Source organism: Neoarius graeffei, chromosome 19 (assembly GCF_027579695.1).
Source record: "Neoarius graeffei isolate fNeoGra1 chromosome 19, fNeoGra1.pri, whole genome shotgun sequence".
Lineage (NCBI taxonomy): Eukaryota > Metazoa > Chordata > Actinopteri > Siluriformes > Ariidae > Neoarius > Neoarius graeffei.
The window spans coordinates 41,778,907-41,923,085 of NC_083587.1; the positions used below are offsets into that span (position 1 = coordinate 41,778,907).

Consider the following 144,179-nt stretch of genomic DNA (forward strand, 5'->3'; position numbering starts at 1 on the left):
TATTAATGTTTAGACTGACATTCAGTCTACCACAGTGTGGTAATATGGCGGCCAGATGGCTTCACTCTTCTGTACAGCACGGATTGGAAAATGAGCTATTCAGATCAGCGGTGGCTACACAAAAGTTTTGGAGAGCAGGTGAGCTGAAGCTGGGTTTTAATTGACGGATTCAAAATTTGGCCTGGAGCGCAGCAAAGCATGCCCCGGACACGCCTTCTATTATTAGCAGCCAATTGGATTTTTCTTTTTTCTTCACGTGATTGGACAGTTTTCTACGGACCTTTGCGGCTGTTACTCACTGCTGCTTGTTCGACCAGAGCTTTGACAAGGTGGGAAGTTCAGGTGGACCCACGGAGAAACAAAATTCTGTTATTTCTTCACAAAAACACCCTTCTGTGATTAGGGGATGAGTTTACACTCGAGGCTTCTCCCGCTCTTGTTATGACAAATGGAGCTGGCGAGCTGGATGGATACCGGTAATAATGATGAAGAATGTGATCATGTAGATTTTGTAGATCATATTTAATGGCATGCATTCTTTCATCCTACTTTTTTGGCATCTTTAAATAAAGGCTTTCCTTATAATGTGAATATCTCTTAAAACAAACTAAATAAAAAAGCCAACTAAAACTAGCTCTTTATTCTTCAAAAATAAAAACCAAACTAAAACTGCGTATGCACGCATTAAACTGAACTGAAAAACCAAATTGAAAGATTTAATAATAAAAACTAATGAAAATTTCAAAACTAAAATAACTCTGCTTCCAATACTGCCCCCCCAAGCACCAGCCGCCACTGAGTTTAATTATGAAGATGAATAGGCCTCACCCAATTCACTGATGCAAAATATATATTATCAATATGCTACTGAAGGAGTAAAAACCTAAAAACCCAGTGTTTATTTTATGAATTAAATATAGACCTATTTACAGTTCTGTCTACTGATACACGTTTTTAGTTGTTACGTCACTAAATTTTGATTAGGCTAGAAAGAAAAAAAGCACAACATTATTCATCACACACTTGTGAAATTCCTCTCTGCACTGCACACACATGCGAGCAATGAGCACACACACATACCCAGAGCAGTGGGCAGCCATGCTAACAGTGCCCAGAGAGCAGTTGGGAGTTGGGTGTCTCGCTCAAGGGCACCTCAGCCCACGGCCGCCCCATGTCAACCTAGCCTGGGCCCGCCCATCCTAAGCTTGACGCAACACGAGGGCCTGTTCCGAGCTTAGTCTGGCCAGGCAGACTATCTACAGCATTTCCAAGCTCCCGAAAAATCGGGAACCAATCAACTTTGAGCATCTCCAACGGCCCTGGGTAGAGGCGTGTTCAAGGCAGTGACGTAGTAGAACTGCGACCGGAGGGGGCGTCGTGGCTCAGGTGGTTAGGGCGCCGTGCCGTGAATGCGGGCGACCCGGGTTCGGTTCCGGCCCGGGGTCATTTCCCGATCCCTTCCCGTCTCTCTCTCCCGCTCGTTTCCTGTCTCTGCACTGTCCTGTCCAATGGGGGTGCAAAAAAAAAAAAAGCCCCAAAAAAATCTTTAAAAAAAAAAAAGAACTGCGACCGGAAGCCACAGATTGTTTACAGAATCTATTCCGGAAGCGCTTCATTCACATCACGAACATGGAGCAGCGGCAAGCCTTTAACACAGCGGTAGATGCTGTATTGAAAGCATTCAACGGGAAGTTCTCATTGAAAACGGAGCAAAGAGCAGCCCTGGAGGTATTTATTGAAAGGAAGGACGTTTTCGCCTTGCTTCCGACCGGCTTCGGTAAGAGTTTAATCTACCAGTTAGCCCCGTCACGTCGCATACGTCAGAGGAAAGAGTGATGTGATTGGTTTAAGCTTCATCACAGCCTTTTCTGGCTTCGACCAGTAGCAAACTGAGGCATTTCAGGGAGGCGGGTCAACCACGGGCTCTGGGAAACGGTTTGGCTTAATAGCTTGGCCAGACCAATCGCTCGTAGAGCTTTGAAGTCGCGTTAGCCAGGCTAATGTCAACCTGACTGCATGTCTTTGGACTGTGGGGGAAACCGGAGCACCTAGAGGAAACCCATGCAGACACAGGGAGAACATGCAAACTCCACACAGAAAGGCCCTCGCCGGCCACTGGGCTCGAACCCAGAACCTTCTTGCTGTGAGGCGACTGTGCTAACCACTTACACGACCGTGCCGCCCAATTCACTGATGCAAAATATATATTATCAATATGCTATTGATGGAGTAAAAACCTAAAAACACAGTGTTTATTAATTAAATATAGGCCTATTTACAGTTCTGTCTCCTGATACACATTTTTAGTTGTTACTTCACTAAATTTTGATTAGGCTATAACTAGTAGACTAAGACGATTTATTTGTATGCATAGGCTAAAGCATGCACTTACCTATGTGAACTGTTGATGATTTGTGTTAACTGAAGATAAAAATATCCTCCCTGCTGCAGCTGGTCAATGAATAGTAGCCCCAGTATCACAGGAATAGCGCCGGCCTGCGGCCATTAGGCTCAGACACGAAGGAAAGGTTTGCTAGGTTGTGTGCAGCAGTGGCTCCATCTGCCGGTGAGTATGAGATATATTTTTTAACATGGTCACAAATCCTGAGCACTGAACTGTTTTAAACAGACAAGGTGACATATGGGATCTCTGAGCTAGATTCTTGCATTGGCTCATATAATTTTAAAAATAAGTTCAAAAATCCAGAATAAAGTTAGGTTTAAAAAACAAGTGAAGCAACATTTCATGGCTGTTAGCACTGAAACCTTATGATATATTGTATTATTAAATTTTACTTTTATTTACTCAGTTATACTTTTTTTTCTTTTTTGTAATTCTATTTGTTTGGTGTTGATGTCTGTTTTGGGTGCTGATGTGTTGTTTTTTTTTTTTAAATCTGTTGTTTTGTAGGTTGATTTCTTGTGTGTTATATGTTGTATGTGGACCCCAGATGTCTTTGGCATCAGCTAATGGGGATCCAAATAAAACAAAACAAATTTGTAATCGGGTTAATCCGACGGCAACCTTTAACATTTTTTAAACTACATCCACAAATCTCCAAAATCGCCTTGCCACTGGTAAACAAGATATCCCACAACCCCTGCCTGTCCACGTGACGCAGGGTGTTCATCACGCTTGAGTCCTCGTTGCTATGACGACTATAGTACACGCCTTATCTGGAGAGACCGGACACACAACTTCATTATCTTCTGTCCCAGACAACGGAAAAGGGTGGTGAGTTTAAAAAAAAAAAAAAAAAAAGGAACGGCTGTAGATTAGTTAAACCATACGTTAATTAAAAACACGGAATTAGTGAGTTAGCTGTTACAGCGATGTCTTTCTAGCTGCCTCAAACAAGCCTAATGTAATTATCCAGTTATGGTTGGTTTAGTGATCAAACAACGAAAAAATAAAAAATAAACAACGAACGCTGCCCTGTAAATAATGGTGTACTTGATGGTGGTTCAGATAACCCGTATGCCAATGCACTTTATTTTTCATAAATAGCCAGGTTTTATGTATGGCATGGATTGGTGGCTTAACTTCTGTGTAATCTCGCTCTGCATCATGTAATCACGCTTAAGCCAGTATCTCACTGGGCTGCGACAGCCTGCGACTAGTTGGAGACACAACAATTTCGATAAAATATGCGAATTAGCGACAATTTTCACTTGGAATCACACTGAATTGATACTTACGACACATTTGCGTACGTTGCACGAGTGTTGCACGAATGTTACAAGAACTCACGGCGAACTTTGGTCAAAAATTCGCCAGAAGTTTGTATACCTGTAGCACGAATGTCGTGCGACAATCGCGAAACACAATTGCGATTTTTTTTCAAATTTGTGAGTGTTGTGCGACACTCGCATAACAGTCGTGCGACAGTCGAACAAATGTCGTGCAATAGTTGTGCGACAGCTATGCGTGATGTTTGAGAAATTTGAACCATAAAGACATTTAATCTATTTATACATATAGTCATGTTGCCATACATGTCAACCACGGGCGATTGCTCTAAGACAACGAGGGAGGCTCAGCCTCCTCTAAAAATGACGAACATCGTGTAGGATGAATTGCGCTAGGCTTATGTTATAGCCGACCTTATAACATTGCTATTTCAGATCCAGAATCATAGAAATATATGTGCTCAACCCAACTACAGTGCGAAATCATTCCGTTATAACTTTCCCCAGTTCGCCTAATGTGTGCGTGAGTTTTTCCCCCTCGTGACAACGCGATGCAGCCCAGCCTCAGTGGACTTCAATGGCATTTGGGAGCTATGCGCTTTTCAATATCAAAATGCAAGATGGTTATTGGACAAATACTGCAAAAATGCCCGCCCCACGGACTCCCAGCCTCACAGTGGGAGGGACATGGCAAAGCTTTTCGCGAGGAGACTGGTGATTGGTGAAAGCGGCCGGATATTTTCTTTGATTGACAGCTCGTTTCAAATATAGACAGGCAGCGGTGAATCTCAGTTCAGTCCCATGCGGATTCGCAAGTGCTGTGGTGTATTGTAAGAGATCAGCTTACATTTCGATTTCATTCATTACATACGGTTTCTACCAGCTTTTTTTAGTTTGTATATATTTTCATTGTAAATAAAGTGTAAATATAGTGTTGTCAAGTTTGCTATCTTAGTTCCAGAAATTTCATTTATTTGAGTGACTGAACTTGAACTTGAGGGGGCTAGTCAGCTAGCAAGAAAGCTGCGCACGGATGCCAAGCATTGCTGATTTAATTTTGGCGAAGCCATTTGCCAGTCTTCCTTTCGAGGAAAAAATTAAAATTAAAGAGCAGGGTGGAGTTTGCATGTTCTCCCCGTGTCTGCGTGGGTTTCCTCCGGGTGCTCCGGTTTCCCCCACAGTCCAAAGACATGCAGGTTAGGTTAACTGGTGACTCTAAATTGACCGTAGGTGTGAATGTGAGTGTGAATGGTTGTCAGTGTCTATGTGTCAGCCCTGTGATGACCTGGCGACTTGTCCAGGGTGTACCCCGCCTTTCGCCCGTAGTCAGCTGGGATAGGCTCCAGCTTGCCTGCGACCCTGTAGAAGGATAAAGCGGCTAGAGATAATGAGATGAGATGAGATGAGAAAGAGCAGGGTAGACCAACGCCTCAAATTGACTTGGTGAAAAAGGTAGGGAATAATACTCGTTCCTTTCAGCTCTCCTGGTATGAGAAAGTGAATTGGCTAACAGCAAGTGACCCACATCAACAACAGTAAATAGGCTACTTTAGTAATATGTCATGGATGGACCAAAAATATAGAATCTATTTAAAATGTTTATGCTGAGTATATTTTATTGGAATATACATTTTTCTGGATATGAATTAAACACAGCTACAATTTGGAAAACATTTTTAAACAAAAACACAGCCGAGAACATTTCACACTACAGACCTGGATTAAAAGTGAAGGGTTATCAAAATTGTCAATAAAACATTTCTCAGTCAAAATAAGTAAAATATAGGGAAAGTGTCATTGAATGAAATGTGTGGCACCCAGCTCTATGTTTGGCTCCCCAAGGTCAGTGCTTGTGCCTATTCCAGAACACTCTGCTGTTACTGCTGAGGTTCCTGACAAAGAGCTGCTTTCAATAATGATCAATTTTTAAACAACATGCCACAATTTTAAAATATAAAATGTTAAAATATACCCCCCCAACACCACCATCATGTATATTGGACAGTAGGCTAATGGGCCAAAAGAACCTGTTATTTCACAGTTTGTGACCCTGCCAACAATCAGCCAGATCAGAGGCAAGAGTATGGGCAAAATTTGTTTTTTTTTTCTTTTTTCTTTTAAAATCTGGAAATATCGTAACCGACCAGCCTCCCCTGTTTGAAAGACTACCAGCCGCCACTGATGTCAACCTATACGGAATGTCTGTATTTTATACGGATTTGATTCAATAAACGTAGTATACGGGCGTACAAATAGTTATATGGATTCTTTAAAAAAACTTCAATATTTATTTAAAGCTATAATCAATTCCCACGATGATAAAAGAGCGCATAACATTTACAAACGTACTGTACACCACAGAAAGTACAAACAGCCAGTAAAGAGTCTTATGAAATCGCGCGTTATCTTGTGGTAGTGAGACTTCATTCCACTTCTGATCATGCGCACACTGCATTGCGAGAATCCCGCCAACTGGGAAGTAGCATTTTGTTTGAAAAGCGTATTTCCACCTGAGCGACTTTCACTAGCAACTGAAAAGATTCTGAATGGGCACTCCGGCAAGATCAACACAGACACTTGCTGTGACATGCAGCCTAGTGAGGTATTGGTGCGGAGTGCTAAAAAAAGCTGTCATGGAGTACAATTCAGACCATTAGAGTGACACTTTGTGTTTTTGTCAAACATTGGAGCTTTGTATTCATTCTGAAGGTTTATTGTTATTAATATTGAATAAAAAGTAACTGGGATATATCATTATTAATTATCATTCAAATTTTCGGTAAATTATTTTAATTTGCATCTTGTAAGGATTTTATAAGGGAAATACGGATTTTGGAGGCTGGTTATACAGGTTTGATTGACCAAAGGTTGACATGTATGTGTTGCACATTTTAAAGGTGTTGTTTCCGTAATAAAGTATTTAATTTTTTTCACGGTCCAAATCCTGCACTCTGATTGGCTGGCGAGCGGGTCCGTATCCTATGATACGGACCCCAGTTACGGACCCCGGTTACGGACCTCTGGCGACTCGCTCGTTCACAACAACAAACAACATAGTAGCAATTTTTGTCAACATTTATCTTTTTTATAAGATTTATTTATAAGATTTTATCAAAAATCTTATAAATTTTTGCCAGCATTTCTCAGCATAATAACATTAATTTTACATCATGGATAGCGATAACGACAGTCTTCACAACGAAAGCGAGTTTTACTACCCTGAGGAAGAAGAAATAAAATAAAACATTTCAGGAGAAAGCTAAAAACCTGTAACTGTTGCTAATGCCGAGCAAAAACATGGCTGAATCCTGAATGACTCAATTTTGTATAAATAGGGGACTACATAGGCGGCAAAATGTAGTTTTTTTTTCCTGCCATGGAAATGCACTTGGATACCGAGGAGGAAGCAATTTGCATTACAGCCGTGAATGAGGATTCAAAATAGCATTAATTTTACAGCATGGATAGCAATAACGACAGTCTTCACAGCGAAAGCGAGTTTTACTACCCTGAGGAAGACAAAATAAAAGAAAACATTTCAGGAGAAAGCTAAAAACCTGTAACTTGCTAACACCGAGCAAAAACATGTCTGAATCCTGAATGACTCAATTTTGTATAAATAGGGGACTACATAAGCGGCAAAATGTAGTTTTTTTCCTGCCATGGAAGTGCACTTAAGGTCAGTCTGTATGGTGAAATACCGTGACCTTGGCCTTGAATACTTTCAAGACCTCGGTCATGGTATTTCACGATATGGACCTCCCAGCTGGTAAATAACATATATGTACTGTGTATGAATAGTCACAAACATCACAATAAATGGAGTCACTTATTTGAAAAGTTTGTATTGTGCTTGCACTTCACATACGAATGGCGTCTGTTCTGTCCAACTAAAATTCTATTACAAATATACAATTTATACTCACCTGTTGGCAGGGGTGTGTAAATCTTTCTCCAGTCCTTGTCGTTGTTCTGGATAAGATCATTTATTAACTGATTTTTCATCTCCCTGTTTTTATAATTTTGTTTGGATTTATCATAAAAAATAGGATGATTGAGCCAAAATTCGGCAAGCGTATCCTGGTGTTCATCCTTCCAGGGGTACTGCCGTTTTGCACCACTTGCTGCCTTCATTCTTTTACCTTCCTCGGCAGGCAGGGAAGTAGAGGAAGCCTCAGAGTCCTCCCCATCGGAACCAGGCCCTGGGACTTTCTCAACTTCTATAGGAGCCTGTTGGGCAGGGCCAGTAGTCCCCCTTCCCCTGGACTTGCCTTTCTTGGGTGGCATGGCAAAGTTGTCTCTCAGTTCTCGCACTTCCTGTCTCACAGAAACTGACTTGAGAAGGGTTTGTGACGGCTTTGCGACACCAGCGACGCATTTGCGGCTATTTCGAGAGAAATTTTGTCGCACTAATTTTTTGAACATGTTCAAAATTTCAGCGATGAAGGAGCGACATTTTGCGACTCATGCAAGGAAATTGAGAAGCCCCGCGAATGTTTCAAGACACTTTTGAAACTCTCTCGCGAATGACGTTCGCAATTTGTCGCAAGCTGTCGCAGCCCAGTGAGATATTGGCTTTAAATGATGGAGTGACGTGGTTATGGTAGAAAACTCAGCAAGCGTCTCAAGTAAACTGATTTTCTCACAGCACGTTGGTTACCTATTTTCATGCCGACACTTTAGAGAATGTGGTACATCATTCATCTACTTTGAGAACACTGCTGATGTCATTTATTCTCTTATACTTGTCTAATTCCTCCTAAACCCTTTTCGAGCTGATTATTTGGCCAGCTGTCAGTAGAGTGTATGTAGCAAAGCACTACAGATGGGTTAAGGCTGCCTTAAATCCTCTAGCTTTTAAAATGGATATGTTTGTTATTTTAGGAAAATGCATTTGCATTGCTTAGGATGAGAGTATTGGTTACACCGTGCTTTCTCACTTTGTGCTTAGATGTGTTTTAGTATCAAGGTTTGCAATTATTATTATTATTATTATTATTATTAATAATTTTTTTTACACAAATACAGTTGTAGAGGTATCACGCAGTTTAATTAGCTTAACACTTTTATAATACATAAAGATAATTCTGATTATTTTTACTGACCATGCATTGGTAAATGTTATTGAGAATACAAAGGTCTAGGATGGTCTTTTTCTAATCCTGTTAAATAGCTAATGATTTGAGTCACATGTATAATGTAAAATAGTCAGTACAGCAGATAGAGGATTTGAAAATGGCTTCAAATCTGGTTTAAAATCCAATTAGCATGCTGGCTGATCAGGAACTGACAGCACTATGCTGATCCAAGATCTTATTTCCAGTCTCTATCTGTGCTAATTCACCTACCAAAATAATTTCCCCCTCAGGACATCATTCTGTGCCTGGTAAATCAAAACACAGACCAGGTTGATGATGTCAAGCAGAAAACAATGTGTTGAATAAAAGCTTTGTTTCCTAGTTTTGTGTTGACTTCATTCTGTCTATTTTGCAAGCATGCCTGGAAGTCACTGCACAGGAGAGACAAATTCCTGCCACATTTGTAATATTTTTAGACTGGCTTTCTTGGTTCTTTCCACTGCTGATGGTGGCTCTTAAAATAATATAAAGGGAAAAAATCCCTCCTGTTTATATTAGTTAGATGTCATTTTGATTCAGAGTAGAGCCCAGTTAAACAAGATACAGTGTAGTGAGTTTGGACATCCACAGGACAAATTAAGACAAAGAAATGCATTTTATAACCAGGTATTGTGTTAGGTTTCATAGATTGTACTTTATCACCAGTGACAAAACTGGTCATATATATGGAGGATATTGCACGGTGGCATGAAGATATAAAGTTCATCTTCTCATGTTGAAAAAAAAAATCACATTTTTCAGACAAAGTACATCATGGATCTGAGTGCGATAGTTTCAGATGTTTCACTCCGATTATGTCACTCCCAATGTTTTCCTGCTGACTTGATGCGTGTTGTCAAAATGGCGAACCGGTTTAGATTTAAAATTCTTTTGATGAATCTGGATGCATATATACACAGACACACATAGTGCCTTGCAAAAGTATTCATCCCCCTTAGTGTTTGTCCTGTTTTGTCACATTACAAGCTGGTATTAAAATGGATTTTTGGGGGGTGAGCACCATTTGATTTAGACAACATGCCTACCACTTTAAAGGTGCACATTGTTTTTTTTATTGTGATGCAAACAATAATTTAGATGAAAAAACAGAAATCTGGAGTGTGCATACAGTGGTGCTTGAAAGTTTGTGAACCCTTTAGAATTTTCTATATTTCTGCATAAATATGACCTAAAACAACATCAGATTTTCACAGAAGTCCTAAAAGTAGATAAAGAGAACCCAGTTAAACAAATGAGACAAAAATATTATACTTGGTCATTTACTTATTGAGGAAAATGATCCAATATTACATATCTGTGAGTGGCAAAAGTATGTGAACCTTTGCATTCAGTATCTGGTGTGACCCCCTTGTGCTGCAATAACTGCAATGAAACGTTTCCGGTAACTTGATCAGTCCTGCACACCGGCTTGGAGGAATTTTAGCCCATTCCTCTGTACAGAACAGCTTCAACTCTGGAATGTTGGTGGGTTTCCTCACATGAACTGCTCACTTCAGGTCCTTCCACAACATTTCCATTGGATTAAGGTCAGGACTTTGACTTGGCCATTCCAAAACATTAACTTTATTCTTCTTGAACCATTCTTTGATAGAATGATTTGTGTGCTTAGGGTCGTTGTCTTGCTGCATGACCCACCATCTCTTGAGATTCAGTTCATGGACAGATGTCCTGACATTTTCCTTTAGAATTCGCTGGTATAATTCAGAATTCATTGTTCCATCAATGATGGCAAGCCGTCCTGGCCCGGATGCAGCAAAACAGGCCCAAACCATGATACTACCACCACCATGTTTCACAGATGAGATAAGGTTCTTATGCTGGAATGCAGTGTTTTCCTTTCTCCAAACATAACGCTTCTCATTTAAACCAAAAGGTTCTATTTGGTCTCATCCGTCCACAAAACATTTTTCCAATAGCCTTCTTGCTTGTCCACGTGATCTTTAGCAAACTGCAGATGAGTAGCAGTGTTCTTTTTGGAGAGCAGTGGCTTTCTCCTGGCAACCCTGCCATGCACACCATTGTTGTTCAGTGTTCTCCTGATGGTGGACTCATGAACATTAACAATAGCCAATGTGAAAGAGGCCTTCAGTTGGTTAGAAGTTACCCTGGGGCCCTTTGTGACCTCACTGACTATTATACGCCTTGCTCTTGGAGTGATCTTTGTTGGTCGACCACTCCTGGGGAGGGTAACAATGGTCTTGAATTTCCTCCATTTGTTCACAATCTGTCTGATTGTGGATTGGTGGAGTCCAAACTCTTTAGAGATGGTTTTGTAACCTTTTCCAGCCTGATAAGCATCAGCAACGCTTTTTCTGAGGTCCTCAGAAATCTCCTTTGTTCGTGCCATGATACACTTCCACAAGCATGTGTTGTGAAGATCAGACTTTGATAGATCCCTGTTCTTTAAATAAAATGGTGCCCACTCACACCTGATTGTCATCCCATTGATTGAAAACACCTGACTTTAATTTCACCTTCAAATTAACTGCTAATCCTAGAGGTTCACATATTTTGATACTCACAGATATGTAATATTGGATCATTTTCCTCAATAAATAAATGACCAAGTATAATATTTTTTGTCTCATTTGTTTAACTGGGTTCTCTTTATCTACTTTTAGGACTTGTGTGAAAATCTGATGTTGTTTTAGATCATATTTATGCAGAAATATAGAAAATTCTAAAGGGTTCACAAACTTTCAAGCACCGCTGTAGGTATTCACCCCCCTCAAAGTCAATACTTTGTAGAACCACCTTTTGCTGCAGTTACAGCTGCAAGTCCCTTAGGCTATGTCTCTATAAGCTTAGGACATCTAGCCACTGGGATTTTTGCCCATTCCTCAAGGCAGAACTGCTCCAACTCCTTCAAGTTAGATGGGTTGCACTGGCGTACAGCGATCTTCAAGTTATGCCACAGATTCTCAATTGGATTGAGGTCTGGGCTTTGACTAGGTCATTTCAAGACATTTAAATGTTTCTCCTTAAACCACTCCAGTGGTAGACCTTCATCCCAGTCTGAAACCTCTGGTTGACTCAAACAGGTTTTCCTCCAGAATTGCTCTGTATTTAGTGCCATCCATCTTTCCTTCAGTCCTGACCAGCTTTCCTGTCCCTGCAGATGAAAAAACATCCCCACAGCATGACGCTACCACCACCATGCTTCATTGTCGGGATGGTGTTCTCAGGGTGTTGGGTTTGTACCACACATGGCATTTCCCATGATGGCCTCATTTGACCAGAGAATCATCTTCCATGTGTTTGGGGAGTCTGCCACATGCTGCTGTGCAAACTCCAAAGGTGTTTTCTTCAGCAATGGCTTTTTTTCTGGCCACTCTTCCATAAAGCCCTGCTCTGTGGGGTGTACAGCTTAAAGTGGCCCTATGGACAGATACTCCAATCTCCGCTGTGGATCTGTGCAGCTCCTTCAGTGTTATCTTTGGTGTCTTTATTGCATCTCTGATTAATGCTCTCCTTGCCTGGTCTGTGAGTTTTGGTGGGCGGCCTTCTCTTGTTAGGTTTGTAGTGGTGCCATGTTCTTTCCATTTTGCTCTAATGGATTTAATGGTGCGCCCTGGGATATTCAAAGTTTGGGATTTTTTTTTATAATAACACAACCGGGGCGGCACGGTGGTGTAGTTAGCGCTGTCGCCTCACAGCAAGAAGGTCTGGGTTCGAGCCCCGTGGCCGGCGAGGGCCTTTCTGTGCAGAGTTTGCATGTTCTCCCCATGTCCGCGTGGGTTTCCTCCGGGTGCTCCGGTTTCCCCCACAGTCCAAAGACATGCAGGTTAGGTTAACTGGTGACGCTAAATTGACCGTAGGTGTGAATGTGAGTGTGGTGCCCTGTGTCTGGTCGGAGTTTTATCACACCACTCCTGTGAAGGACGGCCCCATGAGGACAGTTGAGGGTTATACCTGGAGGATGCTCTGGACTCTTACAGTAATGCTTTTATGGCTGAGGACTACAGTTGTCTTGCTAACTTTAGGACTGCAGTTATCATGAACAGTTTTGCACTCAATTTTCCATCAATGAAGAGTTATAACATCAACGAAACTGTCCTCATGTTAAAACTGTTAATATTATAGTCAGGCTGTCTGTTGTTACCCAAATGAGGATGGGTTCCCTTTTGAGTCTGGTTCCTCTCGAGGTTTCTTCCTCATGTCGTCTGAGGGAGTTTTTCCTTGCCACCGTCGCCACAGGCTTGCTCATTGGGGATAGATTAGGGATAAAATTAGCTCATGTTTTAAGTCGTTCAAATTCTATAAAGCTGCTTTGCGACAATGTTTATTGTTAAAAGCGCTATGCAAATAAACTTGACTTGAATGGTTGTCTGTGTCTATGTGTCAGCCCTGTGATGACCTGGCGACTTGTCCAGGGTGTACCCTGCCTTTCGCCCGTAGTCAGCTGGGATAGGCTCCAGCTTGCCTGTGACCCTGTAGAACAGGATAAAGCGGCTAGAGATAATGAGATGAGATGAATAACACAACCCTGATCTATACTTCTCCACAATTTTGTCTCTGGCCTGTTTGGAGTGCTCCTTGGTTCTCATGTTGCTTGCTTAGTAGCGTTGCAGAGTAAGGGTCCTTCCAGAACAGGTTGATTTATACAGACATCATGTGACAGATCATGTGACACTTTGATTGCACAAAGGTGGATCTTAATCAACTAATTATGTGACTTATGAAGTGAATTGGTAGGACGACCTCTTATTTAGGGGTTTCATACGAAAGGGGGTGAATACCTATGTACACTCCAGATATTTTTTTTTTCATCTTAATTATTGTTTGTGTCACAATAAAATAACAATGTGCACCTTTAAAAGTGGTAAGCATGTTGTGGAAATGAAATGGTTCTAACCCCCCAAAAATCTATTTTAATTCCAGCTTGTAATGCAACAAAACAGGACGAACACCAAGGGGGATGTATACTTTTGCAAGGCACTGTAAATAAAATACTTTTTTCCTTTTTTGTGGATGTGTCCATATAATATAAAGAACATTACATGGTGGTGCAAAGATATTAAATTTATCTTCTCATGTTGAAAATATTTTCACTTGTTCATTTCACTCATTCATGAATATATTCTCCACTCGAAGATAAATGTCATATCTTTGGCCAACCATGTAATGTTTTTTATCTATCTATCTATCTATCTATCTATCTATCTATCTATCTATCTATCTATCTATCTATCTATCTATCTATCTATCTATCTATCTATCTATCTATCTATCTATCTATCTACAACCCCGATTCCAAAAAAGTTGGGACAAAGTACAAATTGTAAATATAAATGGAATGCAATAATTTACAAATCTCAAAAACTGATATTGTATTCACAATAGAACATAGACAACATATCAAATGTCGAAAGTGAGACATTTTGAATTTTCATGCCAAATATTGGCTCAGGGCGGCACGGTGGTGTAGTGGTTAGCACTGTCGCCTCACAGCAAGAAGGTCCTGGGTTCGAGCCCCGGGGCCGGCAATGGCCTTTCTGTGTGGAGTTTGCATGTTCTCCCCGTGTCCGCGTGGGTTTCCTCCGGGTGCTCCGGTTTCCCCCACAGTCCAAAGACATGCAGGTTAGGTTAACTGGTGACTCTAAATTGACCGTAGGTATAAATGTGAGTGTGAATGGTTGTCTGTGTCTATGTGTCAGCCCTGTGATGACCTGGCGACTTGTCCAGGGTGTGCCCCGCCTTTCGCCCGTGGTCAGCTGGGATGGGCTCCGGCTTGCCTGCAACCCTGTAGAAGGATAGAGCGGCTAGAGATAATGAGATGAGATGAGATGAGAATATTGGCTCATTTGAAATTTCATGACAGCAACACATCTCAAAAAAGTTGGGACGGGGCAATAAGAGGCTGGAAAAGTTAAAGGTACAAAAAAGGAACAGCTGGAGGAACAAATTGCAACTCATTAGGTCAATTGGCAATAGGTCATTAACATGACTGGGTATAAAAAGAGCATCTTGGAGTGGCAGCGGCTCTCAGAAGTAAAGATGGGAAGAGGATCACCAATCCCCCTAATTCTGCGCCGACAAATAATGAAGCAATATCAGAAAGGAGTTCGACAGTGTAAAATTGCAAAGAGTTTGAACATATCATCATCTACAGTGCATAATATCATCAAAAGATTCAGAGAATCTGGAAGAATCTCTGTGCGTAAGGGTCAAGGCCGGAAAACCATAGTGGGTGGCCATGATCTTCGGACCCTTAGACGGCACTGCATCACATACAGGCATGCTTCTGTATTGGAAATCACAAAATGGGCTCAGGAATATTTCCAGAGAACATTATCTGTGAACACAATTCACCGTGCCATCCGCCGTTGCCAGCTAAAACTATAGTTCAAAGAAGAAGCCAGATCTAAACATGATCCAGAAGCGCAGACGTCTTCTCTGGGCCAAGGCTCATTTAAAATGGACTGTGGCAAAGTGGAAAACTGTTCTGTGGTCAGACAAATCAAAATTTGAAGTTCTTTATGGAAATCAGGGACGCCGTGTCATTCGGACTAAAGAGGAGAAGGATGCCCCAAGTTGTTATCAGCGCTCAGTTCAGAAGCCTGCATCTCTGATGGTATGGGGTTGCATTAGTGCATGTGGCATGGGCAGCTTACACATCTGGAAAGACACCATCAATGCTGAAAGGTATATCCAGGTTCTAGAGCAACATATGCTCCCATCCAGACGACGTCTCTTTCAGGGAAGACCTTGCATTTTCCAACATGACAATGCCAAACCACATACTGCATCAATTACAGCATCATGGCTGCGTAGAAGAAGGGTCCGGGTACTGAACTGGCCAGCTTGCAGTCCAGATCTTTCACCCATAGAAAACATCATCAAATGGAAGATACGACAAAAAAGACCTAAGACAGTTGAGCAACTAGAATCCTCCATTAGACAAGAATGGGTTAACGTTCCTATCGCTAAACTTGAGCAACTTGTCTCCTCAGTCCCCAGACGTTTACAGACTGTTATAAAGAGAAAAGGGGATGTCTCACAGTGGTGAACATGGCCTTGTCCCAACTTTTTTGAGATGTGTTGTCTCATCTCATCTCATTATCTCTAGTCGCTTTATCCTTCTACAGGGTCGCAGGCAAGCTGGTGCCTATCCCAGCTGACTACGGACGAAAGGCTGGGTACACCCTGGACAAGTCACCAGGTCATCACAGGGCTGACACTTAGACTCAGACAACCATTCACACCTACGGTCAATTTAGAGTCACCAGTTAACCTAACCTGCATGTCTTTGGACTGTGGGGGAAACCGGAGCACCCGGAGGAAACCCACGCGGACACGGGGAGAACATGCAAACTCCGCACAGAAAGGCCCTCGCCGGCCACAGGGCTCGAACCCGGACCTTCTTGCTGTGAGGCGACAGCGCTAACCACTACACCACCGTGCCGCCCGAGATGTGTTGTTGTCATGAAATTTAAAATCACCTAATTTTTCTCTTTAAATGATACATTTTCTCAGTTTAAACATTTGATTTGTCACCTATGTTCTATTCTGAATAAAATATGGAATTTTGAAACTTCCACATCATTGCATTCCGTTTTTATTTACAATTTGTACCTTGTCCCAACATTTTTGGAATCGGGGTTGTATATTACATATTACTTAAACACGTGTTTTACTGGGAAATACGCCACTTGTGTTTTTCGTACAAAATATATTGCAGATCTGAGTGACATATTTAAATAATATTGGCTGGCGTTGAGTGGTATATCAGATATATTCCACTCAGCTAGCATGATATTGAACAATTAGAAGACGAGTTCAATATCATGCTAGCTGAATGGAATATATCTGATATACCATGAAAAAAGCTGTTATTATTTTTATTATTAGTATTATTATACACATTCCTTTTGGGTGTTCAATGCTTCTTTCTCGTTCAAAATTCTCTCAAAGTATTCTGTATTTAACAACATAAACTTGGCGGCCATGTTTGTTTACAAATTGTCACAACTTGTCTCTGATGTGTTTCCAGTTTTTCAATGTCCGTTGGTATGGTTTTTTTCTTGTAAATATGCGTGAAGAAAATCTAATGAAATTTTGGTAGCCTTTCAGGTGTTCAACACGTCTTTCTCTTTCCTGATGAACAAAGAAATGCTTCTGTGCATGCACAGCAGAAAACTTTGTCACTGGATATTCACATCAGCTCTGACATGTGATGTCATGTTGTCTTGACAACCATGCAATATCGTAAACCATATTCAACACTCTTTCGAGTGATGTAATACATGTAGGATAAGTGATAGGCTAACAATATTGCATGTGATCAAACCAAATGAATGAAACCTGCGAGAAGGGAATAGAATACCTGTTTTTATTCCATCAATAAAGTGTCCTGTATGTATAATAATTTCTGATATTTCACTCTGATGATGTCACTCCAAGTGTTTTCCCACTGATTTGATACGCATTGTCAAAATGGCGAACAGGTTCAAAATTAAAATTCTTTGGATTAACTTGTGTGGATGTTTTTTTTTTTTGTGGATGAGTCTATATAATATAAAGAACATTGCACAGTGGTGCAATCTAACTAAAAAAACCTATCTTCTCATGTTGAAAATATTTTTGACTTGTTCGCGTTGCTCACTCGTGAATATATTTACCACTTGAAGATAAACTTCATGTCTTCGCACAACTGTGTAATATCTTATGTGTATGTGTTTTTATATTACACACACAATACTGTGCAAAAGTCTTAGGCACATGTAAGGAAATGCTGTAGACCAAAAATGGCTTAAATTACCGTATATAAAATCAAATCATATAATTTGTTTTTGTTTCATTTCGATTTTTCATCAATGTCTTCTTTTTGTCTGTTGCCTATAGAACTGTCATAAGAGATGGCCTGAAAAACACAGTTTGTGGAATTGTGTATGTGTGAGCTGAAAACTCCTCCATCTGTATCCTTTTCTGGGAGAGGGAGGGAGCTGCATGAACAAGGATGAACCGATATACCACTCTGAAGCAGCTGGGGGACGGCACCTATGGCAGTGTGCTTATGGGTAGAAGCACTCAGTCTGGGGAGCTGGTGGCCATCAAGAGGTACAAAGAAAGTTTAAAGTCTGTGGTTTACAATCCCTGCTGCAGGTTTTTTTTTTTTAATTAACTAATTAATTTTGTGCGCGGGGCAGCACGGTGGTGTAGTGGTTAGCGCTGTCGCCTCACAGCAAGAAGGTCCAGGTTCGAGCCCTGTGGCCAGCGAGGGCCTTTCTGTGCGGAGTTTGCATGTTCTCCCTGTGTCCACGTGGGTTTCCTCCGGGTGCTCCAGTTTCGCCCACAGTCCAAAGACATGCAGGTTAGGTTAACTGGTGACTCTAAATTGACCGCAGGTGCGAATGTGAGTGTAAATGGTTGTCTGTGTCTATGTGTCAGCCCTGTGATGACCTGGCGACTTGTCCAGGGTGTACTCCGCCTTTCGTCCGTAGTCAGCTGGGATAGGCTCCAGCTTGCCTGCGACCCTGTAGAACAGGATAAAGCGGCTAGAGATATTGAGATGAGATGAGATGAAAGTATGTTTCTTTACACACTCATCCAGAAGGGTAATTTTGCACAAGGCCATCTGTCTACAGCAGAAAAAAATAAAATAACAAAACGCGTCTGGAAAAATCCCAAGGGAGTCTGGAGCCAGAATCGCGACGTTATCTGTGGAAGCGCGAGCAGGGTGCACGAGCTTTGCACGGTTTAAGTGCACAGCCTGTGTAGACCAAGCGCTCCCATTTCTCTCTCATTGTCTGGTCTTTTGGGAAACAGTGAGTACTAATCCCATCAAGATTGGTGTTGCTACACTCTCCTACGATTCATCTGTTAGCCATTTTAATAATTACGCGATAACGTTGAAGAAATTTGCAGAAAACCACCAGGTTGTTTTCCCATAAACAAACCAGCGCTGACGTAGGATTCAGAGGGAGGCGTCCTGCAGATGACATCACAAAAATCAATGTTTCCTGGGAAATCCAAATGCCAAGTTTTTTCAGAGGCGGACGAATTCGCCTCAAATGGCTTGATTTCAACTGAATTTTTCTGGTATTGCGCAAGGTAAAAAAATTACACAAAATGCAAAATGTGACAGATATTTGACCAAAGTTTAATATAAAATAGGAGAATTACATTGATCTTGCTCCTGAATTTACCCATGATATGCCCTTTAATGATGTGAGACACTGATGTCAGTGAAGAGGCCTAGCACACAGTCAGCATTCCTGTTCATCCCAAAAGTGTTCAGTGGTGTTGAATTCAGGAGTCTGTGCAGGCCACTTGAGTTCTTGTACACCAACCTTGGCAAACTTGTCTTCATGGAGCATGCTTTGTAGACAGGGCCATTGTCATGCTGGAACAGGTTTGAGCCCCTTAGTTCCAGTGTAGGGAAATCTTCAAGTCATAGCATACAAAGATCTAGACAATTGTGTGCTTCCAACTGTCCACATACATTTGGCCATATAGTGTATATGAATGAGAAGATAACAAGCATTGAAATAAACATACAAAAAAAGAGTCTAGTATACTAGCAATATATTGCTGCATGAGTAGCTCTAATTATCAGATTCATCTGCAATTTTTAATTTAACAATATTGCTTCTACCCTCATTATTTTACAGCTTGTACAAAAGCGCTTTATCCACACATCCTACTGTTTTTGGATTTTTTTTAAATTAATTGTGTACTGGCAATTACTCTTGTGCCTAATGAAACCTCTGTGAAGGTGGCACCCCATATGATGGGAATGTGAGTAAAAGCATTACGATTTATTTGTGCAATAGAAAAATTTGTGCTCAGACAATTTTAGAGAAATTAATGCTTAAATGTTTTAATGATGTGACATCACCCAGTACCCCATTAACACCTAAATGACTCCCAAAGTGTCTGATTCATTTGTCCATTGTTTGTCCATCATTTGTGCGCACAAAACAAACATATGTTTATCCTTAACCCTAGCCCTCTCATTTAATTTCTCCAACATGATTTGAGCACAAATTTTATGTTACGTGCCAAAATGATGCACAAACAAATGAGATTACTTTGGACTCCTTTGGACGTTATTGGAGTGCTGAGTGATGTCACCTATTAAGTAAATGTTTAATAACGTCAGCATATGCACTTCGTTAGTTATTTTGCATACACAAATGTGCACAAGCAATGCACAAATGAATCAGACATGTTTGGAGCCATTTGGGTGTTGATGGGGTGCTGGGTGACATCACATCATTAAAACATTTAACGGTTAATTTCTCGAAAACTTTTTGAGCACAAATTTTTGTTTTGCATTGCCAAATGTGCACAAACAATGCACAAAAAAAATCTAAATAATTTTATTCACATTCTCATCATATGTGGTACCAACTTCATGCACCTCTTAAGCGAAGGCACAAGGTACTCCATCAAAGTCAAGTAATGTGTGGTATGAAAAAAAGATGTGTTATTTGGTGCACCCATTACATTTTTAGTAATTTGTAAACTCCACTGTAGTGGTGAGCGCGGTTATGATAAAACTTGAGTTTGACAATCTGGCTACTGAAATGCAAGTACAACAGGGAGACATTCATCACTGGAGTGACCTGTGTAGATTAATCACTTGAGAAAACTTGAGGATATGAACCAGGTGGTAGCAGCATTCTGAATACTATGTAGAGAAGATATGGAAATTATTAAAATTTAAATAAGAATTTGAGAAGGTTTTGTCATCAGGAAAGATCATATTCGTATGCTATGAAGAAATGGTCTGCAATAACTGGTGGTTGATGTGATGTGATCAGCAAAACCTGTCATGTGTTAAGTGACAGATGACTTGTGAAGGTGTTGATGGTGATAGAATGTGGTTTAATATACTCTGTATACTTTTATTCTGCCATTGATTAAGCTCAATATAGTCCTTTGCAAAGTTCCTGGGAAGCATGTCAAGTTCATAGTGCTAGGGAATCTCCACTTTGGTTGTGTTGTACACAAGTAAACCACACACACACACACACACACACACACGCGCAAATAAGTGCATCATCAAGAGTAGTGACACACCATAAACTGAGCTTCAATATAATCCCCTGTAAATCTCATAATTTTACTAAACGCAGTAAACCGTGAGTTGATCAGAGCACAGACTAGGCCACACCATCTTATAAGTCTCTTCTTTCAACAGAGGAAAGTAAGCTGAATTATAAATGGCCCTTTGAGACACTGTAGATGTCTAGAACAAACAGTTACCATGCAAAATGATACTCCAGTGACGGTGAAAAAAGGAGTGAAAGTACACAGGGCTATGTTGCCTTGGTGCAACATCAACAACTGAGCAATATCACTACAACATACTTTGGATTACATAATTCTTATTGCACATGCAGGCAGGTATACATCCTTGCCTGGATTAACTTTCAGACACCAAATGTTGCACTGGATCTGTATTGTACATAGTAACATTGGCTCAAACATTTTTATAAAGGAGCCTGGTAATTTTGTAAGTTCTCCTTAGTAAAACTTGTAGTTTAGACAATAAACAATGTTTATTGTTCTGTCACTGGTACAGTGGTGCTTGAAAGTTTGTGAACCCTTTAGAATTTTCTATATTTCTGCATAAATATGACCTAAAACATCATCAGATTTTCACACAAGTCCTAAAAGTAGATAAAGAGAACCCAGTTAAACAAATGAGACAAAAAATTATACTTGGTCATTTATTTATTGAGGAAAATGATCCAATATTACATATCTGTGAGTGGCAAAAGTATGTGAACCTTTGCTTTCAGTATCTGGTGTGACCCCCTTGTGCAGCAATAACTGCAACTAAACGTTTCCGGTAACTGTTGATCAGTCCTGCACACCGGCTTGGAGGAATTTGAGCCCGTTCCTCCGTACAGAACAGCTTCAACTCTGGGATGTTGGTGGGTTTCCTCACATGAACTGCTCGCTTCAGGTCCTTCCACAACATTTCCATTGGATTAAGGTCAGGACTTTGACTTAGCCATTCCAAAACATTCACTTTATTCTTCTTTAACCATTCTTTGGTAGAACGACTTGTGTGCTTAGGGTCGTTGTCTTGCTGCATGACCCACCTTCTCTTGAGATTCAGTTCATGGACAAATGTTCTGACATTTTCCTTTAGAATTCGCTGGTATAATTCAGAATTCATTGTTCCATCAATGATGGCAAGCCGTCCTGGCCCAGATGCAGCAAAACAGGCCCAAACCATGATACTACCACCACCACCATGTTTCACAGATGGGATAAGGTTCTTATGCTGGAATGCAGTGTTTTCCTTTCTCCAAACATAACGCTTCTCATTTAAACCAAAAAGTTCTATTTTGGTCTCATTTGTGCACAAAACATTTTTCCAATAGCCTTCTGGCTTGTCCACGTGATCTTTAGCAAACTGCAGATGAGCAGCAATGTTCTTATTGGAGAGCAGTGGCTTTCTCCTTGCAACCCTGCCATGCACACCATTGTTGTTCAGTGTTCTCTTGATGGTGAGCTCATGAACATTAACATTAGTCAATGTGAGAGAGGCCTTCAGTTGCTTAGAAGTTACCCTGGGGTCCTTTGTGACCTTGCCGACTGTTACACACCTTGCTCTTGGAGTGATCTTTGTTGGTCGACCACTCCTGGGGAGGGTAACAATGGTCGTGAATTTCCTCCATTTGTACACAATCTGTCTGACTGTGGATTGGTGGAGTCCAAACTCTTTAGAGATGGTTTTGTAACCTTTTCCAGCCTGATGAGCATCAACAACGCTTTTTCTGAGGTCCTCAGAAATCTCCTTTGTTCGTGCCATGATACACTTCCACAAATGTGTGTTGTGAAGCTCAGACTTTGATAGATCCCTGTTCTTTAAATAAAACAGGGTGCCCACTCACACCTGATTGTCATCCCATTGATTGAAAATACCTGACTCTAATTTCACCTTCAAATTAACTGCTAATCCTAGAGGTTCACATACTTTTGCCACTCACAGATATGTAATATTGGATCATTTTCCTCAATAAATAAATGACCAAGTATAATATTTTTGTCTCATTTGTTTAACTGGGTTCTCTTTATCTGCTTTTAGGACTTGTGTGAAAATCTGATGATGTTTTAGGTCATATTTATACAGAAATATAGAAAATTCTAAAGGGTTCACAAACTTTCCAGCACCACTGTAGCTAAAATGGTATTTTTTCACTCAGTAACTTAAGTACAATATTTTGTATTGTATGTATGCAAGAGTTAATTCTGGTCCACTAATTTGATTGGATAAGTGGTGTTCCAAGGGTGATATGTACAACTCTAATTCCAAAAAAGTTGGGATGCTTTATAAAACATAAATAAAAACAGAATGCAGTGATTTGCAAATCATGGAAACCCTATACAGGTAGTCGTTGACTTACGACTGTGTTTGGTTACGACTGACCAGTCGTAAACCGATCTGGTCGTAAGTCGGCCTATGTTAAATGAATGTAAGTATATTGTGATGTGTAATGATATTGTAATCATCTTAAAGTCTTATTTTATCAACATTTTCTTATTTCATTACCTTGGCTCATTATTTGGTTTAAGTCAAACACTGCATACTACACTGCATAGAGTACAATTCGTTTAATATGTGCAAAACAAAAAATATGAAATACAGGTGTGAAAAATAGAAAATATTTTAGTTTGAAACATACCAAAATACAAATGTAAAACATAGCAAAATACAAAACTTAGTGACCACTGGCATCAGTGGTGCTTGGCTGTGGGTCGTCTACGTCATCATCAGCTGTTGCAGCGCTCGGGCTGGCAGGAGGATTTGCTCGTTTCATAAACCAGGAGGGGCGGCACGGTGGTGTAGTGGTTAGCGCTGTCGCCTCACAGCAAGAAGGTCCGGGTTCGAGCCCTGTGGCTGGCGAGGGCCTTTCTGTGCGGAGTTTGCATGTTCTCCCCATGTCCGCGTGGGTTTCCTTCGGGTGCTCCGGTTTCCCCCACAGTCCAAAGACATGCAGGTTAGGTTAACTGGTGACTCTAAATTGACCGTAGGTGTGAATGTGAGTGTGAATGGTTGTCTGTGTCTATATGTCAGCCCTGTGATGACCTGGTGACTTGTCCAGGGTGTACCCCGCCTTTCGCCCGTAGTCAGCTGGGATAGGCTCCAGCTTGCCTGCGACCCTGTAGAACAGGATAAAGCGGCTAGAGATAATGAGATGAGATAAACCAGGAGCTGGGGCGGAAACTGTATGATGGAGCGCAAGAGAGACTGCGCATGTGCCTGGAGCTGGGGCGGAAACTGTAGTATGCGGCGAGAGGCTGCCGGGAGCTGGGGCGGAAACTGTCGTACGCGGCGAGAGGTGCTGCCGGGAGCTGGGGCGGAAACTGTCATACATGGCGAGAGGCGCTGCCGGGAGCTGGGGCGGAAACTGTTGTACGTGGCGAGAGGCGCTGCCGGGAGCTGGGGTGGAAACTGTTGTATGCGGCGAGAGGCTGCTGGGAGCTGGGGCTGAAACTGTCATACGCTCAGCTAGCTCAGCTGGGAAACACTTGCCAGTCATAACCAGACGGTCGTAAAGTCAATCGGTCGTAAGTCGCATAGGTCGTAAGTCGACGACTACCTGTATTTCATTGAAAATAGGACAAAAACAACATATCAGTTGTCGAAACTGAGGAATTGTGTTTGTTTGTTTGTTTGTTTGTTTGTTTGTTTGTAAAAGTATGTGCTCATTTTGAATTTGTTGCCAGCAACATTGTCGTATGTCCCTGGGTGGGTGGAATATTGAAGTGTGGACAGGCAGAGAATGATGTCAAACACAGACTTTATTTTCTCTATTTCAGCGTCATTGACTTAAGCTCGTTAGCGCTCGCTCTCTGGCCCAATCCCAATTCTAATTTCTACCCCTACCCCTCCCCCTTCCCCTCCCCCTTCCCCTTGGCCCTTCCCCTTGAAACTGAGCTACAAGGGATAGGGCTTGAAATTCAACCCCTACGTATTGGGATAGCCCTTCAACGATCGCATACGTCATCGCGTACCTCCGTCAGCGTTTACATTAGCAAAACGCGACCAAATGCGTCATTGGCTGCGACCAGCCGCTACAGTCAGAGCCAGAGGCAGAACCAGAAATCTCTGCTGGCAGGGTGTGATTTGTTAACTAACACCACTGAATGGGATATCTTTGGCGCTTCGTGCACCACATCTGACAGAATGAGGTGTCAGAACACTCATGTAAACAATAAAAGCGAGAATAACAGAACAAAACGTACGCAGTCAAGCAACCGAAAACAATACTCACTCCCAAAGCTTTTTAGCAGCAGCTTGGATTTCAGAAATCGCTGCTCATTCTCAGCTCGAAAGCGAATCAAGCGGCGTGTTTCCTCTGGATAACAACTTAAAACACGTAAATAATGGAGAAAATACATTTATGACAATCTTTCGCCGCGGGAACCGCCATCTTTCTGAAATCCGCATGGCATTGTGGGAAATCACTCAAACCCCTTCATTCGGAGTCAGCTCCAGGAAAATCTCCGTTTGGAGGGGTACAGAAGCCCTACCCCTTCCCCTACCCCTCCGCGTTAACTGGGATTGGGATACCCCTACCCCTTCACGTGAACACGCAAAATGGAGGGGAAGGGCCAAGGGGTAGGTCCAAGGGGTGAAATGGGATTCGGCCTCTCACTCTCACACACACACACACACACACACACACACACACACACACACACACACACACACGTGCTCTGGCCAGGAGAAACCTCGCCTCTTCGCTGTCCCTTCCTTTTCTCTGATCCGTCATCACTGAAACAGACACGTGCGCGTGCACACAACATTAATTGACAACAGGTGTGATCATTTTGCCACTCACCTTCCCTGGCCCTGTCCTCGATTCACAAACTGATGCTTGACCATGCCCCCGCTGCCACATACCCTCACCGCCTGACTCAGGTCGGGGAGCTGGCCAGCCGGCAACAGACCTCCCCCCAAAAAATGTGACAGGAAGTCCGCCACCACCATCTGCTACCCCGGCCTATGGACCACCTCGAATTTGAAAGCTTGGAGGGCTAGATATCAACGGGTGATCTGTGCATTGGCATCTTTCCTGCGGTGGAGCCACTGGAGCTGACCCCTTTCACCCTGAGCAGAGGGTGAAAGGGCGTCTCAGCAGGTAGTATCGTAGGGTGAGGACCAGAGGTGGAAAAACTGGATTGACAAAGTAAAAGTCCTGCTTAGGTTTTCCTTCTGCCCATGCTCTCAACACAGGTGATTTCACCAATTAGCTCATCAACCTGGCTTAGGGGATGTGGTAATTAGGATCAGCTGGTTCATTGAATTGGCTGGAGCAAAAATGTGGCAGGGTTTTTACTTTCTGCACCCAGGTTTTTCCACCTCTGGTGAGGACTGCCCACTTGATGGCCAGGCAATCTTCTGAATTAAGTTTTTATGTGTTTGGTTGAATCCTTCTACCAAGCCATCTGTTTGTGGGTGATATAGGCTGGTGTGTATGGTTTTAATCTCCAATAAGTCATAAAGCTCGTGAAATGTGCGTGACATGAATGACCTTGGTCAGTCAGGATTTCCTTGGGAATCCCAACTCGGGAGATAATTTTAAACAGTGCCTCTGCCACACTGGATGTGGAAATGCTACGCAGCAGGACTGCTTCCAGATATCGCATTGCATAGTCCACTAGGACTAAAATAAAGCAATATCCTTGTGCTGACTGATCTAATGGCCTGACGAGATCCATGCCAATTCTTTCGAAGGGGGTCTCGATTAGAGTGAGAGAGTGCAAGGGTGCTTTTGGAGTGGCCGCTGGATTCACCAGCTGGCATTTACTGCAAGCTGCACACCACCGACAGACATCCCTGCGAATCTCTGGCCAATAGAAGCAGGCTGTTATTCGGGCTAGTGTCTTATCCTGACCTAAGTGTCTGGCCATAGGGTTAAAGTGAGCTGCATGGAATATGAGTTCCCTATGGCTCTTTAGGATTAACAGTTGAGCTATTTGTTCATGTGTTTGAGTGTCCTGCGTCACTTGGTATAAACTATCTTTAATAATTGCAAAGTGTGGAAAGGGGTGTGTTGTATTTGGCTGGAGAGTTTGACTATCAGTTACTCTCACTTGGTCAAAGGCATGACACAGGGTCTCGTCTTGTATTTGTTTTAATGGGAAATCCTCGAGGGAATCCCCGAGAGACAAAGGAGGGGGGCTGCTCCCTGCAGCTCATATCGCTCTGATGTGGTGCTGACATGGACGGCTCTAAGACGGCTTCCCCAGTTGATGCCACACCGGAATCTTCCCATAACATGTAACCACAGGACCCGCCCACTACTAAACACTCCATTAAACCTTTAAACCCTGGCCAGTCTGTTCCCAGAATTAGTGAATGAGGCACGGGCTAACTGTCGCCTCTACACTGTGCTTTTTGCCACAAAATAGAATGTGGATGGACACTAGTGGATATTCTTGAACATCCCCATGTACACACACAACTTTCACCACTTGTGCTCTCCCCAATGCCTCACCTTGAACCAGGCTTTGGTAGGTTGAGGTCTGATTACAGCTGGAATCCACCAACGCGTGATGTATCCCCTCAGATACTCACAGGTATACAATATGCTCTGGCCAGATTGATGGCGGTCTCTGGTATGTTGGGGATTCGGACCATGGCTCCCACCTCCATCACGGAGCACTGGCCCTAGAGATGCCTGGGTTCCCTGCAGTGCCAGCATACCAGCCCGGGCTTTATGCACCAGCGATTTCGGGATCACTCACCTGAGGGGGAGAAGATGCAGGGCACAGCGAGTCAGCTGTGGGAGGGCCAGCCCCCGTTTCCATGGTGGGGGAATGGGGTGAGGATGGGAAGAGGAGGAGGGGGGAGGGAGAAGAAGGGAGAGACAGAGAGAAAAGGCAGGATGTCTGCCTGCTGCTGGAACCGCCACCAAATGGTCCTCTGCTAGCACAATCGCTCGATCCAGTGATGCCGGACAGTGGCACTAGACCCACTCTGCTGTCCCGTGGCACTGGACACACTACGCTGTCCCTTCCAGCAGCTACATGATGAACTGCTCCAGCACCACCACATCGATGATCCCCTCGGTGTCGCGGTTTTCCGCTCTCAGCCACCGCTGTTAGGCATCCTGGAACTGTTGGTTGAAAGCAAACAGCCGGCTGACTTCCTCCAGTGTCAGCGTGCAGAAGCACTGATGGTGTTGTTCTGGGGAACAGCCGACATGCTGCAGGATGGCTCGCTTCAAGTCAACGTAATTGGGCTGATTGTCAGCGGGAAACTGATGCGCAGTGAGCTGGGCTTCTCTGGACAGTAGCAGCAGTAGACAAGCTGCACGTTGCTCGACTAGCCACCCCCATGCCTCTGCCGCTTGCTCAAACAGCACGATGAAGGCTTCCGGGTCATCATGCGGCCCCATCTTCGGGAGCATGACGTGGGGTGGGCCCACAATGGTGGCAATTGATGACCCTTCTGATGCAAGCAGGTGCTGTAATGCCTGGTGATCTTCCTGCTGGGCCAGCAGCAGGGCTTCAAAGCGTTGTTCTTGTTCCTTTCAGAGGAAAATCAGCTCTTGGTGCTGACTCTGTTGGGCAGCAGCGAGGACTCCATGGGTGGTTCCCTTCAGTATCCTGGCTTTCAGCACCATTGTAGTACATCCTTGGGTGGGTGGAATACTGGAGCGCAGACAGGCAGAGAATGGTGTCAAACACAGACTTTATTTTCTCTATTTTAGCTTTTCAGCTTCACTGACTTCAGCTCGTTAGCGTGTTCTCTCTCTCTCTCTCTCTCTCTCTCTCTCTCTCTCTCTCACATGCGCACACACACACACACACACACACACCATTTAATTGACAACAGGTGTGATCATTTTGCCACTCACCTAACCTGGCCCCGTCCTTGATTCACAAACCAACGCTTGACCATGCTGCTGCTGCCACAAACATATTTCAAAGAAGTTGGGACAAAGATATGTTTACCACTGTGTTGCATCACCTCTTCTTTTAACAACACACTGTAAATGTTTGGGAACTGAGTAGACCAGGTGCTGTAGTTTCGAAAGTGAAATGTCTCATTCTTGTCTGATCTAGGATTTCAGCTGCTCAACAGTTCAGAGTCTCCTTTGTCATGTTTTTCGTTTCATAATGCGCCAAATGCTTTCAAAAGGATACAGGTCTGGACTGCAGGCAGGCACCTGGACTCTCTTACTATGGCGCCATGCGGTTGTAGTACATGCAGAATGCGGTTTGGCATTGTCTTGCTGAAATAAACATGGCCTTCTCTGAAAAACAACTGGTGCACTTGACTGTTTGTATCGCTTCTCTTTACTGTGTTTGCTAGGTAAAATTCTAGCAAGAATGTGTTACACTGATATCACTGCTACAGGCTAGGGATGTCCATTTTGGATTTTTTCGTCATCAATAGTCAACACTCCTTAATCAACTATTTCAGTTATTCACTAAAGGTGATGTGAATATTGGTAAATAATAACCAAGATGAAGTTGAGGTTATTATTCACCAATATTCACTGAGTTTGAGGTGGATAATTGTTTTTAACATAAATACACAGGTGATTATTTAAAAAAAAACATTAAAAAATTAATTTATTTCAAACTTCAAAAGCGGCATGTAATAACAGCGCATGCAGACTTGCAGCATGCACGCAGGGTTGTCACTTACGGTATACATGCTGAGTCACATAAAATACTTTGTTTTGAAATGGAGAAAATAAAATACCACCTTACCTTTGAATACTTTTTAACTAAACTTTGTGGCATCTTTAGTACTTTTAGGAACAGCACTTTCATAATTTGTAATTCTTCCTCACTTACAGTGATTAAGTGATTATCTGCCATTTTGCTGAGTTGCTTGAGGTGACTATCGAGAAATAGTCTGAATTTCTCAACCAATCAACACGCGCAATTTCCTATAATTACCTCTGTATTTATACTAATAACCGTTAACCGATAAGAAAATGTAGGCCTATTTCGAATGGATTAGTGACTGTGACACCAATACAAAAAATGCCTTCGAAATTAGAAGTGCTTTTTTTTCAAGTGGAAACAATTCATAACTGATGTAAATAATTAGCAAGATGTTGCCAGACTTTGCAATGAACAAACATTTAATTCTCCAGCGCCAAGTGTGCTTAACCAGCAGGTCTGGCAGCCTACGTCTCCCGTGTAGGAAAATACTGTAAAACTCAGCCCTATTAAAATGAACATCAAGTGGGCACACTTTCCTAATGCATAAGGACAGAGTGCTGTCACGAAAACCAGCTCCGCTATTGGGTGTATATATAATTTAATTTTGGGCGGCACGGTGGTGTAGTGGTTAGCACTGTCGCCTCACAGCAAGAAGGTTCTGGGTTCGAGCCCAGTGGCTGACGGGGGCCTTTCTGTGTGGAGTTTGCATGTTCTCCCTGTGTCTGTATCGGTTTCCTCCGGGTGCTCCGGTTTCCTCCACAGTTCAAAGACATGCGGTTAGGTTAACATGGGGCAGCCTTGGGCTGAAGTGCCCTTGAGCAAGGCACCTAACCCCAAACTGCTCCCCAGGCGCTGTAGTATGGCTGCCCACTGCTTTGGGTGTGTGTGCTGTGTTCACTGCTTCAGATGGGTTAAATGCAGAGGATGAATTTCACTGTATGCTTGAGTGTGCGTGTGACAAATAAAGGCTTCTTCTTCTTCTTCTTCTTCTTCTTCTTCTTCTTCTTCTTCTTCTTCTAATTAATGATGAGCAGCCATCGTTTTAACAAAATGGAAAGTTGTCATTTTTACACCTCAGAAAAAAACCCCAAAACGATAGCCTATTTCAACACAATTTAAAAAAAAAAAGGCAATTTGCACCTTTAAAGTGGTAGGCATGTTGTGTAAATCAAATGGTGCTAACCCCCCCAGCAATCTATTTTAATTCCAGTTTGTAATACTACAAAATAGGACAAACACCAAAGGGGATGAATACTGTTGCAATACACCTGTATTGCAATTAGTAGAGGATGCACTTTAGTGTTAACTTTTGCTGAACCTGGAATGAACATAGAATGTTAATTTTTGCTGAAGATAAAATGACTGTTTTGATCATCTATTATAGCTTAGTCCATACAAATGGTGAAAGAACTGGCACATTTAATTTATGTACTGATATAGGGTGCTTCCATACAGGGAAGTTTAACAATAACATGTGGTCTGTTGTTGCTAATTAAGCCATGGAAATTGAGCTTCTCCATTCTTTCTCTTTCACAGAATGAAGAGAAAGTTCTACTCCTGGGAGGAGTGTATGAACCTGAGAGAAGTGAAGGTGCGAACTGCAACTAGATCATGAAAGTGGACTCTTGAGCTCAATCAATTCACTACCATTATCTACTGAAATAATATTTATTCTGATTCCTATTACTATGATGCCATCGCAATTGCATTCAGTGAAACATTTCAATGAATATTGGTGTGTTTCAGTCACTAAAGAAACTGAATCATGCCAACGTGGTGAAACTAAAGGAAGTAATCAGGGAAAATGACCAATTGTACTTTGTCTTTGAGTACATGAAAGAGAATCTCTACCAGCTGATGAAGGACAGGTATGAAGCAGTTCTGTAGATTTTACAGACTGACCTAAGACTCGTTTGACTCTGCATGGCACATAAGGCAGACATTTTTGTAAAAATTTACAAAAGTAGGTAGTGTTCATAGGGCAATTTGACATAAGACCTTCATGAAAACTGACACAACTACAACATTTATAAAGGCTTATTTATTTAAAAAAAACATCTAAATGACAGCTTACAATCATTGCGTTAAAGGTGCTGACTGCAAAGTTGACTTCTGGGCAAAATGTTTTATGACTATAGCTGTTGGAGTTTCAAGATGTTGCGATTCTGCACATACCATGTACCCTGTGCGTCACTGTTTTGCCGAGATAAAATGTGTCCCAAGTTTTACAGTTCTGAAAATTGCCGAAGCAAGTGAGCAGCAATATCATGTGATCACCATGGGGTGTGTTTGATCTACTTTTAACCAAAACAAGTTGGCGTGGGCAAACATGGTGGACTCCGCTCTTACGCGAGCTAAAAGCCAGCGGAAAAGAAAAGCCTGCCTAGTGAGTACAACTACAAGATAGAGTAAGATTAGATGACATGTCATTTTTCTGGACAGATAACTAAATCATTTTAGCTAATGCTTAGCTATCTTAGCCTTAGAATGCATGAGCTTGATTCCACGATAGTGAATATGGAGTTAAAAGGGCCTTTCACGTGACGTCATTGTAACTGTGGATTTGTTTATCCAGCCAAGCTTTGTGTTTTACAATGACCGTCACAAGTGTACATGAGTGATTGTAAGCCCAATTCGGTACATCTACAGATAAACTTGTAGAAGTTACATCTAAAAGAACAATGCCAGAGAGCTGTAGTGCTTTTGGATGTAATAACAGACGTGGAGATAAGCCTGCTTTAACTTTTCACCGCTACCCGGCAAACCCAGAAAGATGAGAAAAATGGCGAGCTGCAGTTAAATGGGAAGACTGGATGACGGCAAAGCATTCCCATATGTGTGGAGAATATTTTATATCGGGTTAGTATGAAAGCTCTGTGCAACATTAGGGTGTATATCTGGATGTGGACTTTAGAGCGCGATATATTTTATTAGACCTAATGCTTTGCGAGACTAGTAGCATGTTTATGTACTGATAATGTAGAGGAGGCTTTACACTATTACTACGATTACTGATGATTACAATTACAAGTCCATGTTTGAGCTTACCTGTCGTCATATGGTATTTTTCTTTATCTGGAATTTCCCATAACATTCCGCATGCACAAAACCTGCCTTGAAATAGGTAGTACTATAGGTAGGTAGACTGCCTTTAGCATCTCCAGTATATTTAAAAGTCCCAAATACTAAATTGTTCAGGATCCCAAATCCAGTAGCTGTTTTCCCATACACTTTTCAAATGGAATAAATACATTTGTGGGTAACTTAAGATGTAGCATTTATTTTTGTGACATCTACACTCTAGCACAGCAAAATTCTTCCTTTGCATTTAACCCAACCTGAAGCAATGAACATGTGGTGGCGAGCGCACACACACACACACACACACACACACACACACACACACATAGAGAGCACAGTGGGCAGAATAAATAAATACATTTGTGGGGAAATTGTGACGCCTGCATTTTTCAGCTTTTGGATGTAACACGATCTGCTGGTATAATATAAATTTTTAAGCAGCACACTGTTTTCTGTGCATCGCCATCTTGGTGTGACGCAGTTCTATAGTTTTGCTAATTAGTTAAAGCGCCTTGCATTCAAAAAAAAAAAAAAAGCTCCTTGCGTTTGGCTATTTCTGTAGGGCCATACTGTTTACCTCAAGAGGTAGGAAAACAATCCCAAAATGGAGAAAAGTGACCCTAGGCACATTAAAATGATCACATCTCATCCAAATGATATTGTTCTTGCGAGACACAAGAAAATGCCATGCACAATAAAAATTTTTTTTGAAAATTTCAGATGACTTTGCAGTCAGCATCTTTAAAGCTAGACGGCCTTTCAATTTCATAAAATCGGTGAAATTTAGTTCCCTCTGCAATTTGGTCATTTTGATACATGTGTATTTCTATAATATCTGACAAAATATCAGACCATTCTGTGCCTGGAAGTTATTTAATTTGAGGGGATTCCCTAGTAAATAATGTGCATGAAATCGCTCGCTTCACGCAGTCAAGCAGACAGAGGAAGTCTTTGTGCGCATGCGCAGGTTTACCTTTTTGAAATATTTTATTAGACCTTCTTCTTCGTCTTCTTTTGGGTTTTACAGCAGCTGGCATCCACAGTGTTGCATGACTGCCATCTACAGGTTTACCTTGACTGTGCACTGACAGTTACATCATTCCGTCGCTGAATGAACAGCTGATCACACTGGTGTTCGCTGACCACTTATATTTATTAGTTTGGTCCTGTGTTTCCTTTTCTTCTTTTCTCTTCTTCTCACTTTCTGTTACTGTAGTCAGTCTTTACGTTTCATTTGCACACTCACATCCTCTATTTTTCTCTCCTGTTTCAAATTAGTGTCCCACAATGCCTTGCGCGAATGGGGAAAGCCCACTCAGTGACACATGACGTAGTATCTTGAATTGGGTCATGTTGAAGCAGGAAAAAATAGCGGAGAATTTAGGGCCACATAGCCCTAAATTCATTAATTGTTCTATTAGGAAAAACAACCTTATAAAATTGGAAGTCTGCAATTCGAATTCAGTAGCTTTTGGTCCACTTAACAAAAATAATTGGGTGTCATGGAAAATTCTTTTTATGACCTACACTTAAAATCTGAAAGGCCGTCTACCTTTAAGTCTTTCATAAATGTCTGTCTTTTTGGTTTATATCAGTTGTTATGAAAAGCATATGTAGGTATCATGTACACAACCTTTTCACCTTCACATTCCACGAAATTAACAGACAAATCAGTCATAATTTCTGATTTGTTTCTTCATTTTTATATAAAACCATAAACCATTGCTAATTTACTAACCTCATTTTGAGAAAAGTTGGGATATATTCCAAAAATTACTAAAAACAAATATGTGATTTGTTAATTAATGTGAACCTTTATTTAACTGACAAAAGTACAAAGAAAATATTTTCAGTAGTTTTACTGACCAGCTTGGTTGTATTTTGTAAATATAACTGAAGTTAGAATTTGATGTGTGTGGCACACTAAAAAAAAGTTGGGACAAAGGGAAAATAAGCCTGAAAAGTTTCGGGTAATCAAGTAACACCATTTTGGAATATTCCATAATAAGCAGGTTAATTGGTAACTGATGAGGGTATCATGATTGGGTATAAAAGGAGCATGCACCAAAAGCTCAGTCTTTGCAAGTAAGGATGGGTCGGGGCTCACCCCCTTGTGGCAAAATTCATGAGAGAATTGATAGTCAGTTTAAAAAGAACGTTTCTCAATGCAAGAGAATTTAGTTCTTTCAAAACCTACCATACATAATATTGCAAAAAGATTCAGGGAATTCGGAGACACCTCAGTGTATAAATGGCAAGGTTGAATGTGCATGGACCTTCGAGCCCTCAGGCGGCACTGTCTGAGAAACCATCATGCTACTGTGACAAATATAGCCACATGGGCTTGGGAGCACTTCGGAAAACCATTGTCACTTAACACAGTCCGAAGTTGCATCTACAGTGGGGCAAAAAAGTATTTAGTCAGCCACCAATTGTGCAAGTTCTCCCACTTAAAAAGATGAGAGAGGCCTGTAATTTTCATCATAGGTACACTTCAACTATGAGAGACAGAATGGGGGAAAGAATCCAGGAAATCACATAGGATTTTTAATGAATTAATTGGTAAATTCCTCTGTAAAATAAGTATTTGGTCACCTACAAACAAATAAGATTTCTGGCTCTCACAGACCTGTAACAACTTCTTTAAGAGGCTCCTCTGTCCTCCACTCGTTACCTGTATTAATGGCACCTGTTTGAACTCGTTATCAGTATAAAAGACACCTGTCCACAACCTCAAACAGTCACACTCCAAACTCCACTATGGTCAAGACCAAAGAACTGTCAAAGGACACCAGAAACAAAATTGTAGACCTGCACCAGGCTGGGAAGACTGAATCTGCAATAGGTAAGCAGCTTGGTGTGAAGAAATCAACTGTGGGAGCAAGTATTAGAAAATGGAAGACATACAAGACCACTGATAATCTCCCTCGATCTGGGGCTCCACGCAAGATCTCACCCCGTGGGGTCAAAATGATCACAAGAACGGTGAGCAAAAATCCCAGAACCACACAGGGGGACCTAGTGAATGACCTGCAGAGAGCTGGGACCAAAGTAACAAAGGCTACCATCAGTAACACACTACGCCGCCAGAGACTCAAATCCTGCAGTGCCAGACGTGTACTGCTTAAGCCAGTACATGTCCAGGCCCGTCTGAAGTTTGCTAGAGAGCATTTGGATGATCCAGAAGAGGATTGGGAGAATGTCATATGGTCAGATGAAACCAAAATAGAACTTTTTGGTAAAAACTCAACTTGTCGTGTTTGGAGGAGAAAGAATGTTGAGTTGCATCCAAAGAACACCATACCTACTATGAAGCATGGGGGTGGAAACATCATGCTTTGGGGCTGTTTTTCTGCAAAGGGACCAGGACGACTGATCCGTGTAAAGGAAAGAATGAATGGGGCCATGTATCATGAGATTTTGAGTGAAAACCTCCTTCCATCAGCAAGGGCATTGAAGATGAAACGTGGCTGGGTCTTTCAGCATGACAGTGATCCCAAACACACCGCCCGGGCAACGAAAGAGTGGCTTCGTAAGAAGCATTTCAAGGTCCTGGAGTGGCCTAGCCAGTCTCCAGATCTCAACCCCATAGAAAACCTTTGGAGGGAGTTGAAAGTCCGTGTTGCCCAGCAACAGCCCCAAAACATCACTGCTCTAGAGGAGATCTGCATGGAGGAATGGGCCAAAATACCAGCAACAATGTGTGAAAACCTTGTGAAGACTTACAGAAAATGTTTGACCTCTGTCATTGCCAACAAAGGGTATATAACAAAGTATTGAGATGAACTTTTGTTATTGACCAAATACTTATTTTCCACCATAATTTGCAAATAAATTCTTTAAAAATCAGACAATGTGATTTTCTGGATTTTTTTTTCTCATTTTGTCTCTCATAGTTGAGGTATACCTATGATGAAAATTACAGGCCTCTCTCATCTTTTTAAGTGGGAGAACTTGCACAATTGGTGACTGACTAAATACTTTTTTGCCCCACTGTAGAAATGCAACCTGAAACTATATTATGCAATTCATCAATTATATGCAGAAACGCTGCTGATTTCTCTGGGCCAGAACACATCTTAGATGAACCAAAAGACAGTGGAAACGTGTGCTATGGTCAGATGGATCCATGTTTCAGCTTGTTTTCAGGAAAACCAGATGTCAAGTTATCCATGCCAAAGGCAAATATGACCATCCAGTTTATCAGAGAAAGGTGCAAAAGCCAGCATGAGCATAGGGGTGCATCAGTGCCCACAGCATGAGTGAATTGCATGTGTGTGAAGGTATCATTGATACAGACGCATATATATATATATATATATAGGGATTTTTGAGAGACACGTTGCCATCAGAGTGACGTCTCTTCCCAGGAAGTCCATGCTTATTATAGCAGAACAATGCCAGGCCTAATTTTCTATGGGCTACAACAGCATGGCTTCATAGACACAGAGTGCGTATGCTCGACTGGCCTGCTGTCAGTCCAGATCTGTCTCCTATTGAGAATGTATGGCACATCATCATGAAGAGGAGAATCAGACAATGACGACCACAGACTGATGAACAGCTGAAGTCTTACATCATGCAAGAATGACCAAAATTTGAATTGCCAAATTGCAACAATTAGTATCCTCAGTTCCCATACAATTAAAAAGTGTTATTAAAAAGAAAGGTGATGTAACACAATGGAAATAATGCCTCTGTCCCAACTTTTTATGCGTGTGTTGCAGGCATCAAATTCTAACTTAGTTATATTTTCAAAATCCAGTTAATTTGGTCAGTAAAACTATTGAAAATATTTTCTTTGTACTTTTGTCAGTTAAAGATACTGGCTACAAACAGTATGGCCCCACCGAAACAGCCAAATGCAAGGAGCTTGAATTAAATAGCATAATTATGGAACTGGATCACACCAAGATGGCGACACGCGGAAAACATTGTGACTCTGCATCGACTTTGGAGAGTATTAAGTCGCAGGTATGTAATTTGTGGTTGACATTCGTGAATAGTTCCGTGAAACAAAAGACGAATATATCTTTTCTCTGTTACTGCTTTTGTTATTGTTTTTTCTCTGTAAGATCAAAACATGAGGTATATAACTCCATACTCAGACTCACCAATCCAAGGCCAGCACTGCAACTTCATCAGATTTCACACCTGTTTCATCTTTCAGTTGATTCTAGCAGTCGATCTGTCCCTTCACGACAACCTTTTGCTTTCCATCGCTATTCTGGCATGCTTTCTAGCTGATTCGCTTTCATATTTTTCTTTTCTTTTCCAGTGGCTTTTAGCTGGCAGGAGAGCAGAGTCCGCCCTGTTTGCCCATGCCGATTTGTTTTTGTTAAAAGTAGGTCAAACGCACCCCTTGGTGTTCATATGACATTGTTGCTCACTTGCTTAGACAGTCTCCAGAATTGTAAAATGCGGGATGAATTTTATCTCAGTAAAGCATTCACACACAGGATACACAGTATGTGCAGTCGTGCAACTCCTCAGTTTCAACTCAAATCAACTTCAAATCAGCGTGAAGCATCTCGAAACTCCAACAGCAATAGAAATGGAACATTTTTGCCAAGAATTCAATTTTGCAGTCAGAACCTTTTAAGGTTCACGTGAATTAACAAATCACAGAATTTTGTTTCTATTGCATTTTGGAAAATATCCCAACTTTTCTGGAAATGGGGTTTGGAATAGTGATTATTCAACCTTATGAAATTAAATGTTTGACTATATATTTTGATACTCTGTAAACTCAGTGAAGATTTCTCCTAGAATTAATCCTGGAGTCATTTGACATTTTTATGTTAATTTTCTTGTCTCTAGAAACAAGTTGTTCCCTGAGTCAGTCATCAGGAACATAACCTTTCAGATATTGCAGGGGCTATCATTTATTCATAAGCATGGTAGGTTAAAGTCTCAGGACTGTGATATTCATGTTTAATAAAGGAAAACAGCTGTGTGAAAGCTGGGCAGCCATTCATGGGTTTGACAAATACCCATGAATGCTCAGAATTTCTCTTTATCTCTTCAGTGAAAGGATGTGCGAGTGGCTCAGACGTAGCTAAGGCACACATTTAAAACTGAAGCACTGGCATTTAACACCAAAGTGCAAATTCATATGTCTCCCATCTCATCTCATCTCATCTTATTATCTCTAGCCGCTTTATCCTGTTCTACAGGGTCGCAGGCAAGCTGGAGCCTATCCCAGCTGACTATGGGCGAAAGGCAGGGTACACCCTGGACCAAATTGATATGTATGGGGAAAAAAATCAAATTCATTTTAAACACAAAGTCTCGCACAACCTATGGGTGAGATGTTTTTTGGGGTTCTCTTTATTCCTCTATTCTATATATCTTTTTCTCTTTTCTTCTTTCTTATATACATGAAATGCTGTGCCATCAGAGAAAATAAGATGTTCACTGAAAATGAAATAAGGAACATCATGTTTCAAGTGCTCTCTGGTTTGGCATTTGTGCACAAGCATGGTAAGATTGAATTATACTTTGGTTGACTCTTTTTATATATATATATATATATATATATATATATATATATATATATATATATATATACACACACACAGTGGTGCTTGAAAGTTTTTGAACCCTTTAGAATTTTCTATATTTCTACATAAATATGACCTAAAAGATCATCAGATTTTCACACAAGTCCTAAAAGTAGATAAAGAGAACCCAGTTGAACAAATGAGACGAAAATATTATACTTGGTCATTTATTTACTGAGGAAAATGATCCAACATTACATATCTGTGAGTGGCAAAAGTATGTGAACCTTTGCTGTCAGTATCTGGTGTGACCCCCTTGTGCAGCAATAACTGCAACTAAATGTTTCCAGTAACTGTTGATCAGTCCGGCTTGGAGGAATTTTAGCCCATTCCTCCATACAGAACAGCTTCAACTCTGGGATGTTGGTGGGTTTCCTCACATGAACTGCTCACTTCAGGTCCTTCCACAACATTTCGATGGGTTAAGGTCAGGACTTTGACTTGGCCATTCCAAAACATTAACTTTATTCTTCTTTAAGCATTCTTTAGTAGAACGACTTGTGTGCTTAGGGCCGTTGTCTTGCTGCATGACCCACCTTCTCTTGAGATTCAGTTCCTGGACAGAGGTCCTGGCATTTTCTTTTAGAATTCGCTGGTATAATTCAGAATTCATTGTTCCATCAATGATAGCAAGCCGTCCTGGCCCAGATGCAGCAAAACAGGCCCAAACCATGATACTACCACCACCATGTTTCACAGATGGGATGAGGTTCTTTTGCTGGAATGCAGTGTTTTCCTTTCTCCAAACATAACACTTCTCATTTAAACCAAAAAGTTCTATTTTGGTCTCATCCGTCCACAAAACATTTTTCCAATAGCCTTCTGGCTTGTCCACGTGATCTTTAGCAAACTGCAGACGAGCAGTGTTCTTTTAGGAGAGCAGAGGCTTTCTCCTTGCAACCCTGCCATGCACACCATTGTTGTTCAATGTTCTCCTGATGGTGGACTCATGACCATTAACATTAGCCAATGTGAGAGAGGCCTTCAGTTGCTTAGAAGTTACCCTGGGGTCTTTTGTGACCTCACTGACTATTACACGCCTTGCTCTTGGAGTGAGCTTTGTTGGTCAACCACTCCTGGGGAGGGTAACAATGGTCTTGAATTTCCTCCATTTGTACACAATCTGTCTGACTGTGCATTGGTGGAGTCCAAACTCTTTAGAGATGGTTTTGTAACCTTTTCCAGCCTGATGAGCATCAACAACGCTTTTTCTGAGGTCCTCAGAAATCTCCTTTGTTCATGCCATGATACACTTCCACAAACATGTGTTGTGAAGATCAGACTTTGATAGATCCCTGTTCTTTAAATAAAACAGGGTGCCCACTCACACTTGATTGTCATCCCATTGATTGAAAACACCTGACTCTAATTTCGCCTTCAAATTAACTGCTAATCCTAGAGGTTCTCGTACTTTTGCTACTCACAGATATGTAGTATTGGATCATTTTCCTCAATAAATAAATGACCAAGTATAATATTTTTATCTTATTTGTTTAACTGGGTTCTCTTTATCTACTTTTAGGACTTGTGTGAAAATCTTATGATGTTTTAGGTCATATTTATGCAGAAATATAGAAAATTCTAAAGAGTTCAAACTTTCAAGCACCACTGTGTGTGTGTGTGTGTGTGTGTGTATGTATGTGTGTATATATATATATATATATATATATATATATATATATATATATATATATAATATATTTTTTTGTGTGTGTGTGTGTATTTTTTTTTTTACTTTCACAGCTTATCTGGGTGCTACATAGTGCTCCAATTACCATGTCAAATTTTTAAACCTGTCTACTGATTCAAAGCATTTTATATTAATACTATTACATAATACAAATAGCCTTCTATATAAGTCCCAAACAGCAATCGAATAAAATTTGAATCTTAATCATTCTGGAATGGACAGAACAGCCATCCATTGCCTGTACCACTTATCTATTGGAGCCCAGCTGACTTTGGGCGAGAGCCAATGTACACCCTGAACAAGTTGCCAATCTGTCATAGGGCTAACACAGAGGCAAACAACTCACATTCACACCTATGGGTGATTTAGGCTACATCCACACGACAACGGCAACGAGATTTTATTTAAAAAAATATCGCGTCCACATGGGCAACGGATCAGTAAAATATCAGGTACATATGGCAACGCAATGCTTGCTGAAAACGATGCAATACACATGCCACACCTCTACGTGTGCTGTAAGACGGTCCCATCGGAGACACCAGAACAATAGAAGTAGGACGCATGCGCATAAACCCCTTCTTCTACCCAGCGTGAAGCACTGTCAGGAACAAACACACAACAACAAGAAGAAGATGGCTGTGACTACGCGAGGAAATCGTGCCTTCTGTGTGTACAAATTAGTTTTATTAGTGTGCATAGTTTTATATAACTTAATTTTCTTATTGTGTGTGAACATTTTGAAAAGCAGTCTTATCCAATAAAAAAAAGAAATTCAAGAAATGGTTCAGTTACTTGTTTATTTAAAAGAAAAGCTGTATACAAAAGTGAATGCAATGCAGTGGTTCATACCAAACAGCGAGAGTGCTGCTTGTTCTAGTCATGTGGTTGTGACATCATCGTAAACAAATCCGTTCTACTCATCCAGACGACTTCGCAACGGCGCCGTTGCCAGATTTTTCCACTCTGGAACCCGTTCTTGTTTTGGGGCACCCAAAACACCGGTGCCGTGTGGACACCAGGCCGAAACGATAAACAATTTTATCAGATTCACCTGAATCCGTTGCCGTGTGGACAGCCTCTTAGAGTAACCATTTGACCTAATCTGCATGTCTTTTGACTGTGGGAGGAAACTGGAGCATGGACAGAACAGTACAGCTACTATGTATTGAAATTCTATCAATTTTATCAAGTAATTGTACCCTGCCAATAATTCTAAAATGTAATGTCCTTCATAAAATTCTGAAATGCAATTTTCTTATTGGAAATAAAATTTGGAGAGTGTCTTTGAACCATTGGTGGAGCAGGTTTACCTAACAAAAACATGTTTTTTAATGCTTTTATTCACAGTTTTGAGTTCTGCAATGTGGCCTACACTCTAGTGGCTGATTTTTATTCAGTTCATATCTGTTACTTTAGTCAGGTATTTTCGAGATATTGTTTGCCATTAGTGCTTTTATGGAGAAACAGTCCCTGTGTTTGTTCTCTGATGTTCCTGAGTATCATGTGCCAAGTTTCCCTACACTGTATTACTGTGTCTTTGGAATTCTATTTATTGAAATACAACCATACACTACCATGTCATGACTACTGATAATTTTTCTTTGTGAATTGCCTTGCTGATTCAGGATTTTTTCATCGGGATATAAAGCCAGAGAATCTGCTATGTATGGGTCCTGAACTGGTGAAAATAGCAGACTTTGGTTTGGCCAGAGAGATCCGTTCTCGCCCTCCCTATACAGACTATGTGTCCACAAGATGGTGAGAGAGCCTTCACTTTCTTTTCATGGAGACATAAATGTGGCAAATCAGTAATTACACATGAAAAGGTTTATTTACTTGAGGTTAGTGGTTGTAAGTTCACAGCCATCCATTCACCAAGAGTCCAAGCGAGCATAATTGACCTTGCCGTTTGGGTTGCAGTGATGGCTTTCCTCTCTCCCCCCTGTCAACCGGGATGATACTAATGTTCTTGTATAGAGGACGTGCAGTCACGTGACCCGTCCGTGTTTACTCCGCCTACTCCGCCATATTGGACGGCTTCAGGATTGTTTACCTTGCGCGAGTGTAATGGATTCAGGGAGTAATCCCCAAGAAAATTCGGAAAATACCCCATCTAAATCGCGCGATTACTTGTCTAAGTTTGTTCAGCATCTTGAAGGTGACGTGAGGCAGCGTTACGTGGAAAAGTATTCCAGGTTGGGGATTGCAGATCCATACAACTTGCCGCAATCCTTGTTCAGGGAAATTCGGAGCTGTGGTGCCGGCGATTTGCCTGATCTGGCCTACCACGACATTTACAATTTTCTCGTTAATCGTGAATCGTGTTACACTGGCAAAGCCCTCAAAGCTTACAAGAGCCTGGAAGCTTATAAATATTTTGTTGCGGGATGGGTATCCCAACTATACCTCTGGAAGGTCCCGAAGAAGAATGTCTACTTGATAACCTCATGGGTAAGTGGCATTAAGACGTTTATCATAAAGAGACTATGCAGGACGTTTTATCTTAAGAATGTTCAAAATCTAAACTCAGTTCCAGATAATGACAGGGTTGTAAATATGTATGTTTTTGTCTGAAAAACAGTAAATCAGAAAGCTGCGCACGTTTGCGCGGAAGCTGCGCAAATGTGCACAGCTTTCTGATTTACTGTTTTCTTCTCATACTAATACTTCCTATGCTGCTTATTTAGTAATTTTAATACAGAATTTACTCTGATGAAATTATTCAGACACTCCAACGCCCCCCCTAAAAAAAAAATCGGATCTGCGTGATTCAGCCGTGAAAAAGGCGGCATCCGCCGTTTGCATCCCTGTTTAAACTCATAGGTTAACTGACTTTAACCGGCTAATGAGGCTCGGTGGTCGGTCAAGATTTTTTTTAGTTTTCGCCATCCCTACTATGGGGCGGCACGGTGGTGTAGTGGTTAGCGCTGTCGCCTCACAGCAAGAAGGTCCGGGTTCGAGCCCTGTGGCCGGCGAGGGCCTTTCTGTGCGGAGTTTGCATGTTCTCCCTGTGTCCGCGTGGGTTTCCTCCGGGTGCTCCGGTTTCCCCCACAGTCCAAAGACATGCAGGTTAGGTTAACTGGTGACTCTAAATTGACCATAGGTGCGAATGTGAGTGTGAATGGTTGTCTGTGTCTATGTGTCAGCCCTGTGATGACCTGGCGACTTGTCCAGGGTGTACCCTGCCTTTCGCCTGTAGTCAGCTGGGATAGGCTCCAGCTAGTTTCTAAGTATACAGTTATCATTCAATCCAAAAATCAACTTAATAGATGTACTAGGAGTATTGAATTAGAAGATTACACCTACCTGATATGAAGTGTTCACTACAAATTCGGCTGGTAGAACTGGGGTTCCAGTTTGCTCTTCGCACAGCGGACACCCATTTTGCGCGTCTCTCCTCATCTGCGGGGAATCTATAAAATGACAGGCCCTCCTTTTGGCCCTGTCTATTGGTACAATCAAATGCTGAACAAGATATAACCATTCTCGAAAGATCTACTCCCACACACTTGATAATTAGAACGGGTTTGTCTAAGTTCTATGCGTGACCTTGCCATCCAAAATGGGGGATAAACAAATATCACGTGACCTCGTGACGTCACGTGCACGCTCTCTATATGTAGAAGAGGACAGTTAACACATTTCTCAGAGTATGTGCAGCTGCCCTGTGTTGTAGCATGAGCAGCAGGCCATAAAGATGCATACGGTACATATGTCCAGATTTCATAGCTGCAGTACTAAGGCTAAATGAAACAGTCCAAGACTAAACAAAACCGCAACCGCAATCTGGCAGTCTTGTATGTCAGAACTGTTAACATATTAACACCATTGTACTCTAAAGTACTTTTATGTGAGTTACACACATAAATATTTTAATTATTTTTTAATGGATAAAGGGAAGGTAGAACTTGGGACTCTCTTTTTAAGAATACATAAAACATTTATTTCTGCAGTTTAAGCTGGTTAGTGTAAACATGATTTAATAAAAATCAACACAATTTCAGAGATGAAATATTTAATGACTGATGATGTCATAGATGCACAAGACCTAATACAGTTGCAAGTTGGACATTTGTTTTAATTTTAGACATAATAATAGTCTTAAGATTAAAGGAAATCTCCACAGAAAACTACATGGAATATGCTATTTATATTGAAATATTTATGATGTGCTGATTATTTATGATTCATTTGCTAATTTGTTGTTTGATGCTGTATACTCATTATTCCTGTGAGAAATAGTGGTTGTGTGCTGCACTGATGTCATAGAGGTAGTGCTAGTGCAGTTACAATCGTGTTTTATAGGAGAAAATTTTCAACAAATCTCAAACACAGAATAAGGGGCAAGTTCAGCTTTTGCCCAGGTTGTGATGAAAGAAGCTTAAAGCTATACAGCCTTTCCATTTCATGTAATTGGTGAAATTTAGTTCCCTCTGAAATTTGGTCATTGTCATTTATGTTTTTTTCTGGAATATCTCAACACCCCCCCCCCCCCCCCCCCCACACACACACACACACACACACACACAAAAAAAAAAAAACAGGCTATTCTGTGGCTGGGAAGTTATTTAGTTTGAGGAGATTCCCTAGCACGGCACGGTGGTGTAGTGGTTAGCGCTGTCGCCTCACAGCAAGAAGGTCTGGGTTCGAGCCCCGTGGCCGGCGAGGGCCTTTCTGTGCGGAGTTTGCATGTTCTCCCCGTGTCTGCGTGGGTTTCCTCCGGGTGCTCCAGTTTCCCCCACAGTCCAAAGACATGCAGGTTAGGTTAACTGGTGACTCTAAATTGACCGTAGGTGTGAATGTGAGTGTGAATGGTTGTCTGTGTCTATGCGTCAGCCCTGTGATGACCTGGCGACTTGTCCAGGGTGTACCCCGCCTTTCGCCCGTAGTCAGCTGGGATAGGCTCCAGCTTGCCTGCGACCCTGTAGAACAGGATAAAGCGGCTAGAGATAATGAGATGAGATGAGATGAGATGAGATTCCCTAGCACGGCACGGTGGTGTAGTGGTTAGCGCTGTCGCCTCATAGCAAGAAGGTCTGGGTTCGAGCCCCGTGGCCGGCGAGGGCCTTTCTGTGTGGAGTTTGCATGTTCTCTCCGTGTCCGCGTGGGTTTCCTCCGGGTGCTCCGGTTTCCCCCACAGTCCAAAGACATGCAGGTTAGGTTAACTGGTGACTCTAAATTGACCGTAGGTGTGAATGTGAGTGTGAATGGTTGTCTGTGTCTATGTGTCAGCCCTGTGATGACCTGGCGACTTGTCCAGGGTGTACCCCGCCTTTTGCCCATAGTCAGCTGGGATAGGCTCCAGCTTGCCTGCGACCCTGTAGAACAGGATAAAGTGGCTAGAGATAATGAGATGAGATGAGATTCCCTAGCAAATAATATGCATGAAATTGCTCGCTTTGCACAGTCAAGCAGACAGAGGAAGTCCGGTGTGCGCATGTGCTGGTTTACCTGTTTCTTCTTCTTTTCCTTCTTCTTTTGGGTTTTATGGCAGCTGGCGTCCAGTGTTGCATTACTGCCATCTACAGGTTTACCTTGACCATGCACTGACAGTTACATCATTCTGTCGCTAAACAAACAGTTGATCATACCGAGGTGCTCGCTGACCGCTGATACTTATTAGTTTGGTCCTGCGTTTGCTTTCCTTTGCAACATAACATCTTTTCTTCTCACTTTCCATTACTGTAGTCGATCTTCCACGTTTCATTCGCGTCCTCAATTTTCTTCTCCTGTTTCAAATTTGTATCCCACAATGCTTTGCACAAACGGGGAAAGCCCATCACGTGATGCATGAGGTAGTATCTTGAAATGGGTCATGGTGAAGCAAGAAAAAATAGCGGAGAATTTAGGGCCATGTGGCCCTAAATTCATTAATTGTTCTATTTTAAAAAAGCCTAATAAAATTGGAAGTCTGTGATTCGAATTCTATAGCTTTTGGTCCACTAAACAAAAATAACTGGGTGTCAGGGAAAATTATTTGTATGACCTAAACTTGAAAAATCTGAAAGGCAGTCTACCTTTTACATTGAAAAGTCACCTCAGAATTTCATTCTGTGTATTAATTATAAATATCCATAAACAAGTTCTTCAGGTTTGACGTGTCTTGTAAATCTAGCAGAAAAAAATAACTCTCGATTGTATGACATGTTGATGGAAAAATAATGAATTTGTTTAGCCTTTTGTATATGAGTACTAGGCATGTTGACCTCACATCTTGATGTGTGTGTGTGTGTGTGTGTGTATATATGTGTGTGTATATATATATATATATATATATATATATATATATATATAAAATGTGTGTGTGTGTGTGTGTATGTATGTGTGTGTGTGTGCGCACGCGTGTGTGTGTGCATGCAGGTATCGAGCTCCAGAGGTGCTTCTGAGGTCATGTGTGTACAGCTCTCCTATAGACATATGGGCAGTGGGCTGCATTATGGCAGAGCTCTATACCTTACGACCTCTTTTCCCCGGCAACAGTGAGGTCGATGAGATCTTCAAGATGTGCCAAGTTCTTGGCACTGTGAAGAAGGTATGTGAGTCTTTGAACCAAAACCTAATGTGCCAGTAAAGGCGGTGCTTCATTGACTAATTTGTACTGGACATTATCAGCGTCCTTGAGTTTTATGTCAAGGTGAGGTCCTATACCCCTCTCCCAGCATATATTAGAATATGTTGGTCTTTGTAGGTTGGTGCAAAAGTATAGGTACAGAAATTGTAAACAGTACAAAAAAACTTGAAACATGGCTAAATTTGATGGTAAGCTGTTTTTGTTGTGTTGCTTAGTTTCATTTGGCCTCATAGTATGGGCACTTCAGTAATATATCATCAATGCCCCAAAATCGGGTGATGCGTCTTACACATTGAAACTTGCGTGCTGTTCACGCTACGTGGATTTTGACAGGGCCTGCATTTACATTCATGAAAGCTATGCAAATTCATCTGGAGTACACATGACTCAATTTTTCACTCAACCACAGTGTGGGCTGATGTCAGGGTTTTTTTTTTTTTCCCGGAAACGTAGATGGCAGATGACATGAGAGCCTCAAGAGTGGAAAAGGTTTGGAATCATCCCAATTTCTCACTTGCGATTGAGTGCAAGTTTTCAATCTCACGTCAAAGTAATAAAATAATCATTTTTGAATCGAGCGATACCAGTTTGGTCCTTGTATGCCTGTGCGATTTCGAGTAATGCCCTGCGAAAAGAGGTAACGGTGGTACAGTGGATCCAGCAGGTGCACTCCATGCTGCACCCTGTACAGGCATACGAATGGCATCATTGCTATATCAACTCTGTTGATGAGAACATAACAAGGAGCAGCCTCATTGTGGGGATGTGCTTCATGAGGACCTTGTTCCAACATGAAATGCCGATTCACTCCTGTTGCTGTTGCCACCATTGGCTGCCGGGGATACATCTGCTGCCAATTAGGGATGAATCAACATTTGCAATTTGGAACAAGGTCCTTAAAGGTCATCCACAATGAGGCCACAGTCAAGGTCACCCTAGATCACTGTATATAATACTAGTACATGAAGCTTTGTGCTACAGATTTTTTTTTTGAAATGCAACGTGGGAGTTATTCCTAACCATTTCAGAGCTCCTAGTACATTCATCATATGGCTCTATAACATGGGAGGTCATATTGGCCGAGACGAACCATGTTATAGCGCCATGTGATGAATGTACTAGGATTTCTGAAACTGTTCATAATAGCTGCCATGTTGTGTTTAGAAAAAGTTCTATGGTGTAATTCTAAGCATTTTGGTATATAATATTGCCAGGTTTGTTGTGAATTGACTAAATTATCGCCAGATTTTGACCTTCATTATCCACAGTCCAGTACTGTAAGGCCTTCAAGGTCATTTAAAGGTCACCATAGGTCACTGTAGACCCTTGTTCTGTGTAGCTTGTAACTCCTTGCCTGGTATAGAGTGTAAATATCCATGATTTGAATGTTTGTGGCTGAAAATTTTGAGTCCAAGATAGAAAAACTTGTTGCATTGGGCAAAATACATCAGTTTCAAGGTTGCGTCAAGGTCACCAGAGGTAAATGACCTTTGTGATATTCAAATCCCCACTGTTCAATGATTTGAAATATGTATGGTTTGTGGGGTGTAAATCCAATAAATAATGCTACAGATCACATTATATGGTAAAATGATGTGTAATAATTTGCATTTATTTCCATATTTTTGTTTATATGTTATATGATAAAACAGTAGGCCTGGGTGGCTGTACTTGAAAAATTACAATTCAAATATCTCCAGAACTGTTCAACCTTTTTTTCAAAATTCCAAAAGTGTTGAATTTCAAAGTTTCTCCTCTAACTGGTCTCAGAAATTCAGAACAATCAAATGAGTTTGAAATTTTAGCTGAAGTGCCTACATCGTGGTATTATGTTTAACAGAACTTGGAGTTAGTTCATTTTTGGATACCAATTTCCTTTATGGTATAGTTAATTATTCCAGTTTTTCTGTGGATGTTCAGACTGACTGGCTGGAGGGTCATCAGCTGGCTGCGGCAATGAACTTCCGCTTTCCTCAGTGTGTTCCCACGCCCCTAAAAACCCTCATCCCCAATGCCAGCAACGAGGCTCTGACACTAATGAAGAATCTGTTGAATTGGGACCCGAAAAAGAGGCCGACCGCTGTGCAGGTATACAGATGCAAAGTGTTGAATTACTATGGACCAATAGTGTTTATTTCTTGAAGTTTCTTTTTACCTCACAACAGCCACAATTAATTGAAAATGTAATATATATGTGTGTGTATGTATGTGTGTATATATATCATTTGTGTGATTATTACAGAAGTGTATTGCTGCCAGACCAGGGGAAAATCAGCATCACGTAATAATGTGAAAAGTTTATTGTTATAACAATATATTTTTCATGTTATAACGTGATAATTGGGTATCACATTATCTCATCTCATCTCATTATCTCTAGCCGCGCTGGGCTCACGCTAGCCGCTCGCACGTCCGCAAATTGCAAAGTTTTATTCCAATTTGCGAAAAGAAAATCATCTGTATTCGCATTTTATGCGAAAGTCATTTAAAGTTTAAGCAAAATCCATCAAACAATTGCGATTTCTCAAGATAAACAGTACCTTTCAGGGCCTGAATTTGGGCGCAGGATTGCGGGTATTGCGCATATTTTTTTTAATTCCCGCACCTTTAACAATACTAACGCGAGAGATTCCCGCACACATTACTGCATTGCCTGACAACGTCAATCTAATAATGGATCAGTGTGAATGCGCGACTGCCTTCTGTTCTCAAGGTTACTTGAATTGAACCCTCCTTTTACTGACTGACCCCCCTCTCCCCCTGTAGCCTACTCAGAAAAAAAAAAACAGCAGACACAGACAGTTCACACACACACACACACACACACACACACACACACACACACACACACACACACACAGCGCGTGCACTCTTCCTCTCTCGGACTTTAGCTGTAAAACAAACCTGGACCGCTGGCTAAAACGTACAAGTGCAGTGGCAGAAGTTTCCCCTGCTAAGAGGGAAACTCCTGAATCTCATCTCATCTCATTATCTCTAGCCGCTTCATCCCTCTACAGGGTTGCAGGCAAGCTGGAGCCTATCCCAGCTGACTACGGGCGAAAGGCGGGGTACACCCTGGACAAGTCACCAGGTCATCACAGGGCTGACACATAGACACAGACAACCATTCACACTCACATTCACACCTACGGTCAATTTAGAGTCACCAGTTAACCTAACCTGCATGTCTTTGGACTGTGGGGGAAACCGGAGCACCCGGAGGAAACCCACGCGGACACGGGGAGAACATGCATACTCCGCACAGAAAGGCCCTCGCCGGCCACGGGGCTCGAACCCAGACCTTCTTGCTGTGAGGCGACAGCGCTAACCACTACACCACCGTGGCGCCCACTCCTGAATCCGATGGTGGTAATAGCAGTGTGATTGATACCGTTGAGAATGCACAGGACGAGACAGCTAACGTTAACGTCGACGTTGCGAAGGGGATTAGATCAGAGCATGGCTATAAGAAAAAAGTATTTACAAGGAAAAGCAAAGGACATTCATGCTGACAAAAGGGATGACCACTAGGAGAAAGAGTAGGAAAGACTACATATGTACAAGAATCCTGCACTCAGCAAAGATGAATTGTTCAGTGTTGAGAACAATTTGATTTTTTTTTTAAATTAAAGATGGCATATGACACAGGAGACAGGGCTATATGGTATAAGAGAATCCTGAAAAGTCAACAAAGACTGTTGTCATGTTAACGTTCTATATGTGGACTGAAACAAAGTTTGTAAATTCATTCAGTGTTAAGAACAGTTTGATAGTGTTTTCTTATTTTAATTGTAGACATTAAACAGAGGACAGGGATGATCAGATCAAACATGAGAATAGAAAAATGATATAAAAATTGATAAAAAAAGATGATATAAAAATGTTATAAAAGGAAAAAGCAAAGGTGACTGATTAAAGAGATGGTCACTAAAAGAAGAGACAAATTTAAGAGAATCCTGAAAAGTCAGCAGACTGGTTTAAGTTAGATTTTAAGTTAGACTTGTTGTGTCAATAAATTCATTGAGTGCTATTAAGAACAGACTGATTTTTTTTCTTTTTTTTATAATTAAACAAAGCAGTGACACTTAAAGGGCTGATGACACGAACATGACTCTATGCAATTTCTTAAATAAACTATACAACATGGCAAACATGTTAGATTTCTGTTATAATTACGTGAAAAGAAGCTGTTGTTACGCAAATATCCAACTTTTAATTGCACAGCGCAAGAAAACTGGGTCCGTGGCTCGCGGCCATGTTGTGACGTCAGCGGGAGAACACGCTGCAGTTCACTGGCTGTTCTACTCATAGACATGCTATGGTTCTACTCTGGTTCTACTCAATGGAAATGGCGCATGAAAACGCCGGTGAACTCTCTAGTGCTAGCTCTTCCTCTTCTGGGAGTCTAGAATTGTGTTGATCTCTTCCGAATAGAATCTATGATAGCCTACCCTCTTTACCCTTTGCCTCTCGTTGCTAGGCGGCAGTTACATGAAAGCCGCAAGCTTTCACTAGCAAATACATGACTGATATCACGCCGACTTTATGATTACATTTATGATTATCATGTAGAATCTATAGCTCTACGTACCTTTATCTTATGTCGTTTCACAACACATGTTCTGACAGGAGGACTGTCTTTGGATCCGGCATAGCTACTAGTAGACCCCCTCTGGAATACTGGCAGTGTTGCCAGATTGGGATTTTTCCCGCCCAGTTGAGCGGTTTCAAGTGCATTTTGGTGGGTTTTGAACATATTTTGGGCTGGAAAACTTCAGCAGTATCTGTTTCCAGATACTGCTGACGTTTTCCAGCCCAAAATATGTTCAAAACCCACCAAAAGGCACTTGAAACCGCTCAACTGGGCGGGAAAAATCCCAATCTGGCAACACTGTGTAGGCACTGCTGATGGTAGTAACACACGTTTGTGATGAACTGAACACCCAAGAGATTCTTTTAAGCTGGGAAGGGTGTCAAAACAATCCAAATCGAAGTGTTCAGAGCACAGGACGGATGTTGGTGAGGGCTCCCACTTGTCACGAGTGCGCCTGACTTGCTTCACCCACTTCGCATGCAGCTCAGGATCTCTGGGAAACTTGAATAAACTTACCCCATCCTTGTGGGTTTTGGAGCAAAAGCCGGCAATACAACACGAAGGCATAATAACTTATATATATATATATATATATATATATATATATATATATATATATATATATATATATAATGTATAATAATAATACTAATAATGACAAACTGAACACCTGTCGCATCAACAATAAACTGGTAAGTTAGGAGGAAGGTTCTTTCGCTGACGTCATATAGCTCCTCCTCCTCTTTCGTCTCCTGGGTGCTGCAGCCCCGTCAAATTTGCCCATATAGCTGCGTTTTTTATCATAACTTGTAAAATAGGCGCCTTCGTGAATTAATATATGGATCATTGGGAATTACTTTTTATGTTATAAAACATCGCCAAAGATGTCAAAAACGTGTCATCAGCACTTTAAAGAATAGTGCATGAAGATGAGGAAGAAGCAGCTGTGTAAAGCAACACTAAGGAGGTTGTAAAATTAGCTTAACTAAAAGGCACACAACCTTCCAAACTCTTCCTAGAGCCTTACTCGCACTGCTAGAAAAAGGCTATTGGTGTTTGATGGCATAATACAGTCAGTCAGCAATGTCATGCTGTAAAGGATCTCTTTCATTTTGTGGTGGTTTTCTACCCTCCACCCGAAACTGAACAGTCCATATCTTAGACGGCTGGTGGGAATAATACTTGCATTTATCCACCCGGCCTTTGTCTGACAATGCTATCCAAATTTGGAGATATCAAAATGAAGTGTCTACTGAAAAGGATACCTCAAATGGTGACAAAAGGTTACATACTGTAGAGATCTTCAATCTGAGTAGTGGCAGAAGGTAAGACCTAAGCTATTTAAGCCCACAAGTAGCGTTACCCACAAACTGTGTAAATCCCCCCCATTTGAGTCACTGAGGGGGGGAATTCCCCCCCATTCTGAAAAATGAAATTCAGGCCCTGCCTTTCGTGTCCATCTTCGATGTTTTGATTTATAACCAATGCCCCCAAGTTTCGAAGATTCTTATTGGTTGACCGCAAATTACATCTTCCAATAGCATCGGACCTTACATATAAAATGATCAATTTCCGAGTTGTGCTGATAATGTCGGCAATTCTCGCTCATTAGTGAACAAGATTATAGCGAGGTTTGTTTAAAATAAATTATCCGACTTTACGTATGACAAAAACTTATCTAAAAAGTGAGATAACATATTAGAATATTCTGTTAGCTTTCTCAGTTAGGGATAAAAACACGATATAACCATTCTAAAGACGTATTTTCTACATAATATCAACTCTGACAGAACTTTGGAAGAACTCACAGATGAACCAGGATATATCAACCAAGTGTACCTTGTTTTCAGAGCGTTTTGACGCACATGGTTCAAAGTTTTGACTGCAAGTGTTTCGTTTGAGAAATTAATGGTGAATATCATTATATTTGGGTTATGAGATTAATTTATAAGAAACAACCATTGATTTTAACTCCCTGAGCTCCCTTCATCCTACCCATAAAGACACCCCCCTCCCCCTAAACACACACACACACACACACGGATCCCAATTACACACACACACACACACACACACACACACACACACACACACACACACACACACACACACATACCCGCACAGGCCAGTCAGCATACTACAGAGGGTGACTAAGGGCTAAAAGGTGCATAGATAGCAAAGAATGCAAAGCACATCACACCAGATGTTAGATATAATTATAATGAAAAATATGGACTCCGTAAACCAGATTAAGCGGGTTAAATTAAACACACAATTTCATTACATATATACAGTTGATGAAATGATCAAAATAAGAGGATTCAAGAATAAATAAGCATGCTATGAACATAAATCAAGAACATGGAAAGACAAAGTCAGGAAACAAGCTTGCAAACAATACTGAAACACCAACAAACTACAATAATTCATTTTTCAATATTATGTCAGTGCAAGAAACATTTAGAAGTATAACATATCTTGCTAAAAAATTACGTTGCTAAAAAGAAAATTGTTCTTTTAGCATTTCTTGCTAAGCGAAATTGCAAATTGCTAAAGAAAAATGTGAGTCTTTAGCACTTTTCGCTAAAACAATTTGGGTCCTAGAGTGAGCACAGCCACTTTATCCTGTTCTACAGGGTCGCAGGCAAGCTGGAGCCTATCCCAGCTGACTACGGGCGAAAGGCGGGGTACACCCTGGACAAGTCGCCAGGTCATCACAGGGCTGACACATAGACACAGACAACCATTCACACTCACACCTACGGTCAATTTAGAGTCACCAGTTAACCTAACCTGCATGTCTTTGGACTGTGGGGGAAACCGGAGCACCCGGAGGAAACCCACGCGGACACGGGGAGAACATGCAAACTCCACACAGAAAGGCCCTCGCCGGCCCCGGGGCTCAAACCCAGGACCTTCTTGCTGTGAGGCGACAGCGCTAACCACTACACCACCGTGCCGCCCCGGTATCACATTAGAACATGATAATTTGGTTTTATATTATAACATGATAACTTTAAACTAATGCTTGAATCTATGGTTTGAATGAGGTATACGGAGATTAAACTGGGTAATATGGCTCATTTACATTATTTAATCAAGTTCTAGTTCATGCTTGGGTTGAACTGCAGTAAAGTTAGAAATATATTCACATCTTCAAACTTCCTGGATCAATAACTCTTAAGTGAAACGTTGTTAATTAACAATAGATGCATCTTTCCTACATTACTTGAAAGGCTGTTCCATAACTGTGGGGCTTTGTAAGAAAAGGCTCTGCCCCCTGATGTAACCTTCACTATATGAGGACGTTTACTCAGGTAGTGTGGTGCCAGATCATTCAGTGCTTTAAAGGTCAATAGTAGTATTTTATAATCAATGCAAAATTTGATTGGGAGCCAATGCAATGTGGATAAGATAGGGATGATGTGGTCATATCTTCTAGTAAGGACTCTTGCTGCTGCATTTTGAACTAACTGGAGCTTGTTTATGCCCTTATTGGAACATCCAAACAGTAAGGCATTACAATAATCCAACCTAGAGGTAACAAAAGCATGAACTAGTTTTTTTTCTGCATCATGTGGTAACTTTTATATTTCTTATCTGAGCAGTATTTCTGAGATGAAAGAAAGCTATCATTGTAACGTTATCAATATGAATTTCAAATGAAAGACTGGAGTCAATGATCACCCCAAGGTCTTTTACTGCTGCACATGAAGAAACAGAAAGGCCATCCAGTGTTACTGTGTAATCAGAAAACTAATTTCTAGCTGCATATAGTCCTAGTACAAGTACTTCTGTCTTGTCAGAGTTAAATAGAAGGAAGTTCATAAGCATCTAGTGTCTAATGTCCTTTACGCATTTCTCAATTTTATAAAGCTGGTGTCTCTCATCTGACTTTGCAGAAACATACAGCTGTGTGTCATCAGCATAACAGTGGACACTAATACCATGCTTATGAATAATATCACCCAGAGGTAACATATATAGGCAGTGGGCCTAAGACAGAACCTTGTGGAACACCAAACTTTACCTTAGTATGCATAGAAAAATCACCACTTACATCAACAAACTGATAAATCAGTTAAATAAGACCTGAGACATCAGAGGGCCATTTCCTTGACTCCAACAATGTTTTCTTGCCTGTCAAGGAGAATGGTATGATCAATGTGTCAAAGACTGCACTGAGGTAAAGCAATACAAGCAAGGAGACACAGCCCTGATCAGAGGCCAATAGTAGGTTATTTACTACTTTAACCAGTGCTGTCTCTGTGCTATGATGAGGTCTAAATCATGAATGATACATTTCATGGATGTTATTCCTATGTAGACATGAGCATAACTGCTGTGCCATAGCTCTTTCTAGAATTTTGGAGATAAAGGGGAGGTTTGATATTGGCTTATAATTTTGACAGCTGACAGAGGTCAAGGTCAGGTTTTTTAATCAGGGGTTTGATAACTGCTAGTTTAAAGTATTTGAGTACATAGCCAATTCTAAGGGAAGAATTGATTATTTTTAGAAGAGATTGAATTGCTTTTGGTTTGAAGAGTCATGTAGGTAAGGGATCTATTACACAAGTTGAAGATTTTGATGTGGAGATTCATGAAATTAGTTTGATTTCTCTAAGGGGAGTGAAACATTCTAATTACTGATCTGATACAGCTATATTGTTAACTACAGGGTTACTTAAATTGCATGGCCTTAAATTTGTAGTTTGAATTTTTTGTCAGATATTTTCAATTTTGTCACTGAAATAATTCATGGTCATTGCTACTACATATTTCAGGTGTGTATGTGTCTGTGATGGTCTTTTTCCTAGTTAATTTTGCTACAGTATTAAATAAGAATCTAGGATTATTTTTGTAATCATCTATTAGGGTGGAGAGAGAAGTTGACCTAGCAGCATGTAGAGCTTTTCTATACTTCAAGAGGTTCTCCTTCCATGTTAATTAGAATACTACCAATTTTGTTTGATGCCATTTACATTCAAATTTTTTGAGTGGTCTGTTTTAAGGTACATGTGTAATTGTTATACCAGGGTGCTAGTTTTTTCTCTCTGACCATTTTTCTTTTTAGTGGAGCTAGATTATCTAAAGTATAGAGCAGTGGTTCTTAACCTTTTTTGAGTCATGGATCCCTTTAAGAATCTGATGAAAGCTATGGACCCCCGTCCCCAGAAATATTCACATAAACACAATTTTGCATGCAATATGTATAATGTAATTTATTTATTGAGATTTTATTGTCTCATACATATACACAAAGTATTAGTAGTAGTAGTAGTACTACATCTACTCTCTTGTTATCTGCTTTATTTCAATGAGAAGGTTGTTGTTGTTTGCCTTGACTAAGAATATGAAACTGTGGAGTGGTCTTTGACAAGGTGACACGCATGTCATCTTTGATATCCAATCTATTTCAGCTTTTCATTTTGATAGAAACAAGTGCTGAAAACCCTGATTCACAAAGTTATGTGGTAGCAAAGGGAATCAGAGCACTCATAGCTCGCTTTACCAGATGAGGGTAGGCTTGGGTCAATGCACACCAGAATTTTCCAAGACTCCTTTGAGTTTAATTCATTTTGTAACATTTCCTTTGTCCTCAGGTCAATGAGGTCATCTTTGGCAAGGTCTTCGTCACTGATACAGTCTATGTTGGCTAGGAAAGGCTTACGTATCCATGTTTAAACTTTAAGGTTACCCGAGCCAAAGTAACCTTTGAAAGAGTTCTGCAGAGTATCCAAATGTCTGCAGAATTCTGCCTGCAGAGAAGCTGACAGGGCATTGTTGCTTTCACTTCCATCCTGCTGAAGCACTTCTTCTAACATTGGAAAGTTTCCGTAGTTGTCTGCCTCCAACCTCCTCTTCCACAGCGGCAGCTTGGCCAGAAAAGCTTTCATTCTTTCAGCAGCATCCATAATGGTGACTTCATGGCCTTGAATCGAAAGATTTACCTCATTCATTTGGCCAAAGATATCCGCCAAGTAGGCCAAGCCATGAATTAACTCCTCACTGTCAAATTGTTCTGATAGTGGGCTTTCTTTTTTCTCTCAAAAAAAGTGAAACTTCTGCTCTCAGTTCAACCAGTCACTTCAAGATTTGTCCTCTGGAAAGCCAGCGAACCTCTGTGTGGTAGAGAAGAACTTCATATTCTGCTCCCATTTCTTGACAAAACCTCTTAAAAATGCAATGGTTCAAAGCCCTTGCTTTGATGAAATTGATGATTTTCACGCTGGTAGACAAGACTTCCTTCAGAACTGCTGGCAGTGTCTTTGACGCCAATGCATGCCAATGAAGGAAACAATGGGTAACGATGACCTGAGGAGCTTCTTTCTTCACCAAGGCAGCAAAACCAGATGTGTTGCCAAGCATCGCAGGTGCTCCGTATGTGCACAGAGTACCAAGATTTTTCTTCCAATCGAAATTATGACTGGCAAAGAATCTATCCACAATTTTTAAAATGTCGATGGCTTTTGTAGTTTCCAAAAGGGGTTCGCAAAACAGAAATTCTTCTCTGATGGTATCAGCATGCACATAGTGAATGAAAACCAATAGCTGGCTGCACTGAGAGACGTCAGTAGTTTCATCCAGTTGCATGCTGAATGGAAATGGTGTAGCCAGGCCAGCCACACTTGAAAGAAATTGTGGTCAATTAATCCTCACCAGCATATGAGAAGACAATCAAGCCGTGATAAACCGTGGAAAATGAGAATTATCACTTGCTCTTATGGAATGGCACAAGATGGCGGTCCTGCAGAGAATGATGGCACACGTTTAAATGGTAAACATGGGCCCAGCAGCAAGTCAAGAGATGCCTAGCGGTTGGCATTGTAAGTAGTGGCTGGGTGTGTTTTCTTTCAAGCAGTAGCAGGATGTATTTTCTTTTCTTTTTTTCAATGGGAAACCGTTGATGGGGACAAGGGCTGTATAGTGAATATAAATGTTAATTTTTATCTGATCCTCACGGACCCCCTGAAACCCATCCATGGACCCCAGGTTAAGAACCCCTGGTATAGAGGAACGTCAGCTCTAAGCATTCAGTTGCCTGATCAAGTTCTGTGGGGTCTGACGGTGAACCGAAGTTGATAACTCTGAGAGACTAATGTTGACGTGAATGTACATTTGACACAGTAGCATGGCAAGGTGTATGTATTATCGCTCAGGCATATTTTGAATAAGATGAGATCATAATCTGAGGTAGCTTTGGACTGTGAAAGTGTGTGTGTGTGTGTGTGTAATCCGAATGTTAGTATTAGATCAACAGTGTGACCACCATTATGATTAGGTCCTATGATGTTCTGATTAACCCCTACTGAATCTACAATGGACACGAATGCAGTTTTCAGAGGGTCTTCCAAGTTATCGAAGTGAATATTAAAGTCTCCAACTACTAAGACTTTGACTACGTTCAGACTGCACCCTGAAACGACCCATATCCGATTTTTTTGCCCATATGCGACCTGTATCCGATTTGTTATTGACAATCTGAACGACACAGATCCGATTTTTTCACATGCGACCCAGGCCGCTTGGATATGTGGTCCTAAATCCGATGCATATCCGATATTTTCACATGCGACTGCAGTCTGACCGGACAGGTCGCATTCATGCGACCTACACGTCATCAACAAGAGACAAACATCACTATTCTGTGTTGGCTAATCCCGCCTCTTTGGTGGAAAACAACAACATTTGTACAGTTTTCAGAATTTAAATAGACTTTTATAGAATTGATCAAGCTAATGGTGGATTTGGTAGGGACCTGGATGTTTATCTGTTAGCCTGATTAAATAAAACAGTTTCTATAACTGATTTATAACTTAAACCATCCTGTATTACAAGATTATAAGATTGTTCTGGAAATTTCCAGTAATTTGACACCTTCGGTCTCATTAGTCTGCTGTTAATCAGATTATTGTGCGAGTTCCGCTGCCGCCACAAAAACCACATCGCCAGGTCTTGCCTCGTCTCCATAGCAAAACTGCACTGGTGTTTATGCACCTTGAGCCAGCGCTGAGAGAAGTTGCAGAATTCAGCTGGCTATAAACAATCTAAATAAATATTTATAAAAATGTAGAAAAAGTTTATTAATATGACAAAATAAATATGTGCAAATTATTAAGCCTGAATTAAGAGTTTGGTAATACAGCAGCCGTATCCCAAATGACTGCCTACTGAAGCTCGAGTGCACTATATAGAGTTTAAAAATCCATTACTTCCTAGTAACATAGTGCACTTATATAGAAATTAGAGAGACATTTAGGAGTCAACCCTCGTTACCAGGCTACACGTTTTCATTTCAGTTCAGAAACAAAAACACACACGAGACCTCACACTTTAACACTAACCAGATAATTAAACAAACAAAAAAAAGAAATCATGAAACATGAAGAGTGCGCTTTTTTTTTTTTTTTACGTATTACGTAGATGTGCTTATTACGTGTCAATTTGCGCATGCGGGACACTTTTGGGTCGTTTTCCGTTCATATTGGAGATCACATACAAGTCTCATATAATTGGTAATGTGAACGGCCTAACAAAAAAATCGGATTTCACAACAAATCGGATATGGGTCGTTTCAGGTTGCAGTCTGAACGTAGTGTTTGTCTCAGGAAACAACCAGGTCAGAGATGAAGTCTGCAAATTCAGCAAGAATTTCAGAATATGAAATTCTGAAATTTCGTATTCTGAAATTAAATAATAATTTAATTATGTAAATAATAAGTAACAGAATTGACTGGGTAGACTGATTTTTTGTGGCTACATATGTTAGTATAAAGAACTTCAACTGCACTGAATTTATAACCAGGATTTTGTGTCACACCTAGATAATCATTACAAATGACTGTAACACTTCCTTCTCTGCTAGTTAGACGAGGCTGGTGTATATAATTGTATCTAGGAGGACTAGCTTCATTGAATGCTACTTGCTCATTTGGTTTAATCCATGTTTCTGTCAAGCACAGTACATTAAACTCCTGATCAGTAATAAGTTCATTAAGAAATGCTTCTGGATCGTCTTGTGGTACCTTGAGCAGTTGAACATGGGGTTTGGCCGCAGTATCCACAGGAACAGCTACTGGAGTACCCACTGGAGCAGCTAGCTGGACCAGGCTCCAACTCACCTGCTGGTCCTCTGCCTATGCTTGGAGCAGAGCCGGGAAGCACTGTTCCTGCTCTGCAGATGGTGTGGCAAGGGCCTGGACAAGTGTGAGTATTTGAATGACTCTGACAAGGGCCAAACTGTGCTGATTATACAACTTGGCATCTCCAAAATGGCCGTTTTTGTGGGGTGTTCCCTGTATGCAGTAGTTGGTACCTACCAAAAGTGGTTCAAGGAAGGACAACTGGTGAACCAGTGACAGCATCATGGGCACCCAAGACTCACTGATGCACATGGGGAGCAAAGGCTAGCCTTTCTGGTCCAATCCCACAGAAGAGCCACTACAGCACAAATTGGTGAAAAGGTTAATGCTGGCTGTGATAGAAAGTTGTCAGAACACACAGGGGCTGTGTTGCCACAGACTGGTCAGAGTGCCCATATTGACTGCTTTCCACCACCAAAAGCTCCTACAGTGGGCACATCAGCATCAGAACTAGACCTTGGAGCAATAGAAGGCGGCGGCCTGGTCTGATGAATTACATTGTCTTTTACATGATGTGGATAGCTCGGGGGGGGGGGGGTGTTACCTGGGGAAGAGATGGCACCAGGATGCATGATGGAAAGAAGGTAAGTTGGTGGGCCAGTGTGATGCTCTGGGCAATGTTCTGCTGGGAAACTGTGAGTCTTGGCATTCATTTGGATGTTACATTGACATGTACCACCTACCTAAATATTGTTGCAAACCACGTACACCCCTTCACGGCAATGGTATTCTCTAATGGCAATGGCTTCTTTCAGCAGGATAATGCACCCTGCCACACTGCAAAAATTGTTCCAGAATGGTTTGAGCAGCATGACAAAGGGTTCAAGGTGTTGACTTGGCCTCCAAATTCCCCAGATCTCAACTATTAATTGGTGCTTATCTTATTCAGTGACACACTTAGCAAATTTTCTTATTATATGTTATTTTACCATGCCAGGCACTCAGGTACCCCTACTTTCAAGTGGGACAGGCGCTGGAAACACGGCCTCAAACCCCTGAACTTTGTAAGTCGCAGGTGAAAACTGCTCATCTCAACGAGACCAAATCTGAGCTGCAGTCAGCCTCTGAGCCAGCCATGCGGTCTCAGGCCAAGGTCCATGGCAGGAATTCCCATCAGCCCCTGCAGCCGATCTCCCTGCCTCAGGCCCCCATTCAGGTAGACTACCAAGCTGACCCTCTGTCACTCAATATACAAAAGGTAAAAAACAATCTAGAATACCTAGAACTGAAAATAGTTGCTGGTAATGGACTCAGACTTTTTGACTCTAATTTATACAGTATGTGGTATACAGAGTTGTCTTAATAACCTTCCATGTAGCTAGAATAATTACCCACTCCATCACTTATTCCACACTTGTAGATCAGTGAAAAAGAACTACCAGAAGACTAGATATTATTTGGGTGGTGGATATTGTAGTGTATATGATGCTGGTACATACGTTGCTGGGATTTTTAAAACGTCAGTGTAACTGGGTTAAGAAACAGTCCAAAGAAAGATATCCAACCAAGAGCAGTCCTGGGCCAGAGACAGAAAATAATGAACAATTAGAGGATGAAACAATGTATGCACAAATATACATAATGAGGATCAACAAGTTAGTTGTCTAATGAACTTGCCAATAAGTTTACAGAGTATTTAAGAATCCCCTAATAATATGGGAAGTAAGAGTAGGTACAGGTGGTAAAGCTACAACTTATCTAGTGATTTGTAATGACATATATAATTTTAATGGGCTGAGTATGAATACATAAATGGTATAATGTATAGAATATCAAAAAGATCATTTCAAAAGATTCATCTGTGGTCAAGTCATAGCCTCTTGGCAGAGGCAAACAGGGTTTAGGTTGAGGACATTTGACTTTTTGAGTGTACAATAATGGTGTATGATGATTGGGTTTCATTTAGCTGATTTTCATACTGTGTTGTCATGTTGAATTGATGAGTTGTCTGTATATGTACTGTACATATGTTACCTGTCAGCCTGTCACAGAATTTGTGGTTTTATTTCTCAAGAGGCCTGTAGCAAATGAGAACAGCCTGATGGGACTGAAAAGTGGGCGGAGACGCTGGGGACAGACCAAACTCTCTGACAGCTGGGATGAGTCCGATCCTTCAGATACAGCTGCATCCAACTCCAAAAAATTCAGCATGGGAGCAGAAGAGAACAAGCTCATCAGTGAACTCACTTCTGAGTCAGTGAATATTCAGTTGGACTGTACAGTGCTGTGGCGATTTAAGATTGGCAGAGTATTTTATTAAAACAGTTTTGTTCTTCTCAATATTCTTTCTTCTCTTTTTAATGACAAACCTATTTAGGCCAAAAGACCAAAAGCCTATTTACACTTTTAACAACGTTACAAAGCTACCAAGTAGTATCAAATCGAACTCCAGTCTGCAAAGCACCTGCTCAGCTCGACAGCATTACCTGCGGCAATCAAGATACCTGCCTGGTACGTCTGCTACATGGTTGTGTTCAGTTACGAATTAACTTATTTCATTTGTGTGGAAGAAGGATAAGATGAGGCAGCAAGGTGGTGCAGCAGGTAGTGTCATGACATCAAGTCTGGAATTTGATCCTGAAGTCAGGTTTCTCTTCTGTATGTTTTGCATGTTTTCACTTTATCCATTTACATTTTCTAAAAAATGCTGGTGGGTGACACTAATTTGTACAATATGTAATTTTGGGTGAAACTAATTAGTGTGATGTTTATTTGCCCCATGAGAGTGTGTGTGTGCGAGAGAGAGAGAGAGATACTGGTCCATCAGTGTGTCCTGTAAAGGATGTACTCCTGTCTGGATGTACTGGAATATCCAGTGTTCCTGGAATAGACTCAAGATCCACTGCAACCCTGACCAAAATAAAGCAGTTACTGAAAATGAATGATTGAAAGAATGACAGTTCTGAGCCAGAAGAACTAGCTTCAAGAAGTGCAATATCATTTCATCAGCACTGTCTTGTGACACGTTTTGTTAAAATATTTGTTTTTGTCTAATACGTCTCATAATTAAAATATAAAGGAGTATTAAAAAAAGACAAGATTGTGTCATTTCAGTGTGAGGCTAGTAATATAAGTACTACTCTCATACCTTCATTTCAGGTTTGATAAGTAAAAGCTCCCCAACAGCTGTAGAAAAGGAGCCCCAGAGGGACCTGTGGAACAACTGGGTGACACATCCAAAGAAACCACTTGGTCCCATTGGAGGAGCCCCAGTTACCCGAGTCACTCCAGGTAAACTTGTGTGCCAGAAGGGTAGTCTGTTAGTTCTCAGCTGTCTGAACACCAAAACTTTGTAATGCATACATGCATGCACAAATGTGACTGAGTTTCCTGAGTCAAAGCTAATTTATCTCATTTATGCTCACACTGAATACTGTTTAATTACTGCTATTATTCTGTAATGGTGTGTATGGGAATGGGAGCAAAATGGTAAAGTTGAAACGTGAATCTATCCCCTGGCAACCTAGTAGCCTGCGCAACTAAAATCTGTGGCTGAATCTGAAAATTCAGTGTGCACTAATGTCGGTTAAGTACCTACTACCAATCGTTACTGGATGTTCTGGAATGTTTGCGTACTACAGATTTAGTAGATCATCTGGATACAGTTGGACTCTTATTAAATGACTGCTGAGCATTTGGGCACCCTATGGATTATGACAGACTGCTTTTTGCATACTGTATTGTAAGGCAGTATGAATATTCAGATGCAGCCTATGTGTGGGAAACACTGTAAATGAATGATGCAGTGATATAGCAATAGAATTACTTGCACCAACATAAGCTGAATACTCGTACTGCCTCACTGTAAAACGAGCGACTGCAAATTTAAAACAAGGAAAGAAAATATTGCCAGATATGGCTGGAAATAATAAAATAAATCATTATCCATTCTCACGTTTTAAACGTCTCGTGGCGGTTCACACTCCGTAGCATCCTGTTAAATACAGTCAGGTGGGAATACATGAAACCCGTTACTTTACCGTTATGGAAGACTGAGTACAAATAAAAATGTATCTGTCCCATGTTGTTTTTACCTGATACATTAGTGGGTTTTGTATGTGAAAGGAGACTTTATATGACTGAAGCACAGCACACTGTTTTGAACACTTCTAAGTGGTTCGAATATTACAGCAATTGAGCCTTCCATTATTCATGGGCCATCTAATCAACAATTCCACAATGTGAATCCTTTCTTTATTCAGATGATCTGGCCAGTGCTGACCTGGTAGTTCAGTATCAAATGTCCCCCAGACTGCTGTCCAGAGAGGCAACACAGCCTAGACAGCATTTTAATATATTCATACATTCCTTATCCATTAGATTCTAAAAGCTTAAACATTTTCACTTGATTTTGAGTCATGTCTTTATTTCTTTCGTGCATGCATCCCTTGACTCCCTTACGAGCCCCAGAAACAAAGGACAGTAACAATATAGTCCCATGTAAGCATAGAGAAAGGATGCTAGAAAAATTTAACAGCATAAAGGTACACATAATGTTGCTGTTTGTAGTGAAGCCTCTCCACTGGAGATTTCATTGTGGTGCACCAACCATGAATCATGGTATAAATCATAATATAATTATATAAAATTATATAAAAATAAATCATAATAAAGTGTTCTACAATTGGGCAAAAACAGAGTGTACCTTTTGCATCAAATAACTTCTGGCTTTTAAGCTACATCTTACAGAAACCCCTAAAGCACATAAAAATAATGAAAATAAAATATAATAATTTTATAAAAGATAATGGACTGGAGAAGAAACATACAGAAACAAGAAATCACTAATCAAAAATTCACACCATATACTTTTACATACATTTTGTTGTAACAGTATTACTTTGGATTTTAGGAAACTTTATTAGCACTACATACAACCTCTCTGGAGGTTATATTCCATCTTTCCAAAAGAAGGATGTTGGATCAGTTGGCCAGAGGATACAGATTGCACCAAATGGAAACCAGCAAGCATGTATGTACTTCTAACATTTTTTTTTCATCTTTAATCATTTTTTCCCTGATTACTTTCAACAATCTTCTTGGTTATTCACCATACATGCATTCAAATTTGTTTCATGCAAATGCTTTGTTTCATAGCTGAGATTAAATCAGATATTATTCCCTAAAAAGAAACTTACTGGCTGTCCAGCTTTTTCCTGATAGGAAGAACTTGTCAAGACCCAAGATATGGGCTAGTCTTAACTGATGGCTTTTGTGTCTTGAGCACTTAACATACTGTAAGCTGGAGAAGCAATAGCTAAGCAGCATATGCTCTCTTGGTTGCAATATATCTTACTTGATTTAATCAGGTTTTTGTTTTGCTGTTTCTTTTTTTCCCCATTCTCCATCCCTATCCATGGTTTCTTCCTCTTAGTTGTTCTCCCCATCACTGCTGATAATAAAACTGGCAAAACAAAATGTATAAAGCCAAAACCTGCTGCTTCCACTTCATTAAATATGAGTGCTGAAGGTAAAGCTTAAGGTCTTGCTTAGGCAAATTCTGACCAATTATATTCCCTGAGTGAGAATGAGACTATATGCATTCTTTCCGAAAACAAACGTAAGGCCTATGTTCTTACATATGACATTCTTGATCATTGCTCCTCAGATGTTGATGGTTGGAAAAAAAAATCTCAAGTCAAAGGGACAAGCTACTCAGTCCTGAGGAAAAATTCTGGCAGCATCCCCCCTCATGCAGCTCCTGTCCAACCTGTCCATGGTCGAGTGGACTGGGCAGCAAAGTACGGAAGCCGTCGGTAGCACATCTTCAAATCTTTACAGACTCAGCTTGTGCTAATCGTAATGGCTCCATCTTCTCCAGTAGATAAGTTTTTAATGTCTCAAAAGCCACTGTGCAGATAGTTTTGTAGAAAATGTAATTATAATTTTTGTAAAAGATGTGCACCCTAGAACTGAAAATCTTTCTTTTGTTATCTTAATTGACTGGGTGAGAATATCATTTGTATTTTAGAATTGAGCTGTTAATTCTAAACCATATCTTCTCTTTTTAATCACATAAACACACAGAAGTCATGTTTGTGATGCCTTGAAAATTAGGTACATTTGTTATTAATTTTTCAGATCAGTATGGATTTCAGGACATATGATTTCCCTATTTGAAGGGGTAGTCAGTCATTTTTAGGGCCTTCTGCTGGCTGTAATGTACAACTGCATTGAAAAGCCTTCCCATTTTCACAATATTCCAGTTGTTGTTTATCTTTGAACATGATTACTAAAGGCTTTTAAAAATGACACACTACAAACCTCACCTTTAATGCCAGTGAACCAGAACAGATGTACAGACTACCTGTCATTATCCAAATAACAACCTGCTTTTTTCTTCTTTTAAACAATTTGTGACCAACACTATATTTGTATCAGATCAGAATATACTGTAGAAAATCAAAATAACCTGTTTTTAGCTTGAGACCAGCCCTGACAATTTTGTTTTTAAAACATGTTGGATTCTGTGGTTTGAATGAAAATATATACACCGATCAGCCATAACATGACCACTGACAGGTGAGGTGAATAACAATGATTATCTCCCTACAGTGGTACAGTACCTGTCAAGGGGTGGGCTATATTAGGCAGCAAGTAAACAGTCAGTTCTTGAAGTTGATATGTTGGAAGCAGGAAAAATGGGTAAGCGTAAGGATCTGAGCAACTTTGACAAGGGCCAAATTGCAATAGCTAGATGATTGGGTCTGAGCATCTCTAAAATGGCACATCTTGTGGGGTGTTCCTGGTAGGCAATAGTTAGTACCTACCAAAAGTGTTCCAAAGAAGAACAACTGGTGAGTCAGCAGCAGAGTCATGGTTGTTAAAGTCTCATTGATTCGCGTAGGGAACAAAGACTAGCCCACATGGTCCAATCCCACAGAATGGCTACTGTAGTATAAACTACTGAAAAATTTAATGCTGGCTAAAACAGAAAGGTGTCAGCATCAACTTTTTCAATTCGTCACAATGGGTAAATTAATGTGTGTACACCCCCCACCCCCACATTCCAACACAGTTCTAAAACTGCTTTTTACAACATTTTTTTTAAGTACAATTATGACATACATACTGCATAGATATTATTGTAGCTGAACTTGTGCTGGATACAAAAAAAGTAATATGACTGAAAATACTGCTTAGATTTGTTGAAATTGACAACAACATCAGAGCATGCCAAAATCATTAGAGTGCCAGAAAAGACGAAGAAGAAAAGAGAGCAAACGAGTGTCGGTGCGTGTTTTATTTACTCAAGAAGCATGCAAAGATTATGCATTACACCACATGCATATCAAACCGATATGCTCATAAAATATTTGGCTGGATCAAGTCGAAGTTCAAAATGACACCGCTCATCATCAGTGTCGCAGTCCTCAAGATCTGATGAACTGCTGAAATTGTCATCGCTGTCCTGAATCACCCAAAGAGCCCCTTGAGCATCAAATCGGCGTGCCATCTTGTAACAAGTTTTACCTCCAAACAGGTAGCCTAAACTATGGCTGACATATCCTGTTTACAGTGGGCGTTCCCACCACGAAAGAGTAAAGTAAACCAATCGAAACAAAGAGTGAAATTAATTATCATTCCATTACCATGTGAATAGTCTTTTATGAATGTGTAAGTGGGCACTCAGCACGCTGATTCAGGTGTGACTGAGTAAGGTGACAAGTCTTATGCTTCATCTAATTTCATCTAATTTGGCAGTGGATACATAGGAAAGTGTGAAGTATAAAGTTTTTGTCAATATGTTTATCATGCTTGTATGATTAAAAACCCATACGTGACCTACTCATTCTAAACCTGCCAAGCTTCACCGGTGAAGCTCTCGACCCCAGAGGGTTAATGGTAAAACCCAATTCTGTCTTTCCCAGTCTTCTTCTGGAAGTGTTACATTTTTCCTACCCGGCTAAGTCCCAGACGCTTGGTTTGAAGATCTCATAGGAGAATCTCCATTCCATGAGCGGTCAAAATCTAACTGCCATATTACCTCACTATTACCACGAAATTCTTTTTATATCATGAGTATCTCATGATTTATTAAAACATTCATACATGACATTCCACTTTATTATATAATTTTCTGGAATTTCTACAAGCATCGGATCTATACTTATTTACTGTACATTCATCATCTTACAATACTCCACCCATTGTGATCTCTTAAAATATCCCTGATACTCTGGGTAACTAAGATAGGTCAAACAAACAGCTGGACAAAACAGTCCTAAAACACCTAAATGACTATCTCTATTGAATATCGTGCACTCCTTGTAACTATGAGGATTTGGAACCACAGCTACTTTTATCAGAGGTGAAGGAGTTACTATACAGCCAGTCATATTCATATCTTTTATAGCAAATTGGGCCCACCTATACCATTTATTTGATAACGCTTCTACCCATTGAGATGCCTCGATGTCTACATGCTGTCTTTCTGACTTCCTTTTTACCCTTTGCATGCGATTGTCGAAGTCTCTGTTAGTCAGTACGTCAGTCAAAAATGAAGTTGATCGTAGTGGACTCTAGTTCCCTTGGTTCTTCTGTGCATATGTTAACGATGCAAAGTTCACCTTGTACTGTACCCCCATCCCCGCTCATTAACATAAGTAGACATTAAGGCTACGTTTACATTACGTCGAATCAGCGGATCATAGATTAATGTTCTTAAAATGATTTGCGTTTACACTAAAACCGTTAGCCGTGCACACAGCAACGCCAATACGCGGATACGCTCGGCTCCGCAGGCATCCTGCGCTCCAAATCACTCCGCCCTGAACAGCGAGTGCCCTCTGGAGGGTGCGCACTCCGGCCCTGCGCAGCTCACAGAGCGCGCGAGTGAAGTGCACAAGCCATGATTCGGGACTGAGCCGCTGTGTGTGTGATCCCAGCGCATATCACTTACTACTTGCAAGTGGAAGGATGGCAAGCCTAAAGACAATCATGACTACACAATGGGCAGTATTTGCATCAGTATTTGCAGTATTTTCATACTTTTATACTCTTTAATGAAAGGTGATACAAGGCGGAAGGCCGCGCCGTTTTTCAGCAGTCGCGTCACATGACCAACGCCAGCGAATCAGGAAGGTGGATGTCACAGTGACGTTGTCCAATGAGACGCCAGCTAGAGCTCAGCACAGCGTATCCGCGTATTTTGAATGTTTACACAGCACCGGCGCAGACACGATCTGGATTGAATACGTGGACGCTGGCGGATTCCCGTTTCCAGGCGTTTCCAGGCGGTTTAATGTAAACGGACAGTGCATCCGCGAAGAAAACGAGATAGATACGGTCTAGTGTAAACGTAGCCTAAGAGACCCCATTTCAGGAGCCCCTTGAACGTCAGTTGCTTCTTCCTTCTCTCACTATGAACCATCTGCTCCTTGGGTTGATCCATGTCCTTTCTGCGCTTTTCTGAAGATTCTCCTGCAGACACTGCTCCTTCTTACCATAACACATCACACATCACATCACATTATCTCTAGCCGCTTTATCCTTCTACAGGGTCGCAGGCAAGCTGGAGCCTATCCCAGCTGACTACGGGCGAAAGGCGGGGTACACCCTGGACAAGTCGCCAGGTCATCACAGGGCTGACACATAGACACAGACAACCATTCACACTCACATTCACACCTACAGTCAATTTAGAGTCACCAGTTAACCTAACCTGCATGTCTTTGGACTGTGGGGGAAACCGGAGCACCCGGAGGAAACCCACGCGGACACGGGGAGAACATGCAAACTCCGCACAGAAAGGCCCTCGCCGGCCCCGGGGCTCGAACCCAGGACCTTCTTGCTGTGAGGCGACAGCGCTAACCACTACACCACCGTGCCGCCTTACCATAAAACCCTGAGGAGAAAGTCTCCAAACACCCTTGTACAATGATTATAATGATATGTAGTACTATTTTCTACCTGGACAGTGGTAGAAAAAAAGTGGGGCTTAAAAAAAAAAAAAAATTCTTTTTTTAAAGCCCTACTTACAGCTGTTCGAACAATAGGCCTTATAAAGGACTTAAATATGGTATTAGTATAGGTCGATTCATAAATATTTCATGCATTGTTAGATTCATATTTGCTAGTTTGCATGTGATAATGTAGTAGTATGAATAATGGTACAGTACTGATTCAGTTTAACCTTGAGAGTCCCCTTTTTAATATAATCCACAACTAATGATAATAGTCCCCTCATTTCCCTGCTTAATCTCTAATTGTTACAACACTGGTTTGCTGTTTCCTGAATGAAGGTAAATCTACAGTCTGAATTCATTACTAATAGAACACCATACCTTGGAATCACTTCCCTATTTAAACTTCACTACTGTCCTACCCATCTGATGAAATTTTCAATTATTACTGGTAAATACCTATAGCCTCGTACCCTTGATCATGTCCACATAATCTACCACCAGATGTCCAAATGGTTGTCCTGGCACTAGCATATGCTCTAGTGTAATTATAATGTCCTTCCTTACATTATCCCAAACACAAATTTCATCTCTATTTACTGTTTTATCTATCACAATTCAACACTAATCCAAACAAGGAAATTCACGATTTCCCAATTCACAATTTATTTATTGTGCATGGCATTTTTTTCCCAATGTCTCTCAAGAACAATACCATGCGAATGAGATGTGGTGAGAGTCACTTTTCTCCATTTTGGGACTGTTTTCCAAGCTCTTGTGGTAAACAGAATGGTCCTACTGAAATGGCCAAATGCAAGGAGCCTTTTTTTTTTTTTTGGAACACAAGGAGTGTTTACTAATTAGCGTAACTATGGAACTGCATCACACCAAGATGGCAATGCGCAGAAAACATCATGTCGATTAAAAATGTATCAAAAATTTAGATTATACCAGCAGATCGTGTTCCATCCAATAGCTGAAACATGCAGGCATCACAGAGCCATATAACTTGCCCACAAATGTATTTATTTATTCTGCTGTCTCCCTCTGTGTGTGTGTGCGCGCGTGCACGCGCATTCACAGCTTCAGATGGTTTAAATGGAGAGGAGGAATTTTGCTGTGTTTACGTACAAGTGATGACAATAAAGGCTTATGCTTCTTAATTTACCCACAGATGTACTTATTTCCCTTGAAAAATGTACGGCAAACCAGCTACTGGATTTGGGATACTACGACATCCTGAACTACTTAGTATTTGGGACTTCTAAATAAACTGAAGATGCTAAAGGCATATGAAAGTACAGGTGGCTACCAATATTTTGAGGTAGGTATCATGCATGCCAGAATGTTCTGGGAAATTCCTGATTTTAAAAAAAAAAAACATTATGAAAAAGGTAAGCTAAAATGTGGACTTCTAATAATAATAAACAAGCCAGGGTATAGATCCAGCATATTTTATGGTGTTTAACCTCATCTACATTATCAGTACATAACAAACATGCTGCTAGTCTAGCCAAGCATTAGGTCTAATAAAATATATTGCATCCAAAGCCCACATCCAGATATACACCTTAACGTTGCACAGAGCTTTCACACTAACCTGATACTCACTGTACTTGTACTGATATGTCACTGTACAAGTACAGTGAGATGTCATTTGGAACAAGCCAACAGATGCTCAGTTAAATTTACTAAAGTATAAAAGTATTTATAAAAGTATAATGGTACTTCAATAAAAAAGTACACACACAGGTATACTTTGTCTGTACTTTTTTGTGTATACTCCACACACACAGGTATACTTTGTTGGCAGCCACTCTTCCTGTTTAACTGCAGCTCGCCATTTTTCTTGTCCTTCTGGGTTTGCTGGGAAGCGGTGAAAAGTTAAACCAGGCTTATCTCCACGTGTTATTACATCCAAAAACACTACAGCTCTCTGGCATTGTTCTTTTTAGATGTAACGTCTACAAGTTTATCTGTAGATGTACTGAATTGGGCTTACAATCATTCGCGTACACTTGTGCCGGTTGTTGTCAAACACAAAGCATGGCTGGATAAACAAATCTGCAGTTACGATGACCTCATGTCAAAGGCCCCTATAACTCCATACTCGCTACCATGGAGTGGAGTCCATGCATTCTAAGGCTAAGATATCGAAGCACTAGCTAGAATGATTTAGTTATCTATCCAGAAAAATGACGTCATCTAACCTTGCTCTATTTTGCAGTTTCACTCACTAGTCAGGCCTTCCTTTTCCGCTGGCTTTTAGCTTGCAGTAGAGCAGAGTCCACCATGTTTGCCCACGCCATCTTGTTTTGATTAAAAAGTAGGTTGAACACACCCCACGGTGATCACGTGATATTGCTGCTCACTTGCTTCAGCAGTGTTCGTAAGTGTAAAATACGGGACGCGTTTTATCTTGGCAAAACAGTGACACATAAGGCATACGGTGTGTGCAGCATCACAACATCTTGAAACTCCAACATAAAACATTTTGCCCAGAATTCAACTTTGCAGTCAGCACCTTTAAGTAACCGTAATGCAGATTTATGAATACATATAAACAAGATGCTTTTGTCACTGTACAAGTACAGTGAGATGTCATTTGGAACAAGCGAGCAGATGCTCAGTTAAATTTACTAAAGTATAAAAGTATTTATAAAAGTACTTTGATAAAAAAGTAATACAAATACAAATGTACATAGTAAAATTATTGAGGTAGAACAGAATTATTGAGGTAATATGAATAAATGAAGAAGTAAGATTATGTACGTGATAAAGTGCATGAGTATTGCACAGAGGAATATTGTACTAGTATGTTATTGCACTAGTTTTGACATACAGCACAAAATATACAGTAATATAATAATATACATGAATATACAGAACTGGTCACGTGCCATGGGCTGTATTGCACAGTAGTATAGCAGCAGTGAGTGAGTGGAGGTGTGCTGTTCAGACCTGTGGATTAGTTGGGGAGGGCAGTGAGTTCAATAGTGTGATAGCTATGGGGTAAAAACTATTCCTCAGCCTGGTTGTGCGGGTGTACAGAGTTCTGTAGCGCTTACCAGATGGCAGAGGAGTAAAGAGTCCATGTCCAGGATGGGTTGGGTCCTTGATAATGTTTTTGGCTCTGCGGGTGCACCAGGCGTGATGGATTTCTTCCAGTGATGGAAGTGGAGTGCCTATGATCCACTGAGCTTTTTTTATGATGCACTGCAGGGTCTTCTTATCCTCCAAGGTGCAGCCCGAGTACCACACAGTGATGCAGTACATGATCACTGACTCTATGGTGCACCTGTAGAAGTTCATCAGCAGCTGTTGAGGCAGTTGTGCTTTCCTCAAGAAATGGAGCCTCTGAAGGCCTTTTTTAGCCAGTGCCGAAGTGTTTGTGGTCCATGACAGGTCCTGGCTGATGTGTATGCCAAGAAATCAGAAATTTACCCATGCATGCAATCTGTGGTCTGTTGGTAAGAAAGTCCAGAATCCAATTGCATAGGTGTGTGTTCAGTCCAAGGTTATTCAGTTTGATGGCCAGTTTAATGGGGGGGATGCTGTTAAAGGCAGAGCTGTAGTCAATGAACAGCATTCGCACATGATTGTCCTGCCACTCCAGGTGTTGTAGGGCAGTGTGAAGGGCCAGTGAAATGACATCCTCCATTGACCTGTAAGCAAATTGGTGTTGGTCCGGGGTGTGTGTGTATGCATATATAATTATTATTATTATTCATTTATTAATTTTTTTATGTATGCTTGGACCAGCCACTCAAAGCACTTCATGACAATGGGGGGGTCAGGGCCACTGGGTGATAGTTGGTCAGGGTCCTGACCACTGCCTGTTTTGGGACAGGGATAATAGTGGGGGACTTGAGGCAGGTGGGGACCATGGCCTGTTCCAGGGAGATGTTAAACAGGGTGGTGAAGACTGCAGTCAGCTGACTTGTGCAGTGTTTCAGCACCTGTCCTGGTATGCAATCAGGTCCAGCCGCTTTATTAGGGCTGATGTAGCTGAGGGCCTGTCTCACCTCATGTGAGGTAAGCACCAGTGCTTTTGGTGGGGCTTCCTGCAGGGTTAACTTGATGTGGTGGTGGCTGTTGTCCTTGTTGAACCATGCAAAAAAGTGGTTCAGTTCGTCAGGAAGGGATGCATTTCCTCCTCTGGTTGGACAGGTGTTGCTTCTTTTGTAGTCCATGATGGATCTAATGCCCTGCCACATGCGCCGGCAGTCAGAGTTGTGCTCCTCAATTTTGTCTTTGTAGGAGCACTTTGCATCTCTGATACCTCTCTTTAGGTTGAACCTAGCTGTTGAGTAGTCCTCTAACTCACTGGTGCGGAAGGCATTGTCACATATGAGGGGGTATGTAAACAGTGGTGAAAAACACTGCAGTAAATTCCCTTGGTAGATAGAAAGGTCTGCAGTTCAGTGTGATAAATTCCAGGTCTGGTGAGCAGTATTGTTCAGTAGTTACTGTGGAAGTGCACCAGGAGTTATTCACATAAATGCACATGCTGCCACCTTTATCCTTTCCGGATCCAACAGTCCAGTCCGCCCGGTAAACAGTCCGGCCAGGTAACTCAATAGCCAAATCGGGGATGTTAGCATTTAGCCAAGTTTCTATGAAAAGTGAAGTGCAGGTGTTCATCTTTTGTGATGAAATCCTCAGCCTCAGCTCATCTATCTTGTTCACTATGGACTGGGTGTTCGTGATGAACAAGCTAAGTAGAAAAGGTTTATTTGGGGAGTTCTTTAGCCTAACATGAATGCCAGCTGTCTTACTCTGCTTCTGCTTCCTGTTCCATCTCCACCTGTGCCACCTCTTTGTCCAGGTGGTAATCCAGTTAGGCATCGATGTGCTGAGTAGCTCCTTCAGGATGTTAGGAGGTGGCAGTGGAATGAAGCTTTTTAAGCCAATATTCAGAATTTCCTCTGGACTGTAAATTACACGAATCTGCCGTAATGGTAAACAGTGGCTCACTGTAACTAGAAGTAAACTAACAAACACACAAAAAAATTGCCTCTGTGTTCGTGCGTGCCGCCATCTTGAACCAGAACTGAACAGAAACGGAAGCATAATTCAGTTACAGTGTAAGGTAAAAAAAAAAACCCAAAACTTAGGGAGTTGACAGACACAATGAGAGATTTGTGCACTAACCCAAATGTCTAAGGCTACAGATTGTTTCCAATTTTCTTATTACAGTCAGATTATTACAGACTGCATAACAGACTCTATTAATTTTTGTACAGACAATGTACAGGAAGGGACAGAGCAGGCTATACTTCTTGAGGAGGCTGCAGTCCTTTAACATCTGCAGGAAACTCCTGTGGATGTTCTATCAGTCCGTGGTCGCCAGTGTCCTGTTTTACACCGTGGTGTGCTGGGGGGGCAGCACATCCAAGAAGGACACATCCAGGCTGGACAAACTGATCAGGTGGGCCGGCTTTGTGGTCGGCATGAATCTGGACTCTCTGGTGATGGTGGCAGAGAAGAGGACTATGGACAAACTACTGAACATCATGGATGATGCCAGTCACCCTCTGCACACCGTCATCAGCAACCAGAGGAGGCTGTTCAGTGACAGAATGCTCCTTCCCAAGTGCAGGATTAACAGACTTAAAAACTCCTTTGTCCCTCACGCCATCAGACTGTACAACTCCTCTCTGGGGGGGAGGAAGGGTACCAGGAGGACAGAGGACAGGAAGAGTAGCCTAGCCTAGCCTGACAAAAAGCAATACTGGACAATGTGCAATATAATGTGCAATACCTCTCCTGATGGACTTTTTTTTTCTTTTTCTTTCTTCTTTTCCCATAGCTTATTCTTTTTTATATTTGTATATGTAAATCTCATCTCATCATCTCTAGCCGCTTTATCCTGTTCTACAGGGTCGCAGGCAAGCTGGAGCCTATCCCAGCTGACTATGGGCGAAAGGCGGGGTACACCCTGGACAAGTCGCCAGGTCATCACAGGGCTGACACTAATGGGGCTTTTCCACTACCAACGCGGCTGAGTTGGGCTGAGCCGTGCGGTGCTGAATTGGGCTGAGTCGAGCTGAGTGGGGCTGTTGGGGTTGCATTTCGACTACAACTGCACTGAACCATGCTGGCTGGAAGTGGGTGGACACATTGGGTGGAGTTAGCGAAAGTGGGTGGACGTCACGTGATGTCGTTAGGCGGCGCAAACAGTGACATCAGTGACCTTTTAAGCGGTAGTCTCACGACCCGGATAGTAAACAATAAATATGGAGGACATGGAGTCATTAGTGTTGCTGGTCTTGGTGCTGTGGCTTGTTGTCATCGACAACGCCAACAGATACTGGCAAGAGCGTATAGATGAGGCGAGGCGCATAAGGCTTCGTAATTCTTCTTCTTCCGGGTTTACAGTGTTTACAGATCCCAGCGTGCTCGCGGGGTGTGTGTGGGTATGTGAGGACACTCCTCCTCACCAATCAGTGCACAGGGAAGTATCTCCTCACGCCCCTAGCCCCACTCGGCTCGGTTGGGCTCACTTCAGCCCCACTCCAAAACCGTGCGAGTTTTGGTTGCTGAGTAAGGCTGAAGTGAGCTCAGTCATGCTGCTCTGAGGTAGTCGAGACGCGAGCCATGTTGGGCTGAAGTGAGCTGAAAAAGGGTAGTGGAAAAGGCCCAATAGACACAGACAACCATTCACACTCACATTCACACCTACAGTCAATTTAGAGTCACCAGTTAACCTAACCTGCATGTCTTTGGACTGTGGGGGAAACCGGAGCACCCAGAGGAAACCCATGTGAACACGGGGAGAACATGCAAACTCCGCACAGAAAGGCCCTCGCCGGCCACGGGGCTCGAACCCGGACCTTCTTGCTGTGAGGCGACAGTGCTAACCACTACACCACCGTGTAAATACTTAATTTAATTATCTAGACGTTTTCTCTATTTTCTATTTATCTTGTAATGATGCTGCTGGAATTCTAATTTCCCTGACGGAACCCTCCCAAAGGGATCAATAAAGTTCTTTCTTATCTAATCTAATCTAATCTAATCTAATCTAATCTAATCTAATCTAATCTAATCCCACCAAGACGGTACGCTGTTTCTCCAATAATAAACCCTGGGTGACTAAGGACATTAAAGCAATAGTTCGGGATTTTTGACATGAATCTGTATGGCATCCCCGTCAACAGTGTCATGCAAATACACTGACTTACCCCCGACAGCATCCTGTGAGTCCAGTTCTTGTCTAGTTTTGGTCCAGACGAAAGTAGTCCGGCAAGTTTGTTGGGGTCACGAAAGTAAAATGTTTTTCTTCTCAAAACAGTATGTGTTCAAAAGAGTGATATATTTGCATCACAAAACCGTTGCCAAATAAAAAGTCAGACCTCGCAATTATTTGGCGCTATATTTTGTCTCCCTTGGTATCACTGCGCGCTGTCATGTTGACATCTGCGCAGGAATCAACACCTTTCCCATTGTTTGGCAGTGATTAGGAGTTCAGATCAGCGGCGCTAACAAGCTAATTTGAGAGCAAGAACAGCGACAAATTTATCACCTTCTATAACCTATACAATAATATATTTGTGAAAATGGTGCGCACTTGCGACTGTCCAGGCTGTAGCAACAAAGATGTGGCTGAATCTTCGCACACATTTCACCGTTTTCCCATGACGGACGTGTCACTGAGGAAACTTTGGCTTGTTGCTCTGGGCTTCCATGTGGACTCCAAACAGGCAAAGGTAAAAAAGCTTCGTGTTTGCAGTGCGCACTTCATCAACGACGACTATGTTTCTTCATGCCCAGGACTGAGGAAGAAACGGGTTTTGAAGAAAGCTGCTGTCCCTGCACCCCAGGTAAGAACAAAGTTGTACCGCCATGCTTTCAAGCAGACAGGCTTTCAAGAATCAGCTAGAGCTAGCTGCTAGCAACATGTTGAGGCTCAGGTCTTATAAAGCTCTGATACAAATATGAAGTTCTAAGAACAAAAATAACTTGGGAATACACAATAATAACACATGCATCACCATTAAAAATGTTATGTAAAAGATTATCATTATTACTCATATTCCTTCAATGTCTGATGTGTACACCCATTTGTTGTAGTCGTGTATGACCTGGACTATACTAACTAAAGCATACAGTATGCCAGAATAAGTCATTGCTTGATCACGTGTACAGTTTATAAGGTTATAAACATTCAACTAACAAAACACCTGTAGGCTACAACATGTAAAAAAGGAGTCAACACTTACTCTGAAGACAACTGACCATCGGGTCCAGCTGGCCTGGGACGCTTCTTCCAGTTAATTTTAGGAATGTGGAAAAACGTCTGCAAGACACCAACATTCAGGAGTGCAGGGAAGTCAGTGTGGTTTGTGATGCAGACAGCAGCTGGCATGCTGGCCTCCTCGTCAATTGAAAGGTCTTGCATCTGTGGCATGATGAGATCCCATTCGTGGCAGCAGTAGCACTCCACCTCTGTCTGCATTACTTCACATTTGGAACAAGTACACCACCATTTGTCGGTCACCTGGTGTCTCGCGGCTCCAGCTTCACCTTCCACTTCTCTGTCCACCCTTTCTCTCTCTGCCCGTTCTAACTCCATCTGGCGAATTTCTTCATCTGTATATTCGGATTCATAAAGATATCCCTTTGGCTGTGAGATGAAGTCAATGTTTTCAACGTCGCTGTCGTAGTCAGACATGTTGTCGCTAACTTTGCTAGCAGTAAACAATGAATGAAACAGCCGTGGCTGTCACCTGGCGGCAGCGCGCAGTGATGAGAAGGGAGAGAAAATAGTGCCAAGCGATTTCGAGGTCTGACTTTTTATTTGGCAACGGTTTTGTGATGAACTCTTTTGAACACATACTGTTTTGAGATGAAAAACGTTTTACTTTCGTGACCCCAACAAACTTGCCGGACTACTTTCGTCTGGACCAAAACTGGACAAGAACTGGACTCACAGGATGCTGTCAGGGGTAAGTCAGTGTGTTTGCACGACACTATTGATGGGGATGCCATACAGATTCATGTCAAAAATCCCGAACTATCCCTTTAAAGCATCACTGAACAGGAAGAAGGCTGCCTTCAGGAGTGGAGACAAAGAGGAGATGAAGAAGGTGCAAATTGAATTGAGGGAAAAGATCACAGAGCACAAGGAGTGTTACAGGAGGAAGCTGGAGAGCAAACTCCATTAAAACAATATGAAGGAGGTGTGGAGTGGTATGAGAACCTGGTCATGGAAGGAAGACTGACCAGAGGATGGAAGGTGACCTGCATCAGGCTAATGAGTTAAACCTGTTGTTTAACAGTTTTGATGTGACTTCTGCCCACCCCCACCCAGCTCCTCCTGTGACTCACCCCCTCAGACATCCTCACCTCAAATATCTTTGCCTATCCCCCACTCCCTTCTCCTAACATTTCTCACCTCTAGTCCCCCAGCAACCCCACTTTACCACCCCTCCTCAATGACTTTTCTAGCTACTGGCCATTCACTTAAGCCCTCCTTCACCCCTCCTCAATCAGGACTCCAGAACGGCTTTCCAATCAACATCACAGTGGAGGTGGTGAGAAGGCAGTTCAGTTGTCTCCACACAAGCAAGGCTGCAGGCCCTGATGGCCTCAGCCCCAGAGTGCTGAAAGGATGTGCTACTCAGCTGTGTGGGTTTTTTTTCAGCAAATATTCAACTTGAGCCTGAGCAGGATGATCATCCTGGCCCTGTGGAAAACATCATGCCTTGTTCCTGTACCCAAGAAGAAACATCCAAGCACAAACAGTGACTACAGACTGGTGGCTCTGACTTCACATGTCATGAAGTCACTGGAGAGGCTGGTCTTGAAGCACCTCCATTCATTAGTAGAACCATCACTGGACCCCCCCCCCCCCCCGCAGTTCGCCTACCAGCCCCATATTGGAGTGGAAGATGCCATCATCTTTCTGCTCCATGGAGCTTATACTCCTCTTGAGACAGGCAGCATTCTGAGAGTCATATTTTTTTTTACTTTTGCAGTGCTTTTAACACAATAAGACCTGCCCCGCTTGGTGACAAGTTACTGAAGATGCAGGTGGATGCTTCTCTAGTGGCCTGGATCACCAACTACTGTACCTTACAGGAAGGCCACACTATGTGAGGCTGGAAAACAACGTGTCAGACATTATAGTGAGCAGCATGGGGGTACCTCAGAGGATGGTCCTGTCTCCCTTCCTGTTCACACTCTATACTTCTGACTTCAGATACTGCTCACAATCCTGCCACCTGCAAATTTTTAGAAGACTGTCATTGTTCCATAGTTCAGCAGTGATCCAGAAGGTGTCAATGGAGGTAGCTGAAGGGTAGATGAGGTTGGAGAGGCATCGTCCTCGTGGGGGGCCATAATGACGGAAGCGCCTTTTGTGGGTGAGGCCACAAACAGCAATGGTGTCAAGATGCATGATGAGTAGGTTATGGGAGATGTAGAAGAGGGGGAGAGATTTTGGGAAGGAGCGATGCTATGCGTTGCTTGAAACCACACTAAGGTGGTGTTTACATTAGACCGTATCCGTCTCGTTTTCGTCGCGGATGCACTGTCCGTTCACATTAAAACGCCGGGAAGCGACTCCACAGGCGGAACAACTTGAATCCGCCAGGGCCCACGTATTCAACCCAGTTCGTATCTGATCCGGTGCTGTGTAAACATTGAGATACGAGGAAACGCAGTGCTGAGCCCTAGCTGACGTCGTCATTGGACCACGTCACTGTGACATCCACCTTCCTGATTCGCTGGCGTTGTTTATGCCATGTTGGTCATGTGACGCGACTGCTGAAAAACGGCGCAGACTTCACTTCCTGCTATTGTTTCCGCCTTGTATCACCTTTTTGTTTTTCATTAAAGAGTATAAAAGTATGAATATAATGCTTTGCTTTGTCATTCTTAATGTTGTTCATGGTAAGATGCAAATACTGCCCATTGTGTAGTTATGATTGTCTTTAGGCTTGCCATCCTTCCACTTGCAAGTGGTGAGTGACTTGCGCATGCCCGATATGCACTGGGATCACACACACAGCGGCTCAGTCCCGAATCACTGCTCGTGCGCTTCACTCGCGCGCTCTGTGAGCTGCGCAGGGCCAGAGTGCGCACCCTCCAGAGGGCACTCGCTGTTCAGGGCGGAGTGATTTGGAGCGCAGCCGCTGAGGAGGAAGCGCTGAGCCGCACTGACACATTTCAACTTACGTGCCGTCTAATTAGTCATGTGATTAGCGTATCCGTGTATTGGCGTTGCTGTGTGCACGCGAATCGTGTATTGGCATTGCTGTGTGCACGCGAATCGTTTTAAAAACATTAATCTGATGATCCGCTGATACGGTCTAATGTAAACACCACCTAAAAGCCCAGCTAATTAGCAAATGAAAAACAGTCTATTGCTCACACAATCAAAACTGACGGGTTAATCCTGTCTAGTAGCAAAGCAGATGTAAACAGGCGCATGCTACTACTTATCAAGCAGTAGATAAGCAATTTAACAGGTACAAGCAGCAGAAAAACACACAGTATTCCAATCACAAAAAAAAAACAAGTGACAAAACACAGAAAACTTTAGCCTGCTCTAGAAGTTATTCGAACCTCCAGTAGCCAACAACGAATGCACTCAACTGGTACGGTTTGGTTTTTGTTAATGAGTGGTGCTGAAACATATTTTGTTTTTGTGTTTTTATTTATTAATTTTTTAAGTGGATTGTACAGGTTTATGTATATTTATTTTAAAGATGTCAAGCAGCTCAAGAAAAGATTACCCTGAGTTACATTACAGGAACTTATTTGGTAGAACAAAAATTGTGGGTAGAACAAAAATCGTAGGTTGACTTCATCTCTGCCCATGCCTCCCTTCTGTCCCTCCATATCCTTGCACTGACATAGACCTGGATTTCACCTGACACCACCACAACACCTGCAGCCCTCTCCACCTCCTTCTCTCACACCTCTTCTTGCCCATCTTGTCATGGTGGTGGTGGCACTGATTTGTTGATCTCTCAGTCGTCAAAGTTCCCATCTTGTCATGGTGGTGGTGGCACTGATTTGTTGATCTCTTAGTCGTCAAAGTTCCCACCTCTTCTGCTCTCCCACCTCTCCATCTCCTTTGAATTTCATTCCATTTCAGTCTCTTTTCCTGTTAACCTTTTTGTCATTGTTGTTTATCGCACTCCTGGCCCTGTGGGATGTTTCTTTGATGAACTGGACATCCTACTCAGCTCCTTCCCAGAAGATGGCACCCCACTGATCCCATCCTTATCAGCTCTATAGATCTGTGGGACAGCCCTAGACTGGTTCAAGTCCTACCTCTCTGGTCGCTCCTTTCAGGTTACCTGGTCTGGTACTGTATCAGCACCACACCCACTTACCACTGGTGTCCTTCAAGGTTCAGTCCTTGGTCTGCTTCTCTTCTCCTTCTACACCCAGTCTCTTCGCCCAATTATCTCTGCTCATGATCTATCTTACCACTACCATGCTGATGACACCCAACTGTTTCTCTCTCATCTTTCTTCTGAGAGACAGATCTGTGCTCGCATCTCTGCTTGCCTGCGTGACATCCAGAGCTGGATGGACAACCATCACCTGAAGCTCAACCCAGACAAGATAGAGGTAATCTACATTCCTGCTCCATTCTTTCCACCCCTGGACATTGTCATCTCCCTGGGGGACATCTCTAGGTCTCCTTCACCCAGTGCAAAGAACTTAGGGGTCATGCTTAACGAGAAACTCTCCTCCTCAGCGAACATTGCTGCAGTGACCCGGACATGTAGATTCCTCCTCTACAACATTCACAGGATGTGCCCTTTTCTCACCACCTACTCTACTCAGTTTCTGGTCCAAACACTGATCCTCTCCCATTTGGACTACTGCAACTCTTTCCTTGTTGGCCTTCCAGCTTCTGTCATCAGACCCCTGCAGCTTATCCAGAAAGTTACAGCTCGCCTGGTCTATAGAGATGAAAGTGGAGCAAAGAAAAAAATCCTGAACTTTTGAAAGTCAAACTAAGATGGGGGGGTCGGGGGGCAATGTCCCCTGAAAAAATTTTAACATAACACGCAAAACCCTGCATTCTAGTGCATTTTAGTACTTATTTTCACTAAAACAAGTTATAACTTTTAAGCCTTTTTCTTTCATGTACATTAATGATTAACATGTCAAAAATATCAAATTTAATTCCCCTAGTTAATGAGTAATTTTCAGGAGTGCATTTAGAAAACGCGGTGATTTTCCTGGCTACACAGTTAATTACTTTGAAAAATATCAGACAGTTGAAGGTAAACTCAGCAAAATCCCAAAACAGTACTGTTAAAAAGTAAAGGTCTGTTAGAGTTTCTAAAGCTTTCAGGTTTCAATTTTGGGGACATTGAGCCTCATTTATCAATCTTTTAGTAGAGTTGTGCGTTTGCATAAGCTAAAGTGAACTAAAAATCTCCAATTCATATTTATGAGAGTTGAAGCCAATTGTTTACATTAGTTCGTATTGTCTGTAAATTTGAACACACCAATGAATACCAAATTTCTCATGTAAATCAGGGGCGTAGCTCGGATTTTTCAGGGTGTGTGTGTCACACACTGACTGGCAGCCTGAGTACATTATGTAACAAAAAATAAATTACCATTGCTAGTTTTAGATAGCTTAGAAACCGGCTCTTCCATTATTGCTGTTTCTTCCACGTTTTCTTGATGTTGCGTTCTAGAAACGGCACACTAAAACTTAGCTTCAAAGCCACAAAATGCAACTTTGATGGAAAAAATATATAATAAATTGCTTACCTCTCTTCACGTCGAAAGAAGGAAAGTTTTGCTTGTTTTGACATGGCGAATTATTAACACAAGAGGAAATACTTGTAATTCACAACTAAAAAGACTGCAGCTATACTGGCAGCTTGACCATGCTTTCTAGTGCGATTGTGTTGCGCTTGCGCAGAATGGTGTCAATCCTGCGCGCCTTAGCTCGTGCACCTGAAGGCGCGCCTTGGGCGCGCGTGCCTACTGAGCTCCGGCATGCGCGCCGTTAACAAAGAACACCTGTCTTTAATCAATGAACTATGTTTGGGCTATTTAAGGACTGCGCCCATGCAAGGACGATGCAAAGTATTATGCCGCGTCTAGGAACACGAAAAATCCGAAAAATAAATTTCTCCATTCGGAAAACCAGAGATTTTCAAGAGTTTTGTCAAATATCCAGATTTCCGGGTAAATCCGGAAGACTTTCATCTATAGGTCTACAAACCTCCCTTATTCTTCCTATGTCACCCCTCTGCTTGCCGACTTGCACTGACTACCTATCACAGCTCGCATCAAATTTAAGACATTGGTGCTAGCTTACCAGGCTGTCAAGGGGTTAGGGCCAGCATACTTCCAGAGTCTAATCTGCTGCTACTACTGGTCACCTGGTCCCTCCTCCTCTCTGCTCCTGCCCAGCCCACTCAAGACTACTGTCTGTCATGGGTCCCCATTGCTGGAATGACCTTTCCATTGAAGTAAGAACTGCTGACTCCCTGACCACCTTCAAGCGCAGACTGAAGACTCACCTGCACCTCTTCCCTGCCCAATGTGTAACTGCATTTCAGTCTAGACCAACCCAGGTTGTATACCGTCTAGCCTAGGGTTAGCTGTTTTGAGTTCTCTATTTAGTTGTCAATGCTTGAAAAACCTCATGTCCGATTGTCCGAGACGACTAAAGTCTGTGCAAGGACGAGTAAAACTTTAATGGTAATCGTCTGATCGGACGACAAAAGTTAGTGCTGGCAACCTAAGCAACACAGGCGCTAAGAGGGCAGGGAACCAGTCTAAAGTAGCTCGTCTCGTTTCACGGGAAATGCATTAAAAAGTTTTATTCATCAACACGACAAATATATAAAAGTATCTTGTTCCTTGTTTTTGATTATAATTCATTGAAGTATGTGTGTGTTCGAGTGTGCTGGAAAAGCTTGGCTCAGAGGGGTCCACGTAATGACGTAATTATACTGATTGGCTAAGGGCGACGAGGGTCAAAGACATCGTGTGCCAGCAGCACGGTTGAAGCGGGCAGGTGTGAAACTTGGATTTTTTTATATCACGATTGGAGTTAATAATAAACGATATCACTGAATAATGTTCCTTACCTCTAACCAGTGTATATATATATATATATATTATGATTTTTAAATTGTTTTTGATGGTTTCATATATTTCATAATGATATTTTTATTTCCTAAATATTTATCAACATACCGCCATTGTGGCACAGGAGCCTGTGATTGGTGGACAGCCAACAAAGGGTGCCTCCCATTGGTTATACGGTAAGTCGTGACATAAAAATCGTAAACACATACGAGACCCGCTGACTGGCTGTTCATATACTGAAGCCAAGCGGAAATGTCTGGCGTCTGTTGTTGTTGTCCAAAGAAAACTACAGCTAAAAAAGCTCTACTACTGGATTACTTGGACAATCTCAGTCAGAAAGAAGCGAAGGACAGATATACATGGAAATTAGAGTTTATTAGCGGTTATGATCCGTACAAAATTCCTCGAAATGACTGGAGTGACGGTGCAGATTTGTGGCATAGCGTTAGCTACATGTTGGAATATACCTTCTTTTTCCCGAAAAGTCCCGACACGGAAGAACAGTTTAAAAAAAACTACAGAGCAAGAAAACCTTTGTGTAAAGACTTTTTCCCGACATCAGCTTTTGGGAACAGAATGCTGTTAAAGCCAAAGCATTTACTCTCAAAACGGCTTTGACTTGAACTGTGGGCTAGATCTTATTCCCACCCCTCCATGTCTCAACAACCCCAAGGACACAGCTATCTGCACTCTATCATTTATACAGTGATGCTTATTATTGTTAAAACAATATCTGAAGTGTTATTTGTAAAATAACTAAATATCTTTCTCTAGGCTTTCAAACGATATTGTAAGATTTTATTTTAATTTTATCTGATAGTGGATGGCACAATAATTACAACTGCTAACAGAATCAGTACATTCCAGTTGTAGCTGTAGTCATGTAGTAACTATAATCATTCTTGTAATAATACATTTCAATAAACGGTTAATATTGCAGCACCTCCTAAAGCTGCATTTGATATCACAATCAATAAACAGTACAACTGTGTTTACAAGTGTGGCTGAAGAATTCCTACACTTCAACACTGATTTTATTCTGTAGTCCAAGGACTCTAGGAGAAAGCCTTTTCCCCATCCATTCACTGGAGTACTTTTTGAATTAATTTGTAATAGCTCCTTGGGGTAGGCCTACAGTAGTTCAGTGCATAGATTACGCCAAGCATCAATGCACAAGCTCGGGCTGCACCTCCAACGTCATCATAATGTCCATTTTCTCCACCCTCTTTTTTGATGACGTAAATGCCTATGGTTGGTTTCTGCATGTCTCTCTGGATGTGGTCTCCTTCAGTGTCCTGTATATTTAAATAAGAGAAAAACGGAAACATTTGAATACAGTATAATTTACTTGGTGATAAACAATCATCACTGACAAAGCTTTGGGACTGAATGTGATAAAATAGTGTTTACCATTACTGACACTCTGTTGATTTACACTGTACTTTGACTACAGAAAAATAGCCCAGACCTCTGTGCAGTTGTGAAAAATAAGTACATCACATGGAACTTGCTGGATTTTTTTGTCTTTTTTTTTTGGACATACAATCAAAACCAGAAGTATTTGAACAGTTAGGCATTTTGTTCTTCAGGCTCTGAGTAGTGTTTTATTTTTTAATTTTTAAATTTAATAATAAAAAATAAACAGTGCTTCCTCTAAGTTTAGTGGCTTGGGTGTGGGCTGCTGGATGAAGATGGTCACCTGCAGGACCCCTCCCCACGGCTCCTATTACAGAGCATTTGGACCCGAACAAACAGTTGAAGGAGTCCTGTTTAAGTCTTAATATTTATTTTAGAACAATAATTATTTTTACAATAGAACTGCACTTCTCTTTTTTTTTGGACCTTAAAATGTGTGGGTGTGGGGGTAGGCACTGATTAATTTTAATAATTTATTTAAAACAAGTTCTACAGGTTTTAAAATGAACCAGAATTACAACAGTAACCAACATTACGATGGGGAAACCGAATTTGACACATTCATAATGAACTATGGTACAAAACTCTCAGCATAGTTTTTTCATGGATATGTGAAGGAGTTGACCTGGCGACTTGTCCAGGGTGTACCCCGCCTTTCGCCCGTAGTCAGCTGGGATAGGCTCCAGCTTGCCTGCGACCCTGTAGAAGGATAAAGCGGCTTGAGATAATGAGATGAGATGTGAAGGAGTTTTCTTCATTCGGCTGCAGTGCAAAATGCTTATATAATTCTAAATCTTACAATGGTAAACTTGGTTGTTGTCTCAGCCTGGTCAAACTTGCAACCCTCTAGAAAGCAAACTGCTGCAAATCTGCCTCTTAGCCATGAACAAACAGCTGATAACTGTACACTTGAAGGGAAGGACTGTCACCTCCTCTCCTAGCCATTACACATCAGTAGCAGTAACTGAGCACACTACCTGAAAGTCCCCCTTGTCTTGCAAAAGTATTCATCTCCCTTGGCGTTTGTCCTGTTTTGTCACATTACAAGCTGGAATTAAAATTGATTTTTTTGGGGGGTTAGCACCATTTGATTTACACAACATGCTTACTACCTTAAAAGGTGCATTTTTTTTTTATTGTGACAATAAGATGAAAAAACAGAAATCTGGAGTGTGCATAAGTATTCACCCCCTTTCGTATGAAACCCATAAATAAGAGCTAGTCCAACCAATTCACTTCATAAGTCACATAATTAGTTGAATAAGAGCCACCTGTATGCAATCAAAGTGTCACGTGATCGGTCACATGACATCTGTATAACTCAACCTGTTCTGGAAGGACCCTGACTCTACAAGCGGACAAAAGAAGCAACATGAAAACCAAGGAGCATTTCAAGCAGGTCCGAGACAAAGTTGTGGAGAAGTATAGATCAGGGTTGTGTTATTTAAAAAGAAAAAAAAAAACATCCCAAACTTTGAATATGCCACAGAGAACATGAAATGCATGATAGCAAAATGGAAAGAAAATGGCACCACTACAAACCTGACAAGAGAAGGCCACCCACCAAAACTCACAGATTGATTAATGCCCTCCTTGGGCATTAATCAGAGATGCAACAAAGGCACCAATGATAACACTGAAGGAGCTGCAAAGATCCACAGCAGAGATGGGAGTATCTGTCTGTCCACAGAACCACTTTACGCCATGCACTCCACAGAGCGGGGCTTCATGAAAACATGGCCAGAAAAAAAGCCATTGCTTAAAGAAAGAAAACAAAAAAATAAGAAAACCTGTTTGGTATTTGCCCAACAGTATCTGATGTAGAAATAGTTAAGGTAGGTGGATCACAGAAGCACGGCAGGCCAGAACTGAGTTCGCAAAAACCCTTTTATTTTAGCTTTTCAGCTTTACATTTATTCTCCCACGCACGCGTGCATGCGTGCGCGCGCGCACACACACACACACACAAGTGTTCGGGTTGGGGGAGAGCTCCCTTCCTCTGCTCTCCCTCTCCTCTTATAGGGTGCAGTCACTGGGGAAGACCCACAAACACAGGTTAATTCCCGTCAGGTGCAGTGATTCTGCCACTTACTTTCTCTGACTCCGCCCTCCATTCACAGACCCCCCGCTGCCAAATAGGCACACTCCCCAAACACATGGAAGAAGATTCTCTGGTTAGATGAAGACTAAAATTGAACTTTTTGGCTATCGTGGGAAATGCCATATGTGGCACAAACCCAACATTTCCCAACACCCTGAGAACACCATTCCTACAATGAAGCATGGTGGGGGCAGCATCATGCTGTGGGGAAGCTTTTCATCTGCAGGGACAGGAAAGCTGGTCAAAATTGAAGGAAAGATGGATGGCACTAAATACAGGGCAATTCTGGAGGAAAACCTGTTCGAGTTGGCCAGAAGTTTGAGACTGGGACAAAGGTTCACGTTCTAGCAGGACAATGACCCTAAACATACTGCTAAAGGTACATTAGAATGGTTTAAAAGGGAAACATTTAAATGTCTTGGAATAGCCTATTCAAAGCCCAGGCCTCAGTCCAACTGAGAATCTGTGGGATAACTTGAAGATTGCTGTACACCAACGCAGCCCATCTAACTTGAAGTTTAGCCTTGAGCCTTGTTCAAGTTTAGCAATACTAAACGAACCTATTTGGAGACCAAATAGTGTTTAAGAAAAATGAAATTTTCTTTAAAAATGCCACATGGCTTGACCACTACATGTTGACATCATGTAGTGGTCACTTGGTCACTCAGCTGTTTATATTCTCTGTGTACATCATAGTTTTGCTAGTTTTACAAGTATTTTACCAAATTTATGAGATTTTAAATAAAGTATGCTTCATTGTGTAGCATATAAATGCCACAATGATGCTACTGTCAAAAGAAAGCACAAGCTGGAACTAGACTGCATTTCCACAGAGAAAATGCAAAGTGTGCTTACTCAGCTGTGGCAAAGTGTCACCGAGAGAAACCGGATAAGAACTTGTGTTGTAAATTATTTATTTATTTATTTTTAAACATTATCTACATGGTGCTGGGTAGATTAACAGAGTGTGTAGCATCCCCCCCCCCAATTCAAATTAATGGAGTTTCGGGGAAAAAAAATTAGGTGTCATGTTACGCTGCATGCCTCGCGCTCTAAAATCTGTTTTAAACCATGCCACACACACACTGTTAATCTACCCAGCACCATGTAGGTCATGTAAAAAAAAAAAAAGATTTTAGAGCATGAAATGTCATGTCGCGCTGCGAGTTGAGCCATTTTAATACATCTGTCCTGAAGTGGTGCAGTGTGCTTGTGTACAGCTTTTGGATAGATGCACTCGTTCTTGTCGTTTTTCTGTCATTTTTTTCCTATAGCAAAAAATCTTGGTTAAAAATGATTGAACTCGCAGCATGACATGACACTTCACACTCGAAAATCTTTTTTTTGAATTAATTCAACAAAGTGTAAATTCAATATCATAGTCGCCACTGAAGTCCACTCGATCCTTGTTTACCGTCAATGGATCGGTCACTCGTCAAACAGTCCGCCAGAATCCGAGTAGGGAATGGCTGAGCGTAGCTGCCAGTCAAACACAAGTTACCCAATGGGAATGCATTCCTGGACAGCCCACCCACACGTGAAGTTTGTGCCAAAACTGCAAGCAAAAAGTCAGGGAGCACAAACGAGAAAGCTGGAATCGCAACCAAAATAAATTACGTCAAACAAAACTGAGAAAGACGCGGAACAAAAATAAAAGGTTTCTGAAGAGTAATAGACTGATATTTTGCACGATTACACGAATAATTTGTTTGCCAGTCTAAAAAAAAATTGACTTTTTTTTGTTTTTTTGTATTTTGATTTGTCGTTTTTGTGTGATATTTCAAAAGTATTGTATGAACATTTTGGCACAAAATTGATTCCATACAAGATTATGATTGGTAATGAGATATGATGGGTAATGAGAGCGAGAATAAAAATGTCAGTTCTAGACCTAATAAAATCACCAGCTTCATTGAAAAGCAAGGTGTGGAGCAGTTTTCATGTTTTCAGCAGACAAACAGAAAACAGTAAACCCTGGAAACCCTGCCATGTTCAAATGCATTACGATGGTAATACATCAAATATGCAAAAGCATTTAGAACGTCAACATCCAAAACTGGCACTAGTTAACCAAATATTATGAACTATAGTTATATGTTTTAATTTTAGATGTTACAAGTTTTTTTAATTATTTTTAATTATATTAAAATTAACACTCAGAGTATTGATCCATCCATCCATTTTCTGCTGCTTATCTGGGTCTGGGTCGTGGGGGTAGCAGCCTAAGCAGAGCAGTCCAGACTTCCCTCTCCCCGGCCACCTCCACCAGCTCTTCCAGGAGAATACCGAGGCGTTCCCAAGCCAGCCGAGAGATGTAATCTCTTCAGTGTGTCCTGGGCCTGCCCTGGGGTCTCCTCCCAGTGGGGCATGCCCAGAGAACCTCCCCTGGGAGGCATCCAGGGGGCATCCTAACAAGGTACCCGAACCACCTCAATTGACTCCTTTCAATGTGGAGGAGCAGCGGCTCTACGCCGAGCCTCTCCCGAATGACCAAGCTTCTCACCCTGTCTCTAAGGGACAGCCCAGCCACCCTGCAGAGAAAACTAATTTCGACTGCTTGTATCTTATTCTTTCAGGTCACTACCTACAGCTCGTGACCAGAGGTGAGAGTGGGAACATAGATGAACCAGTAAATTGAGAGCTTTGCCTTTTGGCTCAGCTCTCCGTTTACCACAACAGACCGGTTTAGCGTCCGCATCACTGCTGACGCTGCCCCGAACTGTCTGTCCAGCTCCCCCCTACCCTCACTCGTGAGCAAGACCCCGAGATACTTAAACTCCTCCACTTGAGGTAGCAACTCCCCCCGACCCAAAGTAGGCATTCCACTCGTTTCCGGCTGAGTGCCGTGGCCACAGACTTGGAGGTGCTGATCCTCATCCCAGCTGCTTCACACTTGGCTGCAAACCATCTCAGCACATGCTGTAGGTCACAGATTGATGAAGCCAACAGGACCACAGCATCCGCAAAAAACAGACGCGATCCTGATGCCACCAAATCGGACACCCTCTGCCCCTTGGCTGCACCTACAAATTCTGTCCATAAAAGTTATGAACAGAACCAGTGACAAAGGGCAGCCCTAGCAGAGTCCCACATGCACCAGGAACGAGTCAGACTTACTGCCAGCAATGCGAACCAAACTCCTGCTCTGGTCATACAGAGTCCGAATGGCCCGCAGCAGTGGGCCCCAAACCCCATACTCCTGAAGCACTCCCCACAGGGCACCACGAGGAACATGGTCATAAGCCTTCTCCAGGTCCACAAAACACATGTAGACCGGTTGCGCAAACTCCCATGCACCCTCCAGTACCCTTGCAAGGGTAAAGAGCTGGTCCAGTGTTCCACAACCAGGACAAAAACTGCATTGTTCCTCCTGAATCTGAGGTTTGACTATCGACCAGACTCTCCTCTCCAGCACCCCAGCATAGGCTTTCCCGGGGAGGCTAAGACATGTGATCCCCCTATATTTGGAACACACTTTCTTTTTAAAAAGGGGGACCACCATCCCAGTCTGCCAATCCAGAGGCACTGTCCCCGACCTCCACGCAATGTTGAAGAGGTGTGTTAGCCAGGACAGCCCAACAACATCCAACACCTTCAGGAACTCAGGACGAATCTCATCCATCCCCGGAGCCCGGCCACCGAGGAGCTTTTTAAGCACCTCGGCAACCTCAGCCCCTGTGATGGGCAAGTCCTCCCAAGCATCCTCAGACTCCATGTCCTCTTTGGACGACATGAAGGTGGGATTGAGGAGATTCTCGAAGTATTCCTTCCACCGCCGGACGATGTCCCGAGTTGAGGTCAACAGCACGCCATCCCCACTGTAAACAGTCAGGACAAATCACTGCTTCCCCTTCCTGAGCTGCCGGACAGTTTGCCAGAAGCTCTTCGAGGCTGACCAAAAGTCAGTTTCCATGGCCTCACCGAACTCCTCCCACACCCAAGTTTTTGCTTCAGCGACCGCCAGAGCCACGTTCTGCTTGACCCATCGGTACCTGTATTATTAATAATAAATATTATGCCACATCACTAAAGCATAGAGTCCATATACATATTGCCACAGGCTACTGCTGCTTGTAGTAAACAATATTCATAAATTATGGACGAACTAATAATAATAATCCTAACATTCTGATGTTCTAAACAGCAGATTTAAGGAAAAATAATCCTACAGTAGCAGCCTTCAGCTCATCTGTTTTTTTGTTTGTTTTTGTCGGGTGTTTTTCATCTCCCTCTTGACAATATCCCATAGATTCTTTTTGGGGTTCAGGTCAGGCGAGTTGGCTGGCCAGTCAAGCATAGTAACATCATGGTCAGCAAACCATTTGGTAGTAGTTTTGGCACTGTAGGCAGGTCCCAAGTCCTGCTGGAAAAGAAAATCAGCATCTCCATAAAGCTTGTCAGCAGATGGAAGCACAGAGTGCTCTTTAAAAAAAAAAACCCTGCTAGACTGCTGCATTGACTTTGGACTTGATAAAACACAGTGAACCAACACCAGCAGATGACATGGCACCCCAAATCAAGGACTGCAGAAAATTCACACTGGGCTTCAAACACCTTGGATTCTGTGCCTCTCCACTCTTCCTCCAGACTCTAGGACCTTGATTTCCAAATTAAATGCAAAATTTACTTTTAATCTGAAAAGAGGACTTTGGACCACTGACCAACAGTCCAGTTCTTTCTCTCCTCAAGGTCAAGCCCAGGTAAGATGCTTCTGACCTTGTCTTTGGTTCAGGAGTGGCTTGATATTAGGAATGCGACAGTTGTAGCCCCTTTCCTGAAGACATCTGGACATGGTGGCTCTTGATGCACTGACACCAGTCTCAGTCCAATCCTTGTGAAGCTCCCCAAAGCTCTTGAATCGACTTTTCTTGACAATCCTCTCAAGTCTACAGTCATCCCTGTTGCTTGTGCTCCTTTTCCAGCCAGCCTTTTCAACAATGACCTTCTGTGGCTTACCCTCCTTGTGGAGAGAGTCAGTGAGCATCTTCTGGACAACTGTCAAGTCAGCAGTCTTCCCCTTGATTGTAGTTGCGTGTACTGAACTAGACCAAGAGATGCACAGTATTTATACTGTTTGAATAGTAATTTACCCAAGCTTGAAATTAAATATTCAAGGAGAGATTTCTTTTTTGCACTGTAGGCCATAATTATCAAAATTAAAATAGAAAAATGTTTGAAACTTTAGTTTACATGCAATGAGTCGAGAATATATTAAATTTTCACTGTCTTAAATAACTGATGGAAAATATAGAACTTTTTCATGATATTCTAATTTCATGAGATGTATCTATATGCATCATTCAACATTAATGGTGCCTTCCCACATGTACAAAGTTACCCATGCCATTTGCCCTAATGCACCCCATATCACCACAGATTTTTGTACTGTGCACTGAGAACAACTTGGATGGTCCCTCTTCTCTTTAGTCCAGAGGACACAGTGTCTATGATTTTCCAAAAAGAATTTCAGATTTTGATTTGTCAGACTACAGAACAGTTTTTCATTTTGCCTCAGTCCACTGTAAATGAGCTCGGGCCTAGAGAAGGCTGCAGTGTGTCTGGATATTGTTTTTATATGGTTTCTTCTTTGCATGATAGAATTTTAACTTGCATTTGTTTACGCAGCAATGTACTGTGTTCACAAACAATGGCTTGTAGAAGTATTCCTGAGCCCATACAGTGATCACTGCTACAGACTCATGTCTATTTTTAATGCAAAGTCCCCTGAAGGCCCAAAGATAACAGGCATCAAATGTTGGTTTTTGGCTTTGTCCAATGATGATATTTGACCTTACACAGAGATCTCTCTGGATTCTATGAATCTTTTAATGATAATATTATGTAAATGATGTGTTCCCAAATTATTTGCAATTTTATGTTGAGAAACATTATTCTTAAGTTGTTGCACTATTTTCCCCATACAGTCTTTCATGGAGTGATGGAGTGAGGTTCATTTTTACTTCTCAGCCTCTCTGGAATGCTCATTTTATACCCAATCATGTTACTGACCTGTTGCCAATTAACCTAATTAGTTTTGAGATGTTCCACCAGGTGTTGTTTTTTTCCCCCGCATTAGAACAACTTTTCCAGTCATTTGTTGCTACATCCCAACTTTTTTAAAACAAGTTGCTGACATTAAATTCAAAATGAACATATTTTTTTGAAAACTCAATATCAACACATGCTGTCTATGCACTATTTTCAATTAAATATAGGAGTTTCATTAATGATTTGTAAATCACATTCTGTTTTTATTTACATTCCACACTGCATCCCAACGTTTTTGGAAATGGGGTTGTAAATTTAAAAATGATTTATCAGTGACATTGCAGCACCAGTCATGAATCTTGAGGCTTCTGCAGGACTCCAATACCAAGCTTTGCCAACATCAGGATACTGGGGGGGAGAAAGAGAGACATCCATGAATGAAACAGGATATGCCATGCCCATGTAATTATTGTAAAATCACTAAAAAGGGCCCCATGTTCTCTATGTAGTGTGAGAAACTGCTTAAACAGAACCATATCTGCTCCAGAACCATCTCTGATTTTATTTAAGAGCATGGACAATGTGACCATTTTGCTAAAAAGACTTGTAATCCAGTCTCCATTAACCTCCAGTCTGTAAAGCATGAACATGAAGTACCTTGCTCCAGCCACTATACCCGCAGGCATTATCTTCCGGGAGTTGTAAAATCTTTTCCCCATGAGAACAGCCAAGGTTCCTGATGTAGCTGTCCAACACACACGAGAAATCATTAGTACACCATAAATGGAGGTTTCTAATAAATGCAGCTTGCTGTAATGATGTAATATTAGGTTTTGACTTATTTCAAACATACAGGCTTTCTCAAGTATGCCCAACTTTAAAAGGTTTGTGAGTTATTCCAAACTGTTTGTCTAGTTAACTAACTAAAGGCTTCATACTTAAAGTGCAAATAACTAATTGTATGCAAATATTTATGCTGAAATTAGAACTACACAATACCACACTGGAAGCACATCAAGTACATTACACATGCACTAAATAAGCTCACCATGTAGCCATGTTACAGAGCCAAGCAGCATACTAGAGAGGGTAACTGAGAAAGCTAAGCACATGCATCTGGAGGAAAATTTCATACATATTTTACAAGTATTTTACAGGGAAACAGTAATTAGCCGCTGCAAATTCCAAAGCCCCCTACCCTTTTTTTTTTTTTTTCAAACCGGCTACTTTAGACTTTCTGGTGAACCCTGGCTATTCCAGACCTGTAGGACTCCCCCCAAAATTTGGCAAACTCAAATAAATAAACCAGATTCCCTGGCTTTCAGATGAACAAAATTAAAATGAACCAAAATTATCTGCCATATTTGATTTTGTGCCCTTTTTTTGGTAAAACCTTTAAAATCTATATCTTGTCCTGGACAGTTTGTTTGATTTTTTGTAATAAAATTTGGTACAAAATATCATCTTCAGGCCAATATCTTTATTATGCACACACACAGGACACTTTTTCCATGGAATAAAAGTTATGCATTTTAGTCCTTTATAGCAAGTTTCATTCATTTGGTTCGATAGCATGCAATATTATCATGTCACTTATCCTACGTGTATTACGCCACTCCACCCAATGAGCATTCAATATGGTTTACGATATTGCACATTGTCAAGACATCATGTCATGTCGGAGCTGATGCGACTGTCCAATGACAGTTTTCTGCTGCACATGCATAGGACCATTTCTTTGTTTGCTGGGATAAACAAAGACTAGGCTAATCCAGTGGTAGGATTACCTATGCTATAATTAAGCATTAAATAAATAAACTGAAAACTGAAACTAACAATGCGTTGAAAAGGCTACCAAAACTTCATTAGATATTCTTCACACACATTTATAAGCAGTGGTGAACCATTACTATTAGAGCTCAGCCAAACATTAGCCAGACACACCAAAGGATTTTGCAAGGGATTAGCAGCAGGATGCCAGGTAGCTCTGTGTGCAGTTGTTGATTTAAAAGTAACTAAGTAAATTACATATGGAAATGAATACTTAAGTTTGAGTGAAAAATACTGTGGCAAGCGTGTGTGGAAGAAAAGTCTGAAGACAGAAATCTTAGTTTCTTAGTTGTTAGCCTGTGCTATGTGCTCTTGATAGCACTGGCTTGACTGCTTTATTAGCATTCGCTACCACTACTGATGAACACTTCACCGGCTGGAAGGTGACCTCACTTCCACGCTGACTGCGCCAACTTGCGGTTAAGCTAGCATTGGCCTTCATGTAGGCCTGGGGTGATAAATCTTTGGTCCCTCTCACTATAAATCAAAATCTGATTAGTTAATTCATATCACTTCTTACATAAACATACACGGCCACGGCCTTCTGTCCCGGCAACTCGTACAATATCATACTAGCTGAATGGAATATTGTGATTTATTTATTTGTGTGTGTGTATATATAAAATATAAAAATAAAAAAAAAAATACACCCACACACCACTCAACACCAGCCAATATTATTTAAAAATTGCAAAGTAAGTTGATGCATTAGAAAACATGACCACAGTTATCTAATGATTTTTTTTTGGGGGGGTGTGCAGCTTCAATTGATATAATGAGGTGTAACTCCTGAACGCTATGTCCATTCATCACAAAAGTTGCAAATTTACATCTGTACATCATGAGCCTTAATCAATATTTGGTGTAAATTCATCAATAGTTGGCGCTATAGCAAACAAATAGTTTTTAACTTCTAAACCTCTTGCCTGATCAAGCTCAAATTTTGAATGTTGTGTGTTGGTCCGAAGTCCTAATAATGGCTACAAGGGCAAGGTGATAGCTTAAAAAAAACGTGTCTCCCATCATCCAATTAAATTCCAGCAACCCTTCAACTGACCTCATGATGATCCATAATCATGAAACTTTCCAAGATTGTTTAGGATGTGTCAAAGAGACATTAGTATGAAAATGTCTTTAGTTGTCCCAATGGTGGTGTTAATTCTATTTTCATCTGAGTTGACTGAACCCCATAATCGCCAGCTACATTTTACTTTTTTTTTTTTGGGGGGGGGATATCATTTGACCTGATTAGATATTGTATAACCTTGCATAAATTACTGGAAATACCAACCTAAAGACACCCAAATGTTTTGGGGGTTTTGTGATATCTGGTAGGCACCAAAACCAGCCAGACCTCCAAATAACAGTCCAGCTGTCAAAGAAGGGACACTGCCTGCACAAAGAGAGATGCTCAACTCAAACTGATCAAAATAAATCCACAGCTTCTTAAAAAGGTAGATGAACATTACAGCAAATTTCTATATCAAAAGTTATTGTCTATTGTGTTAGAAAACAACTGTCTACTTGTACAACCCCGATTCCAAAAAAGTTGGAACACTAAAATGTAAAAGCAGAATTGCAAATCCTGTTCAACCAATACATTATAAAAAGACAAGATATTTACTCTTCAAATTGAAACTTTTTTTTTTTTTAGCTCATCTGGCCATAAGGCCGATGAGCTATTGCCATGGCATGGTGTCCATCCATCGTCCACAATTCAGTTAAATTGTTTCTCCTCTGTCAGTTATCCACAGTTGTTTTGTTTGAAAGAACTCATCACTCCACACAAAACTTTGTCACTGTCGTGTCAAATTTTTGCTAACGATTTAGTAATTAGGGCAAATTGACAAATTTTCCAGGCCTCTCACTAGAATTGTATCCCCGCTCTCATTTCTCATCTGATTCCAGTTCTGATCGATGGTTTAGGAAGATCTTCCCATGAGGTACAAAACTTGTCATTTGTTTGTTGATTTTCTTGTTGTAAAACAATTTGTTTACAACTTTATTTTCAGTTAAAGCATATCTCCTCCCTCAATTCTCAGTTCTGATTGTTTTGAAGAAGGACTTTATTCATCACACAAACACTTGTGAAATGCCTCTCTGCATTTAACCCATCTGAAGCAGTGTTCGCCATTGTCATCCTTAATGGCGAGCACCTCCTATCCACTGCAGAAGACAGTAGCAGCACTGGGCACCTCCTTCAGTGACCGGCTCCTCCATATGCAGTGTGTTAAGGAGAGATATAGCAGCTCCTTCCTCCCAACTGCTGTGAGACTGTACAACCAGCACCTCACCAAGCACAGCACCAGTCACTCCTCACAATAATGACAATACTGTCCAGATCACTTCTACATGCATTGCAACCCCTCTGAACATATACTGTGTGCACTGACTATCAGCATCAGTACTTTACAGCAAACTGCTAGTTACACATGGTTAAAATGGCTCTTGTGCAATATATCTACTTACTTGTGCAATACTACCTGGGTAATACGGTAATATCTGTGCAATACTTACACGTGCAATACCACCTTTGTAATACACTTATGTTAACTATATTTCTGCAAACCTGTTAATTTATGCAAATTTGTTAATTTTTTCTCTCTAAATTTGTAGTTTATTTCTTATATATCCTTTTTTGTATACTTAGTACTTTTGCACTACTCCTTCATTGCTTTATCTTTTTCTCTTTATACATTTTGCTGCTGTAACAATGTAAATTTCCCGTTTGTGGGATAATAAAAGGCTCTTATCTTATCACACACGTGCACGCACACATACCCAGAGCAGTGGGCAGCCATGCTAACAGCACCCAGGGAGGGTTAGGTGCTCAAGGGCACCTCAGCCAAAGGCCGCCCCATGTTAACTAAACCACGTCTTTGAACTGTGGGGGAAACCGGAGCACCTGGAGGAAACGCAGACATGGGGAGAACATGCAAACTCCACACAGAAAGGCCCATCGGCCCCTGGGCTTAAACCCAGAACCTTCTTGCTGTGAGACAACAGTGCTAACAATTACACCACCGTGCCGCCCATGAAAGAACTAGCCCTTCTGTACAAAACTGTCATTGTATTGTCAAATTTTTACTAACGAACTGCTAATTAGGTCAACTTCACGAATTTTGGAACTTCTCATTAGAATTGTATCTCCCAATTTCAGTTCTGATCGATGTTTTGGGTAGATCTTCCCTCAGGGAACAAAACGTGGTCATTTGTTTGTTGGTTTTCTTGTTGTAAATTTGTTTACAACTTTATTTTCAGTTAAATCGTGTCTCCTCCCTCACTTCTCAATGGATTTCAGTTGTGATTGTTTTATCTGAAAGAACTAGATCTTCTACACAAAACTTGATCATTGCATTGTCAATTTTTTGCTAACAAATTAGCAATTAGGTCAACTTAAATTTTCTTCTGACTAGAATGGTCTCTCTTCTCTCATATCTCATGCAAATTCAAGTCAAGTTTATTTGTATAGTGCTTTTAACAACAGACAGACATTATCACGAAGCAGCTTTACAGAAAATTAAAGACTTTAAACATGAGCTAATTTTTCCCTAATTTATCCCCAGTTAGCAAGCCTGTGGCTACGGTGGTAAGGAAAAACTCCCTCAGATGACATGAGGAAGAAACCTCGAGAGGAACCAGACTCAAAAGGGAACCCATCCTCATTTGGGTGATAATGGGTAGCATGATTATAAATAACTTGCTTCTATAACGGTATCCTATAGGGTCACAAAGTACAAGTGTGTAACCAGGAAAATCATTATAGTTTTAATATGAAGTCTGTTTTGTTGAAGTTATCAACTGTTCATTGATGGAAACTTGAGTGCAAAACTGTTCATGACAACTGCAGTTCTAAAGTTTGCAAATCAACTGTAGTCCTCAGCCACACATGCTTTACTGTAATGGCCCTTTTCCACTACCCTTTTTCAGCTCACTTCAGCTCGCTTCAGCTCACTTCAGCCCGACACGGCTCGTGTTTCGACTACCTCAGAGCAGCACGACTCAGCTCGCTTCAGCCCTGCTTAGCACCCAAAACTCGCACGGTTTTGGAGTGGGGCTGAAGCGAGCCAAACCGAGCTGAGTGGGGCTAGGGGCGTGAGCAGACACTCCCCTGTGCACTGATTGGTGAGGAGGAGTGTCCTCACACGCCCACACACGCCCCGCGAGTACGCTGGGATCTGTAAACACCGTAAACCCGGAAGAAGAAGAATTACAAGAATTTCTGAAGCCTTATGCGCCTCGCCTCATCTATATGCTCTTGCCAGTATCTGTTGGCGTTGTCGGTGACAACAAGCCACAGCACCAAGACCAGCAACACTAACGACTCCATGTCCTCCATGTTTATTGTTTACTATCCGGGTCGTGAGACTACCGCTTAAAAGGTCACTGATGTCACTGTTTGCGCCGCCTAACGACATCACGTGACGTCCACCCACTTTCGCTAACTCCACCCAATGTGTCCACCCACTTCCAGCCAGCACGGTTCAGCGTGGTTGTAGTTGAAATGCAACTCCAACAGCCCCACTCAGCTCGACTCAGCACGGCACGGCTCAGCCCAACTCAGCCGCGTTGGTAGTGGAAAAGCGGCATAAGTATCCAGAACCATCTTCCAAGTGCGACTTTTGACTGTCCATATGGGGCCATCTTCCACAGGAGCAAACTCAGTTTTGTTCAATGTTTTGGGTAGATCTTCCCTTGTGTAAACAAAAATTAGTCCTTTGTTGTTTTTTCTGTTGTAAACAATTTGTTTACAAACTTTATTTTCAGTTAAATCATATCTCCTCCCTCAATTCTCCATGGATTTCAGTTCTGATTGATTTGTTTGAAAGAACTCATCACTCCACACAAAACGCAGTCATCGTTTTGTCAATTTTTTTTGCTAACTAGTTAGTAATTAGGCCAAATTAACAACTTTTCCAGGCCTCTCACTAGAATTTTATCTCCTCTCTCATACAGTTCCAGTTCTGATCTGTTTTGGGTAGATCTTCCCTTGAAGAACAAAACTTGGTCATTTGTTTGTTGATTTTCCTGTTGTAAACAATTATGGATGTTGGTCCTCCTTCACCCTGTCATATTTCAGTTCTGTTTGAGGTTTTCGTAGTACATCTGTTGATGGCAGGCCAGATGGGCTACCAATTCCTTGACATTCTGGTTTTAAATATACACCGATTTCTGAATTTCATGCCTGCAACACATTCAAAAAAGTTGGGCCAGGGGAATGTTTACCGCTGTGTTACATCAACTTTTTCTTTTAACAACATCCAGTAAGTGTTTGGGAACTGATAACACGAACTGCCAAAGTTTTACGTGAAATTCTTTCCCACTGTTGCTTGATATGCGACTTAACATGGTCAACAGTCTGGGGTCTCCATTGTTATATTTTGCACTTTATAACGGGCCACACATTTTCAATGCAAGGCAGGCAGGCCATTTTGGCACCAACAGTCCTTTACTACAAAGCCATGCTGTTGTAACACATGTGGAACGTGGTTTGGCATTGTCTTGCTGCAGTAAGCAGGGACGTCCCTAAAAAAAAAAGATATCATTTGAATGGCAGCACATGTTGCGCCAAAATCATTATGTACCTTTCAACATTTACACTGCCTTCACAGACATGCAAGTGAACAGGTGTTTGAGCATTCCACAACTTTCCCAATCTTTTATTGTCCCTGTCCCAAGTTTTTTTTTTTTAATCTGTTGCAGGCATCAAATTCAAGAATGATATATTTAAAAAATAAAATGCATCAGTTTGAACATTAAATCTCTCATCTTTGTATACTACTGGTTGTAGATTAAAAAAGGATTTACAAATCATTGCATTGTTTTTAATTTACACAGCATCCCAACATTTTTGGAATAGGGGTTCTATATTCAAGATGTACACTACCGTTCAAAAGTTTGGGGTCACCCAGACAATTTTGTGTTTTCCATGAAAAGTCACACTTTTATTTACCACCATAAGTTGTAAAATGAATAGAAAATATAGTCAAGACATTTTTCTGGCCATTTTGAGCATTTAATCGACCCCACAAACGTGATGCTCCAGAAACTCAATCTGCTCAAAGGAAGGTCAGTTTTATAGCTTCTCTAAAGAGCTAAACTGTTTTCAGCTGTGCTAACATGATTGTACAAGGGTTTTCTAATCATCCATTAGCCTTCTGAGGCAATGAGCAAACACATTGTACCATTAGAACACTGGAGCGAGAGTTGCTGGAAATGGGCCTCTATACACCTATGGAGATATTGCACCAAAAACCAGACATTTGCAGCTAGAATAGTCATTTACCACATTAGCAATGTATAGAGTGGATTTCTGATTAGTTTAAAGTGATCTTCATTGAAAAGAACAGTGCTTTTCTTTCAAAAATAAGGACATTTCAAAGTGACCCCAAACTTTTGAACGGTAGTGCATTTTTTCTTTTTTCTTTTTTTTTGCATTTTCACTTTTTAAAATGACGTGGTTTTTTTCCTGCAAAAATTAATGTTATACCCGGTAATGAACTGCAATTATAGTCGTTTATTATAAGGAGTATTAAAAAGAATACCTGCTTTGACATAACCCATGACTCCTCCAGAAGCAATGAGGGCTGCATAGCCATATCCAGCCCAGTCCACTGGCATCATCAGCGCCTTTCAGTGAAGAAGAAGGGGGAAAAAAAGAAAAGATAAACAAACTTAATTTCAAACATTTGGTAATGGAAAGGTTTAAAATAATAATAATAATAATAATAATAATAATAAATTAAAAAAATAATGAAATAAAAAACGAGTAGATTACCTATAATAAAAGCACACCTACTTGAAAACGACCATAATTACAAGTGTTAATGACTACCCGCATGCTTTACACTCTTATCTGCTGAAGCAGCTATGAAACAGGCGCACGGCAGTTTTAAACACGCTGAGCTAAAGTTAAATATCTGCTTAAGCATCTGTACTTAAAAGGCTGCCTTGCTCGACAACAGCGTTTAAAACGATACATTGTCTCAGTCCATGATTAAAGTAAGTAGTCAATGTATCGTAGCGGTAGTGAAATAATCCCAAATATACTTACAAAGGTCAGTCTAACTAGCTCGGAGTCAATACAGGACCAACTAATGAACTTTCCTTCAGAATATTTCCGGTGTGAGGTGGCATGCATGAATGATGGGAAATATAGTTTTCGGAGGCAATACTCTCCAATAACGTCTCTGATGAGATTACGTTCTTTTTTTTAAGAGTTAGTTAAGGCAATATTTTAGTGATATACTGTGACTGAATTTTTGCAAAATTTCCTATACTACCACTGTAAATATTAACTTCTATATCCAGTAATAGGTTATAGGTAAACGTACCATCACATTAAATAATCCTATACTGACACCTACTGGTTAGAGGCGAACCGCCGACCACATGGCTCATACCAAAATCACGCGCATTAATATCTCATCTCATCTCATTATCTCTAGCCGCTTTATCCTTCTACAGGGTCGCAGGCAAGCTGGAGCCTATCCCAGCTGACTACGGGCGAAAGGCGGGGTACACCCTGGACAAGTCGCCAGGTCATCACAGGGCTGACACATAGACACAGACAACCATTCACACTCACATTCACACCTACGGTCAATTTAGAGTCACCAGTTAACCTAACCTGCATGTCTTTGGACTGTGGGGGAAACCGGAGCACCCGGAGGAAACCCACGCGGACACGGGGAGAACATGCAAACTCCACACAGAAAGGCCCTCGCCGGCCACGGGGCTCGAACCCGGACCTTCTTGCTGTGAGGCGACAGTGCTAACCACTGTGCCGCCCATTATTAATCATATTAATTAAATAATTATTTCTTGAGGAGGGATTTGTTTTTCTCTGAATAAATTTATTTCACCAAAGGGTAATTTTTTTTCTAACTCTTTTTATTAATCTTCTTTACAAGGGGTGCCAATACATTACATTACAGGCAAAGAAATATTCCACCCCAACAATATTGGAATTGTGCACACTAAAATAAAAGTAATTGATGAACTGGTAGACATAATAGGACTGCCCAGTATTATTGAATTTAATATCTCAGGTCATACCATGGGCGGCATGGTGGTGTAGTGGTTGGCGCTGTCGCCTCACAGCAAGAAGGTCCAGGTTCGAGCCCCGTGGCCGGCGAGGGCATTTCTGTGTGAAGTTTGCATGTTCTCCCCGTGTCCGCATGGGTTTCCTCCGGGTGCTTCGGTTTCCCCCACAGTCCAAAGACATGCAGGTTAGGTTAACTGGTGACTCTAAATTGACCGTAGGTGTGAATGTGAGTGTGAATGGTTGTCTGTGTCTATGTGTCAGCCCTGTGATGACCTGGCGACTTGTCCAGGGTGTACCCCGCCTTTCGCCCGTAGTCAGCTGGGATAGGCTCCAGCTTGCCTGTGACCCTGTAGAACAGGATAAAGCGGCTAGAGATAATGAGAATGAGATCTCAGGTCATACCATGGGCGGCACAGTGGTGTAGTGGTTGGCGCTGTCGCCTCACAGCAAGAAGGTCTGGGTTCGAGCCTCGTGGCCGACGAGGGCCTTTCTGTGCGGTTTGCATGTTCTCCCCGTGTCCGCGTGGGTTTCCTCCGGGTGCTCCGGTTTCCCCCACAGTCCAAAGACATGCAGGTTAGGTTAACTGGTGACTCTAAATTGACCGTAGGTGTGAATGTGAGTCTGTGTCTATGTGTCAGCCTTGTGATGACCTGGCGACTTGTCCAGGGTCAGCTGGGATAGGCTCCGTAGTCAGCTGGGATAGGCTCCAGCTTGCCTGTGACACTGTAGAACAGGATAAAGCAGCTAGAGGAGATGAGATCATACCATTTGGTCCACACACCCATTGTTTAGTCCAATTCATGATATTATTGAAAATCAACTAGAACCTCTTGGTTCTAAATTAATTGAGTAGCATCTCAATTTGGCTGTTTCAGATAAGCACTCTCTGGTCATTCTCAAGGTCTGCCCCACTGTGTGTGGGTGAAAAAGAGACCCAAATGTAGGTTCCAAGAAGGATTCATTAGTAATTTTTTTAAGCGCCAAAAGGTGGGTCATTATAGAAATACACACCAGGTTGAGAAGTGAGTGGGAACAAACCATAAGGTGCGAATAAAGAGAAAAAACAAGAGTCCTCTGTAGATGTCACCAAATTATGGGAAAAATAGCTGTGAACAGATGGACGTGTAGCTATAGGAAGTGTCTGTCTCTCTCTCTCTGTTGAGTTACACGTCAATCCTGAGACACCAGAAGAAACCTTTATTTGTCACATGCACACTTCAAGCACAGTGAAATTCATCCTCTGCATTTAACCCATATGAAGCAGTGAACACACTCAGAGCAGTGGGGAGCCACACCAGAGTGCCCGGGGAGCAGTCAGGGGTTCGGTACCTTGCTCAAGGGCACCTCAGCCCAAAGCCACCCCATGTTAACCTAACTGCATGTCTTTGCATTGTAGGGGAAACCGGAGCACCCAGAGGAAACCCATGCAGACACGGGGAGAACATGCAAACTCCACACAGAAAGGCCCTCGCCGGCTGCTGGGTTCAAACCCGGAACCTTCTTGCTGTGAGGCGACCGTGCTAACCACTACACCACCGTGCCGCCCACTTCACCCATTAGTGCTGACCTCTTCTGCTCTTCAGACTTGCCTGATCCATCCTGATGCCCTACGTCAGGCTGAAGTCTCATCACATTGCTCCTGTGGAGGATGGCCCCATATGGACATTTGAAAGACACTTAGAAGATGGCTCAGGGCACTTGCAGTTTTGCTATGATAACTTTAGAACTGCAGTTATTATGAACAGTTTTGCACTCAAGTTTCCATCAATGAATAGTTGATAACTTCAACAAAATATACTTCATGGTAAAACTATAATGAATTTCCTGGTTACACAGTTGTACTTTGTGACTATATAGGACACAGTTATAGAAGCAAGTCATTTATAATCATGCTACCTGTTCTCACCCAAATGAGGATGGGTTCCCTTTTGAGTCTGGTTCCTCTCAAGGTTTCTTCCTCATGTCATCTGAGGGAGTTTTTCCTTGCCACTGTCACCACAGGCTTGCTCATCAGGGATAAATAAATTTATTAGGGATAAAATTAGCTCATACAGTATGTTTAAGGTATTTATTTTTCTCTAAAGCTGCTTTCTGACAACGTCTGTTGTTAAAAGTGCTATACAAATAAACTGACTTGACTAAAGATATTTGAAAGGTGTGTTGTGTTAGGTGTGTGTCAAAATGGGTGAAGTGGTCAATCTAAGAACAAATATAGGACTCCAAATTAATTAATGTATGACAAGGTTATTTTATGGAACCTTTCATTGATAATTTTGTCAGATGGACAAATAGTCAACTCAAGACTATTGACAAGAGCTATTTTTAAGCATTAGTTTGATGGTAAATGATAAGCTACCATGGCCATGCTCATAATAGGCAAGGCAAGGCAAGGCAAGTTTATTTATATAGCACATCTCATACAAGGCGGCACGGTGGTGTAGTGGTTAGCGCTGTCGCCTCACAGCAAGAAGGTCCTGGGTTCGAGCCCCGGGGCCGGCAAGGGCCTTTCTGCGCGGAGTTTGCATGTTCTCCCCGTGTCCGTGTGGGTTTCCTCCGGGTGCTCCGGTTTCCCCCACAGTCCAAAGACATGCAGGTTAGGTTAACTGGTGACTCTAAATTGACCGTAGGTGTGAGTGTGAATGGTTGTCTGTGTCTATGTGTCAGCCCTGTGATGACCTGGCGACTTGTCCAGGGTGTACCCCGCCTTTCGCCCGTAGTCAGCTGGGATAGGCTCCAGCTTGCCTGCGACCCTGTAGAAGGATAAAGCGGCTAGAGATAATGAGATGAGATGATGAAAATAATTTTATTTTTAATCTAAAACAATTAATTAAAAGAATTAAAAGAAAATAATAAGAATTAAACAACAGTAGAACTAAAATAATAAAATGCCAAAAAAAAAGGAGAAAAAGAAAAAGAAACCAGCAGAATAAAATAGAATAAAATTAAAGTAAATTTAAAACATGCAGAGAAAGTAAAGATTATAAAAAATGTAAAAATATTAATTATTTAACAGAAAGCATCTGAAAACAGCTTGGTCTTTAACCTAGATTTGAAGCTGCCAACAGCAGGAGCATTTTTAATGTCCTCTGGCAGTTGGTTCCATAGATGTACTGCATAGTAGCTAAAAGCTGCTTCACCACACTTTGTTTTAACAACTGGTTTTAATAGTAAATTTTTCTGTTGCGATCTGGTAGATCTGATTGGGTTAGGCCGCTGCAACATATCAGAGAGGTAATTGGGCCCTATACCATTTAGAGATTTATACACCAGCAGCAATGCTTTAAAGTCAATTCTGTAGCTTACTGGAAGCCAGTGAAGGGACCTTAGAATTGGGGTAATGTGCTCTGTTCTTTTTGTTCGTGTGAGAACCCTCGCCGCTGCATTTTGAACCAGCTGAAGTCGTTTGATGGTCTTTTTTGGCAGGCCTGTGAAAAGGCCATTGCAGTAATCAACCCTACTAGAGATGAAGGCATGTATTAGTTTTTCCAGATCATTTTTTGACATAAGTCCTCTTAGTTTGGAAATGTTTTTTAGGTGATAAAATGCCGTTTTAGTGATTGCTTTCATGTGACTGTCAAAGTTTAGCTCGCTGTCAATGAAAACACCAAGATTTTTAACCATTTCTTTAGTTTTAATCCCTTTTGTGTCAAGAATAGTGGTAATCCTGAGTCGTTCATCTTTTTTTCCAAATAGAATTACTTCTGTTTTATCTGTGTTCAACTGAAGAAAATTTTGTGACATCCAGCTATTGATTTGATCGATGCACTGGTAGAGACATTCAAGGGGGGCATAGTCATTTGGTGATAGAGCAAAATAAATTTGGGTATCATCTGCATAGCAGTGATACAAAATTGAATTTTTATTGATAATTTGCCCAAGTGGGAGCATATAAAGGTTGAAAAGTAATGGTCCAAGAATCGACCCCTGGGGGACACCACAGGTCAAGGGCATTGACGTTGAGGTTGATCATCGTCTCTTATCTGATTGACTTTCTGTGATACTCGAGGTGGCTCCTCCTTTGAATAAGACTGCCATGCTGTCTTTTCTCTGACTCATTAACTATTGTCATCAGTACATTCTAGATTGTTCTCATCATGACAGGATCCTGAGAAAGTCCTGCCTCAAAAAGCAGCCCAATGACATTGTATGGACTTCTGAAATGATGCACTCATTCTGTTATCTGAAACAATCTCTCACATCAGCTCCAGCACTGGATTTGCCTGACTCCAGTCTGCCATTCCACCTGTATGTCTCAGAGGATGGAGTGGCCGCAGCGGAGGTCCTGGCTCAAGAGCATGTCAGAGGCTATCATCCTGTAGCTTATCTATCAAAGATGCTGGACCCTGTGGTCCAAAATATGCCCGTGTTTATGTGCTGTTGCAGCCTCTACTTTCATGGTGACTGATGCTGTAAAACTGGTAATGTCTCATCCTCAGAATTTACATGCATAACATCAGGTACGCTCAATTTTTAACAATATTCAGACACAACATACGGCCACGCAGTGATGTTCTGGTTATGAATCTATTTTGTGTGCCACTCAAAATTTGTCTATCAAACCTGTCACATCAGATAATATCCCAGCTCTTTTGTTACACTGCCTGTCATGTTCCTGCAGGTTCAGCCCAGATCCAGTATGGTTGGAACATGACTGTCTAGATGAAAATACCTCCACCTCATCGCTGAGGTGTGATATGTTTCAGACACCCTTTGAGCATGGTGTGCACATTTGTTGATGGTTCAAAACCCAATGATTTTTTTTCTGTGTGGATATTCTATTTATACAGATTCCCATTATGCCTTTGGGGTAGCTCATATTTTATTTTATTTTTTTAGAAAATTTGGCACTCACATAGCTTTAAGGCTTCTGATGGTAAGCCTATATCACATGCCTCTCCAGTCACAAATCTTTCAGAAGCATGTTCCTTGCCCAAAACATTTGTCCATCATCAAAACCAAAGGTCATGACTCTGGTGACTCGACTGAGGCCAGTGGGAACCACTTAGCAGACCAAGTCGCTAAGCGGGCAGCTAAAGAGGGCAAGTCTTGCTCAAATGTTTCTGACTCACCCATTTATTCAGTGTTTTCTCATTTTTCTTTATCTTGTGACAGACTAGACAAAGCTTTTCTACAGACTTAGAGTACTGAGGCCAACCTGACCTTCTACTGCCCATCCTTTGTAAAATTAGAATAAATCCCAATTCGAAATCCAAATTGTCTCCTTTTGAGCCAATTATGGGCTGACCATTCCATAATTATGGGCTGGTGCTTCATTTACAGGTGATCTGGATGTGATTGTCAGAGATTATTTAAGCTTTGATTGAAAACTTGAACAGTATACTTGGTGATATCTCTGTGTCTCTCCCTCTGCCCACAGAAAAGCCTACTCACACATTTCTTCCAGGTATTAGAGAACAACTGACGAGAACAGTCGTCCTCACTGACTCCCAGCCACTGTGTGAATGCGAGTGTGAATAGTTGTTTGTCTCTATGTGTCAGCCTTGGCGACTTGTCCAGGGAGTACCCCACCTCTCGCCCATAGTCAGCTGGGATAGTCCAACTTGCCCACGACCCTGCATAGGATAAGCAGTTATGGATGAATAATAATAATAATAATAATAATAATAATTGGATAGTCTCTGAGACAACAATCACATGCTTCCTGGCTGCAGTGCATTCTAGGAAATGTTGAAAATCTCTTGTAACTTTATTCATTTGTGTTGCATGATCGAGACTGCATTTCCTATAACTCTTGGCTCAGCGATTTGAAAATAGCAGTGATTTGGGCAAATAAGAAGAATCCATGCACTGAAAGCAATTGGAAACTGCTCTTGCACAATAATTATACATTTATAAATAGCTAAGCCGGGACACACACACACACGGATGAACAAACCTGTGTGGTTTATATATTACATTCATCTCCTGTTGCATCCAGGAACTGTCACATGCTTACAGGCTTACCAGCTGCAGTGCAATCTGGGAAATGTAATTAAATCTCTTAGTGCTTTATTCTTTTATGTAAAATCATGCGATCGAGAAGGAGAGACTTCATCTCCTTTAACTCTCGGCCCAGCCATAGCATCTGTGGTGTGAGCCAACCTTGCAAAGTGAAGCGAGCTGACTCATCTTTCTAGCCACTAGATGGAGACAAAGTACAATTAACAAAAAGAGTTAATCCATTATACCACAATTGACCTTTTGCAGGAGTTTGATTGACAGACAATCTTACCAGTCAGAAGGTCAATATGATAATCCCGCTATTGACTTTGTTGCTGTCCACCATTTTGTCCAGCAAACAACTGGCACATAGTCAGTCCATCAGTATGTCTGTCAAAAACAAGTTCCAAATTCCTTGTTAAAATGGTGTAGTTGGCTGGACCAGATGTAGATGGACAGATGTAGTTATGGACCATGTAATTTAGACAGATTCGACAATAATGTAGTGTTCTTTTCATTCCTGAAACAAGGCAGAAACCTGGAAAAGTGTTTGAGATGGATACAATTGTGTAGGCGATCTCATTGTTAGGTGAATTAGATTAGATTAGATTCAACTTTATTGTCATTACTCAGTATAAATACAGGGTAACAAAATGCAGTTAGCATCTAATCAGAAGTGCAAATAGCAGAAATGCAGTATAATGCAAATAAATACAGTATGTGCAGATAAGCAATATGTATAGATGAATGCAGTTATGTACAGCTAGTGCAAATGAGACGGTTATAGTGAGTAGAGAATGTACAGATAAATAAATAGGATGTTCAATAGTTCTGTGCAGTATATGTACGGTAGTTAAGGGAGAAGTAACTACAGGTAGGGCTATAAAAAAGGGTGGTTATAATTATCCTTAAGGCTATATACAGAAGTAGCTAACTTGCTATGCAAGTTATAATGTGGATAAACTTAAAATTAAAAATCACAGGACAGCCTAGCACATGTATCCGTGTTCAAAGGTAATACAAGTATAATAGACTGTATCCTTTTAACTACAGGGCACAATAAATTTTTATTTTGTAAAAGAAGTGGGAAGGTCTAACTGCCATTTCTGCACTCTGTGCAGTACAAAATGAATGTTTGTCCTCATCGATTAACCAAATAAACGATTGAACACCAGTATATATTGTGTTTGTCATTATTTCCCAATTTCAAGGTTAAGAACATGTCAAGCTTTTTGACTTGGATATGAATGAATGAATGAATGAATGAATTTTGAATGAATTTATGAATTTTGAATGAATGAATTTATGAATTATTTTATTTCGAACATGTATAAAAATGTATGTAACTATTTGTACATACAAAAGAAAGAAAATGAAAAAAAGTGACAAAAAAAGAATAAATAAAATAACCAAGAGCTAATACATTACAATACACCGCACATTGTTCGAAAAAGGAGTGGGAAGAAGTACAATACTTTTTTTTAAATTTCCCACCCCTTTTTAACTACCCCGAAATCCAAACTTCATTAATACACCTATAAAAATATATACCATATATACACTTCATGAATATCCATATAAATATATAATTACAAAAATATATATATACTTTATACCATATATACACTTCATAAATATCTATATAAATATATAATTACAAACATAAATATCTACTACATACCTATCCCTGTAAATATGAAGATATCTATCCCCATAAATAAATATATACCATATACTAATTTAGTTCTAATATAACAATCAACCCTATTCTATTTATCCCTCATCATCCTCCGTTAACATACTTCCTCTTCAATATACTTGTTTAAAAATATTTTTTGTACCTTTTTTTAAACAGATTTATATTTGCACTTTGTTTTATTTCTGTCTCCAGTCTGTTCCATAAAGTCACCCCACAGCTCGATACGCACATGCTTTTCATATTTGTTCTAACCTTTGGTTTTTTAAAATTTAGGTCTCCCCTTAGGTCTCCCCCCTCTCTCTCACTAAACATTCCTTGTATATTTTTTGGCAATAGATTATTTCTTGCTTTATACATTATTTGTGCTGTTCTGAATTTGACCAGATCCATAAATTTCAACATGTGTGATTTTATGAATAGTGAGTTTGTGTGATCTCTGTATCCTGTTTTGTTTATTGTCCTTATTGCTCTTTTCTGTATTGTACATATCGGCTGCAGAGTGGTTTTGTAGGTGTTTCCCCACTTCGACACAATAAGTCAGATATGGCAAAAATAATGAGTAATATAGAGTATGCAAAGATTTACTATCAAGAATATATTTTGTTTTCCACAGAATTGCCGAGCACTTTGCCAGTTTTGCTCGTACATATCCTACATGAGGTTTCCAGCAGACTTTAGGATCCAAAATCACACCAAGAAATTTAATTTCCTGTACCATTTCTATCTTAGTATTTTCTATTATCAATTCTACATTACAATCTATTTTGTGTCTCCCAAACAACATAATCTTTGTTTTGCTTAGATTTAATGATAATTTATTTTTGTCAAACCATAGTTTTAGTTTATTTATTTCAGTTGTGATTATCTCTAAAGTCTGCTGCAAATTCTCACCGGAACAAAAAATATTGGTGTCATCTGCAAACAAAACAAATTTCAGTACTTGTGAAATTTTACATATGTCATTGATATATATTATGAATAATTTCAGACCTAATATTGACCCCTGTGGTACCCCGCATGTAATGTTCATGAATTCAGATTTATGTTCACCTATCTGCACAAACTGTTGCCTGTTTCTTAGATAGCTCGACAGCCAGCTCCACCCAACTCCCCTAACACCACACTTTTCTAGTTTACTTAATAATATACTGTGATCAATAGTATCGAATGCTTTTTTTAGGTCCACAAATACTCCAATTGCTATTTTTTTATTGTCTATACATTTTGTGATTTCCTCTATTAGTTCCATTAGTGCCATCGATGTTGATCTGTCCGTTCTGAATCCATATTGACTGTCTGTAAGGAGGTTGTGTTTTTCAATGAATTTGTCCAATCTATCTGAAAAAAGTTTTTCGAGTATTTTGGAGAATTGGGGGAGTAAAGAAACAGGCCTGTAGTTTGTGAAATGGTGTCTATCTCCAGTTTTAAACAATGGTATCACTTTTGCAATTTTAATTTTGTCTGGAAATGTACCTGATTGAAAAGATAAATTGCAGATGTGGGTGAGTGGTTTCACAATTCCCTCAATAACTGTCTTTACTGTTAACATGTCTATATCATTCCAGTCTGCAGAGGTTTTGTTTTTACATTTTCTTACAATTTGTATAATTTCTTCCTCATCAGTTGCAGTTAGAAAAATTGTACTTGGATTTCTGTCCCCCATATCTTCTATGTCCCCACATTGTGTTGTCTCGGGTTCCTTTATTTTTGCCGCTAAATCTGGTCCCACATTTACAAAGAATTGATTAAAACCATTCACCACATCCTCCATATTATTTATGGTCTTATCATTTTCAGTGTAGTACTCCAGGTAATTTGTAGTTTTGGATCCATTTCTCACAATACCATTTAATACAGTCCATATACCTTTAATATTGTTTTTATTTTTCTCCACTAATTTATTATAATAGTCTTTCTTACATATCCTCATAATATTAGTTAATTTATTTTTATATTTTTTATATTTTTCCTCTGCCTCTATAGTTCGATGCTTTAAGAATTGTCTGTCTCATCTCATCTCATTATCTCTAGCCGCTTTATCCTTCTACAGGGTCGCAGGCAAGCTGGAGCCTATCCCAGCTGACTACGGGCGAAAGGCAGGGTACACCCTGGACAAGTCGCCAGGTCATCACAGGGCTGACACATAGACACAGACAACCATTCACACTCACATTCACACCTACGGTCAATTTAGAGTCACCAGTTAACCTAACCTGCATGTCTTTGGACTGTGGGGGAAACCGGAGCACCCGGAGGAAACCCACGCGGACACGGGGAGAACATGCAAACTCCACACAGAAAGGCCCTCGCCGGCCCCGGGGCTCGAACCCAGGACCTTCTTGCTGTGAGGCGACAGCGCTAACCACTACACCACCGTGCCGCCCCAGAATTGTCTGTATAATATATTTTTCTTTTTGCAGGCATTTTCTAGCCCCTTGGTGACCCACGGACTATTTGTATATTTATGTATATTACTGTATTTCTTTATAGGACAATTTTTATTATATAGTTCATTGAATATTATTAAAAATTCCTCATATGCTTTATCAACATCTTTTTCTTTATAAACTACATTCCAGTCCTGTACTATTAAGTCATTTTTTAGTGCAATCATGGTTTCTTCAGTTTTCACTCTTATATATTTATAATTTTTAGTATCCTTTTTCTTGCTATAATTACAGTAATATACATTAAAAATAGGTAGGTGGTCACTGATGTCTGTTAATAGTAGTCCACTCTCTATATTATTTTCCAGGATATTAGTAAATATATTATCTATTAAAGTGGTGCTGTGAGAAGTGATCCTGCTTGGTCTGGTAATAGTTGGATACAGTCCCATACTGAACATTGAGTTAATGAACTCTTCTGTCATTTTGTGTTTCTTATGATTAAAGAGGTCAATGTTAAAATCACCACAGATGTACATGACCTTCTGAGTTGATTTTATAAACATACTTTCCATCCAATCTATAAAAACTTCTATGCTTGATCCAGGAGATCTGTATATACAGCTCACCATTATATTTTTCATTTTTTCACAACATATTTCTATTGTAATACACTCCATCCAATCATCAACAGCTACTGCCATTTTATTATTAATTTTATATTCCAAACTATTATCAACATATATTGCCACTCCCCCTCCTCTTTTGTTCTTTCTGTTGATATAATTTAATTATAAAGATATATACTTCTCCCCTCATGCTCACCATACCTATAGTCAAAATAAATACAGTATTAGTCAACGGTTTGGATACACCTACTCATTCATAGGGTTTTTTTTCTGTATTTGACTATTTTCTACGTTGCAGAGTATGGAATATAATGTGGAATTATGTGTTAAACAAAAAAAGTGTTTAAAAATATGTTTCATATTTTAGATTCTGGCGGCACGGTGGTGTAGTGGTTAGCGCTGTCGCCTCACAGCAAGAAGGTCCGGGTTCGAGCCCCGTGGCCGGCGAGGGCCTTTCTGTGCGGAGTTTGCATGTTCTCCCCATGTCCGCGTGGGTTTCCTCCGGGTGCTCCGGTTTCCCCCACAGTCCAAAGACATGCAGGTTAGGTTAACTGGTGACTCTAAATTGACCGTAGGTGTGAATGTGAGTGTGAATGGTTGTCTGTGTCTATGTGTCAGCCCTGTGATGACCTGGTGACTTGTCCAGGGTGTACCCCGCCTTTCGCCCATAGTCAGCTGGGATAGGCTCCAGCTTGCCTGCGACCCTGTAGAACAGGATAAAGCGGCTACAGATAATGAGATGAGATGAGATTTTAGATTCTTCAAAGTAGCCACTGTTTACCTTGATGACAGCTTTGTACACTATTGGCATTATCTTAACCAGCTTCATGGTTCAATAGTCACCTGGAATACTTTTCAATTAACATGCCTTGATTCAAATAACATGCCTTCAATTAAATGCCTTATCAAAAGTTAAGTAGTGGAATTTCTTGCCTTCTTAATGCATTTGAGATAATCTAATAGTAAATAGTAAATAATAAAAATACAGTAAATAGCCTTATTCCACAACTGTACTAATCCATTTGATGTCAAAAACAGCTCAACTAAGTAAAGAAAAACGACAGGCCATCATTATTTTAAGACATAAAGTGTCTTTTAATTACAGCTTTTTGCAATCATTTTCACACTTGTCTCAATACCATGTTCACTTTTTCAAAACACTTAAGACATTCCCCATATCCGTAGACTACGTGAGTTAAACTGAGAATACTTTTGCATTGCTTTCATACAAAATGCATTCAGTGACAACTTCTTCCAAAGTTCATAAATAACTCTCAGTCAATATTGACCACCAGCAAAATTCTGCACAATTACAACAATTTTTGCAGACATTTACGTAGATACTCTGTTCAAAACAGTTAACTTTCAGTTCAAAAGCTAACAAAATTTAAATCATTTTAGATCAAAATATGCTGCATTTCAACAAATTAAATTACTGTAAAAGCATGAATTACTGTCAGATTATTCTGATATTATCTGAAAGTTAATTCCGTTTATTTGCAGCCTTGTTATCATCTGTACAAAAGTGGTGATGTTTACAGTATATTTCATATTTGCATATGTGAAATTCATAACATTTTTACTCAAAAGTCAGTGGATGGATAAGCCATTTCAACTAAAGACCTACCCAAGTATTTCTGTTTGTGCCCCATTACCACATATACAAAAGGATCCATCTTTGGATTGCCATTTGCTTCCCTTATGTAGCCGTGTATGTGAGTAAAATGGATGTAGCAAGATGCAGAGGAAGAAGACATCAACGCAGAACAGCTGGAACAGTTGTTTCTGATGAAATCAGAGCTACGTACAATAATTGACCATGTGGTAAATCATTGTCCTTGAGAGATACAGGTCTGAGGGTTCAACCAAACTTTCCTAGATTCACAGTGGCATCAACAGTGAGGATTTTTAGGCAAACCAACAGGTACTATACAGTATTCTGACTGAAGGCATCTGATTGATACGTCTATACATATGCAATAGTAGTAATGTAATTTGACAGTGTCTTTGGCTCACTACTGTAGGACACAGCGGTTACCTCCTACAAGGGGAACAGGGAGAATATTTATGCCTCAACAGGAGGATGAAATAGTTGATGAACTGTATGAAAGGCTTTCTTTACCAGTACTTGTAATTGTATGGGACAGTGTGGCCTTTCATCACTCCTGCCAGGTCACAGCATGGTTTACAGTCCATCCCATGATGATGACGACATTATTCTTGCCACCATACTCTTCTTTTCTCCAACCAACTTAAGAATTTTCTTTTCTGCATGGAGATGGATGGTTTATGACCACTGCCCACATGACCAGATCTCTCTTTTAGGTGCAATAGGTGCTGGCTGTAAGGACATAACAGTGGAGGACATCCAGGGCTGGATAAGGCACTCGAAGAGATTTTTTTTTCTCAGTGTATGGCAGCAGAAAGCATTCAGTGTGATGCTGATGAAAATTTATGTCCAAATGTACGGTGGTGCTTGAAAGTTTGTGAACCCTTTAGAATTTTCTATATTTCTGCATAAATATGACCTAAAACATCATCAAATTTTCACACAAGCCCTAAAAGTAGATAAAGAGAACCCAGTTAAACAAATGAGACAAAAATATTATACTTGGTCATTTATTTATTGAGGAAAATGATCCAATATTACATATCTGTGAGTGGCAAAATTATGTGAACATCTAGGATTAGCAGTTAATTTGAAGGTGAAATTAGATTCAGGTGTTTCCAATCAATGCGATGACAATCCAGTGTGAGTGGGCACCCTGCTTTATTTAAAGAACAGGGATCTATCAAAGTCTGATCTTCACAACACGTTTGTGGAAGTGTATCATAGCATGAACAAAGGTGATTTCTGAGGACCTCAGAAAAAGCATTGTTGATGCTCATCAGGCTGGAAAAGGTTATAAAACCATCTCTAAAGAGTTTGGACTCCACCAATCCACAGCCAGACAGACTGTGTACAAATGGAGGAAATTCAAGACCATTGTTACCCTCCCCAGGAGTGGTCGACCAACAAAGATCACTCCAAGAGCAAGGTGTGTAGTAGTCAGTGAGGTCACAAAGGGCCCCAGGGTAACTTCTAAGCAACTGAAGGCCTCTCTCACATTGGCTAATGTTAATGTTCATGAGTCCACCATCAGAAGAACATTGAACAACAATGGTGTGCATGGCAGTGTTGCAAGGAGAAAGCAACTGCTCTCCAAAAAGAACATTGCTGCTAATCTGCAGTTTGCTAAAGATCACGTGTACAAGCCAGAAGGCTATTGGAAAAATGTTTTGTGGATGGATGAAACCAAAATAGAACTTTTTGGTTTAAATGAGAAATGTTATGTTTGGAGAAAGGAAAACACTGCATTCCAGCATAAGAACCTTATCCCATCTGTGAAACATGGTGGTGGTAGTATCATGGTTCAGGCCTGTTTTGTTGCATCTGAGCCAGGACGGCTTGCCATCATTGATGGAACAATGAATTCTGAATTATACCAGCGAATTCTAAAGGAAAATGTCAGGACATCTGTCCATTAACTGAATCTCAAGAGAAGGTGGGTCATGCAGCAAGATTACGACCCTAAGCACACAAGTCATTCTACCAAAGAATGGTTAAAGAAGAATAAAGTTAATGTTTTGGAATGGCCAAATCAAAGTCCTGACCTTAATTTAATTGAAATGTTGTGGAAGGACCTGAAGTGAGCAGTTCATGTGAGGAAACCCATCAACATCCTAGAGTTGAAGCTGTTCTGTACGGAGGAATGGGCTAAAATTCCTCCAAGTCGGTGTGCAGGATTAATCAACAGTTACCGGAAATGTTTAGCTGCAGTTATTGCTGCACAAGTGGGTCACACCATATACTGAAAGCAAAGGTTCACATACTTTTGCCACTCACAGATACGGTATGTAATATTGGATCATTTTCCTCAATAAATAAATGACCAAGTATAATATTTTTGTCTCATTTCTTTAACTGGGTTCTCTTTATCTACTTTTAGGACTTGCGTGAAAATCTGATGTTGTTTTAGGTCATATTTACGCAGAAATATAGAAAATTCTAAAGGGTTCACAAACTTTCAAGCACCACTGTAGAGGACAGGATGGATTAGGCCAGGCCAACAGTATACTTCTGAGATACTGATGGACAATATATGTGTAAATTACTGTATCCAGTGAAAGCTTGCTATTTGGCATTTTTGGTACAGAATGTAATGTATTTTTAGAAATTGATTGTAGTCCATTTTTCTTTTACAGTATTTTGCACATATAGCTGAATTTCAGATTTACTTCATTTGGTGTTACAATACTTACTGTAAGAGGTGTCATAGTTTTTTTCTTTTATTTTGTAATTCAACACTATGTAAAATGTAGGATACAGCAACACATAGTACATATGCATTTTGCAGTGCTTCAAGCTGTTCCCCCGTCCATTCTACTTTGAGGGACAAAGTGGTTTTATGAAAGTGAGCATGCACTATACTTATGGCAGCATGAGTCACTTTTGGGTTAAGTATGAAGTGGTTTGATGGTTTCAGTGCAATTTGCACCAAAAGTTAATTGATTTTGCTCAGGTGCATGTTTGTAATGCACACTGTGTGAAGAGTTTTGAAAAAGTGGACATGGTATGAAAATGATTGTAAAAAAACTGTAATAAGAATAAAGAAAAACAACTGAATGAGAAGGATGTGTTCAATCTTTTGACAGGTACTGTAGATGTGTATTGCTTGAATCATTTTATATTTTATCTTTATTATTCTGATGCTTCTAATAAGCCAGATGTCAATTATTAGAGTACCATCCCTTGAAATCAGTGGGCATGGCTAAATTGCGGCTGGTGAAAGTTCAATTCCATTAGCAACTTAATGTCATTCATAGAAACAAGCTTTTGTAAATATTAAGATTATATTTCTATAAGCTAAAATATTGCTTGATTGCTTTTGCTCCTGTTGTTTTTGTATTACTCCAAAAAAGGAAAGAAAATCCAATTTTTTTGAATGTACAAATAAAATATATGATTTGGAATTAGTGATTAAACACAACCAACATTCATCTGACCGTTCAATGACTGAACAGTAGATTAAACATAAAGTTAAAATTCTAAAATCAACAAAGTCATGTGGACCACTTCCTTAACCTGGAATCAAAGGCTTATAAGCACATTCATTAAAAGCAGATGTCAATATCTACTCAGGCAATTGTGTGAGCAGTAATCTGGGGAAGAGTTTGTAAAGCATTCTGAACTCGAGATTCATAAACCTCCTAATGCAAACTCTTGAGTGGAAGTGGGATTGACTTTTTATAACATTACTGTACATTTGATCATATTTACTCCCTACAGGTCATAATTGAAAAATGTCTTACACAAGAAACACTAAATAAATTAGGTTTAACTGATTTTAAATATTTCATGAAGCATTATTGTACAAAGAGTGGTCTATGGGGTAAATCCAATGAGCATAACAACAAATACAACATAAAAACTGGTAATAAAGAAACAGAATTACTCTCCTAGTAGGCTACTGTGGGGGTAGGACAAGGCTGCTGCTAATTTATATTATATATATTAATTGGGGCAGCACAGTGGTGTAGTGGTTAGCACTGTTGCCTCACAGCAAGAAGGTCCTGGGTTCGAGCCTAGTGGCCGACAAGGGCCTTTCTGTGTGGAGTTTGCATGTTCTCCCCGTGTCTGCGTGGGTTTCATCAGGGTGCTCCGGTTTCCCCCACAGTCCAAAGACATGCAAGTTAGGCTAATTGGTGGCTCTAAATTGACTGTAGGTGTGAATGTGAGAATTGTTTGTGTCTATGTGTCAGCCCTGCGTCTCTCGCCCATAGTCAGCTGGGATAGGCTCCAGCTTGCCTGCGACCCTGTACAGGATAAGCAGCTACAGATAATGGATGGATGTATTTGTTGGCCAAGATTCTAGAGGAATTTATAGCTTCTGTGAGTATTCTGCACAACTCAAGAGATCAAATTCCTACTGTACAACAGTTTGGACCTGCTGGAGCAGTGTGTCAGACCTGGGCCCTGGCAGTAAACCCGCAGAAGACTAAAGTTATGATCTACTAAAAACAATGCAAATTATTCAAAGAATTCGGCCAATATCCCTTAATCATACAAATACACAAAGGATATTCAAATTCTGTGTAGAAAAGATGCATAAAAATGTGCCAAGAAGTTACCATTTGGCCATGATTGGATTTTCCAGCACAATAATGATCTAAAATATATATCCAGCTCCACATAAACATGATTCATGATCCACAGAATCAAGCTTTTACATGCCTGTCTCAATCCCCTGACCTAACCCTTATTGGAAACCTGAGGGATGAGCTGAGGAGGAGAGTCCATAAGAAAATGTTCAAAAGATTTGGATTTAACATTCCAAATTCAATATCACAAACCTAGAGAACACAAAGCATGCTGTACATACCAGTATGACAGCATGCCCTCAGCTACCACCTTTAGAGGGATAGGTAACCACACACACACACACACACACACACACAGACACACACACACAGACACATGACACATGTTGGTTGACCTTGCCTATTTATTATTATTATTATTATTATTATTATTATTATTATGTTTCTGTGTCTGATCTGTGTTCTTTGGTTTATTGTTTCCTTTTATCTTTATTGTTTTTATTTATACACACATCATAACACAAACAGTTTTACATCTGGCAATACAAATGTAAAACTGTTTGTCATATTGATAAAGCACCCTAGAAGTGTACTTTTCTAAATTTCTCTTTTAAATTCGTCTTTTTGCATAGGCATAGTTAAGATATGATATTGTTAAAATGAAATATGTTCCAACAAAATGATCAAAATGATTCATTAACAATATTCTTTTTTATTCTAGTCTGTATACATGAAGATCTTGGATGTATTATACAACCTTTATAAATATATATTTATCAATGTATTATATTTACGTGCTTTAAAATGTGTAGGATCATTGTGTCATTAAAATGATAACTAATATCTGTTATTACAGAGGCTGCTGTAGCCTTAGATAGGCACTGACTCTCCTGGGAGCACAGTGATGCTGCAGGCACGCGCGCGTACACACACACACACACACACTACTCTACCATTTCTGACCACAGGACACACATTACCCAATGGGTGTAATTATTTTGCATCGAATGGCTTTTTCTCTCTCTTGTTTACTTGCATTCACTGTCTTTTATTCCCCCCTCTTTCTGTCTGGGTCTTGATCCAGTGCCCTGTGAGTCAGCCGTAGGGATTCAGCAAGCTTATCGTAGTGTGCTGAATACTGCTAATAGTGGCGTTAAACAGGTGGGGGATTACACGACTCACAGCCCTGGCAAGAGCTCACATCCTGGGGCTAAGCAACCTGCCTGGCCTCCACTGCTTTCCTCCCTCTCTCTTTCTTTATTGCTTTCTCTCTTCATCTCTTGCTTACACTTCAACCTTTACCTTTAACTCTTTAACTACATTCTCTCTTTATCTCTCTCTTTCCTTGACTGTTTTTATTCCTTTCTTTCTGTCTGTCCATCCTGCTTTCTCTGTTAGCTGACTTTGTCCTTGAGCAAAGAGCAGGTCACTAATCCTGATACTCCCTGAGTGTCTGCAAGAGACAGAAAAAAGAAAGCAGGCGATAAGTAGAGGCAGGAAATACTGAAATGTCAGCCTTTCCTGGTCAGAGCTCTGCCTTGTCACACTGTATGGTTGAAGTTGGTGTTCTTGTTCTTAGGTTGTGTGTGCAGTCACTCTTGACTGAAAATCAATATATGCATAATTTTGTGGAAAGCCCATCTTTCACCCAGTGACCTTGTCAACACTGTCTCACCGTGTTAAACTGTAAACCTCCTTGGGTAGAAAATCATTGTGTCGGTTATGATTAAGGTTCATGATGGCCTTCAGATTTGAAGGCCACAGTGTGCATGTGTCTGTATTTCTGTGTTGCTGTCTGTGTCGATCCATGGACCTGTGGATGTCACCCACAAGCCCCCACCCACTTACGGTACGCACATCTCCATCAAAAACCTCCCGTCTTTTTTATCCTACTATTGGTGCACAGGAATAGTACACACATTCTCCTCCACCATTTGTGGGAAATTTCATGGACCTGTGTGGGGTTTTTTTTCTGTAAGAAGCTTGGGGGTGTGTGTTGGGAGCAATGCTGGGCTGGATTAGGAGCTCGATGGCTGCTTTGATGGCAGACCTGGACAGACAAGGCCTGCCAGGCACAAACTGCTCAGCCCCATGATGTCAGGAGTACAATATATATATATATATATATATATATATATATATATATATATATATATAAATTAGGCAGCACCACAGCACAAGACAGATGACACCCAGCAGGAAGCTGCAGCCACGATCCAGCTGAGTTGCCCTAGGGTACCTGTCTCACTGAGGAAGAATCCACAACACACCGTGAGCTGTCAAATTAGCTCATCACACTGGAAAGGCTGAAGAGACGTGGCCCCATGTCGTGAACAGGGATGATTAGAAAATGTTCATTTATTTTTGCTTCTAAGTCCCTGTTCTTGGATAATAATAATTTATTTTAGACATTTATAAATGTAGCTTAAAGTATGAAAAGTATTTACAAATACAGAAAATAGTGGTTCTTAAGTATACATTCTAGTAATTGTGTTATGTACGGTTATGTAACTAAAAATGAATACGCAAAGTATCACATCCCAAAATTAATAACAAATACATACTTAAGTAACTATGTGGACCTGCATATAGGAATATAGCAAGCATTATAGATGCAAAAACACAACAAAGATGTATATGCAGCTGTGCAATCCCTGTACACACACACACACACACACACACACACACACACACACACACACACACACACACACACACGCACTTATTTTTAGAGAAAAAACTGCCAAAGGCAAGTTTACAATTATTGCCTGTGTTAAACAGTCACCTGGGATATTTGTGGGAAAGAAAAAAAAATAGAAAGGCTCATCCAGTTGAATATAGTTGTGACCTCATTAAAGAAAACAAAATATGATCAGAAGTTGAAACAAAGGAAGAAAAAAATTCCATTATTCACAGAGTGTCTTTGCAAACAAAACACCCTAAAATCAATACTCATCCCCATTTCTTGGCATGAAGTGAACTCTGTGACCACCCAGGTGTTTGGTGAGACTCCTGAGGGTTAAGTTGGATATAGTATTCATTTTCTTTTTAGCTAAATGCTAACAAGAGAAACAGAGATCAGTTCAGTTCATAAAACCTTTCTTAACTTAAATTCTAGCATTTTTCCAGCATAATTAAGGTGAATGATTAGACATTTTCCACAAATACACTGTAGAATAACATTTAAGATAATAAACATAGCAATGAATGAAAACATTTCTACCTGAGTTCAATAAAGATCCTGATATTAAACTGAGAATGTTCTGCTATCAATTTAAGCTCATACCGTAATACTGAAAGTGTTATATAGGTCTTGTCGAGAGCTTCTTTCCATATGTGCCATCAAATTTATTTGGCAATGCACGCAGTTCAGCTCATAATATACACAAGACAAATGTAACTAGTGGTAAAATAATTAAACTATTGGAAGCTTGTGCTTTTATTGAATGTTATGTAGTCCACTTTTAACAGGAAATTTGATCAGTTCAAAAAATCAAACCTTCAGAAAAGAAGTTTAAGAATGTGGTATTTTAAGGGTTAAAAGCATCTGTAAGAACGACAGATCAAACCCTAAAGCTCAGAATCCACAGATCAAAACAGTGAACAAAGGCGTTTGAGCAAAATGATTACATTTTCAACAATTATGAATACCCAGCATTAATAATCTAAAAATTAAATGGTGTATAGTCAAAAGAACAGACCATAGGCAGTAAAGGGACCTTGCTTTTGAACTATAAACTTTGAATTACTGGCTAGTTTGGTGCAAATAACCAGCATTATTCAGATGTTCATCCTCAAATATGATGCAATACTGAACCATTTCCAGCAAAATGGGTCCACGCAAGATGTTACAAATTGAGGATCAAATTGTTAAGCAAAATGAGGCATTCCAGCTAAACACAGCTGTGAGCGCTTGTTATTTTGTCAGAGAGACAGTAGCTCTATTGTGATGCTGATGGACTAGATGGCATAAAGCACTGATATAATATTCTTTATCAGCAGTGTGTTCATCAACGCAGCCTTTAAGATTCCACCAGGCTGGTGCCTCTGGTTACGTGATTAGTTCAAAGGCTTTAAGATGGCAGGCACTGGACAAAGTGACCCTCTAGCAATGGAGGAGGTGGTTGGGTAAGAGAGGATGCAGAGAGAACACGAGACTAGATTCACTCCCTCCCGGGCCTCCTGCACAATAAGGAGTCTTTGTCATGCATCCTGATGCGCCACTCTTGGGAGCAAATGTCGATTTCACGCCTGCCTCAAGCACATGTGTTTTTCAAAGAGCCAGAAATCAGCAGTATGTCATGTGTGCTTAAATATAGCATAAATGATTTGCTTTCTTTTAACAGTCCCCAATAAGCAAACACTCATCTTGGTTAGATGAGATTCTCGTCAGAAGAGATAAGCCTGGAGGTGAGTGACCCAAAGTGGAGGAAGACGAAAACTTTCAGCCCAATACAAATGTCCTTTGTTTCCTCTTTCCTGAGGCCTTCTCTGTAATTTCTGGCTAAATTCTGGCTAAAATGCTGTGGTAAGTCAAGATTTCCCCAAATGAAACCAACACACAAACCCTCTAGCTTGCCAGTTTCCAAGGTGATACTGTAATAAGCTGTAATTGATTTCAAAGCATAAATGAACATTAGTAGACAAATTTTAATTTATATTGTCAATAAAAGCATTTTGAGGTATTTTGTAATTAACTTGTTAGCCCTGCGATAACCTGGCGACTTGTCCAGGGTGTACCCCCCCCCTCTTGCCCATCGTCAGCTGGGATAGGCTCCAGCTTGCCTGCAACCCTGTAGAACAGGATAAGCAACTACAGATAATGGATGGATGGATGGATGGATGTAATTAACTCAATATATCAATTTATAGCCAACTCCAGAATTATTAGAACCAAGGGCGTAAAAACGGTGTTGATATTGGTCGGGACATAATTTGGCCAAGCGCCCCAGTGCACCATGGTTGTCGCACGAAATGTGGCCTACACTGTACAAATGATTGGTTGTCCATTCCTTTGTGTTATTTTGATTTTTAGCACCAGGTACACTTAGTCTTAGACTTAGGCTAACATCTGCATGTATACGGGCAATACATTATCACACAGAGAAAGTGGACATTGAAGTTGCTGTGAATTTCGCTATAGTGGATGACCTACCCAAAATACAACACAATCAATCAAAATTATGTGCTGCTGCTTCATTTTCACACAACTTTTACTATTTTCACACATTTGAAACATCATGTGCTTCCTTTTGAGTTACTGCAATTTCAGAATCTGGAAGTAATGTAGGTATGGGTGGTAGAAGTGTGAAGAGTTTTGGTAGTTGTAGTGCATTTTGCAAAAATGTTTATTCATTAAGTTGAAAGGGTTAAGTGACAATTGTTTCACATTTTTGTATTTTCACATTTTATTGCAGAGGTTACATACATACGCATGCATATACATGCAAACAATCTCATCTCATTATCTCTAGCCGCTTTATCCTTCTACAGGGTCGCAGGCAAGCTGGAGTCTATCCCAGCTGACTACGGGCGAAAGGCGGGGTACACCCTGGACAAGTCGCCAGGTCATCACAGGGCTGACACATAGACACAGACAACCATTCACACTCACATTCACACCTACGGTCAATTTAGAGTCACCAGTTAACCTAACCTGCATGTCTTTGGACTGTGGGGGAAACCGGAGCACCCGGAGGAAACCCACGTGGACACGGGGAGAACATGCAAACTCCACACAGAAAGGCCCTCGCCGGCCACGGGGCTCGAACCCAGACCTTCTTGCTGTGAGGCGACAGCGCTAACCACTACACCACCGTGCCGCCCATGCAAACAATGAGCAAGAAAAAAGTAAATATAAGTAAACATTTAGCATTACCTACAAACATTTATTTGTCTGTGTGTGTGTGTGTGTGTGTGTGTATGAGAGAGAGAGAGAGAGAGAGAGAGAGAGATTGCAAACAGTTACAGTAAACTGTTACAGTAAATATAAGTAAACATTTAGCATTACCTACAAGCATTTATTAGTGTGTGTGTGTGTGAGGGTGTATACAACTGCTAGATGTTAAGGTGTTTTAAGGTGTTTTTGCCTTCTGAGGCAGAAGCTAAACAATTGGAGTCGAGCGCTTGGCAGAAGAAAACGTCACTGTCTGAAGAGGCTCTCTAACAAGGCTATTTTGTTTTGAATAGCTTACCGTTGACTGGGTAAAATAATGTCTTATGTCCTCCTTACGTTTTCTTTTATTGCCCGACATCACTGCCTGTGTGCTGTTTTGCTGTAGCAGCGAGCTGGATGCTGATTTTACCGCTTGCTACTGCTTACAGCCAATGACAACAAAAAAACATAGCAACGTCAAGGCAACGGGAGGTGGGCCAATCAAAAACCATAGCAACGTCAAGGCAACGGGAGGTGGGCCAATCAAAAACCATAGCAACGTCAAGGCAACGGGAGGTGGGCCAATCAAAAACCATAGCAACGTCAAGGCAACAGGAGGTGGGCCAATCAAAAACCATAGCAACGTCAAGGCAACGGGAGGTGGGCCAATCAAAAACCATAGCAACGTCAAGGCAACGGTGGGCCAATCAAAACTTCATCAAAGCTTTTTTACCTGCTGTCCCCACCAATAGTCAGCCGTCTTTGAGAGGTCTGTTCACAACTGAAAATCAGCTGGAAGCGATACTGCGTTTGGTGTTTTTATTCAGCGTTTCCCGCATCGCAGCTTCTCCATTCAAAAATGGTATGGACATTTTAAACTCAGCTGAGTATTGGTATGGGCGCGTCCATACCGTCCATACGCATTTTTACGCCCATGATTAGAACCCTTGGTAAAGATGGATTTTATTTAAAAAAAAATGTCTTTGTAATTAATCAGCTTAATCTCACTGAACATATGAAAAAGAATCTAACAACTGAAGTAAATTTATTCTGCAAAAAAAAAAACAACTATTTTTAACAGAATGACTTTTCACATTTATTGGCAATCATAGAAATTCTTATGAATAAAATGTAACCAAAACATATTCGGTACAATGGGGCCACTGTAATTGGCGCAAGCTGTTGTGGTTTCCCATGCCATGATGTGTGTGTGTATATATATATATATATATATATATATATATATATATATATATATATATATCTTCCTATGGCAAAAGCTAAATAAATTAAAATTAAAAAAATATATATTTCAATTTATATTTTGGTTTGTAAAGATCATCTGAGTATCTTGGAAGTCTTTGTTTCACTGGGATATTAAAATGAGGTTAAACAGATGCCAGATTCCTTTAATTATCCTTTTGTATTCTATAATTTTCGCCAACATGGTGAAAATTAGAGAATACAAAAAGTGCTGATGTTTATAAATCAGGTAATGGTGATAAAATAGCAATACATCTGAAATTACCCATGTCTGCTGTTATAACAATAATTTTTTTTAAAGTTTAAAACAAACACTTTGGGGTCACCAAGTCTCCAAATCTATCAACAGATGTTGCCTCCATTCCAATAAACTATTTTAAGACATGGCAGAAAAATAACAATTCTTGCATTTAAGCACACATCTAAGCACCTGGAGTTCACTACACTCTACTGGAAGTTATACCATAACTGAGTTCTTGGTCAGATATGACAAAAATATAGCAGCTTGGTAACAGACACTCAGGGTGAGTTTGGTGTAAAGACTAAGAAAAAAACCCCTAATCAACACTGTTAAGTTTAGCAGAAGGTCTGTGATGTTGTGAAGCTCTGGGAAGCTTGTTAGAATACATGACATCTTTCAAGAGTTTACTACTAGGTCATATTTGGAACTTCCAGTAGGATAATGACCCAAACCATATGTCTAAATCCACACAAAAATTATTCAATAACCAAATAATAAAAAATAAAAATGAATAACATTGAATAAAAATGTTCAATGACCATTTTGGCATGGATGTCCCAGTCCCTTGACCAAAACCTCATTGAGAAAAGCTGGGGGCTGGGCTGAATAGGAGAGTCCATAAGACAGGAGCTAGGGTCCTGGAGGATCTGGAAAAAATCTTTATTAAGACTGATCTTTGATTCTTTATTCTGTATTCTGAAATCTCATCAACATTTATAAGAGAAGACTCAGTGCTGTTATGTTGGAAAGGTACTAAATGTATCTTTAATTAATAATAATTGTGAATTTATATATATATATATATATATATATATATATATATATATATATATATATATGGGTCTGTCTCAGAAACTGGGTACTGTGGGGGTACCCCACTAAATATACTCACAGTCAATAAACGATACCATTTTGAATGGTGATGTTGGTTTTAATTTGAAATAAAATGATGAAAGAAATAATACAGATAAAACTAAATCTTTGATGTGAATACTCTAGTCAGGATTTGGCAAAAATTCTGCAAATTTGTGGAAAAATGGCGGCTTGATCTGAGACATGATAAATGGTTGACTGCATCGCATTCCCTTAAAATGGTTGTAGTCCACTGAAAAGTCTACAGTTATCGCTAATTGTATTTTAAGTTGTAACTTTATACACCTAAGGATTGGTGCGCTCACAGAATAATCATAACTGTAATAAAACATCATGCAAAATATTTGATCACCGTTGTAATTCTATTTTCCACAAACCCAAAACCAATACGATCGTGTGTTTTGATCTAAATGGAAAGCCTCAGGGTCAAGGTCACTACATCACCAAAAGTAGTAACTTAAAATCACTACGCCATATAAAAATGTAGTTATAAATCTGTGATTTTGTTTTTTAAAACAAAAGCTGAAAGTTAGATATAGAATATGCTTCTTACAGAATATGTTACAATGGGAGCTGGTCTTGTATGAATTTCTGAGCTATAAAATGAGTTGTGGTCTATTTTTTACCGTAGCATGTTATTTGTGTGCGGGGAAGGACACACATTAACAATTTGCATGTGTAGAATGGAATTTTCTACTCCAACAGTTAGAAGTTGATCGTGCTTCCATTTGCGGTCTTTCTGTTACGCGAGTGATCTGTTCGGATGTTATCACTGAAAAGGTGAGTTTTGACAGTTTTATTTTGTTTTAGTCTTGCAGTATAAGGCAATGGAATGTTTCTTTTTCATCTTACTTTCATATTTCGTAGTGTTTGCGTATTTTTGGCCAATATTTTGCAACCATGGTCAATTTAGATCGAGCTTTTGATAGAATCAAAAGTTTGGTCTGTTGGTGCGGTCAGAACAATCTGGAGCTGAACACGCTCAAAACTGTGGAGATGACAGTGGACTTTAGGAGGAGGCCCCCCACTCTGCTGCCCATCACCAACAACATTGTGACTGCTGTTGAAAGCTTCAGGTTTCTGGGTTCCACAATCTCTCGGGACTTGAAGTGGGAGACCAACACAGTCACTATCATCAAAAAGGCTCAGCAGAGGTTGTACTTTCTGCGCCAGCTCAGGAAGCTCAACTTTCCTAAGGAGCTGCTGACACAATTCTACTCTGCCATCATTCAGTCTGTTCTTTTTCTCTTCCATCACTGTTTGGTTTGGATCGGTCACCAAACAGGAGAAGAACAGACTGCAATGGACAATAAGGTCAGCAGAGAAAATTACTGGTGTCAACCTGCCCTCCATCCAAGACCTGTACCTGTCCAGAGTCAGGAAATGGGTAGGTAACATCTCTGCGGACCCATCACACCCTGGTCACAAACTGTTTAAACTTCTCCCCTCAGGGAAGCGATATAGATCACTGTATGAAAAAACAGCCAGACACAAGAATAGTTTCTTCCCTCAGGCTGTCTCTGTGATGAATAGCTAAAATCCGGATTCATACGGTATATCAGTAATAGAGTGCTCCGAGATGATGCTAAAAATAGTAACACTGCGGTCTGTGCGGCCATCTTGGAAGTCACTCGCTCCAGAGCGCTCATAGAGTACACATCATAGAGTACACATTCACCGATTCGTTTCCGCGTTAGAGGGCTTAGAAGCTTGGATTTTTTAAGAATTTAGACATCTGAAGTGATGGAGCACTACTGTGAAAGTTTGGATAAGCAGGCATGGGAGCGTTATGCTGAGAAGGTACGTTTCATTGGGAATGTAGATCCATACACTGTTAGTGAGAAGGAATGGAAAGCTGACCCCAGCTTGTTGCCGCATGTGACATACATCGATCTTGTGAACAATCTAGTGTTTCACCCAAGTCCATTTTGTGAACTAAAGCATGTGTACATAAACATTACTAGGCCTAGATCTTAAATGCCATTTGATGCAACAATGCATTGCAGTAGACATAAGCTACCTAATGTGACAAATATATCCATTAATCATTGCTGAAAGTACATAGAAAAGATAATAGTTTGTATCACATTTATTTTAGTAACTATGAAATTCAAGACAATTTAACCTACCTGTCACAAAGTGATCAGAACAAATCCGGATACAGTCAAGTTGTCCTAAATTTGATCGGTTAATGGCAGCCAGCCACTGTCGTCTCCGCTCGCTTTTCTCCTGTGCTGCAATTCCCTGGTTAGTCATGACTTTAGGGAGTCTGTGGAAGCTTTTGCCACCCTTTTCCCCCCGGCTACTACAGCCAACAATGACACGTATTCGGCATTGTCACCCCTTTTTGCTTCGCTGAACAACAACAATGCACTGACACAGCGACCTTTGACTTCCAATATGGCCGCCACTGGGTTCGCGCTGACCTCGAAGCACTCTATATCACTTGCAAAATATCTGCACACTCATACTGTCATTCTGTGCTCACTGTTACTTATATTATATTTATACTTATTTATATTTACTATTTCATCTTTGCACTATGCACCATATTGCACCAAAAGGGAAAATCCTTTCTGTGATGAACAGCTTCATATATCAGTAATATCACGTAAAATATCTGCACACTCATACTGTCATTCTGTGCACACTGTATTGAGGTTTTTCACCTGACGTCACAGGGTCACGTGACTCCCCGGTGTCTGCCATTTTGAAGGTCAAGCTAGCTAATGTCAACATCATAGTAGCTAGTATGTTACTGTAGCAATGTTTACGTTCAGTCATTTGGATGACTGTTAAAACCTTTCAGTCTCAAGTTTTTCCTTTACTGTATTTACTAGTTTACTGAGCTAGCGCGCTCGGGCAAGCTGGGAGCTAGCGCGCTCGGGCAGGCTGGGAGCTAGTGCGCTCAGGCAGGCTGGGAGCTAGTGCGCTCGGGCAGGCTGGGAGCTAGCGCGCTCCGGCCTGAGGACCAAAAGTAAATGAAAATGTGAACAAACCTTAGCTGTAATAAGATGGCGACCACCGGCTCCAGGAATGACCCGCTGATGTAGGCATGTTACCCAGCCTGACACAAAATATTTGTAGGCATCCAAACTCTTATACGCTTTCAGATCAATACCTGTGTATGGCGATGGGTTTTTAACGACATAGGTATACAGATCATGTGGGCCGAAGTCAGGTAAAGACGAGGGCTTTGTGTACTTCCGTACGTCAGTGAACAATCCTGGTGGAAGCAGGTAAACGTCGTTCTCTAAGCCTGCTAACCTCAATTTTTGCAAATACCTCTCCCTCTGCTCGCCCTGTAAATGCCCTACGTCGCTGGATAGTGAAGGTGTTTTCTGCATCTCGCTCCTTTTTCTTTTATGTTTTTCGTTTGTCGCCTTCCTCGCATTCAAACTGATTTGAGCAGTGACATCCAAAATGGCAGCCTCACATGACTTGGTCACGTGGGTGAAAAACCTCAATAGACTACTTTATATTTATTTATCTATTTCATACTTGACTTACCTGGATTAGTTTGCACAATGCACCTATTGCACCTTTTTTTTTTGTTTGTTTGTTTGTTTTGTGTATACGCTTTTTATCTGTTTTTGTACTACTGTATGAGAGCTAAGTGAAACCGGAGTCAGATTCCTCATGTGTGTCCACATACCTGGCAATTAAAAGTGTTTCTGATTCTGATTTCTGAATCTACAGCCAGTCATTTTGCCCCGCCCCCGCCTCGCGCTCCGTCCGGTGCGGTAGTGATGTCCCGATGCTCACGCACCGCAGCAGAGACCCGCGTGACCTTCAGCCGGTACAGTCGCTGTTCTTTTACCACCGCCGTTATTCTCATCTTTCCGGTGTGTTCTTGATTTTTCCATTGTGTCCTATTTCGCCATATCAAATACCCAAAATGTATCATATTATTCATATTTAAGTGAATAATCAATTCAGTCATCATAACTTGGCATTTTTAACTCAAGCAATCAAAAAGAGAAAATTTATTCAATATTTTCACTCATCTGTGAAGGAGGGGCTTTAATTCTTCATGATGGAGTTATTTTATATGCAAATCAATTTTACAAAAGCATTTGAATTGTAATAAAAAAATTTCCCACAGTGGAGGCCAGATAAAGCAAGATATCTTTATTCTTATTAAACATGACAAAAGAAACACTGAGTGTTAGGTAAATGCAAAAAAAAAAAAGTAAAATTAGAAAATGTATTTTTTGTAGCCTGGCAAGCCAGACTAAATGTGAATATTTAGTCTGGCCTCGATCCGTAGACATTTCCGACGGGTGTGAGAGGAACAACCCGCTGTCTTTCAAACTGTCTCTGTGCGTATAGGCCAACACTCTGACCAATCAGCGCAACAGTGACTGTGACGTAGTCAGAGCGACAGAAAGCAGTGGGGGAGACCTTGAAATAAATAATTTTTCAAAATGCGTATTAATTAATAAACAGGTTCTAGATATTAAGAAGTTTGGAGATAATGAACACAAGTTTGGAGTCTGTACCACATAACTTATTTTTTTTCAAGTGTTTTTCAAGGGTTTGCTTAAACTTTGAGAGTTTTTATTTTTATTTAGTGGTGTTTGGTGAAATAATTTCCCTTAAATTTAAAATAACGGGAAAATAAGAAACAATCAAAAAGTAATGTTTCAAAGCTGTTTATTAATTCTTCGTACTGCACAAACTAGCCCCATCCTTTTGGCTACGAGCGGAGCCAGCTGGTAGATCAGACTTTTGCCATAGACGGTCGGCAAAACAGCGAAAACGTCCTTCTTGAAAAGGAATGAGTGGAGAGCCTCTTCCTGCTCATGTTTCAACAAAAACTCCAAGTCTAATTCTTCTAAAACTGATTCCAAAGCGGAGTCAAACGCGCGCTGTTCACTAGCGGTAGCCATCTTTCCTGTTGTGCTTTCTCCAGCGTCGCGCAGCTTTGTCGTCACTCCTGCAAAAGCCCGCCCAAAGAATTCAAACAAAAACCTTGCGTTGTGATTGGCGGGCACGATTTGATGCCCGGGGTGTTTTTGTTTATATGGTGCGAGGCTAGACCCACTCGCTAGGCAAAAATATTTTTGGCCGCTAGGCGGGTGGGTCTAGTTTACTAGGCTATATTTTTTGACCATAATGTCCCAAATGAGAGACCAGTTTCTGAGACGGACCCATATATATCTCACCTCATCTCATTATCTCTAGCCGCTTTATCCTGTTCTACAGGGTCGCAGGCAAGCTGGAGCCTATCCCAGCTGACTACTGGCGAAAGGCGGGTACACCCTGGACAAGTCGCCAGGTCATCACAGGGCTGACACATACAACCATTCACACCTACGGTCAATTTAGAATCACCAGTTAACCTAACCTGCATGTCTTTGGACTGTGGGGGAAACCGGAGCACCAGGAGGAAACCCACGTGGACACGGGGAGAACATGCAAACTCCGCACAGAAAGGCCCTCGCCGGCCACGGGGCTCGAACCCGGACCTTCTTGCTGTGAGACAACAGTGCTAACCACTACACCACCGTGCCGCCACCCATATATATATATATATATATATATATCTCATCTCATCTCATCTCATTATCTCTAGCCGCTTTATCCTTCTACAGGGTCGCAGGCAAGCTGGAGCCTATCCCAGCTGACTACGGGCGAAAGGCGGGGTACACCCTGGACAAGTCGCCAGGTCATCACAGGGCTGACACATAGACACAGACAACCATTCACACTCACATTCACACCTATGGTCAATTTAGAGTCACCAGTTAACCTAACCTGCATGTCTTTGGACTGTGGGGGAAACCGGAGCACCCGGAGGAAACCCACGCGGACACGGGGAGAACATGCAAACTCCGCACAGAAAGGCCCTCGCCGGCCCCGGGGCTCGAACCCAGGACCTTCTTGCTGTGAGGCGACAGCGCTAACCACTACACCACCGTGCCGCCCATATATATATATATATATATATATAAAATTATCTGGTTCTGCGACCCTGCATAGGATAAGCAGTTACAGATAATGGATGGACAGATGGTTTAAATCATCTTGCTGATTTACATTCTCAAGTGTGTTAGAGACTTTAACACAATAGATGGTAAAGTTTTCATTTTCTTTAAACACGTTGGACATAATAATCATGAATAATCATGTTTTTATGATCACAATGAGTTTCTGCAGTAAATATGAAGAATGGAGAATTCTGAAGTATTGAAATCATAAAGGGCACATCGGTCCCAATTTTTTTGAAGACATGTTGAACAGTTCTAGAAAACATAACTTTTTAAACAAATTGTACTTTTATATTCTTATTTGAGTTATTTGTATTTATAGACAAAATCCTGCATACTTTAACTGTGTTACATTGACATCTATCAAACTCCACTGTGAAATACACAACCTTATTGTGGGCAGATGATTTATCTGTTTTGTCAGAATTTAGAATAAAGGAGTTCCTATAAATCCAAGATTTTATGTCTTCTTATACATAATCTTTCATTTTGCATACCTTTGCTGCTATATCTGAAACATACATTCTCTTATAATATAATGAATGTATCATTAATAAGAGAAGTGAAAGCCTGGATATAAGAGAAGAGAATAGGGACACTTAAACATACCTTATGGGAAATGAGATTGCATTTTTTTTGCCTCTCTAAAATCTGTCTTTTATGCTAAGATGTTATTTAATGGTAATGGTCTGTCAAATAAGATCTAAAGTAGGAAAGGTATCACAGTCAGTAGTGTCAAATATTGCACTCACATCCTACAGTGGGCGGCACGGTGGTGTAGTGGTTAGCGCTGTCGCCTCACAGCAAGAAGGTCCGGGTTCAAGCCCTGTGGCCAGCGAGGGCCTTTCTGTGCGGAGTTTGCATGTTCTCCCCATGTCCGCGTGGGTTTCCTCCGGGTGCTCCGGTTTCCCCCACAGTCCAAAGACATGCAGGTTAGGTTAACTGGTGACTCTAAATTGACCGTAGGTGTGAATGTGAGTATGAATGGTTGTCTGTGTTTATGTGTCAGCCCTGTGATGACCTGGCGACTTGTCCAGGGTGTACCCCGCCTTTCGCCCGTAGTCAGCTGGGATAGGCTCCAGCTTGCCTGCGACCCTGTAGAACAGGATAAAGCGGCTAGAGATAATGAGATGAGAGATGAGATGAGACATCCTACAGTACCAGAACAGAAATATATCCAAATGCCCATTTTAGCCAGTGCTGCTTCTGCACTATGAGTTTTCTGGAAACCAGACATTATGCTTGTTATTCCTACTTAGATAAAAAGTTGTTGGGTAATGTCCCCAAAATCTCAGATTGAAAAAGTTTGAGATCAGATGGCAACTGGAAGGGTCAAGATACAATTTCTTAAAGAGTGGACTAACAGCTGCAAGTTCTTTTATAATATTTCATAAAGGTTTCCCGATCACTGATAGTAATTACAGAACCAAATTACTCAAAATGCAAGAGGTAAGATTAGTCTTTTCCCCCAAAAAAATTAGATATCTAATTGTTCAGGAGATGGGTTTGACATTTTAATGTACAACCCCAATTCCAAAAAAGCTGGGATGCTGTGTAAACTGTAAATAAAAACAAAATGCGATGATTTGCAAATCATGGAAACCCTGTTTTTCATTAAAAATATTACAAAGACAACAATTCAAATGTTGAAACTGAGAAATTTCAGTGTTTTTTGAAAAATACAGTATATGCTCATTTTGAATTTGTTGTCGGCAACACGTTTCAAAAAAGTTGGGATGGGGGCTTTTAACAACATTCTGTAAATGTTTGGGAACTGAGGAGACCAATTGCTGTAATTTTGAAAGAGAAATGTTGTCCCATTCTTGCCTGATATGCAATTTCAGTTGCTCAATAGTTTGGGATTTCCTTTGTCATATGTTGTGCTTCATAATGTGCCAAATGTTTTAAATGGGAGACAGGTCTGGACTGCAGGCAGGCCAGTTTAGCACCCAGACTCTTTTACTACAGAGCCATGCAGTTTTATTGTGTGCAGAAAGCAGTTTGGTATTGCCTTGCTGAAAGAAGGAAGGCTCATTCATCTCATTATCTCTAGCCCCTTTATCCTGTTCTACAGGGTTGCAGGCAAGCTGGAGCCTATCCCAGCTGACTACAGGCAAAAGGCAGGGTACACCCTGGACAAGTCGCCAGGTCATCACAGGGCTGACACATAGAGACACAACCATTCACACTCACATTCACACCTACGGTCAATTTAGAGTCACCAGTTAACCTAACCTGCATGTCTTTGGACTGTGGGGGAAACCGGAGCACCCGGAGGAAACCCATGTGGACACGGGGAGAACATGCAAACTCCGCACTGAATGGTCTTGCACCACAGTACCTTAGTGAACTTCTGGTCCTTTATGAGCTGCCACGCCTACTTAGATCAAAAGGGGCAGGCAATCTGCTGGTACCTCCTATAGTGAAGGCTACATCAGGGGCCAGAGCCTTTTCTTACAAAGCCCCACAGGTATGGAAGAGCCTTCCAAGTAGTGTTTGGGACTCAGATAGTCTCAGTGTTTAAGTCTAGGCTGAAAACATATCTATTTAGTTAAGCCTTTTGTTAATAGCTTTTATTAGGTAAAGGAGTACCTCTGGAGGGTCCTCAGGCATAGAATGTTTTGGTAAACTGGAATGTATGGATGCTGTCAACCCCCCACCCTCACTCATTCACTCAGGTTTGTTGGTGTAGTGGCTAGCTGCTTTATGTCTCAGGGCTCCCTCATGACTGTTACCTTCTGGCTTTACCCTTTTAGTCATAGTTGGTCTTGCTGGAGTCCCTGCTTGCACTCAGTGCAAAATGTATACTGTTCTTATTCTTTAGGTGACATTGGGCATACCTAACAACCTGTGTTTCCTTCCACCCCCAACCCCACCCCTGGGTCACTTCCCTCTGTCTATCCCTCTCTGTTGAGTTACATGTCGATCCTGAGACACCAGTGATGCTGACCTCTTCTGCTCCCTGGACCTGCATGATCCATCCTGATGCTCTATGTCTGGCTGGAGTCTTATCATATCGCTCCTGTGGAGGATGGCCCATATGGACAGTCAAAAGTCGCACTTGGAAAATGGCTCTGGACACTTACAGTAATGCATTTATGGCCGAGGACTACAGTTGACTTGCTAACTTTAGGACTGCAGTTGTCATGAACAGTTTTGCATTCAAGTTCCCATCAATGAACAGTTTATAACTCCAACAAAACAGACTTCATGCTAAAACTATAATGATTTTCCTGGTTACATACAGTAGTTATACTTAGTGACTATATAGGACACAGTTATAGAAGCAATTTATTTATAATCATGTTATCTGTTATCACCTAAATGAGGATGGGTTCCCTTTTCAGTCTGGCTCCTCTGAAGTTTTCTTGCTCATGTCATCTGAGGAAGTTTTCCTCACCACCATCACCACGGGCTTGCTAATTGGGGATAAATTAGGGATAAAATTAGCTCATGTTTAAAGTCTTTAATTTTCTGTAAAGCTGCTTTGCAACAATGTCTGTTGTTAAAAGTGCTATACAGTACAAATAAATTTGACTTGACTTGAAACTTGATTGGCAGGGCTTTAAAGCATTGATAAAAGAGTCAGTAGTGGATGGGTCCTGCAATAGCATGTCACGAAGGAATTCTGTTGCAATGTTGGCTGGGTAGGCAGTCCCAGGGCCATCCATGTCAGCTCTGCATCATGATGACACAGAGAAGGGGTTGGGGACCACCCCTCCTCACTTTTTGGGAAATTCCTCAGGGGATTTCCTGCTGGAGCAGACACGAGATGACGTGAGTCATGCTTTTGACCAAGTGAAAGTAACTGATGGTCAAAACCTCCAGTCTAATGTGGCACTTTCCTTTCCATATTTTTCCATTATTAAGGATGGGCTGTATTGAGTGAAGCAGGACACTCAAACTAAGGAAGAGATGACACAGCTGTGGGTGCCAAAAAGCCTAGGGAACTTTCATTCCATAAGCTGACTCCCCCCCACCCCCTGCAGGGAGAGTGCCCCCAGCCTGTGGACCACTTTGAACTTAAAAGGCTGCAGAGCCAGATACCAATGGGTGATCCAGGGGTTGGCATCCTTCATGCGGTGGAGCCATTGGAGTGGGACATGATCCAAGCAGAGGGTGGAAGGGTGTCCCAGCAGGTAGTAATGGAGGGTGAGGACCACCCACTTGATGGCCAAGCACTCCTTCTCAATGGTGCTGTACTTCATCTCCCACATGGAGAGCTTGCAGCTGATGTACAGCACAGGGTGCTCCTCCTCCTCCACCATTTGGGACAAAATGGCCCCCAGCTTTCTGTCTGATGCGTCGGTCTGCAACACAAAAGGGAGAGAGAAGTCAGGGGAGTATATCAGTGGCCCCCACACAGTACAGCTTTTACCTGGTTAAAGGCCTGTTGGCATGGCTCTGTCCACTGGACTGGATCTGAGTGCTCCCTTTTAAGTAAGGTCAGTCAGCAGGCTGGTGACATCCAAAAAATTAGGCAAAAACTGTCTATAATAGCAAGCCAGCCCCAGGAACTGCATCACCCCCTTTTTGGTCTTAGGTCTTGGGCAGGTCGCAATCGCTGCAGTCTTATCAATTTGGGGATGCACCTGCCCATAACCCAAGTGGAAGCCCAGATACTGTACTTCCACCTGCACACTTCTTTGGGTTTGCCATGAGCTCCGTGTGCCTCATCGACTTCAGGACTGCCCTAAGATGTTGTAGATACCGCTCCCAATCATTCCCATAAATGATTATATCATCTAAGTAGGCCACCGCATACACATTGTGTGGACAGAAAATTTGGTCCATGAGATGCTGAAACGTTGCAGGGGCCCCAAACAACCCGAAAGGAAGGGTGACAAATTGGTGTAAACCGAATGGAGTGGAAAAGGCCATTTTTTCCTGGGATAATGGAGTCAAGGGGATCTGCCAATATCCCTTTGTTAAATCCAGTGTCGAGTAAAAGCGAGCCACACCTAACCAATCGAGCAGTTCATCAGTGTGAGGTATCGGATATGCGTCAAATTTAGACACCATGTTGACTTTTCTATAGTTTACACAGAACTGGACCGACCCATCAGTCTTGGGGAATCAAGACCACTGGGCTGTTCCAGTCATTGTGCGACTCCTCAATTACTCCCATATCAAGCACTGCCTTGAATTTATCCTGAACCACATTTTTCTTGTTTGGGGAGCTGATACAGGTGGCTGCACACCACCATGCCTGGGGGAGTCTCAGTATGGTATTCTGCGAGGTCAGTGCAACCAGGGAAGGGTGAAAACATGTTGCAGAATTCCTCCTGCAACCTGCTAACCTGTGCTCTCTGGGACAGTGAGAGGTGCTCTCCACAGGGAACTGGGGTGAATTAGACCACACCTTTTGGAATTACCTCCAGTCCCAGCTTTGCCCTCTTGAGAACTACCATTGCCAGAGCCACAGGAACCTCCTGTCTCCATGGTTTCAGTAGATTGAGGTGGTAAATTTGACAAGCATCACCCCTGTTAGTGCACCTGACCTCATTGTTGACTTCCCCTATTTGCTATGTGGCCTCAAAGGGTCCTTGCCACTTGGTGAGTAATTGTGTCAGAAAACAGAATCCAGGGACACATGTCCGCCCGGGGGCATTTTGAGTTATTGACAGATTCAGAAAGTACAGTTTCTAAGCTTTCCAATGATGCCTTCCATGTGGAGATCTGACAATATTTGAAGAATGTGTGGCCTTTTGAAAGTGTATACCTCTTAAAACAGAAAAGGGAGAAAATCGCCCTCAAAGTTTTCCATCTCAGCTACTCTGGGTGTAGGGCGGGCACATAATGCTGCTCATCTGCATGACATTAAGGAAAGCTCTACCCCCTACTAGCTAGCACGACACTACTTTCATGTAAACAAAGATCACCACGTCAATTTTCCTTCCATGCAAAGTATGCCCAAAACAATTATGAAGTACAAAAATAAGTCCTAAAGTATACTTTAACGTTTTGTGGTTGAAAAATTACACTGTAAGAAAGAAAGATAGCACAATGATGACACAACTAACACAATGCTAGTTTCATGTAAAGCCTCGGTCACAACCGGCCGTACGTGCTCCTACGGCCGGTCTACACGCAAGAAATGCATGAGAGCGCACGTGTGACGTGCTGATTTTCGAGCCGCAGACCGGCCGCAGAGGTTCTTTGTCATGTCAAACAAACTCTACGGGTGCTTACGTTTTTTTCAGGTTGCAAGACAAACTTACGGCCAACGTGCGTCTTTCTCCGTGAACAAAAAAAAAACCGCAGCGATTTGGGAAACGCCAAAAATCACACAGCCAAAAAATCGTACGTCCGGTTGTGACCTAGGCTTAACCAAACCACAACACTCTCCGTTACATGCAAAAATAACCACACAGCCTTAGATTAATAAACTTACCCCATCAGAAAGAGAAACGGTGCCTTGCACACACCAATGCCTCTGATGGAATGTAATCCTAGAGCGGTCCGTGTATCATCTGATCATTCAAGTATTCCATTCAATCTGGAAAACGAAGTTGGGGTTTTTTGCTAGAAATGGTTATCTCTGATGTAAATACCGAGTGTCTGTTTGCTTCGTGGTGTTTCAGCTCCTCTGCGCTCTGTTTAACTTCCTCATTCCATAGTGAAATCACACGCCTGTATGCAGGTTAAGTAGCCATGCGCTCAGCTCAGATCATACAGCTGATTCGCGAAAAAAAAAAAAAAGACTTAAATCATCATGTGAATGGCCCATATGGTAATTTACCCACACCCCCCAGCAGGCTACAGTCCTGAAAAAAAACTAGACAATTTGCAACAAAAAATGTATGCTTTTCCAACAAAACAATCTATTATCTGAAATACTGATTGCATTCTTCAAGATCTCAACTTGCACATGATGGAAAAAAACAATCACAAATTTCGAAAAAAAATGCTTCTTTTGCGATTATCTCGGATTCGTTTCAGCCAACATGTGTCCCTGGATTAGGTGAAGGGTCACAATTCTGAACTCAATGTTGGCAGTAAAATGATCACTTTATCTCCTGGTATAAATTCCCTTTGCGGTGTCCCTCTGTTGTATGGATGGGACTGATGTTCTTGCACCTGTAGCAAATTCTCCTGGGTTATGTGACTCTGCACTTGGAGTATTGCTCTCAGGTCAAGAATGTACTTAATTTCATTCTTGCTTTGTGAAAGTCCATCCATTCATCCATTATCTGTAGCCGCTTATCCTGTCCTACAGGGTCGCAGGCCAGCTGGAGCCTATCCCAGCTGACTATGGGCGAGAGGTGGGGTACACTCTGGACAAGTCGCCAGGTTATTGTAGGGCTGATGCAGAGACAACCAACCATTCACACTCACATTCACACCTACGGTCAATTTAGAGCCACCAATTAACCTAACCTGCATGTCTTTGGACTGTGGGGGAAACCGGAGCACCCAGAGGAAACCCACACGGACATGAGGAGAACATACAAACTCCACATAGAAAGGCCCTCGCCGGCTGCTGGGCTCGAATCCAGGACCTTCTTGCTGTGAGGTGACAGTGCTAACCACTACTGTACACCACCGGCTTGTACTAATACAGCAATTCAAACAGGGAAAACTTGGTAGAGCTTTGTGGGACCTCACACACTGCAAACAACAGAGGTTC

General features: G+C 41.2%; 2 protein-coding genes across 8 annotated transcripts; one reads left to right on the forward strand and one right to left on the reverse strand.

The window, feature by feature from the left end:
- Nucleotides 1-2,531: 2,531 nt before the first annotated feature.
- On the forward strand, nt 2,532-67,028 carry mak (male germ cell-associated kinase). Of its 5 annotated transcripts, none has more exons than XM_060900900.1 (15): nt 2,532-2,566; nt 17,673-17,888; nt 31,023-31,077; nt 31,233-31,354; nt 38,968-39,050; nt 42,449-42,581; nt 47,184-47,355; nt 49,315-49,482; nt 62,069-62,329; nt 63,146-63,324; nt 63,449-63,582; nt 64,231-64,362; nt 65,984-66,103; nt 66,506-66,601; nt 66,740-67,028. In XM_060900900.1, the coding sequence occupies exons 2-15, from the start codon at nt 17,788-17,790 to the stop codon at nt 66,889-66,891; spliced, it is 1,908 nt and encodes a 635-aa protein (XP_060756883.1). In that variant the 5' UTR covers nt 2,532-2,566; nt 17,673-17,787; the 3' UTR covers nt 66,892-67,028. The 5 variants fall into 5 exon arrangements, with proteins under 5 accessions (XP_060756883.1, XP_060756885.1, XP_060756882.1 ...); XM_060900902.1 differs by lacking the exons at nt 2,532-2,566; nt 38,968-39,050 and adding exons at nt 3,152-3,235; nt 38,388-38,467 and having other exon boundaries at nt 62,069-62,287; XM_060900899.1 differs by lacking the exon at nt 2,532-2,566 and adding an exon at nt 3,152-3,235.
- Nucleotides 67,029-86,482: 19,454 nt separating this feature from the next.
- On the reverse strand, nt 86,483-104,597 carry tmem14ca (transmembrane protein 14Ca). 3 transcript variants are annotated; one of them, XR_009650729.1, is made up of 6 exons: nt 104,516-104,597; nt 104,007-104,091; nt 98,753-98,854; nt 96,289-96,376; nt 95,903-96,039; nt 86,483-87,421 (listed from the first exon to the last, which is right to left on the reverse strand). XR_009650729.1 is itself a non-coding variant. In XM_060900086.1 (6 exons), the coding sequence occupies exons 2-5, from the start codon at nt 104,083-104,085 to the stop codon at nt 95,982-95,984; spliced, it is 327 nt and encodes a 108-aa protein (XP_060756069.1). In that variant the 5' UTR covers nt 104,086-104,091; nt 104,516-104,597; the 3' UTR covers nt 86,483-87,421; nt 95,979-95,981. The 3 variants fall into 3 exon arrangements, 2 of the variants coding, with proteins under 2 accessions (XP_060756069.1, XP_060756068.1); XM_060900086.1 differs by having other exon boundaries at nt 95,979-96,039; XM_060900085.1 differs by lacking the exon at nt 86,483-87,421 and having other exon boundaries at nt 95,871-96,039.
- Nucleotides 104,598-144,179: the final 39,582 nt, after the last annotated feature.

Bases quoted from the DNA above. Each gene is read 5' to 3' on its own strand.
- mak (XM_060900900.1), top strand. From the start codon at position 17,788: ATGAACCGATATACCACTCTGAAGCAGCTGGGGGACGGCACCTATGGC. The intron at 17,889-31,022 runs GTACAAAGAAAG...TCTCTTTCACAG, and splicing joins GAGCTGGTGGCCATCAAGAG to AATGAAGAGAAAGTTCTACT. The intron at 49,483-62,068 runs GTATACAGATGC...TTACCATGCCAG, and splicing joins AGAGGCCGACCGCTGTGCAG to GCACTCAGGTACCCCTACTT.
- tmem14ca (XM_060900086.1), bottom strand. From the start codon at position 104,085: ATGATGCCAGTGGACTGGGCTGGATATGGCTATGCAGCCCTCATTGCT. The intron at 98,855-104,006 runs GTATTCTTTTTA...CTCTTTGTGCAG, and splicing joins CATGGGTTATGTCAAAGCAG to GCAGTGTCCCTTCTTTGACA. The intron at 96,377-98,752 runs GTTGGTATTTCC...TGTGTTGGACAG, and splicing joins AAACATTTGGGTGTCTTTAG to CTACATCAGGAACCTTGGCT.